The sequence below is a fragment of the Nipponia nippon genome, unplaced genomic scaffold, assembly GCF_047370975.1.
Source record: "Nipponia nippon isolate SJK-2023a ecotype South Korea unplaced genomic scaffold, ASM4737097v1 scaffold_7, whole genome shotgun sequence".
Taxonomy (NCBI): domain Eukaryota; kingdom Metazoa; phylum Chordata; class Aves; order Pelecaniformes; family Threskiornithidae; genus Nipponia; species Nipponia nippon.
The window spans coordinates 20,464,169-20,596,454 of NW_028262391.1; the positions used below are offsets into that span (position 1 = coordinate 20,464,169).

General features: G+C 42.8%; 2 protein-coding genes across 2 annotated transcripts; both read left to right on the top strand.

Moving 5' to 3' along the window:
* Positions 1-376: 376 nt before the first annotated feature.
* On the top strand, positions 377-59,963 carry CUL3 (cullin 3). Its single transcript, XM_087739489.1, has 16 exons — positions 377-901; positions 20,419-20,616; positions 27,941-28,054; positions 35,282-35,442; positions 36,697-36,811; positions 38,166-38,394; positions 40,023-40,168; positions 43,129-43,305; positions 44,379-44,549; positions 46,026-46,133; positions 49,597-49,721; positions 50,063-50,159; positions 51,205-51,339; positions 56,431-56,617; positions 58,323-58,468; positions 59,149-59,963. The coding sequence occupies exons 1-16, from the start codon at positions 836-838 to the stop codon at positions 59,278-59,280; spliced, it is 2,307 nt and encodes a 768-aa protein (XP_087595615.1). The 5' UTR covers positions 377-835; the 3' UTR covers positions 59,281-59,963.
* A 14,424-nt stretch (positions 59,964-74,387) lies between these two features.
* FAM124B (family with sequence similarity 124 member B) lies at positions 74,388-80,670 on the top strand. Its single transcript, XM_009465424.2, has 3 exons — positions 74,388-74,478; positions 74,901-75,640; positions 78,409-80,670. The coding sequence occupies exons 1-3, from the start codon at positions 74,427-74,429 to the stop codon at positions 79,036-79,038; spliced, it is 1,422 nt and encodes a 473-aa protein (XP_009463699.2). The 5' UTR covers positions 74,388-74,426; the 3' UTR covers positions 79,039-80,670.
* The last annotated feature ends 51,616 nt before the right edge of the window (positions 80,671-132,286 follow it).

Genomic DNA, 132,286 nt, shown 5'->3' on the forward strand with positions numbered 1-132,286 from the left:
AGGCCCGCTCACGCTTCCCTGTGCGGGTGCCAGAACCCACACTTCAACCCCAGTGAAGCATCCGCCGCCAGCCCAGGACGCGGGGCAGCGCCGGGGCGGGAAACCGCCGGAAAGGACCGCCGCCGCGGCCGCCCTGCCCCGCGCCGCGCGGGCCGCCCCCGCCGCCCGCCCGCCTCCGCCCCGCCCCGCCCCGCCTCCCCGCGCGGCGGTCTCCGCCAATCAGCGGCGCCCTCTCCTCCCGCGCGCCTTCCCCGCCCTCCCCTCTCCGCCCGCGCGACGGAGTCAGCCGCCGGAGAGGGGCCGACCGGCCGTCTCGCGAGAGCGGCGGAAGCCTCGCGAGAGCGGCGAGGCACCCCCCCCCCCCCGCCTCACCCCCCGCAGGCGCCGCTCCGCCCCGCGGCCCTCCCGCCGCCGCCGCCCCCGCCTGCCGCCGCGGCCGGATCCGTCTCTCGCTGGCTGCTGGCTGGGCGGTGGGAAGGGAGAGGAAGGGAGAGGAAGAGGGGGGGCGCCCGGCCCTGCGCACTGAGCGATGTTTGTCCGCCATCGCGGCGGAGGAGGAGGGTGAAGGAAGCGCCGCCGCCGGAGCGAGGGGCCTGCGCCGCCGCCTCGCCCCTCGCCGCCGCCTCCCCCGCCGCTCCCCCCCCCCCCTCCCCCCGGCCCGGCTCGGCCCGGCCCTCCCGCCCTCCGCGCAGCCCCGGGGGCCGCAGCCCGGAGTGAAGGTCGCCAGCGGCCTCCCCCCGCCCGGCCCCCGGCCCCGCTCCCGGGGTCTGCCGCCCCGCCGCGCGTCCCCCGGCGCCCCTCCGGACGGGAGGCGCCGCCGCCGCCGGGCCCGAAGATGTCGAACCTGAGCAAGGGGACGGGCAGCCGGAAGGACACCAAGATGCGGATCCGAGCCTTCCCTGTGAGTACCGGGCCTAGGCCGGGCTGAGCGGCCGCGCCAGGCCCCGGCCTCCGCCTGCCCGCAGGCCCCGCGGCCTCGCCGCCCTGTCAGCCGCGCCGTGTGCCCGGGGCCGCGGGGCGGCGAGCCGGGCCGGCCCCGGGCAGAGGCGGCCTGGGAGGGGGCGGCGGGTGCGAGCGGTGCGGGGTGAGCTGTCAGCTGGCCGGCGGCCTCGGGCACCCCCCGTCCGAGTTACGGGGAGGGGGGCCGGGACGGGCGGGAGCTGCATCTCGGGGGAGCAGTGCTACCTGCCGCACGGCGAGTGGGAGGTGGAGGAACTGGTCCCCGCGATTATCGTCTCCCTCATCAGTCAAGCAGATCAGTTATGAAAATCTACGTACGGCATTGGGGGGCGGGGGGGCTGGTTTCTTTGTTTTCAAGGAAAAGGGCTCAAAGCAGGAGTCGAGGTTGTACGCCTACATCAACAAAATGAGTTAACCCCGGAAGGGGGGGGGTATTTATTTATGTCTTCTGGAGAGTTTCCTCTTGGTGAATTTATTTCGCTCTCTGCTCTGTGAAAGAGGCTATAAGTCGTATGATTATAAGATTTAGGTGGCATAATGCCAGCTGTTCAGAAGATGTTACTATAAACATGTCGGCATAGGTAACTTTCATGCATGTTCGGTAGAGCCATGAGCATGCCATCCCTTTGAGTTACAGAGGGGAATGAGCCAGATTATTAATTTATACTGCCATAAAGCTTGCTGTGTTTTGACAGTTGGTTCAATTAAAGCTTACAACAGAATAACAACTACAGTACTATTAATGGCGTTGAGGAACGAGAGAAATAGAAAAGCTTCAGTTGCCGGAGAATTGCCAGGAAGTGTGTATGTGTTCATCGGTGTATACGTTAAAAAGAAGATACTTAGTTGAGTCACTGGCTTTTAAGGTTTAGCGTTAACTTTTTGATGCTACGTCTGATCCCAGTAGGCAGTAGTGTGGAACTAATGTGCCTTGCCTTTATAGAGAAACTGGACATACCTGTTTATCTTATTTCACTGGCAAGGAATATATCAATATATTTGCTTCATCAAAACTCTTGCTGGTGAAATTAGAGAATTCTTTATATTCTCAGCAGCTGGCTTAATCATAGCAATCTGATTTATACTGTTTTCCTCTTACTCTCCTCTACTTTTAATCATTGACAGTTGCATTTAGTGGTAAAAGTCAAAAGAAAAAAATGGGCTATGAAATTATGATTTTTAGCTGATGAAAGTTTTTTGATCTTCAAATTGTATTTATTTCTTTAAACAGCCTTTTTTAAGAATGTCAACTCTGTTAGGATGTGTTGGATTATAGGAATAAAGAAGACGACTTACTGCAGCGTGGCCAGGGCTTTACTAACAAGTAGTAGGAAAACCTGTACAAAAATAAACCGTGACAAAACCAATATGTTTTATAACAAACTACACCAAAAATATAGCAGTCTTTTAACTTGATAAACAGATTAATGTACTGCAACCATGAATATGTAGATATGGGTCAGCCAACAAAGGCAGACTTAACAATGGGATAAACTTTAGTTTGTGTTTTACTTTTTTCAGCACTTTTATAAATATGCATATGAAATTAGTTTGGGGGGTGAAGAATGCTTGTACAGAGCCCTGCTCTTACATAGAGTTAAACATTGTCATCAGGTTTTTTTCTTCTGAAACTGTTTTTGCTAGCATTGTCTTTCCTTTCAGTTGCTTAGAGAATGTCTAGGTTAAAAGTTTAAAAAAAAATTATCTTATCCCTAAAATAATTCAATAAGTAAATAGGTATCAAGGCCTACACATCTTGAATGTTTGGTTACATCTGTTGACTTCAATTTTTCAGGTGTTCCTTTCCACAGATTTTCTTTCCTAAGACATTTTGTTGACAATCCTGTTGATAAAGCATTTATAGAAAAGAAGCGTGTACTCAGTTGAGAGATTTGGAGTGGTTTCTCTTTCATAATTGCAGAAGGCAATAGCCATAGTTCATGTAAAAATCTTAATGTGAATTTTGTGGAGGCCTAGGTGCTTGTGTAGCTTTGGTCCTGCGAATAGTGCCAGTGACTGCAGCAGGATTATTCATGTCAATGAGGTTGCATTTGTGTGTGGGTAGAGTCTATATTTAGAAAGCGTACTATGCGTACTTCAGCTACTGATCTTCACTCTTTTATCTCAAATTTGGTGGTTCTGCTCTTCAATTCTGAATTAAGGAGTGCTTCCAGAGGTGACTTTGTAGGCTGCTTCGATTTGTCTTCTTATTGATCATCTTTCCTCAGCAGGTCTACCGGTTTTAGATTAGTTTGCTTCGTGCATGGAGGTAGCTATTTAGGAAGCTATAATAACTATTATATTAAACTAGAAGTAGCCGAGTTGGAGAGGTAAGGTTCCTGGAACATAGCAGTGTTATGGTAACTCCCTCCATGTAGGTTCTGTCTCTTTAATATTTTCTATTTTTTATAATATTTTTTATATTTCTGTTATTGTTATATTTTACAGTAGCTAAAGGAAAGGAGAAATAGTAATTTGCAAAATATTACTACTCCAAAGTTTTCTTTTTCTACCTTATTAGAAATTAAGTAGAAAGTGACCAAAACATTTGAAAACCACCAATGTTGTACCTAGAGATCTTAATGTTTTGGAATTAGTTTTATTCTAGATTCCTTCTTTATTATTTCTTGCACTTTGTGGCAGATTATCTGTCATCCCAAGAGTCTATTAATATTTGCTAGCTCCTGGTATGTGCTCTGATGTGCTTTTTCTTACCTCAAGGGCAATGACTGTGAGTATGGGGCGTACTGTTGCTGAAGTTGATTGTAGAGTAATCAAAAATAGTTGAGCAAAATAGTTTTCTATACATTTAATCTTTTCCTTATTTAAAAACTAACTTCTTAGAAAGAAGTTTCTTGTGTTCTCTTGTTGGGCTTGACTTAAACACAGTGATGATCTTTGCATCAGAAGTAGTCCAGATGAGGATGCATTCTTTTTTGAGACTTCGGACTTGGGCATTTTTTTTAAATCTGGAAAGAATAATAGAATTTTTTTTTATGAAAGTTTACTGTATATTCAGTAGAGCAAACTGATGAGGTTAAGCTTGTGCAGTTAAATAACCTTAGGTACCACCGTAGAAGACTTCCATTGTGCTACTTTCAATAACCGCTTATGGCACTTTTAACACCTTCATAATATATAGCTCTTCTATATTTGTATAAGGTCTATCCAGATGGCTTTCAGAGTGGCATTAGAGTTAAAGCGCGAAATGGAATAGTGTAAGAGGGCTTTTACGTGAGCGTAGGTTCTTTTTTCTTAAGCAGTCTTTAAACTTTCTTGTTTCAAATTCATACACACTGCAACAAATAGGAATATGTTGTGGTTGGACGCTAAAAATAACAAAATAATTTCTGAAATGTCGAGTAATTGTTAGTGATGTAAGTTGGGTATAGTTTGTAAGTATTTTTTTTAATTACTCGGAGGAGTGCAGTGGTATTTTTGCTGAACACACAGTATGTGCATTGTGCAAAAATGCAAGTTTGATACTCCTACAAAACATGAATTAATTGCACCTGTTTTGGAGAAGTGTTGGTGGTTGTTTTCTTCCCTTCCCTCCTTTAAAGTACTCTCAGGGTCTCAAATTGGCTCTTGTTGCTTAACTCACAGTGAGCCCGTTACTGCTGGCTAAAGCAATACTTTAAAAGCTCTCAAACAAGCTTGCAGCAAATCTAATTTTAAGATGATTTAGTTGATCTGTGAAAAGTGGCGCCAAAGAATGCTAGATTTGCACTTAAAACTTTTGGAGATACGTGATGTCTATAATGGAGATCTAGCATGTATAAATTATGTTTCCTGCAAGTGTATTTGAGCTGTTTTGCTGTGACTGTGTAGCTAGTGGAAAATAGCAGCTTTAAATGTGTTTTGATGGAAAAGTTGTACAAAGTAAAAAAAAAAAAAAAAAATGCACATTTCTTACAGAAATAAACAGTATGTGAGAATTCTGAAAGCATTTTGGGAATTCTTTTTCAAAATTTTTACAAGTAACGTTAAGCTGTGTTGAATGAACTTTTTTGCAAGAATTCATCCTTCTCTCAATGCAGTATGTCAGTTGTCACCATAAAATTGGTTGGACAGATCTTTCTGAAAACCAGCATGACCCGATGGAGGTTATTGGGTTTCATCTTTACAGTTGGGGGTTTTTTTTGAGTGCTTTTAATCATTTTCATTTCCTGCAGAGCTGTCTTTCCTCTCTAGAGCAAGGCTACAAAACAGTGTTTTGCCAGTTCTCAGAACTATTCCGATGGATCAGTATTATAAGGTTACATTATGAATTCTGGAAAGCATTTAGAGAGATCCTACACATGCACTTGCGATAGAATGAGTCTTTCAAGTGCGTGTGTATATCTATCTATCTATCTATAAGCTTCACTCATTTGTTTTATTTGAAATATTTGTGCCCAAGAAAATTCTCATTTTGTCTGGTCTTGTGCAAAAAGGCAGACAGCCTTTTGTTTCTTTCAACCCCGTTTATCAATTGATGTTACTTCTTCCTCAAAGAAAGTTCTGTAAACTCAGAAGTAAATGGCTTCAACTCTTCCATGAGAAAGTATTAAGGCTCATATTTTCATTGCCACTGCTCCTTTTTCCTCAGATCTAACAGCCACTTCTTTTCAGGGTTTGTGTAGGCAGAAGGCTTTTATTTCCTTTCTTTCTTTCTCAGGGAATGCTGACTATTTTGGTGGTTTGTTTTGAATCTTGGGGAACTGATGATGCAGGTTGAGATAACGTTTGCTAAATTTATGCTTCAACCTATAATGCGTAGAGCTATCCTGTAAATTTTGTCTTACTGGAGCATCTTACAGCAGATAGACCATAGAAAACACATTGAACTCCGCTTAAATTTTCGAGTGTTCAGATTATGTAAGCAATACGTGTATTTCTGCTTTGGTTTATAACCCTCAGAGCATGCGTGCTGTATCGGTGAGTGAATGGAGAGGCATGGAGGATGGGATGAGGATAGAATTGGAGGATGGTTTACTGCAGGCTTTTTCAGTTGTGATTAAAATAATGTAAACCCACTGAGTGCTGCAAGGCCACCTAGTTAACTTAATGTTTTACATGGTTGGCTTTGTGAATCTTGATTGCCTTATATTCTCAAATATAAGAGCATGTTAGCTATTAACCCATATAGTGTATACAGTACTAATAAATTAATGTTCACAACTAAAATTTTAGTAGGTTTAAAACCTAGAAATAAAACAGACCAAAAAAATAAACCACTGTTTATCTTATTCAAAGGAAAAAGGTGTTGTTTTGCTGTAAGTTACAGGAAAACACAGAAATACTTGCTGTTTACTGGAGAGTTAATCTTATGAAGGCCTTCCAGTTTTCACAGATTTTTTTTTTTTTTTAATGAAATGCTGTGAGCAGACTGAATGCCCTAATACGACATTTAGCGTTTTTAAGATATGATAATGCTAATTCCAGGGTAAACTTTGAGTAGTTGTAGGTGGATTTTTGTTTGTTTTTTTCTTTTGAACATACTGTACATATTATCTTTTAGTTGTGGTCTAACCTAATCTCATTAGAATTCCTGAGTTCTGAAGATGTTTGGGGTTCACTTGCAAATTTTCTTGTTTTCCCTTGTTAGTTGGATCTTAGGTTCTGAGCAATCATCATTCCAGTTGGTCTGAGTTTTGAGCAAGTGCCTCTGCATGGCTTTGGAAAGAGTACTGCTGTTCACGGATCTTGCCTGTATTTGAAATTTGCTTGATTTTCATGCAAGAGTATAAAGTGACACCACTAGCATTCTGTTAAGATTTTTATACTGGCTAATTCAATCTCAGTTTTTTCAAGTGGCTTGGTGGGTTTCTCCACCCCCTCATTCTTGTGTTGTATAGTAGTGCGTTATTAAACAGGAATTCACTGTTTTTCTCTGGTAGTGGTAGGTAAAATAACTTTATGAGAGTTGCTATAAAACTGATCAAGAGGTTTTGGTGTTCTATGTGAAGAGTTATAATAATAGTAACATAAAAACAGAAGTTTTTTCTAGGAAAGATTGTTACAATTTTTCAAAATGTTTCTTTTTTAATCTCTTCTGGCAGGTGTACACAGCATAAGTGGCAACATTTCTCAATTTCAAACATATATTCTGAAGTCTTTGGCTTTGATCTGTAGTACAGGTAGTCTTAGTGCAAGTGCTTTTAAATTTTCATCACCACAACAGATCCTCAGTGTCTGATAATCTCTCTGTATGTGGTGAAAACATTTTGTAATAGACTGGGACAGATTTCCTTAAGATAGTTCAATTGAGTCTATTCATAAAACGCACAGTGATTCTGTTACGGTCCAAAATAGGTTCTTGACCTTGTGCGTATGATCGCTGGATGTTATCTTTGGTTTCTAGTAGCTATACATGTGGAAAAACAACTCTTGAGAAGAAGCGAGCTCGTATTTCTCATTCTGAGCCAGTTTTTGTGGAAACAAGGAGTAGGAAATACTGTAGTAAAAAACGATAGCATGGCTCAGCATACTTGTTATCATATGATTGTTACTTTTCTGAAGTTCAGTTAAAGCCAGCAGAATTTTTAAATCACAAATTGTTCTTTTGTGAAGGTGCAAGTACTGGTATATCAGCAGAATTAAGTACTGTTAGATGACTTAACAAAAGAACTTCCATATCAACATTTTTAACATATGCATTTCAGGGAAGGAAAAAAGTGCGTTTAATACCCAACTACAGCAAGGAGGACAAAACTGTAATAAACATTTACATTTGGATGGTGCTTGCTGTGGAGTTGCCTAGTTTCTTTAATTAGTTGTGCATAAAATTAGCGTTTGAGGGCTGGAACTGTCTTGCTTGTAGTTTAAATCAGGTATAATAGTATGCAGAATGTACGCACATAACATTCATTTCTTGTACATGTAGTCTGAGTACAGGCTGTGTGTGTCTGTTTCTTACATTTTGTGTGTGAAGAATCTTTATTGAAATAAATACTTTCTTTTTACTTTCACGCTACTTTTCTTTTTAAAGTGTTGGTACCATCTGAGTGGACCTATTTTTTGATATTTTGATGTACGTGGATATCATTTCCCTGTGTAGCTCTGGATTTGTTTTTCTGTTGCACTCGTTTCAGTGTTAGTCTTGCTCTTCCGGGCACTGCTGATTTGTGCATCCGATCATGGTGTATGCATTATATGGTGCAAAAATCCCCTAGAGAAGGGTTGTTGTCAGCATGCAGCGGTATTGATTATCTGTAAATGTGTAAGTGATTTATTAAGTGTATCATCTTCCTTCCCCTCCCCGAAGTAAGCTGAGAAAAAAAAATATCCTCTGTTGGCCTCTGTCTACTATAAAATTTTATCTTTTATTTACTATAAAAGTTCTCAAATTGTTATGCTGTTGTCATTATGGAGGAGGATTTGTCATCAAGCCCTAAAAGCCTCTAAAGGCCCTTCTGCCCCCCAATCCCCTTCTTCCTTCATCATCCTCAGATCATTCTTTGTGTTCCTTGTTTTGAAATGGTTTCAGGAAGTGTGTGTACAATCTGTAGAAATTGGTGTGTATTTCACAGATTTCCTCTTTAAATAGTGTTGATTTTTGAACAATTGTAGAATATTGAACTACTTGCAGGTTAATTGAAAAAAACCCAGAAATAATACCTGTGGGATTTGCATTGAAGTTGAGTGGGCAAGGAATGGGCCATTTGTGGTTCAGGGAAGCTTTCTGAATCCAGGTCATCGAGGCTGGGAAGTTAATGAACTAATGGATTTTTTCACTTGGAGAGATGATACCCCTGAGGAGACTCAGTGCCTTCCACAGAAAGTACGGATGTGCAGAACAGCATTGCTCTTTCCTCTGGCAGTTCTTAACTGGGATTGAAGCACGCAGCATCTCGGTTATGCTTTAAAGTCATTATAATGTTAATTTTATACAAGTCATCAATATAAAAGATTTGCCAAAAAACCCCATGAATTTGCCTCTTATTAAATGGATGCTATTTATTTCTACTTTGTAGTGTTGCGATGGTCATCTTAAAACGAATAGAAGTACAATCACATACTGAATTAAAGTTTTAAACCGTTTTGACTTAGGTTAAAAAATAAAAAAGAACTATTTCTGTTGGTTTAGAGTTAGGAGTGATACGAGTAGCAGGCTGGGGTGTAATAGTGCTGCTTCTGCGGACAGTGACCTGTTGTTTGTTATGGCAGTTTCAAGACAACCTACTGCACGTTACCTGGAATGTTGCAGTCCCACACCTGGGTTTTAAAAGGAGATGAAGAGAGTCAGGGACCTAAATCCCATCGAAAATTGAGAGTTCCAGCAACTTTTAATCTTTGCTAGTAAATCTTGTTAGGTTATAGGTAAACAAACAACTTTCCTTTCTGCTCTTAAGTCTTTAGTAAATTGGAAGTAATTACAGTGGAAGAGCCACCTTCCTTCTACTGCAGCGTACTGCCTGCACATATCCCACCTAAGCCCACCTTCCTTCTACTGCAGCGTACTGCCTGCACATATCCCACCTAAGCTGCTTTGAGGAAATTTGCAGTCAAACTTACTTTGTGGTAGTTTGTTCATAGTCGCATAGTCCTCCAATTTTGAAAAGCATGTCCGTGGCTGTTCTAAGATTTTATTGCAGTGGAATGCTAAATGACTTGAATGAGTTTTTTTAGGATCTGGCCCTTGTTTGTAAATGGGGAAAGGCATGCCCAGTAGTTTATAAAATTTTGTGCCACTGTTTCCACTGTCTGTCATTTCACCTTTGACAAGAGCCTGTTTGACAGCTACGGATACACAGCTGAGCTCCTGAAGTTCAGAACTACCTGTCCCTCCCCATGCTTTCTGGACCTCCAGGATCCTGCTGACAGATGAGATGGATGATTCACTCCCAGAAATTCAGCTCTTCTTCATTCCATTTCTGCTGTTCTAATTAGGTTCAAATATTTTCTTTTAACACCAGCTTTGTTTAGGATAGAAACCTTAAAGCTATTGTATTTCCTTCAGGAACATATTTCCTGCTGCTACACAAGCCTCTCAGAATTTTTTTTCCATAACTTTAATTTGAGGAAACTTATCTTAGGATTGCTACTTTTGAAGTGAGTCAAGAGGACTCTGAACTTCTCATTAGTCTTCAAAATATTGATATTCATTTTCGTTCTTTTGGGCAGGAGAGAGGAAGTAGGCAGATTTTTGGTGTCAAAGCTTGTATTTATTCCTCTGTTTCATTCAGAACGGATTTTTTTTTTTTTTGAGTTAAGCAATCCTGACCCAATATACTCTTTTTTTTCCACCGATGTTTTTTGCACCTTAAGTAATCAATACAACTACTGAAATAAGCCAAAAAATTATTTCATGTCTGAAAACGCTTCTGTTACCTTGCAAAGTTAAACATGAAAGATCAGACTTTTTGAAGTGTAAACTTAGATCTAGGCTTCAGCTCTAACAGTTTCCAAATTAGTAAGAGAAGTTTCAGAAGTATAGACAGCTCTTCCTTACTGTTGTTAGGTTGAAGTGTTCTTAGGAAATAAGTGGTTTCATTACAGGTGTTTTATAATCCTCCTCCATTTTCAGGCACTATAGTAATGAGTGCTGTAGAAATGTCATTGAATGTTTTTAAAAGAACCTTAGTTAATAATACAGGCAATGTCGCTATTTTGGCTGTAGAAGCACTTCCATTCTATAGCAGTGACAACTATCTTTTGAACTAGAACTTCCTATATTTAGCCTAGTACCAATTCAGTTCTTCTAGAAGCTTGAACAAAATCAGCTAATTGTTATCTTTTAAATGCAACTTTTTTAAAAACAAATTTCATAACCTGATGGGTGGTGGGCAGAAGTTTGCACTGTGGCAGGGGGAGATTTACTCATTTACAGATAATGCCTTTTGGTATTTGAAAAGGCATTTATATTTGTTTGCAGATGCTGGGGGGGGGGAGAGGAAGGGTAACTTAAAAACTTGGGTTTCTGTATTTTCAATTAAATACTATTCTGCTATCCTCTTTGGGCAAAGCATGTAATTCCAGGATAAAGTCCCTAGTGTAATTAGTAGCATCTTTGAAAGCTTATGTTGAAAAGAAGTTAATTTTGGTCTCCTTTCTTTGGTTTTCCACAGTATCCAGCCCTGCTGGAGGACAACATCCTTCAGTCCTTGCTGACTAAAACATATGTATTTCAAGGGGTTCAGGTCTTGTGGAAAATAAATAGTAAGACAGATGAGTGTATGAGAGGCACAGTTAAGCTTTGTGTAAATGATCTTAGATACAGTATTTACTGACTTTGATTATCCTGTGGTGTTATTTAACTTACTGATGTAGTTTTTATACAGAACCTTAAAGACTGGTCTATGTGAATCCATAGATACTAATAAGTCAATGAGAAATGAGGCTGGTGAGCTATCATTCATTTTTCATTGCCCCACTCAGACTTGTAATATTCTGCTTTTATCTGTATTAATGAGAGTTCTGTTTTTATCTGTATTAATGAGAGTGACTGTTTGAAGGTGCATTTTGTAAGTTGAGCATCATGAATTCGAAATTGAACCCATAAGTTGATTTTTAGACAGTATAACACAGTTTGGGGACTACCCTTAACGGACCTGCAGGAGAGGAAAAAGATAGGCAAGTCTTGTCCACGAACTTAAAAGTGTCATGCAAGAGTCTGCATCTCTAATAGAAAAGTTGAAAGAATTGGCAAATCAGAAAGTCTCAATGGTATTAGAGAGTAGCGAATACACATGGACCTTGTTATGAATGAAATAGGTGCTGTTACATACCATGCTTCTGCTCTTTACTGCTGACTAAATATGTTGTCTTTTACAGTTGGGATATGCTGTGAAACTGTTTTATGAAAGACTGTTGACCTTAGTCTTTGTGCATATGATGTATTCTTATAGTTGCTCATTAGTAGTTACAAACACTTAGTACTAGTTGGTGTTGGGAAAGTGTGTGAAGGTCTGTAAATGGAGAGATGTCTATGCTCACAGAATCAGCACTGCGTAATTTTGTGTTTCAGTTTATATTTAGTTGCCTGTCTCTCTAGATTGTCTCCATTTGTTTTGCATTTTTTAAAGAAATGAAACAAAAAGTTTCAGATTATCTTTTGCCTTGTGTTTATTCAGTAACTGGTGGCTGCTCAGATTTACATAGTTCATAGTCACAGTTCAGATGAACTCGGTGTTTGGGAGGAGTTGTTTTTCTCATTTTTTTTGCCCTTTCCTCCAGGATATTATGTTCCACAGATTTGCAAGACTGAAGTTGAGGAAGGGCATTTGGGAAAAATGAAGAAATTATGTTCAATAAAATTTGAAATCTAGAATAACTGAGATATGTTGGGAGTTCAGGATCAGTCTCATTCTTCTGAATTGGTTCCTAAAATATGAAAGAGAAACGAGTCTCCGATCTTTCTTTAAATTTGTTCAGTCTCCTAAACATGTCAAAACTGTTGCTGCAGTGTGACATTTTCTATTAAAGACTTGTTTTAAACTTTTCATATAGAGCGTTAAATTGCTATTGTGTGGTGAAGCTCCTGTCAGGTCTCCCTGTAACACAGACAAATGTTACCGTTTGAGAGGAGGAGCAAGTCTTTTTTCCTAGGTTTACTAGAAAATGAAGTTCTTGGAGGATATTACAGTTTGCTGTAAAGCTTACCGAAACCAACCAACCAAAACCCTTTCTCTTCAAGCCCCCACCCCACAGCAGCACTTATTTTGTGTTGAGACCAGCAGTGCTCTGAGACAATGCCTTGGAGGTAGACCAAATCTGTCAATCACTATGCAGGAGGTACTACTCCATCTTTTAAGGAACAATCAATTTTTAATCTACTTACCTCTTCTGCTCCCTGCTGGCAGAATAGCTTTTCATCGCTGCAGAACCTATTTAAGCAAAGTGGACAAGGAAAGGGTTTTGCCTAAAATCCTGCAGCTCTTGGGTGTTTCAGTTGACAAAGAGGATTCCTTTTTTTGACTTAATTACGTCTTCTGCTTGCATCTGCTGGGTAAAGCCTGACGGAGCTGGGAAGGAGAGGTGGATATTGCAATTCCTGCATTTCTGCTACTGACTGAGTATTGTCATGGAGCCCTGCCTATTCTACAGAGGCTTGAGCCTTTTTGGGGGTCAGACTAGAGTTGATTTTTCTCTTGGCCTTTGTGGGATTACTCTCAGCACTGGTCACTCAGCTCATCTTCTGCATCTGGAATGGAGCACGGTGCAGGCCACGAATATTCCTTGCAGGAGGAATCTGGAGAAGTTTAGTTTAGAGACTTCACACCCAAACAAGGGAAAGGCTTGAATATCAACGGATGAGTGAAGAACAAAACACAGATATTAAAAATGGTGTCAATATTTAATGTTGTAAGTGATAACTGGCAGATGCCATAAGCAAACTATAGGCATAGATTCACCCCCACCACACACACCCTCCGAGGGAGTATAATAGTGTAGTAGGCATTTCCTGACACTCCTAGGAGATGTGGATTATACTGGATCGTCATCTCCAGTTGTTGTTAGAGTTGTTGTTATAGGTCAACATAGGAGCAAAAGCCTAGTTATTAGGACCAGTTTTTATAGCACTTTGCCATGACTTCCCCATGACTCTTTCAGCAGATGGCCAAAGTGGAGTAGCAGCCCCGATGCAGGAAAACAACAGTAGGTCGGGGTGCCCCTCACTTTCTCCATGCTCCTTCCCTTAGCTTCCAGTCATGTTTTCTGGTGTGTAACAGTCAACCTATGCAGATAACACTATTGAGGAATTTTGTGCCTGGTGTTTTTGGTTGTTCAGAGATTAGTTGTTTTTATCTGTGAGTGTGTCTTATGGAGTTGTTCGCTTCTTGACATACTGGTGTTTCTTAGGCAATGAGGTGTAGCCAATGTATCCTCTTCCAGATACGCTCTTTGCTACACAGTGATGAAAACTTCAGAATTGAGAGAAGTGTGAATATTGAGCTCTCCATTTGTTATTAATAGGAATGCATTTTATCTGCTCTGTAGTTGAAGAATATGTAGTTCCATATCTTAATATGCCATTTTTCAGAGATATTCTTGGAGCAAACACTAGACAATATATCTCTGTCACTGTAAGTTCTTGTCTTTTAAATTAACAATATTGGAAGAGTTTATAAAAATTCAAGTAGTGATCAGGTTCTGAGGGAGAAGGTGTTCTGCTCTTGCCCTTTTCTGGATAACCTCAGCCAAGCTTCATCCAGAATGAAGGATCCAGGCTAAGGATGCTGAGTTATCGTGTAACAGACTATTTAATACTATCTTGATGAATGCCCTGTCTTGAAATGGGAGTGAAGACTGTTAGTTTTGACAGCCCCCCTTGTCTCTTGCACTGCAGGGTCAGGACCCCTGTGGTGGCAGTTTTAGATGGCAGCAGCCAGCCCCTGCTCATTTTGTCTGCTGAGGGATAGGAAATGGGGGAGTGAGAACAGGCTGCAATTACTAGGTGCAAATGTTTACTCCCAGAGCTGCTAACTAACTTTAATTGTTGGTATTGAAGGACTCACTTCCTTCAAGGTAGAGAGCGTAAACACTTGCATTCTGTAATTTCAATGGATTCTCACTCCAGTGCTCTGGGGTATTAGACCTAAAGGATGTCATGGAAAGGAATGAGGCAGATGATGGTTGCATTTTTTGAAAATTTTGAGAAACATTGCTCTGCAGTAATTGTTTCCAAATTGATCTGTTTCACCTGGTAGTGCGTAGAATCGTGATAAACACTCTGCAGCTAGTCTTTAGAAAAATTGAGTAGTAATGTTTGTGACTTCTTAAAAGTAAAAACGTCCTGCAAGTGTGTTTACAGTCTGTTAAAACTTCTGAGAATTAACAATGGCCTGTTTGGTCTGAGATCTTTGTGCAGACTTTATAGAACTTGTCTAGAAACTCCTTCTGCAAGAAGGATGAGAAGCTGTGTCTAGTCACTAGTCTTGTGAGTACTAGTTCACATGCCTCCTGTTTCTGCTCGTTGGTAAACCTCTGTGGATTCTCCTGCCGAGATTCTGTAGGACATCTATTACCTCTTCCTCGCTTCTTTCTTAACCGCCTCTTGTTTAAGAAGACTAAATAGCTGCTTCCAGTAAAAGTAAGCTGGTGTAAACCGTGAAGAATTCAGCAGGTTCTTAACAGTTTACTCCTGTAACTGCCTTTCCTTACAATTCACAGCACTTAAGCATGGTTATGTAAGTAAGAGGAGCAAGTTCTGTAGTGTTAAGGGCAAAATGACCAACTGACAAGAACATGAAATGAAGTTATGTTCAAAGGAAACAGTGTTGTAAAAGCTAAATTGCATAGAATGGAAATTACACCCCAAAGCCTTTATTTCTATGCAAAGTAATCTGGATTTCCAGCAGTAGATCTGTTTGTTCTGCGTGAATCTGGGAGTTTTAGTGTTGTTCTTTGACAGTAGTTGGTATAAGCTAGGGAACAAATGCCTGGTTCCAGTGGTGACCACAAGCATTTTGTTGTTCATCTTTGTTATCCTGCGATTCATTTCAGTTGGAAGTCTGGTACTGGCAGTTTTAATAGGTCACACTTACTAAGGGAGCCTTGGCTTCCTTGGTGTACAGCTGTAATGTGTATCACCAAACCACAGAATGGTTGAGGTTGGAAGGCACCTCTGGAGGTCGTCTTGTCCAGCCCCCCCCCGCTCACGTGGGGTCACCTAAAGCCGGTTGCTTAGGACTGTATCCAGGTGGCTTTTGAATATCTCCAAGGATGGAGACTCCACAACCTCTCTGGTCAACCTGTGCCAGTGCTTGGTCACCCTCACAGTAAAAAAAGTTTCCCTAATGTTCAGAGGAAATCTCCTGTGTTTCAGTTTGTGCCCATTGCCACTGGTCCTGTCACTGGCCACCACTGAAAAGAGGCTGGCTCCCTCTTCTGTACACCCTCCTTTTAGGTATTTATATACATTGATTTGATCTCCCCGAGGCTTCTCTAAGCTAAACAGATCTGACTCTCTCAGCTTTTCTTCATACGAGAGGTGCTCCAGTCAGTTACGTTAGTGGCCCTTCACTGGACTCTCCAGTGTGTCCGTGTCTCTCTCGTACTGAGAAGCCCAGATCTGGACACAGTACTCCACATGTCTCACCAGTGCTGAGTAGAGCCCTCAACCTGCTGGCAGCACTCCTCCAAATGCAGCCCAGGATACCATTAACTTTCTTGTCTCAAGGGCCTGTTGGCTTGTCGTCAACTTGATGTCCACCAAGAGCCCTGGGTTCTTTCCTGCCAAGCTACTTTCCAGCCAGTGGGCCCCAGCATGCACTAATGCATGGGGTTGTTCCTCCCCAGGGACAGGATGTTGCACTTCCCTTTGAACTATGTGACTTGAAAGGAGATGATAATAGTTTGTCTGAAGTTATGTGTTAATATCATAACTACTGGAGTTTAGCTGTTTGCCCCTTTTGATTTAAGGAATGCTGATAAAGTTACTCAAGAGGTGATGTCTGTAGTGTTAGCTTCTAGGCGGGAGACCTGAGAAGTATATTCAGGACTGTTACTATCTTTACCTGCTGGTGTCATGCTCTTTAGTTGATAATGGCAATAGATTGCTGATAGTGATTGTTTATTCGGTCTTGGAGATTTTAATAGGGTAGACAGACATTGTTAAAGAAAGGGCTTGCATGTATCTGATCCTGCACTGTGGCAGTACTGTGTAATAAAGGACCTTTTGAGTCCTTTGCAGACTTTTTTTTTTTGGTGAAACAATTGCACTTTCATGTACACTGATATTTTAGTTTCAGTTCCTCAAGATGTACTTCTGCTATACTTTGAGTTCAGATGTTTGTGTTCAAGTTGCATCTTCGAATCATTAGCATTTGGGCAGCGGTTTGTGGAAGTTTTCCAACTAGTGGCTTCTTACAAACAGCTATGTCTCCTGCCAATAACAAACTTGATCTCTCTCCCATTCCCCAAGAAAGGTAATGTTCAGATAAACTGGAGTACATTAACACATTTCCTGTCTTTGGACACTGGCTTCTTACTATCTTGGTGAATCTGGCTGCAAACACTACTGAAATTACTGTGATTTTGCTTCTGAAAGCTTTTCTGAACCTGGGTGGTTTTTTTCCAAAGCACCAGCAGAAGCAGTAATCTAGCTTCTGCTTAAATCTGCAAGAATAGAAGGCACAAGCAAGGCAACTGTATCACAACTGTGGAGTTCGCTTTTAATATACAACCATTGGAAGAAGTCTGGGAATGAGCATGGAAAAACATTTGGGTTCTGATCCTCCTGTATTCGTATTTGTGGCAGCGGATCACTTACAGGCTTTATTGTTGATAGGGATCTAGAGAGTTGCATAAATCTTCACTGTTGGGTCAGACTGGGGGATTAGGATCACAGTTCTTTAATAGTGTTTTTAGAGATGCTTTTGTACAGAATTCTGAAAGATGCCAAAATGTTCTAGTAGCATCACAAACATCTATTGCCTAGTTGTTTGGGTTTTTTTAAATATGTGTGCAAGCCCGACTTAAGGCAGGGGGATGAAAAGAGATGAACCTATGAGTTAAATAATCCAAGGGTAGATACAGTCACTGCAATTCTTACATAACTTTGAGGATAATGATACAGAAAGACCTCTTCTGTTCAAAAGCTAAACAACTTTTCAACAGTGGAGAGGAAATAATAAATTTTTGCTCAAGCTTTACTTCAGTGACTTACTGTCCGATGGAGCGGAGTTATTTAAAGTATTAGGAGTCTTTGCTTTGTTAGAAAACACTGCTGCAAACAAGCTAGCAACGCTAGATCTTTTTTGGAAGACAGTGCTCTTCTGACTTCATGTCCTGGAACTTTAGCAAACCTGTTCCCACAAAACCTCACAGATATTAATCTAAAGTCAGTCAGTAGCAGAATAGGAAGCTGCACTGAGAAGCAGAGTCCTTCATGCTTAATCCTAAAAGGTAGTAAGATAAGTTTATAATACTATTTAAAATATTTCTGTGTATTTATCCCCTGGAGATGTGTACTCCTTAAAATTGCCTTTTATGGATCTTTCTTGTGCTTCCAGAGCAGCTCGTGGTGTGTCAATTGTTAAGTGGCAGAAAGCTCTGTGTTCATGTTTGTATTCAGTGAGTTTGGAGCAAATAATGTTACAATCATTCCCTCATTTTTTTTACAGCATTTGGATTAAAAGTAGAAGAATTAAACAGTTCACTTTTAGCTTTTTCTTGAATAGATCCAAATTATTAGATGTACTGCTTATCTGTAATATACAGAAACGTTTACCGGCTGACCAACCCAGAAACAGCAGTGCTGTAATACCTCATCAAACTGGTGGCTGGTGATTTGCCTGTTTTATACAGATCATACTTTTTTTTTAAATACAGTGAGCAATTAATTTGCAGTTGAGATAAAAAGGTTGTCATGTTGGCTGGGAGATTTTTGATTAGCAAGGGGAGAAAATGGCATGGAAAAATGGCGAACTAGCACATGGAAGTGTTAGTTTGAGTCTATGCTTTGTTTGAAAACAAAACCTCATTTTTTTTGGAAAGGAAAACTGAAAAGCTTTTACTTGGATTGCTGTCTGCAATTCTAAATGGTTGCCTTCATTATCAGTACTTGTAAAATTGCTTGTTCAGGAAGGCTTTAGAAAATAATTTCCCTGAAGAGGCACCAATGTAGCAAATGCAAATTAAAAAGAAAATAACTGACCTTTCAATATTATACATAGCAGAATAAGCAAAAAGCAGGGGACGATGACTTTCCACCATTTCTCTGTTACTGTGAGGTTTTGGTTTTGGGAGATAGGGAGCTAAGAATTTTTGAATGTGTTTGTGATTTTTTTTTTTTGTTTGTTTTAGATATACAATGACATATCTCTTAAGTTTTGGGTACATACAGATTAGTAGGCTAGCACATCTGGTATCAGGAGAGTGGAAAAAGTAGCGATAGGATTATTTTTTATCATTAAAATCTTTGTATTTAACCAAAACTCCAGAAGACGAGAAGGATGGAGAAGTATGTGTCTCTTTTTTTTTTTATTTTTGTTCAGCAGCCCATTCCCTCCCAAGGCTGTGAATGGCTTATCTTTATTATGAGCTGTACTTTTATTTATAATGTCTAGAAAACTTGATATTTTGAAGTTGCACATTAAAATGTACCCTTAATGAAAAAAGTTCTGCTAATCATTGTGTGTGATTACAAATGCAGGCAAATCTAGTCTTCCACGTCTTTCCTCTATTCACTTAGTAGTTTTGGGGTGGAAGGGGAGGGAGAAGAGAGGTAGACCAGGGCTGGTCATGATTTTCCTCTATGATGTCATAGCATTATTCTTTACTCTTCTACTACTTTCAGCTCTTATTTTCAAGGCTGCTTTGACAGCATTGGTAGACTCAGGGATGTTTTCTTTCTCCACAGTAGTTCTGGGAATAGTGGCTTTTTTCTTCCCTTTAGCCTTTTTCTTTAGATGTAAAATGCTACATCAGTTCCTTTTTGTATAAACTAAACCAAACTTAACTTTAAACATAGCATTTTAAATTTGGTTCAATTAAAAAGTGTTAGGTTAGGTTTTTTTCAGTTGGGTGATGAAACTTGGCTAAGTCATAAACTTTAAGCAATACTGACATCTGATATTTTGTTGCTACACTTATTTACCATCCCAGATACTGCTTTATCTATAAAGCATCATATGTTGAAGCACCTTTGCATTGGTAAAGCACAATTGTAAACTGATTCACACTAAGCACTAGATAGTAGAGGACAAAAGTTGGTTTGCTGTTATATTGAGACTATTTCTTATGAGAGTTTCTGTCTGAATTTTTCTTTACTGCTGTAGTTTTTATTTGGTGTATTTACTGAAGTGTATAGTGTCTGAATAACAGATCAAGCGGATGCATATTCTGCTTAGTGCTTGAAGTTATTTAACCATATTTGTGCAATGGAAATATGTTCAATACAGATGCTAATTTTGGACGTTTGTGGGGGTTTTTCAACAACACCTGTAAGTATTTAAATTGTAGGCACAATATTGTAGGCATGTAATTCTTTGGCCATTAGTACATTGCTGTAAATAAAGAATACTTAGTTAGCTCAAGCAGATGACTATGTAAGTTTGTTAACTCTGTGTCAGACTTTATTATCTTTTATTGTGCAAGTTGATTTGGGGTCTGGTTAAGCAGATCAGTGTTGCAGCACGATTTATGACGTCCCAAGCAGCATGTTGCATGGGAGGAAAGTTAACTGACTATCATTGTTAGCACTGTGGAGGAAGAGTAGGGAGGGACTCATGTCCACGATTACCTGCCTTCTCACCTGCACAGGCTCTGGGGTTGTGTTTCGTGGATTTGCAGCTCTGAAGGAGAAAAGCATTAAACTTTTACAAATTATAGTTTTCATAATTATTTATTGAAATCCCTACTAGTTGCATACTGTTTTTCTTTTGATCAAGTTTGAGAAACCTCGTGATAATGGAATCAACAAAATGTGGCAGAAGCAATTACTGCTCCTGGAGTTACAACTTCTAAAGATAACTTTCTGTAGTGATCTTTCTTGATTCTAAACAATAATGTATTGTTTTATTTTTACAGATGACTATGGATGAGAAATATGTGAACAGCATTTGGGATCTTCTAAAAAATGCGATTCAAGAGATCCAGCGTAAGAACAATAGTGGCCTCAGTTTTGAGGAGCTGTACAGGAATGCATATACAATGGTGTTGCATAAACATGGCGAAAAACTCTACACTGGACTAAGAGAAGTGGTCACTGAGCATCTAATAAACAAGGTATGTAATTTTATGAATTAAAATTGAGGTGTCTTATATGAAAGAATTCTGGATAGTTATTTAAATGACCAAAAAAATCTAACTTTATTATGTTGTTGTGTTGCCTGGTGTTGAAATTGTATTCCTACCCTCAAAAAAGGTAGCTTAGAGCTAACATCAAGCTTAAATGACTTCATATTCCAGATACTGTTTGTTGTAAGTTACTGATGGAGGGCAGACCATAGGAAGTATTTGAAAGTGTATAACAGGAAACAACCTTAGCTGAAGCATAACTGTTGAGAGCTGGGAATTTTTTAAAAAAGGTTTGTGGCCTTTTGGTGGCGTTTTCTGATTTTCTCAGAACAAATTTTGATTTGACTTCCGGTTAGTTTTTTCATCTGTGGAACAAAATAAACACCAATGTAAGAACCTGTTTGTTATGGGCTAATGAACTAATTCACAAGTTAATGAGAGTTGTGCTAGGATTATGCTATTTAAAGAGGCGGTAGGCAATGTACAAAAACAGCAGCTCAGCAACAACAGAAGTCCTGAGTAGTCTGCATTCTGTCATTTCAGCCTTTTCAAAACCACGTTAATTCAGTCAAAATGACATGCAGAAACTCCGTGTTTCTGAAGATGTATCATCTGAGAAAAGGGCTCTTCACAGCTTGTGTTAAACCATGGAACCACCTCTTCAGTCTTTGTGAGGGAAGTTTAGGGTTGATTAATAAGTATGTCATTAAAAGAAGTTAAAACTCTCTTTTTATGAGTCTAGATAATATTTAGTGGTAATAGGATCCTAAGTCTAGGGAAGATGCCTGCCTTACTCCTTGCGGTAACATCCATAGCTGCCTGTCTTTGAAAAGAGACACGTGTCCGCTTTGATCCCATATACTGGCTGGGGGTCCAGGTGGAGTATCGGATTTTTGTCCTGTTATTACAACATTTGAAAAGGGAAGTCATACACCATCATGTGTCTTGGATGATTCCTTCTGGCTAAATTACAGAGAGTGGATGGGAGGTTTATGTCTAAATAATGCATAATGCTTGGGGAGCTTTTTGTGCATTCTAACTGGAGTTACTGCTGTGGCAGAGAAGTGTGTTATTTCTTTTCTAAAATCTTAGTTTTCAAAGATGTAGTCCAGACAAGTATAGTCTAAAACTGCTTTGAATATGGGGCTTTTTTACTGTTTGCACGAGAGGAAACATCATGTGTGAAGTGGCTAAATAATTTATGGCTCTATTCTATAATTGTAGCGCATCTGTGACTCTCAAACACTTCTGTTTTCATAATCTGTGCATTCATAATCTGTACTATTCATATAAAACGTGGCAAATGGCTGAGGCTTTTTGTGCCTTGTTCTTGTATATGCCTATGTTTACAGTCTATACTTAATAATAATCATGATGCTAAACTTTTATTCTTCCTAGGCTTTAGTTTATCCTGGTTTAATTTGAGGAAAGCTTCTTATCTTTCTTCCTAGCTATTCTGCATATTAAAAATTATCCATATGCAAAATTAATTATTCTGAATTGCTGATTGTGGCAAACTGACAAAAGAGCAGAAGATCCTGTGAATTTGTACTGTCACTGCACTGGCTGAGAGGGTCGCACAGATACCAGTGTAGAGAAATGTCTTTCTGACACTTAATGCTATTTTATCTGATGCTTAAAAAAAAAAAAAAATTTCCAATGATCTAGTATTCTGATCTTTAACATGATTAATCAAATTCTATCTATGTGCATGGGTAACATAAAAATAGATGACCAAAAGTTTTTCAAATAAAAAGGCTAACTACTGAGTTTTAGTAGTTAAATGCTGTAAAGTTCAAAAGGCTAAATTGTTCAGATGTCTGATGATGTCCTAATAAATTAAATAATCCCAGGAAAAGATTAAGAAAAAGAAAATATGACTTCTGTCAAAAAGCTCTGAACAATAAAGAAAATTTCTGTAGGCTTAAAGCTATTCCTTGTCCTTTTTGGTGGTTTGCTTAAGGATGTTATGTTGAGGCAGTTATAGATGGAAGTATGGAAAAAATAGTGCATTGTTTATTAAGAATAGGATCAGTTCTGTAATGGCATCTTATGATTGTGCCATTAGTACTTGTTGTAAGATGCATAAAAAGAAGTTTTTATTTAACCTCACAGTTTATGTAACAGAAATTTTAGAGGAATCGTGTACTTTCAGTGTTTCTTTCCAAGAGCAGTTCTCTGTTAAATGTTAAGTAGCTAATTAACAATAAGTGCTCTCATCACAGGTCTTTGTAAACTTCTATTCAGAGAGTCAATGGTGGATGCTAGAGTTTAGAAGACGGGGATTTTGCCGACTGAAATGTTTTTAATGAAATCTGTTTACTTTTATCAAAATGAAAATGTGCAGAAATGACTAGATTTTAGTAAAGGACTACACTCAGTTCAGAGAGTGCTTCTGAGGAGCCAAACCCAACTTTTGAATTGCCAGAATCCTGGAAACAGAATTGGCATTTGCTGTCCACATCTGCTGGTTATCTTTCTACAAAAAGTTACATTCCTGTAGTATCCCAGTCATGCTGGCTAAGTAAGAACAGATGAAGAGATGAGGTAGAAGCAATGTATTTGTTCGGATGTCTTTACAAATAGTTTTCAAGCTTGGAAAGCGAAAGTTGTTCTTTTCGGTGTGACACAGTTAAGAGCTATATCTATGCTTTATGCTTATTTAATTGCTAGATGAAAGTTGTGCATACTCAGCATTTTTATGAGAAAGAAACCAAACACTTTAAAGAAGAAAATTATTTAACTTCTCAACAAGAAAACATAATACCATGTACTGTCTTTACAGCCTGTTTAATTGTAAATAAAACGATAGGTGCAAACATGATCAATACAAGATACAAGCACACAAGCAAATTACTTTAAAGCGTGCTTGGTTTTGAACTTGCAGACCCTAATGGCTTGTAGTTACAGTCACCAGGTCCTGGCTGCTTGGTGGAGGCAGTAGTAAGCCAGGTAGCTTACTCTACACAATTGACAGGAGTCAGCTGTCTTGAACTGCCTCGCTTTTACGAGGACATGCTAAAACTTGTCTTTGCTTGTGTATTGACATCATTATTAAAGTATAGTACATGTAAAATTGAATTTAAAAATACTGTTGAATAAACAAAGTACGGAAACCTTTCATCTTAAGTCAGGCATTTAATTCTTGTGCATCTGGTACTTCATTGATTTCTTCCTTTCTTGTCCTTTGGCAATCTTGAAGCTTGATGTGGATGCTCTTCCTTTACACTTCTCAAGTCTAGTCTGTTACTTCTTCACACAAATGTTGTAAAAGTGTTTTTAAAAAACACACAATGCTTAGTTTGCAGCTCTCTAAACCAGTTGATGATAAGCAACATCACTTGCGTTAGAGTAAAAAAATCTTGAAGTTAAAAAGTTTGCAGGATAATATTTTTAAAGTTCCCTTCGTTTTTATGAACACTTCATAGTCTAGTGAAATCTAAACCCATGACATGCAACATATCATATACATTCTGTAAATTGTGTGTGTGTGACAAAGAAATTGATTGATTTGTTGGCCAAGCCCAAGTTTTGTTGGTTTTTTTCTGTGCAGTTTACGTCAGAGATTGAGATGTAAAAGACTGTCCTCAACTTAAATAGGCTGAAACGTGCTGCTTTGGGGAGATACTAGAGCAAAAGGAAGAGATGCTTGGGATATTGTCATGTCCTATAAGATTTCTTGATCTTACCACACTTCGCAGTTACTGTCTGCTGGCATGCCAGAATGCCTTACGACATGGTGGTGGTCTTTGCTGATACAACTGGTGCAGTTTGGTAGCGACAGTGCATGCTGTTTCAGAATAATAATAAAGGCAGGCACGCAAGAAAGCCTTTGGTAAAGGGGGCACAGAGCCTGTCATTGTGGCAGTGTTGTTAGGTGTAGAAGGAATTGTATGGGGTGAAGGAAGCATGTCTATTTCGGGGCTTATAAAGGTATGTCTAGGATGCTTGGCAAGCTTTAAAATTTGCTATCGTGGTGCTGCAGAGAGAAGGGGAGAGAGAAGATAGGAGTCTCCTACAGGGAGTTTGAAATAATTTCCATAACATCTATGAAATAGCGAGGAATGACATGAGGAGTCGTGTAGGAGACAAATTAATAAGTGAGCATTAGGGTGTACTGTAAGCCTGACTGACAGTGTATGAAGTGTTATCTGCCTTTATCTTTCCGTAATGATATTTTGAGATGATCTTGTGCAAGTCTGCACTTATGTGGAGGGCAAAAGGATGTGAGGGAATTGCCAGAAAGTAAATGCAATTCAATTCAAAATCATCAATATTCTTCACTGTTTTTTTTTTTCTTTCGGCAAAAGGAGAGCAGCTGCAGGGGTGAACAGACATTTCTGGTAAAGTCATAGTTAATCGGTTAACTTAGTTGGAACTCTAAGATTTTAGAATGCTATCTTTTGGACTACTTGGACTTCTATAGAAGATGAAGAAGCGCCGTAATAGAAGTTCTGCGACCTTGAGGCCTTAGGTCAGAAAGTGCTGTTCTATACTGCTGCTCCCCACAGAAGGTTCTGGCTGTCCTTACAGTAGTGGAAATTACATAACTAAACTATTCGTGCTGCTGCATCAGGCCAGGCACTGTAAGAGAGAAAATACTAGGCCGTAAGTCTGCTTTGTGTACACTTAATAGAGAGTTATTGAAAGGTATTGAAAGCTTATGCCAACAAACTGTTCTTAAGAGATTGGCGGGGGAGGATGCTATATTTCCTTAAGAGCTATATCCAGTATAAAATACACTTGAGCCTGAAGTTATATACAAGATTTCATCCTTGCAAGTATAAGAAGACCTTACATAGATTATGAAGCTGCTAATTTATTTTTGAGACTGTATATGGACAGTCCTAATGGAGCTGGATATCCCTGCCAATTTATTGCATAAATGCAGATTGTCATACAAATCACTACAAGCTCAGCTAATTGAAAGTAAGATTCTGCTGATAAAAATCTTTGAGGTTGAAATTTTCTTAAGGCTTTGGAAGAGCAGCAGCTGTGTTTCTGAAGGGCTTCCTTCTCTATAGAAGAGCATGGATATCCAGGTTTTTTTTTACTATAAGTCACTTATTCTACCAAAGTGGTTCGGCTCTGTGCCTTTGCATGGCTAGGATGTTTTGTGCATTATAGTAGTTTTCCTGTACTATTGTTGTATTCGTGGCCCATACAAGGAATGTGTTTAATGCTTATTAACTAGACAGCTGTTGTAAGGAATAAGTTGGTTGGCTTTTGTAACGACTAAAAGGACAGCTTCCCAAACCTGTCAGCAGCTTAAAGTAAACATAGGAGAATGTCATTGAGAAGCTTCACAGAGAGACTCTTAAGTAGTTTTGTTGTACAGCACCTACTCCTGGATTTAAAACACATTTCCAGAAAGCCACATGTCATACCGTATGGAGCAGCGGTGGCACAGATCTGAGCGTTCCCATGTCTGCTTAGAAGCAAGTCGTCATTGCTACCTGGTGGCAAGCACCCCCTTTTGCTACCAGTTGGTATGTGATTTGGCACTGGCTGATCTGGTAGGACTATTGTGATGGCTGTGTGTAATCAAAAGGCACACTGCCTCTGTGTTGTTAAAAAAAAAAAAAAAAAAATCTTTGATCCTTGAATAGTTTTGTGATGGCCTCATACACTTGGGTAAAATCAATCAATCCCTACCCTCGTTATCTGTGCTTGTAAACTAATCATGCTTTTAGTTTTGCTTTGGGAAATTTTACTAGTGTGGGTGATCTACCAAATAATAGTTCCAATGTTTTTCCATATTTACTAAAGAAGTGAAAGCAACCATGTCATGTTTGTTTCCTTGTTCTGGGAGATTCTGCATACTCTTTTCAAGTACGGCTAGTGAAGTTTTTAATGAATATTTACATTTTGGCTAAAAACTACATAGATTGGATGACAACAGGGCACATTTAGGAGACCAAAGGGTAAATGATGATCACTGTCAGAAAGAATGAGGCAGCTAAGCAGTGCTGGTTGTGGCTTATTACTGCCTCTTGTGTTTTCCAAAAGCAAGGAGGAGAGGCCTCGCTCAGGTCAAGGGAGTAGGTGTTTGAAGATTTCGGAAAGCTTTCAGCAACCTACAGGCATACCTATATTACCTAGATTCAATAACAAGGTGAATATTATGGGGATAAGATTCCACAGCTTCTTGAGAAGAGACCACTGTGTTCATACGGTGTGCCATGCTATGTTGCTGGTTTTCTCATCTAAGTCTATGGAGTATATGTAGCAGTGTAGCAGACTGAATTTTTTGTTACGCTGGTTTTGCCTAGTAACTTCATAAAACTTAAATAACAGAATGAAGGCTGTCACGTGCTTGCATCTGATGTTGGTGCAGCGTGTGGCTGCTTGTCATATGTTTTGTTTTCCTGTTTGAATTCTTTATACTGAAATTTACACTATCACAAGTATAAATGCAAATCTACAAATGTAAATACATTCTGTTTGGTTACAACAGAGGGCAGAATGTATTGTGCATGTTATGTCAAAAGTCAGTTCACACATTTTGTTAACTCTGGAAATAATTTTTTCACAAGTCCTCAGGTTTCTCTTTTACATGTGTTTAAAGCTTGAGCACTGTAGTATATGCCTACTGCATGAAAATCAAAATATTAAACTGGATGTTCTTTTTTATTAGTAGGGAGTAGTAGTGTCAAAAAGAAATAACGCTTGAAGTTGGTGGGAGAGATGAATCAACTAGCAAATACATTCATAAAAACAAGAATAACTTTCTTTTGTTTTCTGGAGTCTTGTTGTTGGCGATTATGGACTATTAGTATAAGAGTCTGGTCTTTACCAAGTGATTGTTCCCTTTCAGAACTGTCGTTTGCTGTAACTTTATGCTATTTCAGCATATCTTTCTAAATGTCATCATGGCCAATTTTCCACCTGTACTTGTTCCTGTTTGTAACATTTACCAGTACTACCCAATATTCTGAAATTACTTGTGATAGTAAAGTTAACATTAGTTGAAACACTATAACATAGGAGAGTAAACCTTTGAGGAGTTGTAAAAAAACATTTTTAACATTTGAGATTTCAGGTATACCTTTGAAATTTAATATCCATCTTTATTTTGTTGCTCTGTTTTTAGCCTGATTTTTCTTACTACTGTGTGAATTCTTATTTTTCCACAGAAGTGAAATACAAGGTAGGGATGGTCAGCACCCAGAAAAAGCAAGAACTTGTTTGTAACATTCAAGTTCCTAGAGGGGCAAGAATTTTTTTTTTTGAAGCACAGCTTGTTAAGATTTAAATGATGCAGGAGAAACTGACCTGGGTTTATGACAATATATTATTTTTTTTGCTTCAGGTGAGAGAAGATGTGTTAAACTCCTTGAATAACAACTTCCTACAAACACTAAACCAAGCATGGAATGATCATCAAACAGCGATGGTGATGATTAGAGATATTCTGATGTATATGGTGGGTATTCTGCCTTTTCACACATTTAAATTGATGCAGTAAATTGTCTTTTGACAAATGTAAACAACTGAGCTGGAGGGGTAAAAAGCAAGGCGTGTTCACGCATCTTCTTCCTAAGACTACTGTCTGTCCCTTGTTTTGAATTTCCTGTGTGCATGAAAGATTATTACAGGTGTGTGACAAATTATAATTGGATTCTTCTTTCAGGTTATCTCATTATCATTTGAAAAATGCATCTGAAAAATGGTTGAATTTTGCAATTCTTAAAAAATAAGCTAGTCAGACCCATTCTGGCAGGTTATAGATGTTATTTGCATGTTTTAGTTCACATAATGGTGGTTTCCTACTTGGGAAAGCATAATGGTGTAAAGCCTCCTCAGACTTCCAATGTAGTAGTTGTTCTTTAAGCTTAGGGGTTTGAAAAGGATAACTTTGCTTAGGTACAGTCTGTGTCCTTGAATGTTAAATTCCAGTTGAATCCTTTGCTGTTCATATAGAGCTTGGGTACAAGATTATGTAGTGTACATAGATGAGAATTTGATCTTTGGTTGCATGGTTGTAATTTTAAAAGAAAAAATAAAAAAGGCATTCCTTACCTGATAGCTAAAGGAAAAGGCCTTTCTTTAAGAGAAAGGGCCTTACGTGTTTGTGTCTGGATTGTGTTATGCTTTAGGTAGTTGGTATGTGTTTAAATTCCCAGAATGGTGGGCAAGCTCTGAGGATGCAGGAGAGTGTATTTTTGCATAGCTCTAGCCAAAGGCTTTAACTTCAGAAGGAAAAGAAATATGTGTTGAGATACTGTGGGTTTTTTATGTAAAATCTTTTTTTTTTTTCCAAAATACCATACTGAAGATAGTACTTTATGCAGTATTAGTAAAGGACAAATAATGGTAGAGCTTTTTTTTTTTATGTCAAAAAATATGATCAACTGAGATTGTACTCTATCTGCTGAACAACTGGAGTTAAGATCTTATCTAGTAGCTGTTAAAGATCTCATCCTATGAAATTGAACCTGTTTGTATTAGCTGTGAAGAAATCCTACTTGGTTAATAAGCTCCTAAAAGTTAAAGAATTTGGAGTCATTATTGTAGCTATATAGCTTCTTCTTTTTTTTTTTTTTTTTAAATGGATTTACTGGCTTTCATGTTCTGGGTTTTGTGTGGTGTTTCTGGGTTTTTTGTTTTGGTTTTTTGGGGTTTTCTTGTGGTTGTTTTTTTTTTGTGGTTTGGGTTTTATTTTCTTGTTGGTTTTTTTTTTTTTTCCTTTTTTTTTTACATTAGGAAAAGACCACATATCTAAAGATAGAGGGCTGGATAAAATGCCGTCAGTGACACTTAATGATCTGAGTATCTTATCTTGCCAAAAGGAAGATTGAGAAATTGTTTTGAAGGTGTACTATCTTTGCTATGAGAAATCCCGGAATCTCTAATCTGTTTGTGAAGGACAAATACAAATCAACTGCTGCTAGCTGCATCTGGGCAAATTCAAGAATAGTTAACAATTAGAATAATCTACCAAAGCTAGTGGTGAATTTTCAGAAATGTTAGAAGATGGAATCCAGAGCTTTCTAGGGAAGTAGCTGTTGTGTTTTAGTCAAATATTGTGTATTATTTCAGTACAGGAGGTGCTGGATGCTCCAAGGTGCATAGGTGGTCAGAGAGGATAATGCAATGTTATCTGCTGCTCTTGAATTTGATAAATCTTTGCTCCCTCAGTGTCAGGGAAAGCTGTTTTATCAGCTGTTCCTGTTTTAGTGTATTGACCAGTATATTTAGGACCAAGAAGTCCCCTCTTTGAGGAAGGGTCACATGCTTCAGTTAGCACTTTTGAGGAGGAGATGAGAGCTGTTTCTTAAGTAATTTTTGTGCTCAGGAGAGCAATGTCTTGACATCTGTTTGAAGCTTGCGAGTGCTGTTAGAACAAACAGCCAGCCTTCTCTTTTCCCCCAAAACTTCATAAGATGGAGACCTGCAGCATTCCTACACGTGCAAATTGGGCTTCATTGTTGTATTTTAGATTCGGAACAGAATAGTAAACAAATAAATTTTAATACCTCTGGAATATATAGGGTTTTTTATGTGCTGTTTGACAGTTACTAGTTATTTCAAGTGGATGTTCAGTTGAGTGGATATCCACTTGCTTAATTATTTGCCTCCCATAGGCTTTTTTCCTTGTACCAAAATAAGACCCAAAGAAACAGAAAAGACACACCTACAATAAAGTATTTTTATAGTATACATATAATACATCAGTAAACATAGTAATACAGTAAAATATAGTAAACATGTAATAAATTTTTCTTTCAAAATGGTTTTATAAACTTCTCCAACTTCAGGAGCGCTGATGTCTCTGTTAAACATCTGTAATGTAACATGGTGTCTAGGATTATAAATTTAATCTTCTATTAGATAGAACTGTCTAATGCAAAGAGCTGATAAAATGGGCAGACTCCCTCCTTTTCTTTGACTTGGAGGGGCATAAGACAAATTGTCTAGAAAATACATGCTTTGATTACAAATTGAAGCATAAGCTGTGATTTAAAGTGGGACTAGTCTCAAAGATCAGCAGTTTCACCTTTGTTACTGGGGTGTCCTGTTCATTAAAACATAATTCTGTTCATTGGAAAGAGACTAAGAGCAGGAAACTTCTAGCCTTAAGTATGTGTTCATTGAAAAAGCTTGAAAAAGCTGCTAGTACCACAGAATTATAAAGTGGAGGAACATCTGTCAAAGATGAGACCTGACTGCTCTTCAAAGAAACAATTTTAAAGAACTTTATGAAATAAGGAGTGATTTGTTCTTCTTTTATGCCATTGAGTCTGAATGAAATGTGATTTTATAGTGATATGCTTATGGCAGAAGTTGTTTATACCTTTTTATTCAAGCACAGCTAATATAATTTACATAAAAAATATTTTATCTTAATAAAAAAACAAACACTGTATAAACTCAGTCACCAGGCATTGTTAATTGATATGATTGTATTCCAGCAAGAGAAGTATATGCAATTATAATATGTTATAAATAAAGGATAACCCAATCCTTCTCCTCTTATTTTGTAGGCCATCCCAATTACTTACCCATCAGTTTCAGGAAATGTACCTATTGGTACCCAACAAGCCAAAGTCTGACGTCAGTGAAAGTAAAACATTTAACATCCTCTTGAATTCTGATCTTACTCTCTTAAATTCTTACTTCAGCCTAGTGATTGTACATCTTAAACTAAACCATATCTGTTTTAATGCCATCTTTCTTTTCCAGCTTATTTTCACTCCCATGTGATGTAAGTCCAAACAAACACCTCTCTAACCCATCTTAAATCTCTCTCCTCTGTTTAATTTTGCCACTTCTAAAATAAAAGTTAATTCAATAGGATCTTTATTTTAGAAACGTATATATTTTGTATAATGAGGTTTGTGCATTGTTATGATGCTTAACGATGAGGTTACTGGCTGTTTGAGGTTTGTGGCAGGGTTTCATTTTATGTGCAGAACCTCTTCCACAAGGCGCTCTGTAAAGTTTACCTCATAGTTGTATTATCACATCTCTTGTGTCGTGGTACTGTCTGATAAAAGTCTGCTTGATTTCAGGTCTGTTTTGTAATGTAGGTCTAGTGCAAGGTTTTGCAACCTGGAATTGCACAATAAAGGCAAATGTAACTTTCTTGAGATATTCCAGTTTCCACAACTGAATTTCAAGTTTACATAGTTGCACTGTGTTTTGTAGATATGTGCACTAGCTCTCCTCCTTTTATTTTACATGTTTAGGCTACAGTAATCAGTGCCAGAATAGATGCGGTACATTCATGGCACTGTCTGCAGCAAGCAGTGAAATCATGTCCTAAGTAGCGTCTTCACTAAGTCAAGTCATGTACCAAGACATGTTCAAGTAGTGAAGTAACGTACTGCGTTTGGGCATATCTGAAATTCAGTCTTGCTTATGGCTGCAGTGTAGGTAAGCATACCTACAATAGTTTTTATTTAGTTGCTGTATGTAACAGTAGCAGTGGAGGTGCAGTTGCTTGGTCTTTTCTTCAAGCTACATGAGCATGAGTATTCTTGGAACATCTTATGGAAACTGGGCTAAACTGGATTCTGTGGTGTCCCTTCTTCACTACCTGTTAAATTTAAAGCAATTTCAGGTATGCAAACGCAGCAGTCACACCCCTGGCTGCGTTATAGGCATATGGGTAGTGCCAGTTAAACGCTGCCAGACATGAACAATTACTCCTGCAAATACAGCTGTGTATTTTGCAGAGGGCAGAGCATTCCTTTCTCATCTGTGCAGTGCACAAAGCCGCTGTCTTGATTTAGGCCAGCACTGACAGGTCGGCTATGTGAGTTTTGACCTCGGGGCATATGACTGTCATTGTTCGTGGCTTACACACAAGGTAGCAGGGAGAAGTGGTGTTTTTATTTTCAGAACTAGGATCAAAGACACTTGCTATATATATATATATATATATATGTACACAAAACAGTGTCTGAAGGCTACATCATCCAGGTAGTGCATCCATGCAGAGATGGGCAAAATGTGACTGGTGATACTTTACAGTTGGTAAGTTACTTTAGTTGAGATCAGAATTATTGTGCAGTGTAAGCAGCATTGTAGTTTGTGAATAATTGTTGGCTGAAACTCCACCCTTGTCTCCTGAGAGTTACTCTTACCTTTTAAGCACCTGCTGCTTCTCCCCGTGGGAAGTGATTGCTGTTCAGTAGCATGTAACCTTGTCAGTCAAACCTGTTCCCAAACGGGGCTTCCTGTCTCCAAGATTATTCTTTTTAGGTTGGGAGAGTTTCCAGTAGACAGTAGAAGTGATCTGTTACCGAGGGTAAGCAAATCAGGAGTATCAGAAACATTGCTGCTGCTACTCTAATTTGGGTATTGTAGAGTGGTCTGGCTTACTAAAAAGGCATTGCTGTTACATTGAGAAGAGTTTCTGCTGCAGTTACTCTTTCATTTCATAATGGCAGTGTTTAGCACTGCCACACAGAAACTGTGCAGATGAGTCATGACCATGGCTTTAATCCATTTTGATACCCTGCTGCCTGTGCTTCAGAGGCCTGAATATTCTTTGGAAATAATACATATTTCTTTTCTCCTCAAGTTATATAGTATATTAGACATTACTTTTTAATTTTCTCTTTCATCTCTTTGAAAGTGTATTTTAAGCTTGTCTTACTTTAGAATCACTTTTGCTTATGTTCTTGATGCAAGCATGCAAATAAGGGAGTGAAATGAATAACCCTCCTTCTAAATAACAGAAAAAAATAGAGTAAATATTTCAAAGATTTAGACCACCATGTGTTCCTAAACGGACTTCATGAGACCAATTAGTAAACTTGTCGGTTTGCGGCAGAACTGAGCTTGCTTCATGAGCCACAGAGTAGGCATACCTGACCTGTTCCCATTTTGTTTTTTCACTTAATTTAAGTGCTGCCTGTCTGAAGGGAGTGAGTGGGAAATCATTCCTGAATTGTGGAACCTGGTGTTTCGCTTTCCTCTGGTCATCAAGTGGCAATCTGGCATATAATTAGTATATGAGTAATTTTGCCATGTAAATTCAGCTGCTGAAATATTAAAGGGTGTGGTGTCTGTTCCTTCTGATTTCTTCTAATTGTGGAATTTATGTAAACTTGTAATTTTGTAATCTTTTTTTCTGTAGTCTGAAGCATGATTTCTTTAAAAAATTGCTACATTTTCTAGGTGTTTGAGTAACTTTACACTTCAATTCTGAGTGTGGTAAAGCACTTAAGATAATTGCTGGAACCAGTGGAGAAGCTAATCTTTATACTCAATTTCAAACATTGACCTTCATCCTCCATATAGTGGATTAGTGGGTCTTTTTTTTTTTTTGTTATAGCTATGTAAATTCTCAGTAAACCTTATCACAATCAAACTCATGAGTGCGTACAAAATTATTAACTTTTTATAATAATATCACCCTGAGGCTTAAATGGTAGTGAAGTATTTTTAGTAATCACCCAAACTGTTACATTAGAGAAATGGATTATGCCCTGACAGAAATGAAGGGGGGGAAAAAATCATTGCTTATCTCAAAAATAGTTTGTAAAAACTCACAATTTTTCTATTTTTACTGTTGTTTTAAATGGTCTGGTCTTATCTGGTACAGCGCTATTGGATATTAAGTGAATACAGTCATTTTTTGTCTGCTAGTAACTTTAGTAGTCTTTCTTTTCTAGAGAGTTGGTAAGTTGGGAGAGAGGAGTAGAAAAGGGGAGACAACATTTTGAAGCATTTCTGCAGGTAGCAGTAAGAAACTCAGTGTGTCTGCTCAGCAGTGTCTCAGTCAACTTTGTATGGTGGTGTTTGAGCTACACGGCCTTGCAATACTGTTCTGGGGATCAGCCTCGATTTGTAAACATAGGTAGTATAGGGCTAGTGGATAGGTGAGGAGCTTGATTCTTCCTATAGATTGAGATTATGTATGGAGATAAACTTTAAACCCACATTGAAACATAATTATTCTTTCTTCTCTCCCCCTTCTTTTTTTTTTTTTGAGGAGTGTGTGTATGTGTGCGATTTTAATGAAACATAACAAGATTTCAAGATACTTGCTCAAGTTGAGTGAAAGTGATGTGTTGGTTTTTTTTTTTGTGGGGTCCAACAGAAGTCCTTATGTATAATTTTGCAGTACCAATCCATAAATGTTTTGATTGTAACTATTCTCATTTTGGCTTTACTTTTTTCTTCTGTTCATCTAATGATGTTATTTCAGGAAATTTCACTGAATGTTGAGGGGGAGCTGTCTGCCTAAAAGGATTGATAGGAAGATGCGTGGGAGATTGGGAAAAATGAATTAATTTTTCTTAAAGACCAAAAAGGGGTTGATGGGAGGGAGTTTGAGTAGATAAGTAAAACCTCTTTCAGATGGTGCCATGAATTTTATCAGTATTTGGAGATTCCTCTGCCCCCAAACTAAAAAGAGCTAAAAAGTGGCAAGGCTGTAGTTTTGTTCTGGCATGCTTTAGTCATAATTGCTGAGCTTACGCTCTTAAGCAAAGTAGACTCTCTATGTAAATGAAGTTTTGGAAAATGGGACTGATTTTGAATTTTCAAGGTATTCATAATTTCTTTTCATGAAGAAAGGAGAGAAGATTCATTTGATTATTTCTGTACAGTGCAAGTATGACCAATCTCTTGCAATTTTGAATAGCATGGGTGTACTGAATTTAAAATTTCATTCCTATGTATGCCTTCATTGTAGGACCGTGTGTATGTGCAACAAAATAACGTGGAAAATGTCTACAATTTGGGCTTGATTATTTTTCGAGATCAAGTTGTACGCTATGGCTGTATTAGGGATCACCTGCGGCAAACTCTGCTGGATATGATTGCAAGAGAAAGGAAAGGAGAAGTTGTAGACAGGTAAGATGTTTGTAAGTGACTGTCTTTTGTTGTAAATAATACCTGTCAATTTTTAAGAGTGAATCAAGAACATACAGAAATAAATCATTACTTAAGGCTGCATTTCTGATCACAAGTAAAATTTCTTCATAATCTGGAATAACATGTTTCTTTGTATGTTAAGGTTTAGCATAACGGTAGATGGGGAAGCTCATTAATATATTTTTTTGAATATTTGTCTTGTATTTTTTATTAAAACTTTTGTTAAATTTCTCCATTACTGCCTTGTACCAGAGTATTTGGTTATAAAGCGGAGTTTAGACAGTTCCCTGCCTCTTGTTAGCCTGTATTTCCTTTGTACTGAGAGGCTGGTTAGTTTTCTTGTACCTGGTTTGTTTGGGTTTTTTTTCTTCAATTTTTGAAGCTTTCTTTTTGGTCCATCTGTGTCTTGGTAGTTCAGTTGCATGTTTAAATCTGTTCCTCCTGTTCTCTGGCCAGTTTAGTAGATGTGGAGTTTTATGCCACACACTGCAGATACTGCAGCTGAAGTAACTTCAAATTTGCAAGTTTTCTTGTGCTTCTCCAGTGTCAGAGCAGCTGTTGGGTGTGGAGATATGTAAACTCCGTGCTACTTTGGCTGCAGTTCTGTGATTGAGATTGCCCAACACGCAATTTATGAAGAGAAAAATATTCCCTGGCAACAGCTGTGTATTGTCCCCTACTGCCAGAGAGTGGAATTTTTTCCTGGATGCAGTTCTTTTGTTTTCACATTTTATTGATGTGTTTCTATGTCTAACCAAATGCTTAACTTGCCGATAGATTTTCATTTTGTGTTGTTTTTATTTTTAAAAAAAAAAAAAAGCAACAAACTTCGCACAGCAACTTCTATCTGTGCAGTTGTTTTGAATTGCTGAATTCCAACCTACATGTGCAGTTTTCAGTTTTCTTTGAAGTAGTATTTTTGGTTATTTCCTTGTATGTGGAAATATATTCTTAATAGTTTTCCAAGTTAATAGAACTTAAGACCTGCTTCCCTATCGTTGTATTTAAAATATTTAATAAACATTGTCAGCTCCTTAGTTTAGAACAGAAACAAAAAATCTTGCTCCTGTAATCTTCTTGAAAACCTGTCATGTACCAAACAGATTTAGGATGGACTTTCTATTACTATATTTTATTTTAGTTGATATTATGTTCTGAGTTGTTATTCTGCTGTGTACTCTGTCTTACAAGCATGTAGATTTCTCAAGTTGTTAACAACTTACTTTTTGGCAGAGGCGCAATAAGAAATGCTTGCCAGATGTTAATGATTCTAGGTCTTGAAGGAAGGTCAGTCTATGAAGAAGACTTTGAGGCTCCGTTTTTGGAGATGTCTGCAGAATTTTTTCAGGTACAGCAATGTTGTAATATCATATTTGGAATGCTGTTATAACTGCTTGGAATTGTGAGAATTGGTGGTACTTGAAGTAATTGCTACTTATTTGATGAGTATGTCCATCCCGTTAAATAAGAAAAAAATGTTACTAACTTTGCAGAAGAAGTAACACAAATTTTACAGAATTACCGTAATTTGAATGTAGTTTTGAAATATGGGTGCTGATAGCATGTATCATTATGTAATCGTTATGCTAATCTTGTGCCTGCTTTGGGCTATTTCATGCAACTTAGTCTATCCCTGCGTTGCAGCCACAGTCTTTTTGAAATACCAGTAGCATGAAAGGTTCAAAGTGTTTCAGGCTGGGAATGGAGAGGGGAGACTACTTGTCAAACTGCCTTTGAGTAAGCTTTGTTTCCTTCATAGTTTCTACATTCGTGAGTTATATTTTGTAATAAAATGGAACTGAGTCAAGGAATTAAGTGTATCCAAGTGGCTCTCCAGTTGTTGACCAACCACTGAATAACACATTTTAAATATTTCCTAAGGTTTTTTATGAGATAGTTTCAGGAAAGAAGCCAGTTGAATGGTTGTTGAGTGTAATCATGCTCCTCTATTGTTGGAAATGGATAGAAATTGTAAAACAGGTTAAAAGATACCTAGATAAGCTAATTTGTCAGTCTCCGAATTCTTGTGCAGGATCGACTGTCTGTCATACCCTCTGATCTCCAAACTTCTTTGAAAATCAGAAGCATATGTTGCACAGCCTTTTAAAAGTCATTGTATTCTGTTTTTCATTGGTGCTACATAAAATTAAGAAAAATAATTATGTTTATTTAAGTTTTATTTCTTAGCTCTGCCTTAAAAAAAAAAAAATCTTTCCTCCAAAAGACTGTGCTGACCAGTATGGATAAAAAGAGTTTGACATGAAATCATGTGCTCAGCATTGTCACTAATGAGAATAATGAGAACTGTTGATCCTCACAACTCATAAATATGCCATAAACTGGTATTTTGAAAGGAATCTTTGCCTCTTCCCTCTTCCCATCCTTCTGTTTTCTTTGGACCTGTGGCTAAAACTCTATAATTGGTAACTGGAAACTAGATTGGCTTAGGTTGTTTTAGTATGAAAAATACCACGTTCATATTGCATGTACTCCCTTATGTATGTAACACAATTAGTGTAATAGAACCTTTATTTTGTGTTAAGCATGTATGTAAATCTAGGGGGTATAATGATCTCATTTGCTGGACATGCTGGGTGTGATTTGAACTTGCTTATCAATGCTGATCTGAAATAACCAGTACATTTCCTTTTTCCCCTTTAAAAAAAAAACAAGTCTAAAGTATTAATTTGTGTTAATCACAGATGGAAAGTCAGAAATTTTTAGCTGAAAACAGTGCTTCTGTATATATAAAGAAAGTAGAAGCTAGAATTAATGAAGAAATAGAACGGGTGATGCATTGTCTGGATAAATCAACAGAAGAACCAATTGTGAAAGTTGTTGAGAGGGAGCTTATTTCCAAGCATATGAAAACTATAGTGGAAATGGAGAACTCTGGGCTAGTTCATATGCTGAAAAATGGGAAGACGGAAGGTAAGACTGCATCATGTGGGAGACAGAAATGCTTATGATACTGCTTATTGTTTGTAAACATAGGATAAGTGGAGCTTAAAGTTTGTGTTCCTGTATAATTGTAAAAACACTTTGGTGGCTCTGTTTTGCAAACATCTGAGAATATTACTTCAGAGACTTTTAGAGGTCTTTTAAAACAGAGCCCATATGCATAACTTGTTTCTATTTAGTACCAGACACAGGTACTTTTTTGGTAAACCAAGTATCTCTTAAGAAAAGTACAAATCTCTTGTGGTGGTCTTTGCTACCTGTTTTCCATGAGCCATTTTATTACTTTCATTGCTCTAGTATGTACCTGTCAAAATGCATTGAAGTGTTTTGGCCCACAGGCAGTTATTTAAAAAGCGCTAGCATAAATGACTTATTTAATAGAAGTATTGCAGGACCAATTCTTGGGGAGAGGGCTTTGTTGCAGAAAGAAAATTGGCAGTTTTTAAAGGATAAGAAGCAGCTTATTGAAGTGGTTGAAAAAGAAGGGCTTGGCTTAATTTGATTTTCCGTGATAGAAGTTAATGTGGGACAGAATGACTGAATAAAAGTTACTATGGAAAGAGATAGAACATAAGTTTCTAAAGCAGCATAATGAAGACAGTGATTGTAGTACCTATATTTAGAAATTGGTGCTCACGCTAAAGCTGTGCGAATGGGGAACACACTGCTTAGATTAATGGCCTTTGTTCATTAAAGCAGCTTCACAATTACTAGGTGATAGTCAGAGTGACAAAGTTAGTAAATTTCTTAGCTGTAAGAAAAGAGAATTACTGTATTGAAAAGGAAAGTTATGACACTGTACTTAACCTTTTTTCTTTAACATCCAGTTAAGATAGCCTTCAGGCTGAGGGTACAATGATATTGAAGGGTATTTATAAGATACAGGAATTAGTTTAACTCTCGTAGGCCTTGGTTTGATTTAGTTAAATAGCAGAGAGGAAATACTTACCGCATTGTGAAAATAAGATTTCACATAAGCGTACAAGGATGGATTGCTCTTTTGGAAAGCCGTATTTAAGCTAAGCCACTTCTCATGATTTTAGATGGATGAAACAAGGTAGTATAAAATTATATGGCTGACTTTAAGACAAATATGAATTAAACTCCAATTTTTACTAGTTTTTGGGTTTAGTACACAAACAAGCATCTCATTAGTGTTGTCCTATTTGCTTTAACTTAGATTTTTTTCTTATAACTTTTAATACAGTATTTGATTTTTGGGATGATGATCTTGGAAGCTACATTCTTAAATACCACTGGAAAACATAACCTTACTGAAGCTTTAAGTGCACTATCCTTTAGCACAAGCATCCACTTTTGCTGGCCTAGGGATCAGCAATAGCAGGTTCCATGCTATAGACAACCTAGAATAATTGAATACAACCTTTGTTTTTAATTTTGTGGCTGCTGTGGTAAGCCTGTTGTCAGGGGTAAAGGAAAGGGGACATCAGAAGATTCCAGTGCCTGAGCTGTTACAGGATGTTTTTTGTGACACAAGTGGCTTAACTTTCACTGTTGTCTTTTGCTATGAAATGAATGAATTACAGAAGTATAACAGACAGAGGGTGTCCTGCATAATGTGTCATTCTTGTTTCCAGACCTTGCTTGCATGTACAAGTTGTTTAGTCGTGTGCCAAATGGTCTGAAGACAATGTGCGAGTGCATGAGCTCATACCTGAGAGAGCAAGGCAAAGCACTAGTTTCTGAAGAGGGAGAAGGAAAGAATCCAGTTGACTACATTCAGGTAGTTAAATATTTTAACTTTTTTTTCTTCCATCTTTCCCACGTTTGCCAGAGTAGCAGTTAACTACGTGATTGATAACGTAAACCTTAATATTGATTCAGAAGGGATTATTATTTATAAGCTGCGTTTATAATTTTGTTTAAAATGTATATTTTCTGAATTTTCTGACATGTTTAGGATTCTTCTTTTACCTAAGTTCCTTGGAAAGTACATGCTTGGGTTTTGTGCTCTTGGTAGCTGCTTTTATTAAACAACATATTCAGGCTAATTATGTAACTGCTGGGAACTTTTTGGATTATCCTAAATGATATTTGCCTCCAGAGTGAGTTGTATGTCTGCTGGCAAATAGCTTTATAGAGTCTGTTTTGTTTAATTTTATGTAATGTTAGCTGTCAATGTTTATTGAGGCAAAAATCATATGACAGTATTTCATGACGATATACTATGACTGAGAGGTGAATGTGTTACATATCATAACAACTTGCTTCATTCTCAGTCTCCCTGAGAAACAGAGCACTTGTGCATGTTAGAAGACACAAGTGTTCTTTCTTGTTCTCCATCTCTCACTAAGAAGTGATGTGTACCATTAATTTATCAAGATCACAAAATATACTTCAGGAGGGTTTGTCATCTTTTCTCTCCCATTGTCTCTGAGAAGATGGCTTTAAATTTGCACATAAAATCTTTAGAGTTCATTGAACTTTAAGGAAATGTTTTTATAGCTGGAAGATGGTTTATACTTAATGTGAAAATGTGTATTCATTAAACGTTAAGTTGTTTTTCTAAACCTGTAGTTGAAGTCCTTGGGTCTGGTCTTTGAGAAGCATTTAATGCTGGATGTCTATTGTCATCTCTGCTGTTTTGTTTGAAATCAATAACTTTGCTAAAACTGGTTACTATTATAAGAAGCCATTTGAGTATAAACACATTTTTGTTTGGACTGTTGATTTTTCTGGCAATGCTGAAGCAAACTTCTTACCAGTCTTGGACAAGAATCACCTCTCCAAGGATTATTAAAAAGAAGAGAGAATGCCCTTTGAAATATATTAGGTTTAATGATTAAGGGCTGTTATGTTTTTTGTGGTGGTATGATTTAAAAAAAAAAAAAAAAAAAAAAGAAAAGGCAAGTGATGTGGAAAATAAGTGTCTGGATTACTTTGAAGTAATTTTTACCCCTTTTAAATCCTGCTGGACCTAAAAGCGTATCATAAAAAATTTAACTGACAGAGTTAAAAAACCTAATTATAAAGATGCTATCGATATTTCCTGCTCCAAAGGCGAAATATTATAATGAAGCTGAAGAAGACTTACAGCCATACTGCACGTGCTTTGGCAGAGCTCATCCTCAGCCCATTAGTATGTACCCCTGCCATCTCGTGAAGATGACCTAGGGAAGGGACTGATATTTGATTACTGCTAAACCCCCAAACAGGTTTGTCCTCCACTTCCATTGACATGATGGAAGAACAGAAAAATGCCTGTGAATTGAGAAACTACCTCACTCTTCTCATCTCAGCCATGTTCATCTGAATCTTTCAAGGACTTAAATAGCAGTAAGAAGACAGACAAGGAAGCTACATTATACCATCAAGAAAAAAACTTCATCATAGTCCAGCACTGCTTCTGCAACATGACATCACCAAACCCTGAGCATAATTGGTGAGATGATTGCAAAAGCATTGCCAGGGGATTAGATTTGAAACTACTTAAAATAATTTGAAGGGATGTTGAATTGCTGTTGTAATTTCAGGTACTAACAGTTTCTCCTGTTTAATACCAGGTTGTTCAGATGGTGTACTCCTGGAGAGGAGGCATAAGCTAACCTTGGTAAACAGAGAGATAGTGGGATTTACTTTGAATTTAAAATTTCTAATACGCATTAATTAGCCTGTCTAAAGACCATTCCTTTAAGTGAGATGGTGAGTTCCTAAGCAACATTACTACTTCCTTGAATAATTCTTGAATGGCTTCTTTAAGTAACCACATATAAATAATTTCTTAAGAAACCAAGGACTTAAAGATCATTTAACCTGAACAGTTTGTGGGCAGTAGTTATCCATAATAAATTTAACTCTCAAGTGAAATTTTTTCCCTTCCCCCTGCCCCCGAATGCTGTGTTAGTTATGTCTAAACCCAGTGTGTATCATATATACTTAGCAAGGTGCTCAGGTGATTTTAAGATGCTTCCTCGTTCTGCACCCAGTTGTTTTAACTCCATGTGAAGAAGGTGCAAACCCTAAAAATGATGTCAAGAATCTAACGGTTCAGCTCAGAGGAAGTGGTTCAATTCAGGCCTGTGAAATTCACACTGTGATAACTGGAGAGCTATTGCTTGTTTCTAACTTTCATATGTTCGCAGTGACTCTTAAAGATCAGTAAGAAACATGCAACTAAATAATGCAAAACGTGTCCCTGGATTGAAATCAGAGGGCAAAAAAACCTAATAAGATTAGGCCTGTTCTTGCAGTGCGTTTTCTTCTCGAACTTGCTTAGTAGCTCTAGGGATGCAGTTAATGGGTGCTTGGCCTCATCTTTCCCGTATCCTGTATTTATGATAGTGACTTTGTCAACGTTATTTAAAATAGAAGAGGCTTAAGAAGCAGAACAAATGCCTCCCTCAAGTTGTGGATTTAAAAATACGGTAAATCATCCTGTTTAACACGGGTTATTAAAAACTTTCTTAATCTTTGAGTAGCCTGTTCTAGCAAACTGCACCAGTATTTGACACCAATGTTTTAGCCAGTTCATCTGAAAATTGCTTCCATAAGAGATTTATGGCAGCTATAGGTATTTAAAAATGGAAATGAAATTTCAGATACTTTCTAACAATCCCGAACATAGAGAGCTTTGCAGAATCTCTGACTGTAGATGTGGTCTTCACTACAACTTCATTTGTTATTACTGTTTCACAGCTTGCAACTTCAAATCAATGAAAATGTTAATACTTTTTTTTTTTTAAGGGTTTACTGGATTTGAAGAGTAGGTTTGACCGCTTTCTTCAGGAATCTTTCAATAATGATCGACTTTTCAAACAGACTATTGCGGGTGACTTTGAGTACTTCCTCAACCTCAACTCTAGGTCTCCAGAGTACCTCTCATTATTTATTGACGATAAGCTGAAAAAAGGAGTCAAGGGAGTAAGTATAAATTAAATTAAAAGATCATTCTCTTTGTTAACTTGGATCAGATTAAACTAAGCTACTTTTCCAAGAATGATTTTTATATTAAGATAAATGGCAGTACTACCTTAAAAAAAAAAGTATATGTAACACATCTGAGCTCATAACACTTTAGATCTAAACTTATAGAAATATAAGGCACAAGGAGATCTCAAGATGTTGTCCCCCATCTCTGAAGCAGTATACCTGGTTACTTCTGGCAGATACCTCTTCAAAAAACAGAATTAGGTTGTAGTGGATTCTGCAGCTCCCTTCCTTTGAAACCTTAAGTATCAATTCCTTAAATATCTTTAAAGTTTGGCAGTTATTCTCAATATCTAATAATTTCTTTTGAATATTAAGTCACTTGAATAGAGGAAACAGTTTGCTTCTTTTTACTGCTTTTGCATAATGGAGGACTATTACCACATCTGTCTCTTCTAGCTTAAATACGACTGTTTCCCTCAGTCTTACCTCATAGCTTCTTTCATGAAATGTTTTGAGGTACAGCACCTGGAACTGGACAGGACGGTTCAGCTGAGGCTTCAGTGGCTCTGAATAAAGCTGAATATTATTGCATGCACCTTATGCTTTGGGAATCAAATAGTAAATTCTATTTATTTATAAAATAAGTAACCATTTTATTTGTTGTGGCATAGGCAGGCTTTGCAAAACAGGTCTTAACATTTAAAAGCTGTCATTCCAAACTAACTTTTCATATTCCTAATACTGGTTTCTGTTCGTGCTTTTTTTAAAATACTTATAATAAAAGTTCCTGGATAAGTTTTTATTTACCAGACATTCTACCTATCCATCGTCTCCCTTCTCCCTCACAATTGCTTTTCCTTCCATTTTAGATCCATTTCTTTCACCGCTCTATTGAGTTTGTGCACTCTTCTTTTGGCTCTGTTGTTCACATGTTGGAGCGGTTTTGTTGGCTGCTTTATAGGCTACTGGTAGACCATATGCTTGCTGTGAATTACTTGAAGTATTTAGGTTGTATAAGACACTTGTACTGGAAGGTTAAAACCAGCGAATTATTTCTTTTACAGCTAACAGAGCAAGAAGTAGAAACTATATTGGATAAGGCAATGGTTTTATTTAGGTTTATGCAAGAGAAAGATGTTTTTGAACGCTATTACAAGCAGCACTTGGCAAGAAGACTTCTCACGAATAAGAGTGTTTCAGATGACTCTGAGAAAAATATGATATCTAAATTAAAGGTAAGACAGTATCTGTACTTTTTACTTCATTTTTTTCATAAAAATGGTTTCTTCTGTTTTTACATAAGGGATATATAGATAACATACATCTTGATTGCTGTTAAATACAGATTTGATTTTTAAAGCCTCCATAGAAAATACAAAAGGCTTTCCTGAATGATTTTGTGGAACTAAAAGGAAGGAAGTAATGGAAAGCACTGTGATGAGAGAGCAATCTAGAAAACAAAACTACACCCCCCCCCCAATTTGTTAAGACTTTCCATATAAGAGGACAACTCCTGTTACCTAGTGACTGGATTTGAAGACAGGACTCTGTTTTATCCTAGATTTTCTGTTATTCACAGTAGAATTTTTTATTGCATGCATTGTTGTTTTTTAGTTGCCTCCATTTACAGACTGGTGATAATGCTCAATTCCTTTTTGATTAAGTAGTTTGAGATTGGAAAAAAAAAATTCATATTAGTGTCTGCAAACACATTTTCCATAGTTGGTTCTGTTTACTGATTAAATAGGCGAAGAGATGAAGAAGAAAGTAAGGCCTAAAGGCGAACAGTCCTTGAAGCAAGTTCTAATGCAGCATCTTCCTAAGTGGCATGATAAATGGCTAGGGAACTTCCAAACCAGAGCGATTTGATCCTAAAATCAAACTTTACTGATTGTCATTTTTGACCTTCATATTCTATCAGTGAGCGAAGCCTGTTTGCATCAGATTTCTCCAAATTACCAGTATTAATGACAAATTATCAGTATTAATTACTTCCCAATTACCTCTCCACTGCTTCTAGCTTGGTGATTTAGAAGACACAGGGCATACATTTGCGAGGTGAATCAGTGGACCAGAACTGCTCTCTTTTCTCATGTCTTTGAACAGTGATGAGGATGCTGAAGCTGACATGCTTGCCTCTACCATATATGTCAAAGTATGTGTTAGAAATAGGCACAAAGTCCTGTATGTGCAACTGAAATGCATGTGTTTGTGCACATGTATCTATCAATGCGTATGTCCCTGATTCCCAAAAGGTCTAGTAATCTCACTTGGTAGTCTGCAGTAAGCTTTAAAATTATACACTCTTAGGACAACAGGGCTTTTTTCTGATACAAATAAGGATTTTTATTTCTCTTTACAGTATCATGCTAAAAAGCAGGTGAAAGTGTGTGCCTTGGTCTGATAAGCTTTCACAGATATTTTTTTTTTTCCTTTTTAAGATGAGATAGGAAGCTAAAAAGAAACCAAAAATACAATAATGGAGAAAAGAGAAAGAAAGAAAGTTTTGATATGTGTAGGGTTAAGACCCTTATATGAAAAATGAAACTTTTTTTAAGTTCTGAAGGTAATGCAAATGGGAATCCCTGTAACCAAATGTACAGAAATACCATTTTTTATGAGATTTAGAAAGTAACTCTTAGTCTTGCAGTTCACATATCAGAAGCTCTGTTTTCATAGTGCTGGCACAACAAGTTATTTGTCTATTTTAGACTGAATGTGGATGTCAGTTCACGTCTAAACTGGAAGGAATGTTCAGGGACATGAGCATCTCAAACACAACGATGGATGAGTTCAGGCAACATCTACAGGCGACTGGGGTAAGAGTGTGGGGGTCTGTGTGCTTGTCCTTTTACTTCAGTACAAACCCTAAACCTTTATCAGTGCTCGTGGTTTTTAATTTGTTAGTATACGCGTGTGGAAAGAAGGATGTTGTCAGCATCCTCAAATTGTATTTCTTGTACTGCGTTTCTCACCTTATAAACTTTGTTAGTATTTCCCGAAACACAAAAGTCAGTTCGAAGCCTGATCCTCAGCCTGAGCAGCGCCAGGTTCATTCCATGAAATCCGGTTTCAACCCCTATTGTGTCCGCATCCTTCCGCACGGGCTCTGCGGCCGGCGCCCAGGTGCGGACCCGCTGCCGAGGGGAGCCGAGCGCGGCGCAGCCCCGCGGCCCTTCCCGCCTGCGGCCGCCAGGGGGCGGGCGGCGGCCGCCTTCCCCGCCCAGCTGCGCCCGCCGCGCCCGCCGCCCTGCCCCGCTCTGCCGCTCCAGCTGTGCCGCCCCTCGCTGCCCAGCTGTGCCCGCGCGCCTGGGGCCGGCTGCCCGCCCGCAGGTGCGTTTCAGAAACGCCGTGTCACCAGCACAGTCTAACCTTTCTCATTCTTTAAAGGTAATCTTTGTTGTGACCCATATTTTATGCTAACAACAAGAAAAATATTGAATGCTGCAGGTATTTGACAAACATACCAGCTCGTATTTAACTTCCCTGACACAGTTAATACCTTTATTAAAAGCAGAAGTACCATTTTATTCCAGTTGCCAAATATGGACTTAACTGTTCAATCAAGAAGTGTTACACTTTGTTGTAAAAGGGGGCCTCTGGGATATTGCAGAATGGAAAGATCGCTTCTATTTTGAGATATCAGTTTACTTGCTCTAAACAGTTTTTTTTTCTATACTGATACTCAGTAGCACTTAATAATATATAATAAACAGCTAAGTAGTTCTGTGTCTGCAGGTAAGTCAGTCTGTATATCAAGCATGTTTGAATCAGTTTCAGAAATCTGAATGCCAGGAATATGTTCACAGATGTATTCTGTCCAATGTCCCTGGTTGCGGACAGGATCAAAGATCTGAAATCTCTGCTGTCTTGAAGCAGTCAGCTGAAACCTTCCTCATCAGCGTACTGTGGATCATCATGAGTGAAAGAATGGGATGTTCTCAAAGTAGTTTCAGAAAAGGTTATAGAGGCACATATGCATAGATATAAAGGTGTTTGTGGACAGGCAGCTTTACTACTGCTTTTTTTTCTCTAGAGTCTAATCATGTTTTCCTTCTAGAATGCTTGAAATATTAATTTCAACAACAATTTGATAGAGCATTCCCATTTTTTAGGTAGCATGCAGGACTTGTACATGGGGGTTTTTTGATGTTAGAGATTCATGTACTTTACGTGACAGTTTTAAGTGAGTTAATAAATGATGTTTCTATCTTCTTTTTAGTTATGTACAGCTAATAAGATGAATTTAAAATGTTAACAGTTACTCTGCTAGGCTTTATTATAAACTTCATTTTTTTTTCTTGGCAAGGGACAGCAGTTCTCCTGGTGGTCGCCTTTGGGTCAGCCTAATCATGGCCTTTTAATGAAATTTCTGGAGTACTTATTTATGATGGAAACGTATATATTTCTGTTAGTGTCAATAATATTTGAGAAGAAGTACAAATAGGAAGATTTTTGGGGTTTTATGTTACTGTTAACTTGCTGGTGGTACTGTGTTTCATATTAAATAGTATATTCTACTCCTTTTTAAACAATTTATGTACCTTGAATACCTATGGTGCCTCCTAGAGGAGGCAGGCATCTGCTCTTCTCTAACTAATCCTACCTGCGAAGTCTCCTGCTGGATGGTGTATCCTGAGATACAGGTAGTGCCAAGGACTGTGTAGATGATTGGTTTGCTATCAGGAAGGCGAAAGCTCAGCACTAGGGAAAGTCCAACCTAATTTCTACAACTGTGATCCTGAAACTTCAGCTTATTGGAATTCTGTAAAGATGAGATCACTTCAAGGCACTTTGCATTAGTTCATACTACTTTTATGCTGAAAAGACATCTTTTAAACTAAAGTGCTTCCGAAACTGTTTCAAGTCACAAACTGCTCAGTGGTCTGTATGATGTATGATGTGAGGCGTTCTAAATTAACACTGTGTTCTGGTCTGGCTAAGACCAAAAGAATTCGGGAAACCATTGCCATCTCAACTAAGATGTTTCAGTTCCAGATAAAGATATTTTCTGTATCTTTCTGTCTGCATTGATGGCCTTTCCCTATGTTTTGGCTGGAGGGAGAAAACTGTTGAAGCTTTTTTTTTTTTTTTTTTTTTTATTAGGTGCAGATTAACTAGTTTTCTGTGTCTAAATGCCTGTTTGAATTTCTGTTGTGAGCCTCATGACATTGGTGATATGAAGTTAGAAGCATGGCAGTACTGTTGGCTACAGACCAACCTTTATATGGGTCTTTACATACTTTTGCAAATTGTTTCTCTTAATGAAATTCAGTCAAAGGGATTTCTGTATGTGTAGCCTGTCACCTGTCTGTCTAGATTTTTCAGAAGTTTCCTAGGCGCGAGTTTGTTGATGCACACAGGCATTCAACACGCACAATACGAAAACTCTTCCATAGTGCATGGAAATGCTACTCTGCTATTTAGTAATGGAAGTTTCTGAGTTCATATGACAGTTTTTGACCTTCTAAAATATAACGTGCTCTATTTCTGTGTAGTAGGTTTATAACAAGTTGGATATAGTATGCTTTGGTTTTTCTTGTCCATAATGTGTGTTCTTTGATGGTATTAGTTACACCTCCTAGAGCTGAAAGTAGTCAGTTTTAAGTTTAATAATATTCAGCTTGGTTGAGATACCTAGTGAGGATTATGCCTCACAGGTAGCCAGATGTTTATCACCTACTAACAAAACTATTTTATAGATCATCACTTCAGTTGTGGAATGTTTCCTAACCAGTGCTGAATGTTTATGGTAATGGCTGTCTTTAGGGAAAGTGGCTAGGCTGTGTGTGTGTGTAAAAGTGAGTAACTGTTTACATTGCAGTCCAGAAGTAAACTGCAGGAAAGGCTCCCTATGGTTTAACATTAGATATGCAGTATTTACTCTGTACTTCCAGAGAGTAAACTTATAAACAGGTATTTTGAAACTGATAGGTTTAGCAACCTGGCTTTACTGTATGTTGTCAAAAACCTGTTTAGAAAGAATTGTTACATGTATTACGAGTTCTGTTTATGATCAGACATTTCATTCTTGGTTAAGAATTTATTTTGTTAAATTCTGTACACTCTTAAATGCCAGAGTGGAATCGTGTGAAGGATTTTTGCTGTACCGTGTACTCTGATAGTGATGAATTAATTTGTCTGGCTTTGTAAAAATAATGTTTATAGGTCTGTTTTTTTTCTTAGTCTGTGAAAATTCTCTACATTCTACACTGATAAAGAAAAATGGTGAAACATGATCCTCTTTTAAAATAGTGGATGTTTTCTTCCAATTGTCCTTAGGTCTCATTAGGTGGTGTTGATCTTACGGTGCGGGTCCTCACGACAGGTTACTGGCCTACTCAGTCAGCCACACCAAAGTGCAACATCCCTCCAGCTCCCAGACATGCTTTTGAAATATTTAGAAGGTATGTATTAAAAACCACATTTTTAGGGAGAGGTTTAAGAAGAAACCTTCTAAACTTAACTTACAGATATGCTTTACCATTAGAGTTAGACATGCTAGCATACTGCTCTTCTTCAGTTCGTGTAAAAATTACAAAATGCAACAGTCACATTATGAGGCTTGCATTTTTTAGGAGCTTTTAATTAGAATTCTAATGAGAGCTAATGTTTTGAAAAAGCAAAAGTTAGAAATTTCTTAGTGTCCCTAATGGCTATGAAAAGTCTATGTAACTGTTTAAAGCAATTTCCTCTTAGATACAAAATGTGAACTAGGTATTAAGTTTTCTATTCAATTATATTACAGATTTTATTTAGCCAAACATAGTGGGCGACAGCTGACACTCCAGCATCATATGGGTTCTGCAGATCTCAATGCCACTTTCTACGGGCCTGTTAAAAAGGTAGAGTATCAAGATTATGAAAATATTCTGTCTTTTTTTAAAAGTAAGCAAATGCACATTTGTAATAACTTCAGAATTTTGTAAAATAAAAGCTTACCCATTAATAATATAAGAATAAGATGCCTTCCATTGGCTTTATAGTCTGATTCTTCCTTTGTAACAGTTCTGTTTTGACTCTTTCCCCCCTCTAAATCTAATTTGAATGCATCCCTTGGCATCGTCTCTTTGTTACCTCATAGAAAAGTAATTTTGATCTTGAAGGGACCTCAGTGGTTTGAGTGTTTTGGGTTTTTTGGCTGTGAATCAGTCAGAAATGAAATGAAATTTGCTTCTCTTCAGAGTAATTTTTGTTAACGTGAAAAAGTGTTGTTAAGCCAAGTTTAGCCTGCTTTTCATATGCAGAATGCTAGCAATGTAGGCAACATTTTTTTCAAACATGAGAATCTTAGTAGAGTTTATAGAAGTACAATGTTTAATGCTTATGTATACAAGAAAATAATTTGCTGGTGATTTAGACCAGTTCTAAAATGCTAAGCTAGAGGTAGTAATGGCATGATGCTTGGGAACGCAGAAGGCAATGCAAAATTAAAACAAAACTTTTATAACGCAGAGTATTAATAATGTGCATTTGTGAGGATGTTAAAATGTTATTACTGTAGGATAAATATTTTGATAATTTCAAAGATAAAAGTAAGAAAACAGGAGAATGGGAAAGTAGTGGAACAGGGGCCAGAGAGGTGGTGAAGTCTCCGTCCTTGGAGATGCTCAGTATTTGACTGGACACAGCCCTGAGCATCCTGCTCTAGATGGCCTGGCGTTGGAGGCTGGACTGTGGGACCTACAGGGGTGCCTCCAACCTCAGTCACCCTGTGATTCTAAGACAGCTACTGGAGAGATACTCTGTTTGTGCCACGAGGCATATGCTATTCTATCACTTAAGTAGGCTGATCTAGATAATTATTTCATCATGTAACTTTCATCTTACTGAGGTAAAATATTTTGCAGTGGAGAATAATCTAATAGTAGTTCTGTAATTTTAAAATAGGAAGATGGCTCAGAGGTTGGCGTAGGAGGTGCCCAAGTAACTGGCTCAAATACACGGAAGCACATATTGCAAGTCTCCACTTTCCAGATGACGATATTAATGCTCTTTAACAACAGAGAAAAATACACATTTGAGGTAAGCATTGTGGTTTTCTCACCTGATTTTTAAATAACTGTTTTAGGCACTTTCTTGTTCTCTTGAATAGACCTTTGATGATCAGGTGCGTCTCATTCTATTTGAGTGTGAATCAGGCTGATAAATACAGGAAGCAGATCATTGGTAATGCACCTGGGAAGCAATCCTAGGGGAGGAAATTATTTGGGAACAGAAGTTTTCAGAAATGTTAGAAAGAGTTGAGAGTGTGGCTATTCCTAGGCCACAGAGCTATAGAAAAGCTGAAGTTGGAATGCAGCAGGTGGCTCCATTTGCTCATTTTATCTTTGAGAAACTGGATTTAGAGGCCAAAGCGGGGAGAAGGGTTTGTATCCTGGCTTCTTGAACACGGAAGTGTTTAAATTGGCAGGCCAGAGGGAGCTGTAGGAAGAATCGGAAGAACTTTCATCCCTTCTCTGAGCTGGTGAGCAAGAAAGGACAATGAAGAAGGTCCAGATAGATTCTTAACAAGGGGACTAGGGGGGCATTGCTGGGCAAGGTTGAAGTGGTCAGCTGATAGACAGTGATGAAGAAGCCTTTGGGAGTGGAGGAGGATCATGTGCTATGAGGTTTGAGCATTGTATTGTTAATGTCAACTAATAGTTCCGTTTTAGACGTTATCTTCTGTTTGAGAGAGCATTGGCAGCCTTGAAAAGCAGTACGGATGCAGTTTGAAACGGAGTGGATTTCCAGGTTTTCTCATCTACTTTTGACTGTGCTGTGCATAGTAATCATTTGCCTTTTTGTTTGGATTTTGTTTTCAACTTACTTGGCATTCTTCTAGCCTGTTAATGAAGAATGTTTCTTTGAAACAGTCTCAGTTGGGATTAAGGAAGGCAGGGTTTGATAAGAGGCTCTTAATAAACTACTCATAGTTCAAAAAAAGATTGTTTTAGAGCACAGAAAGTCCTGTGTGTTGTGAAATCTACTGCAGGAGCATTACAGCTTTGAGTACTTTCTCTGCAGAATACTTGGCGGAGGGGAGAGGGGGACTTAACAGCTCATTTTTTCTTCAAGTTGATGTTGAAACTGGGCTGGTGACTACCTTATTCCACAAAATTGTAGGCTTTATGAGTAGCAGAGCATCACACATATATGAATAAATAATGCTTGGTTAGAGCAGTGAAAAATAGGATTTTTAATATGTGCTCTAAATTATATTTTATTTTACTAAGACCAGATGACAGAGAAATATGTCCATGTGCTTTTAGGTTGTGTATGTTTTGTTTGTTTCTAGTTTGGGAGTTCTTAAACTCTTACTTTGTGTCCCACTGTAACTAAAACATTAAGAAGGCATATTTGTTTTGTTTGGTTTCTTTGGTGAAGTGTGTGGGAGTTGTCTTTAACTCCAGCCAGGAAAGCTTATGAAAACTTAAGAGTGGAATGAATTTTATCTTTGTTCATTGATTATCGAATACCATCATTAATTGCTGAGTGCTGGGCAACTGTTATGTCTCTCTCATATCAAATTAGTGCTTTTACTGCGACATAGCATGAGAGATGACTTGTGGTGTGTGCTTGTGTAAGCATGAAACTAACTGATATACAAGTGTTTCTGCAGATTCACAGCTGAACAGATTAATTTGAAGTTGCCTTCACAGTTGAACAGATTTTGCTGTTTTGTTTTGCATTCAGTGTGATTATTAATTGCAAACTTGACAAGATCCTCACAATAATCCTAATAGCCGTTAAGCCATGTGATTGAGAGAAAAATGGGATAATGATGATGCAAAAATTACGCATAAGATGCTACAGAAAGTTAAAGGATTATTGCATAGCAAAATTCCTTCACAAAAATGTATGCATTTGCTGTATTCCTCTACACCAACGTTTGTTTTATATATGCAAGAGAACTGGTGGCCATATGGGTCTAGGTTAATGCTACTTGAATCTAAGAGGAAGGATCTTCATGCAAGCCTTCAACGAATGCTAATTTTTTCAAAGAATTCAATTTCTTCTAATCAAGTCTCATCTAATACTCAGCATATTTTTCTGCTACCTCTCCATACATCTCAGTATTTTAAGAGGTGAAATGCACGATTTTTTAGTGATGACATCAAAAATAAGTGGAAAATTTTTGGTTCTTTCTTTAGGTTTAACAAACAAGAAATACAAATGCGACTGTAGTAGAAGTAAAGTTGTTTAATAATTCCACAAAAATGAGAGATTAGAGCTTAAAACTGGCTTACCTGTTTTCTCTTTTGCTGATCTCTTCTTCGGAAGGTATACAAGTTGAAGTCTGTAAATAAAAATCCTTTTTTTTTTTTTTTTTTGTCATTTCAACAAAATGACATGATGTTTTTCCTTCTAACTTCCTTCTGCACATTTTCCTTCTAATGAACTTTTTTTCTTGTGTAGAACTGGACAGAGGCAGTTCCATGCCTAGAACCATCTCTTTTGTAGCTTCCAGATAGAGCTCACCTGGTAATATTTTTAGAACTAAGATTGTGTAATGAGTACTGCTCTTGTGCATGACTCTAGTGTGGCCTTTAAAATAAGGCATTTTTGGAGATGGGGAAAAAACACATACATTTTTCACTGTTACATCAAATGTCTCTATAAAAATATGTTTAGAAAAATTATATGCTACAGACTGAAGGAAAGAGAGCACAGGAACATCTGTTACCCCATTTACATTCATAGCTATACTTTTTTACCCAACTCGAAGTTTTTTGCCTTCTTCTAGGGCAGCATATTGCAGTGCAGTTCTTTCTGAGGTTCTTATTTCAATGCTAGCTTGTAAATTCTGAAACCCAAATGGTTTGCATACGTTAGTGGCTGAATTGGAATGCTACAGAGTGAAGTAAAATCAACACAGAATACATAGTGGTTAGTATAAGGATGTTTAGCATCAAAAACCCTTGAATTCCATTTTAGCTCTTTGTTTCACTTTCATCAAAAGCAGAGTATATATCTTTCCTTGTAGAAGTGATTTAATTTTGAAAGGATTCACTTTAGGTGTTGATCAAAAAATCAGTTCGGGAGCCTGCATGTCACAGGCATTACATCATTAATAAGCTGGATTTGGTGTGTAGCCTCAAGGCTTTACGTTTACCTAAGTCCTGAAATCTAAGTGTCACCTTCCTTTGGTTTGTTAAATTCATGCTGATCGATCCATTTCAGTACGACTTTTTGTTTGTGACCGTGTAAAGGATTATAGCAGTTTGGGGCTTTTTTAATACTACCTTGTGCCGGATCTGGAAAAAATGCATGAAGGTGACAATTGTGTTTAAATAAAGCAACAAATGAAGAAACAGTAACTTTCTGTGAGCTGCTTGGGAAGAGGCATTTTGATACTAGCAAATAGTTAAAATATGTGGATACACTTATTTTAAATACTATGAATATTTCTGAATGCATTATGCTAAGAATACTCTTAAGTTTAAGAATGCTTTATTATTTTGCAATCATCCATAAGCAGTAGGTATCAAAAATTCTGAAATTTTGTCATTTTAGATTTACTGATTATTATGTTTTTATTTACCTCATTCAAATGAATTTGAACTCATGTCAAAAACACAATTTCACGTGATTTCGCATAAAGGCAACATTGTACATGTAATGTTGGGTCTGTAGTTGAAAAGTAAGGCATACTCTGTCTGAGCCTTGGCATCGCAGAGACGTGGTAGTGAGATGTATATGAGATGCACTGTAATTAATGACAGAGTCTGAGCAGAGGCCAGTACATCCAAATTATTTTTCTTGCATGTTGTCAGTTGTGGATGACCACAGAAAAGTGGCATTTTTTTTTTTCTGGATTGATTTTAAAAAACTTGAGTACACTCAAGAAATAACATCATTTAATAGAACTTAGTTGTACTCTGAAGTTTGCTTTTGCCGGTCACTGTTTAAAGAACTTTTAATGAGTTCTTTATAGTTCTGTACAGAGCTTAGCGTTTTGATCACTGGGAGTTGTTACTGCTGCTTTTAGCCTGAAGACCATCAGTTTGACCTGTGCGCCATGAGCCTTAGGAATTTACGGGGATAGTGGAGGAGCTTGACAGTGCTCTTGGAACTGAAGGTGGGGAAGCTGGGGAAGTGACAGCTCTTGTGGACAGTTACATGTCTGTGAGGTTTATTTTTTCTATTTGGTAATTAATCTTTAGCTGCTAGAGGTCCCTCAAGAGTCTGAATGGGAATGTGAAATCGGAGAGGTCTGCAGTTTCCTCAAACTAGAAAAAGTAAGAAAATAGAGATAAGGCTAAAATGAACTTCTAATGAATGGGAGCTCAGTAAACAAGTTAGGTTTGAGGAAGCAGTAGCAGTTGGCCTACTCCCAGAGGATGTTAAGACATCGTTCTGCACCCAGTATAATCTGCTTGCTAACTCGTCATCACTGGTGACTTAGCTAACACACAGCTCTCAGCTGAACTCTTGAGAATACTGACAGGTGCAACAAGCTATGTACATGTTTTTTACAGACATTGTTCTTCAAAGTTCATTTGTTTGCTGCACTATGATGGTTATTTTTGTATTTTACCTGGAGAAGTCCTAGCCAAGGGCATCTGGGCTGCAAATAAATTTTCAGGTGTTTCAGAAAAGAGGTGTAATTAATCTAGAGTATTTCTACACTATGGTGAAACTAGACCTCATGTGCTTCCATTTGTAAAGATATTATTTTCAACAGTGCTGCTGAATGCAAAAGCATTTATGCAGTTCTTCGTCAGGAATGCTCAGAAACATCATGGATGCTTTCCATCACTGAGTTACTCAGAAGGTTCGGTTTCACTCTGTTCAGCAAATGTTGGAGACAGTGAACAAATCCTTTCAGCCTTCTCAAAAATTACAGTGAAATGAAACAGCTGATTATTCATTCTTCTATTTTCAGCTCATGGTGACTATTTACTTGACAGAATTCACTGTCTGTGCATTGACCCAGGTGGATCATTTTGCATAGTACCTATTGAGACTTTGCTACTGAGTGAATTCTAACCTTTCAAGCCTCACAACTGTCATAGTAGTATTGTTTTGTATGCTGGAAGGTGGACATTTCAAGCAATCAGTGCTATTGTTTGCAAAACATGATACTTACTTCTGCCATAGCCATAAATTAATTAAGATATTTTTCTTTAGGAAATTCAACAAGAAACTGATATCCCCGAAAGAGAACTGGTTAGAGCCCTACAGTCCCTTGCATGTGGCAAACCAACACAACGTGTTCTTACAAAAGAGCCTAAATCAAAAGAAATAGAAAATGGTCATATATTTACGGTGAATGATCAGTTCACATCTAAACTACACAGAGTCAAGATTCAGACAGGTAAGTGATCTTTATATTCTACTGTCTTCCAGTCCCAAAACAGCCTTAAAATGTCACGTTATCCTTTGCAGGAGCGATATCCATACGCGTAAAAGGAAGAGAGTAATAAATTTTTTTGTTGATTGGTTGCATCAAAATTAAAAATTAAATACTGATAAAGTGTGGAAGTCATAGTTAAGCCTTTTACTTTACAAAATTTGTAATTATCTCTTAAAAGGAAATGTTGAAAGAGAAATAAAATCCAAATTAAATAGTAAAATTAAAAATATGCTACTGATTGATTCAGAAATAGGAAAATTGCATCATAAGTTGCTGTACTGATGTGAAATTGAGTGATGTTTTTAGTCCATGATACAACAGCCGTTTCCAAGTGCCAGGTAGCTATAATGTTTTTGGGCAATGATTTGGGTTTAACAAATAAGAGAAGCTGATTGGTACAATACCACTTCATTAGCTCATCAAAATGCTGGTTTGTGCTATGCATAAGTAATGTTGATACCCTTTCTCTAGAAAGCTCTCTGGAGATAATTTCTGAGTTGTGGCATTGCTGTGAATACACTTCATAGCGTGTTTTGGAAGATTAGTTCTTAGTTGTAGTACATCTAAAAATATTTTCTGACTTTGCAGATCTCAGTGCATAAAATATACAGCATCATTGGCACATTGGTAATTCACATGCTGTTTGCTGCACGGAATAGAACTTGCTGGGCTTCTGTGCAGCATGCTGTGTCCAGGGATGTAAGCGTGTAAAACCCAGTAGTACCTACACACATGACACTACGCGTATCCCTCTGCATAAGTGATAGCTGGAGTGTCCTCATGCGCATACAGAGTGCTGTGGTGTCGGCACATTTGCCATGTCTGGATAATTTTTCTGACGTAATTAAAGTAAATTCTGTGACAACTGTTCGAGCTTTAGTGGAATTCTGCTTCTTCATTTCCACTCCACAAATGTCTGTGAATAGGGAATACAATTTGGGGTTCAAGGTGGTTTTAGAGCAAATTTGATAGTTGTGGTTTCATGTTTCTGTCTTACACAGAAGACTTCTTGTCTGTATCTCTTTAAAACCAACAAATACTTGGGGCTTTTGAGTGAAGAAGGACAAGGGGGAAAGTGGTATAGCAGTGTGGGAGGAGGGCTTGGTTTTAATGGTGCTTGGGTGAAAGAGTAAGAAAAGCTAGACATAACGGTAGAAATAAAGCATAAATAGAAGAGGAAAACAGAATACAAAGAATATAATTGAGTTGGAGAGTATAAAGTTGGACTATTTCTTCTGACTGATGAAATTTTAAAGTATTTAACTAGTTTGTGAAGTAAATTTTCAATCCTTTTTCTGTTTTAATTAATGGATTATTTGCTGTATTAAAGAGAAGAATATTTAATGGGAGCATGGGGGTTGATGGTGCCTGTAAGTGGATTTGAGAACTGTTCAAATTTTAACATAGCAATAATTAAATAACAGATTGTTACCTTGTCAGTTGCTATCAAAATATGTCAGAAAGTGTCAATATGTTCTTGTGGCTGCTTTTCGGTTTTTGTTTTTTGGGGGTTTTTTTGTTTGTTTTTTTTTTAAATCAAGTTTGAGAATCTCAAAACTCAGGAGAATATAACTTGATGTCTAAATGAAATAAATAGTGAAGCTAACACACAATGAAATTCATTTTAATTTTGCTAACATACTTTACATTCTTTCTTTTCTTTAAGTTGCTGCCAAACAAGGAGAATCTGATCCAGAAAGGAAAGAAACAAGGCAGAAAGTAGATGATGACAGAAAACATGAGATAGAAGCTGCTATAGTTCGGATAATGAAATCTAGGAAGAAGATGCAACACAATGTGCTAGTAGCAGAGGTATACTTGTACACAGTTTTGATATGGGTTTGGGAATTCTTTTTGCTTTTCCTATTAATTCATGAAAGTTACACAGCTCTCGCTAACATGATTCTGAAAGGCTTTTGAGGGATGCTGTATTTAATCCATCCTTTTTTTTCCTCCCTGTCTATCTGAAGACATCTAAATCCTTACCCTTCAGTTTAGGATGTATATCTAATTTTCCTTCCTACTTTTATTGCTATTATGATGTTATCAAATTCCTTGAAATAACAGTTGGCAACAAAAAATACTGTACTTAACATTAATTATTTTCTGCTTTGATCTTGTTACTGAATGTTGGGTCCAGGTTTGAGAGATTCGAGCTCTTGGCAGAGAGAGAATGAGTCCTGCTGCTCTTAACTCCTAAGTTCTGGCAGCTTCAGGAATAGCACACGTTTTCCACTCGTGAACTCCCTTAGGGCTGTGAAATTGAGAGGATTCTCAGGTTGTGACCATGCCTCTTTGAATCATACCCAAAAATGAGCAAGCAACTGATGGGGGAAAAAAAACTGTCGGAAGTTTGCAGACTGCTGCTTACGCTTCATGGTTGTAGCCAGACCTGCCTAAATAAATTTTTCTGATTATTTTGGTCAGTTAGGATACTTCATGATCTTACTTGCCCTGTGAATCATATTGTTGTTTTTGATCTTATGTTTTAGGTAACTCAGCAGCTGAAGGCCCGATTCTTACCAAGTCCAGTTGTTATTAAAAAACGTATTGAAGGACTTATTGAGAGAGAATATTTGGCACGAACACCTGAGGATCGCAAAGTATACACTTACGTAGCATAAAATGCGTTCAGAAAATTTGATTTATTCTTGGACTATACTCTTCGCATGAACTGGGAAGTTCTTTTAAATCATTAATATTAAGACGACCGTCTCTTCTATTAAATTACAATACATGTTCTAGACCATTCAGATCAAGCCTTTTACTCCTTTTGAGAGTTTTCAACATCAATTGATTGAGCTTCAGGCTTTTCAACGTTATCCCTGTAGAGATCATCCTTACAATTCTTCGGGAAAATGTGAATGTGCCGCGTTTGTTTTCAATACTGTATGAAAACAGAAAAATAAAAACAAATTTAGAAAATACAGCTCATTTAAAAAAATAAAATTGTTGGAATTTCATTTCCCCAGATCTTCAGTGTTGATGTAAATGTGTTTCTGTAGTGTTGCTTAGCACTTCGCGCATTGTATAAGTTGGGTTTAAAAGAAACCACAACTGGTAAGGCAGAATTCCCAGTTATATTGCTCTGCTTCAAATGTTTCTTTAACTAGCCATGTTTAATTTAAATATTTGGTAATTTTTTGAAGACCCAAGAAGACAACTTGAGCATGTTTCACTCTTCCAGCTGCACTCACTGTTCCAACAACATGAATCAGGAACTTCTCGGGGCTCAGAAAAGACCGTAATAATTTTGGCTTTCCCTTCTGTAATTTGAGTTCTTCTAAATTAAACTCTATATTGATGAGGTTTGTTCTGGTTTCTTTATAGGAAAAAGGAAAAGATTTTAGTGTGTATAAACTGTATAATAATTTTTGCTGTTGTACTCACTGCTGATGGTGGATTGTACAGGGCGATGTTTTTATTTCACTAAATGTAGACAAAATAAATTTAAAATAAATGGATTTAGTGTACACAAACAACTAACTCAAGTGTGTTAGAGTACAGGGTTGACAATCTTTTGGAACTAAATACTGTCCCCTGGGGAAATGTACTGGGATTATATTTTGTTAATAAACATCATAGATGGATCTGTAGCCCCAGGGCTTCCCATCATAAGTACATATTTCAGGAGACTAAAGTGAAGCCAGCGTGCACTATTTGTTTTTAAAAATGCATTTTAAACATGCAATAAAAAATTGTTACTGTAATGAAATTTTTAGTTCTTACCCTGGAACTTTTTTCTTCTTGTCAGTATGCTGCAAAAATAGATTACAAATTGCAGTTTAGTGGCATCATTATTCTCATAGCTAGAAATTGTTTGAAGTGTGCATTGTACTGCAGAGTTTTTATTAAACAGTATTTCTGACATTCCAATGCACATATTACATGGTTTCTCTGCCACAGCTATTTTTCTGCTTTAATTCAAAACAATATTTTTTTTTTCTTGGTTCACATTGCTTTCAGTCCTAAATATTGAAAAACATAGTTGGGATGGGCTTCCCAATATGTAGAGCTGGAGTTGAAACAAAAAGAAAAACATGGTTGTAGAGCATTAGGATACTGCCAGAGCATTTCTAGATTAGCTGTGTTAAACAAGTATGTGGTGGTGGTGTAATGTAGCAATGCGAGTGGAGAGTATTTTTCACAACGTGTCCCCAGTTTCTCCCCCCTCCAGCCTGTTAAGATACAAATCCCGGCTATTGTTCAGTAGTAGGATATTTCTTCAAAAGAGAGGGACTGGAATCAGGGTGATATTTTAGCTTGACTATTCTGAAGCTTTCTCTAAGAAGCTTTACTTAAGTTTACTGCACACCGCCAACACACACACACACACACACACACACACACATGCGAGACTGGCTTTGAAGTCACCAGAGGGGAGGTGGCTGAGGGACTTTCCTGCCAGTGTTCAACAAGAATTTAGCCCCAGAAGAAAACAGCTAGGCCATCGGCCATTCTAAAAACGTATTTGCTGACTGTTATTAAAACACCTGTGTGTCTCTGTACAGCATATGCAAAACTTCAATAGAAATGTAATCATTGTGTAGCCATAGAACAACATGAAATACAGGTTGGATGAGAGTCTGGGTTTTGGATTGTGTCTTAAGTCATCCGAAGCATCTTCCTCAAAATGTAACTCACTCTGCCATGTATCACTATGAAGGTTTTCTTTTATGCATATCTTATTCTTTAATAGCATGAATGTTGTGATAATTGCATGTTAATGCTTTCCCATGTGCTTTTGAGGGAGAAATGGGTTCACGTCCTTCTTCCCTGTGAAGCTTATAGAGATACTAATGTTGCTGTCCGTGACAGGAGGACTTTGCCCTTAGCGTTGCAATTGTACTTTTGCTGTGCATCAGCCAAAGCTTTCTACCTCTGGTGGCTTTTGGAAGTGCTAGGCCTAAATGTTACATGAATTACTGTATAATTATGCGTTTAAGGGTGTCTTTTTAGAAGCTACGTGGGCAAGAATGTTTGCTAAAAGAATAACAGGTGGTGATGGCTATCTTGAGTAACAAATACTAAGAGTATAGTTTCCATTTTAAATTTAATAGAATTTTGAAGACACTAATTATTCAGGAAGGGACTTTTGCTGAACTTACCTTCTGGAAATGTGCCCTTTACCATTGAACAATGAGATCACGATGCTGAGGGTTTAAAGATGGAGAATGTGAAAACTCTGGTCAGAGAGAAGACATCATCCCTAGGACTCTGCTTAAGGTGAGTTTGATGCACATGCCTTTATGCTGTGCGTGTATGTTTGTGAGATTTCTTTTACACTCCATAATAGAATTCTGCTGTGCCTTATCTAATTTTATTTTTGCTTCCTTTCTTAATTTCCACTTAAAACTTGTTTGTAGTTTTGTTAAAATTTCATCAGTAGGATTGTAGTTACATGTATGAGTGTAATTATTAGTACGTTTGGTTTCTTTGCATTAATGTGCAGTTAAATGCAGTAACAAGACATAATAAACATGGAGTTTAATTCTTTAGAATTTTTAAAATTAAAAGTCGGGTTTGAGTTCTATAGCTATTTGAAGATACATAGGCATGTACTTTCCTTGTAGACAAGTTTATTTTAAAGGGTCAAGAGTACACTTCATTTACCATCATAACAAATAAGGTTATCCTATGTATCCCTGATTTAGTTCTTGCTCTTTTCAACATTAGCTGCCTTTACAGCTTTGATTTGCTCTCTTTGTCTCCTAGAATTAATCTGTACAATTTCCCCATTTGCTACAGAACAAATGAATGTTAAGCATGTCTGCAAAGCAGACTGAGTGTTGGATGCTAAGTTACTCCTGAATGCAGTGTGTCTCCTCACCCCTTTCCTAAAGACAAGCTTTGCCCTGTTGACCCTAAAGCTGTCAGTGTCATACTGCCTGTGCATGTTACCTGTGCTTGTTGTGAATTGGCAACTGCCCTAAGATTTACTTTTCTGGACCTGTAAAAACAGAAGCGTTGCACGAAACAACTCTGGATGACTGAAGTACTTTTATTCACATGTATTGTAATCAGATTGTACAGTACCTGATAGGTGGCGCATATACGTATGGTAATAGAGCCTGTCACGGTGTGCGGTTTAGGGGCTAAGCTTGCACAGAGATGGGGTTCCCATTTTGTGAAAGGTAGCAAAAACCCAAACTACTTGTGGCCTCCAGTTGTGTGTCCAAAACTGGCCAGAACCTTTATAGCTCAATCTAAAACTCCTTAACTCTGCTTTGTTCAGCATGGTGGTTCGAGGCGAGGTGGGCTCTGATCATGGGCTCCCGGTTCCTCGGAGCCCCTGTGGGTTAGAGCAAGGATTTGACAGTCTAGCACCAGGTTCACAGTAGTGTGTAGAGCTGGTAAGGGGCACCATCTTGTTTGTGTCTATGCCCAAGTCCGATTTCTGTTAATATTCATTTTGATATCTTGAATAGTAAATGAAATAACCGGTGTGCTCAGTCTGAAGCATGAGTTTAATGGCTCCTCTGTCTTCTGGAATGTGTTACGTGAAAAGTTTGTAAAATGCAGAACTTTTATCCAGTTTTCAGTTGGGTATATATAAAGAACAGGAGAATAATTTACCTAACTCTCTGTCCTTCAGTATGCAGGGAAGTGTTCGTAGAGTGTGTCCACAAACTGGATTGAATATTTTGAATCTTTCAGCTGGCTTTATCCATATTTTAACCCTGTATCTGGCATGGCAGAAGTGAACTTTAATGTAAAAATTTAAAGATGCTGTTTTAAATGAAGATAGCGACACACCTTTACTTGCCTAACAAACAGCTGGGATAAACAGGCAGCGTGCAACGCCACCCACATCAGTGCCACCCGGCTTACGTTTTGGGGGTATGGTGGTCTCCTTCAGCGCAGCAGGTCTGCCCAGGCGCGCTGCGGTTCGTACGCTCGGTGTAACCTTACTGGCGTGACCGGACCCCTGGCTGCGGTAAGCTGCTGCTGTCGTGGCATTAGTACATGCCAAGTTTATACAACAGCTTCACTCTGTCAGGGTCTTGCTCTTTTCTTCATTTCTCCCCCCAAACTGATGGGGAGTGAGTCTGTGGGAGCTAATGCGTTTAATGTCATTGAGATGAACGTGAAGTTTGTGGACAAGAAAAGAAATAACATTTGAACTTAGAACAGTGATGTCTTATTAATTATTCTTTCTCCTGAAAGAATAGGTACAACAGAATTCTAGGTACAACAGAAGCTGAGGAACCCTCCAGTCTTAAAGACTGCTATTCTGTTCCTCCTCTTTGAACAACATATCGCTGCGGTTCACTTAATTTGTGTGCCTTATCCTTCAAATGCTGGCAAAGCATTGACAGTTGATCTGTCAGAAGCTGAAGCTAAAGCGAAGGTGGTGCCGTGTATTGTGCACGCTCAGGAAAGATGTGTTTAGGCAGCGGAGTGCTGTGGGCTTGCAGCGAGGGGCTGTTCTGTCATCGCAGCGTCACGCCTGTCGCGCAGGCAGGAAGGTGCATCTCTGGGGAGAGCCAGGCAGCGCGTGGAGCAAAACTGCTTCTGAGACCGTGGTGGGTATTGTGAAACCTTGTGCAAAATGCGGCTTTAGTAACTTGTATTCATTGTGTATTAAGATGGTAACCAGACAAGCAGAGCCTGCAGTACAAAACTGCTTTGAACATCAGACGTTGTGACGGTGCCAACAGCACAGCCGAGCCCCTGCCCGGGCTCTTGGCCTCGTCGCGGATGGAGTGAAGCGAGCGGGGTCCGCAGCGCGGGGGCGAGGCCTGCCCCCGGAGGGGCCGCTCTGCAGCAGGCGCGGGGCTCGGTCCCCGCTCCCGCAGGAGCAGAGCTCCCGCCCGGTGCCGGGGTGCCCGTCACCCGCTCTCCTCTGCGCAGGACTCTTCAATAAGCTTTCCTTTTTTCTTTCCTTTTTTTTCCCCCCCTTTCTTTTCCTTGCCTCGACCAAAGCTCTGTTAAACATCCCCTAACATCTTCAACAAGCTGCTCCTACAGTTTCTGACTCAAAACTTTTAAGAATGTGTTTTGGAATAGCATGGATGGGGGCAGGAAAAGCAGCTTCTCTTCCCATTTAGTGTGACCTGTTTAAGGATGAGGCAAGCGAGGACCAAGAGTTACATGCACAGCCTCAGGTGATGAAACAAAATAGTGATAGGTCTGGAAACTGAATCCGAAAATTGTGAGTTTTCAATCTAGTCACAGGACATCATCTTTTTAAGTTATAATGCCAGATTTTATTTCCTGAATATGTTTCTTTCAAGCTGAAAAAACTTCAAGGGACTTCCAAAGGCCACAGAAAGTGTGTGGATTAGTTGGCAGTGATAAATATATTTGTTACGCTCATTAATTATTATCTATTTATTCATTTTCCCTTCTATCTAGTGTAACCACCTCTTTGGACAAGTGTTACGGAGTTGGGGTAACCTATGAGAGGTAGCACGTACTGTGAGTCTTGTGCACCATAGACTTAGAGAGGGCTCTAAGGAAAAGAATAGAAAAATACTCATAAACCCTGTCTAGACCGAAATCCCGGGGTCTTGAGCTCTATCGTTCCAGCAGTTGCGTGATATGACAGCCCTTGGGCTCACTAGCAGTAGCCTTCAGGAGGAAACGTATTATGGAAATCAGGGAGGGATTTAGCGCTCTCAAAAGGAATATTTCCTGAGCTCTTGGAAACACACGGTGTCTCCTGTGCACGTTTCATGTTCTTCGAGTGATGTATTTTAATAATGAACTACAATTTTGCAGTTTATAGAGGCTCTTAACGTCAAGCACTGCACTGGGCAGAGTCACACTGGTGGTGGGGTTTTCTTGAGCTGCTCGGTGCCTTTGTGATGTTCACTGGGTGGTGTGTGAAAGGTGGGGGCAGCACTAAGGCGCTGAGCAGAGGTGCTAAGAACAAAGGTCTGTGCTGGTTTCTTTAACACTGAGCTTTTGCAAGAGCCCTGTTACATGCGTATTCACTCTGGGTGCTTTTCTCCTGCCGACGCTGTACAACACTAACGTTTCATATGAACAGTGCTATAACAACAGCATGGTGACCAACACCATTGCTGTGGTTCGATGTGTGTCTCATAGCCTTAACTGGGAAAAATGCCTGTTGAAATCTATAGGAATTCATCCCAAGTCCCAGGCTGCATGATTTAGTGCTGGGTGCTCAGCAAAGAGAGAGAGCTCAGTTGCTTGTTCCCATGAAGGAATTGCTACTCATTGCACTCTTGGGTGAAGCTGGGAATTGCATTCCTCCAGGGAAGCAGATTTCACAAAGCAGCGAGTATAAACTCTAGTTCTAGGAAGTCTGAAACTGCACTGCTCTGCACTTGTCTGTCAGTTTGGTCCGTGTGTTGTGATATAGAATAATATCAACATGGAATAATATTTTCCACTCAATTTGCTCAGGTAATAATGGCATCAGAAAATGAAGAGCAACAGAAAAATGAGGTTTTAGCTAGGAATTCGTGAATAATAGACAGAAAAGAGTGAAAATACTGTTCCAAAGGGTAGGAGAGATGCTCCAGGTTCTCAAATCACTGTACTTCTGTACTTCAAGCATCTTTAGCTTCTTTGTCATCTTCTGCACATTAACTGCAGTAACAATTGTGCTCTGAAAATCCAGTGTAGATGTGGTCTTATTACCCAGGGACAATTATGCTTTCTCTCTCGGGTGGGCTGTTAGGATCATCTTTAGCCTGGTGGGTTTTTTACCCTCTTATTTTTAAGCTTAGTTATTTAGTATTCTCATTAGGTTAGTATCTGGAGCCTCAGTTGTGATCACATTGTATTTACCCTGTATGTGGAAAGACACAGCATTGGTTCTTGCCTTACGGAGCTTATCACTGTATTTACATCTAACAGGAATGTCTTTATTTTTACAACCTTTGAAGTTAAGCCAGGTTTTTCACGGACAGCCCGGCTGTTTTAGGGAAGTACACTCACAAACTGTGGTTCTGCAGCGTAATATTTCTGCCTTGTGCCACACTAAGGCCGTGAGGTTCAGGCAGGTACTTCTGGTCCTTGAGTCTTCTGATACCAAACACAATCTGACCTTTGTTCTCATAGTTTTTGCTTGCAGAGAAGGTGTAACTAACAGTAATACCTGCTTGGGTCTCCAGACAGCCTGACATAGTCTGCCTGCTCTCAGCAGCTGTTTATCCTGAAGCAAGAAGGCGTATTGCCGTTTAGGAGAGATGGGCCTGTTTCACCTCCTTGTCCTGGCACTGCTGACCTGGATTAGCTGTGGCCAAGATGAGGAAATTGTCTGGAGAGATGATGGTCTGGGAGCCATGTCCTCCTGTTTGCCTGAGGAGAAGCTGGGAGGGAAGGGGGATCCACCAGTAGGGGCAACTTCCATTCACTGTTTATGAATAGCTTTAGCAGCCCTGTTCTTGGGAGGAAAAAAATCACAATGGGAAGGGAAGTCCTGAAGTCCTCAAAGTGAAGCCACATTAGAGCCTGATAGTGCCTTACTATGGCCTTTGAGTTCACGTACAGATTTTCTTTGCAAAGTTTGCTAGGATGTGCCCCAAATCCCAGTAACGCCTGAGTTTCTTAGACCTTGCGAGCCACCTCTGCTAATATTTGTTTGATGTTTGGATATTGCTTCTTTTGAAATTCTGTTAAAGATGAAGCTAATAATCTCCTGCAGCTTGTCTGTCACAGCATTTTTTATCAACTTAATTATGTAAATCTGCAATTCCAACATAATGTGGGAACCAGGCCAAGACTGGTTTTTTAATTAGAATTTGGGGTGTATTATTCTGTATCTCAGGAGGGTTGCCCTCAGGAAAGGGAATAATTAGAAGCCTTCACACCACGTAGGTCTGACTTGTTCCTTAAGCTGGAGCTCGGGCTCGTTGGCGAGCTCACCATCTCCTGGTGACTTGCTCTTATTAATGCTCAGTAGGGTGCAGTTTCTCTCGGCATCTGATGCTGGCCTTCCAAGAATTTTGCCTTGAGTTGTCTTCAACAATGCTAAATGTAAGCTGATTAAATAAACGCTTCACTGGGCCCTGCAAGTCTTGGTTTTGTTTAGATGTGCCTGTTTTCTTTTTCTGGGAGGTTTTTAATTGAAGTGTAATTTATATAAAAATTGCCAGGCTAAATCTGTCAGAAATGAGTCCCTGAAGCTAGGCACTTAAATTCACATGTAGGCAAGCTGACTCCCCCCTTGTCCCACATTGACCTAGGCGGGAGTGGGGTTGATGCTGGGGATGTGGGCAGGGGGCTCCCAAAGATACCATCTCGGGTCGGTGCTAGAGTTTGGCTCTGTGTAGTCAAGCCAAAATACATGACTTTGTTTTCTAATACTCATTTCTGATATAACCTCCTATTGGCTCATTATGTTTCGTAGATCTTGGTTTGTGTGTATGGAGTGCTTTGGGGTTGTTTTTGTTTGTTGTTTTTTTTTAAATATTTTAACCAAACTGAAAACTGAGGAAGAATCTATCTGTCTGGAAGTGCCTCACAACTTGCTGAGGACACGTAGCCCAGATTTGGATGGAGCTGAATACAAAAGCTGCCTCAATCAGGCTGTATAAATCCAAATCTCTCAAAGTTCGTGTTTGTGGCTGCCATGGGATGTTTGTAGCCAGGCAAGGACATGCCGTGCCTTTTTACGACATACATGTTACTAATAGGAAGCTATAAAGGGCAAAGCATATTTCACAGCTCTTTGGGGCACGCAGTATTGCCGCGAGCCAAGGCATGCCGCCGGTAGCAGTCAGCACGGGAACCTGGCTGCTGAGGCCTGAACTGTACCCAGTTTCTGCAAAGAAACTTGTGCATCTTTGGTTACATGCACTTACTTGGAAGGCTTCCCGCTTTTCCCTGTGTTCAGACTGCTTGGGAAGTGCAAGTCAAGCAGGCAGTCCATCTGAGCGACCTTCCACTGTTCATGCTTTCTTCGAGATTTCCCTTGCATGTGACTGTAGGGGCCATCAGCCATGTAACTGGAGGGAGGCCAGCATATGTCAAAGGCATCTATATAACCACATGTGCCTCCGGTGTCCTAGGGCATCAGGAGCTGACTCAGGCTTCAGGTACACAGAGGTTCTTTGTTCTTCTCCCTGACCCTTGTCTTGCTGCTGGATCTCGTGCACCCCATAGAGCACAGAAGAGGGGCTGCAGGGAGGGCGGCGTTGCTGCACAGTCAGTGCTGTCAGCGGACTGGCTCTCGTCCGACACCGTTACGGACTGCAGCAGCATCCTCTCTCCCCATTGCCTTCCCCTTTGCTTAAGCAGAACAGGAGCTTGTTTGGGGTTGGCAGCTGTGATATCAGCCTGGTTTGTATCACTGCAATAACTTCAGTTTAATATGAGGTTTCCAAGATCCTGTTGAAATCAGTATGTATTTGGAAACTCAGTCCTCAGCCTAGGGTCTCCTTTTCCTGAGAGGTCATTCAGGTACCAGTGATAAAAGCTTGACTGCCTCAACGTCTACGGCAGTTTTAACATGGGCTTTGGCAGGGTTATGGTTTGGTCCATTGCCAGTGATCTCCCTCGTCTCTGTGTCTCAGTGCTGCTCTCCCAGCCTTGCACTTCCACCAAAGTCCATGTTGCTTGAGGATAACTTACTTGCTTTACTTTATTAAATACATTCACTAAGTGTACAGGGAAAATGTGGTTTGATCCTGGTCATGCCTCTGACGGTGCACCGTACTGCCGCGAGGATGCCCATTTCCCCTACTGCTGCATCCAACTGTCAGGAGGAACCTCTCTCATTTTAGTTTGCATTTTATCTCCTGAGAGTCTTGAAACCCTATCTTGCCTGTGCATCTCCTAGCATAGTGTTTCTCACGGCAGGAGTCTCAAGTCGCTGTGTCCCGTCAATGGGAGGAGTTGCAGCCTGCTGCGCCGATGCTGCTGCCAGGTCGGAGCTGCGACTCCCAGCAGCAGCCGAGGGTCAGCCCTCCTGGTAGCTCTGCAAGGTAAGACAGGCTGCAGCCTGCAGCAAGCTTCCCCCTCCTTCTCCTCTTTCTAACTGTATTCTTTCTTTTTTTTTTTTTTCTTTTTTTCTTTTTTCTTTTTTTTTTTTTTTTGTTTTGTGTGTCTGTGTGCTTGGATCCTGATTTGCTGTGTGTGGTGGAGCTCTCTGTATTTTCTGTGTCTGCTGACAGACCCTTGCTGGATTCCTTCTCTTTGTTAGCTGGTTAAAAAGAAGAAACAAGAACCATTTGGGAGAGAAGCCTAATTAAATAAATGCAACAGGTTAGATGATTTTTTTTCCTATTTTGGTCATTGGTGTTTTACTTTCCTCCGAAGTGATGATGAATTGGAATCACAAGGTTTCAAGGAAGAGACAAGCTCTTTGAAAAGTTTATTGTATTCAAGTAAGACCTTAATCCTGATTTTTTTTGTCTCAGTACTGTCTATGCTGTAGATAATTGTCATCTAGCAGGTTAACTTAGTATTTTTGTCCTTGTTATAGGAAGAGCTTGAGATTGGTGTAAAAAAAAAAAAAAAAAAAAGTCTTGTAAAAGCTAGTAAGCCTGAGACATCGCATGGATTTAATGAGGCCTGCTCCCAAGATGCTTAGGTAATTCACACCCACTCTCTCTGAAGTTAATTATGTGCTGGTACACAAAGCCTAAATCCTTATAAAGTAACTTCCTTACAGATGTTACTATGAACTTATTAAATCCTGTGATGCATCATCAGTCTTGCTGGTGTCAGCTAGAGCAAAGGGCTCTGAGCACCAGGGAGGACTACGCACATCTTAAGAATTCATTATAAAAAGGAATTTTTAATTATTTTGCTATGCCTTTCCACCGTGAGATTTTAAACATATAGCAGATAATAATTCTCTGAGGCTTCACACGATAAACTGCTGGTTGTTTATGTTTGGACTTTATTTTATGCAGAGCTTGCTCTAGTGTATATATTGGTGGTAGATACAAATATTCGTATTTCAGATGCTCTTACACAAAGCTGCACTACCCCAGCAGCCTGCCGTATGTTCTGCTGTGTGGCCAGTCACTACCACGTGGGAACGGTGCTCTGATATATTTTTTTTGAGTACCATATCAGAATATTTTTTTGCCCCCCCCCCTCCCCCCTCCCCTCAGCAGAGTGACTTTTCACATAAGATTGAACTGCTATTTTTCTAATCTTTTAAGGAAATCTTTCTTGGCGTGTTCAGTAGGTCACTATGAATAATGTGCTTTTCCCGTTTGGCAGCCAGACTGGAAAGCTGGGGGAAGGGGAAGCAGAGAGGAAAGCAAGAACACATTACATTCGGGGACCGGAGTGAAAACAGCACTTCCCTTTTCTTACACGTTCCAGCAAAAGCCAGCATTTTGTTCTGATGACAGTCATCCCTTTCTGACCTAAGAACTTCTTGGTGCCTCTGAGAAAAGCAGTGGATGAGGAGGTCTAAACTCACCAGGCTGCAGCAATGAGGGAACGGATGGCCATGGCATCCTGGCTTTACCCTAAGGTTTAGGGGTTCAGTAGACTGGAGACAAAGTGAGGGCATGAGAATACCCTTGTCCAAGGTTGGGGAGCCTGGGTTTGAGCCTGCCCTTGTGGAAATGTAGATGTCAAAGCAAAGTGGAAGGAGGAGCAGAGTGCTCCTCTACTGGATGGTGCTTAGCCAGGATGGCAGGGCTGCCCTCCGAAGGAGGAATTCAGGCAAGGCTGATGTTCAGTTCATCTCATGCTCCTCATGGTAGGAGTGGTGGGTACCCCTGACATGGAGCTGCCGGAGAGCTTACGGGTCCAAGAACCAGGCCGAAAACTGTTCTCCAGGCAGCTCCATCAGATAGGTGAGACTGCTTCCCTGTCCCACCCCATCAAGTGCACTGCTCACGGAGGAAACATGGCCTGGTGGCAGCGTTCAGGATTTGGCCCTTTTTGTGCCTTGGCTCAGTTTCTTGGCTGTTGTGAAACCTGGTGACACCTGAAATGGATGGCAGCTATGTCAGATCCCAGCTCTGCACAGGAGAGATGCTGGTCAGCTGGTCAACTTCAGCAGTCTCTGTGGGAGGCACCTGCCCATCTGGAAACCAGTTTGGCTCCCACTGGCTACAGTGGGAGCTGGAGGGAGATGTGCTGTCTGCATAGTTTCCAACTCCCCCCCCCCCCCCAGCTCACCGGCCCTTACTCTGTACGGCTGCTTTGAGAGAGTTCACGTTACTGGTACTTTATCTTCATCACTACAATGCTGCTGCCCCCATGGGATTTTTAAACAGCTGGGCTGATGCGATTTGAGTGGGGATGGGGGCCGAGAGCTGCACAAGCCTGTAGTGATCGATGGGACTGCGCGAGGAAAGCAGCGCCAACCCGCGCTTGCTCCCTCATTGCGCTCGTGATGATGAACGGTTTACTGGTGGAGGAGTGAGCGGTTCCTCTGCCCCGTGGGAGAAGGGGAAATGGAGGGCAGGTACCGGGACTGTGGTGCAGGAGCAGCCCAAGCCGGGGTGATCACCCAGGGAGGGAGGGAGCGTAGTGCACGGGGCAAGCATGCAGGTGAGGTGAGCCTGCTTGTGGGAGGGGAGGCATGGTGGAGCGAGCGCTGGCAGGCAAGGGGGTGGCTGGTTCAGGTAGCTCCATGGTTGAGAAAATGCACATGCTCTGCATCCCTGAACTTGTCACCCAACCCCTAGCTGTCTGGTAAATCAGTCACCTTCTGAATCCCTAAAAACTTCTGCTGTCACGTTGCCTTGTGGCTGGCTTAGTGGAGAAGTGTTTCCTAACTTGTTTGGAAGTGGGTATTGCTAGCTGCAGTTTATCCCCCTGCTGCTTTTTTTGGAGGGTACTTTAGCCTATAACTGCCCTCTTACCCTCCTGATGCCATTCATAACCTTATAGATTTATAGCATATTCTGCCACAGTTCCTTCTGCAGGCTGAAGGTCCTCGTCTGCTTGCTCCTGTCACTGAAGTGGCTTCTTTCATTACTCTCGTCTTCCTCCTCCTCCTGCTTTCTCCCTAAATCTCCACATTCATTATATTAAAGGGCAGCTGGAACAGCACACACTACTCAAAGATGCGCTGTGGATTCATATGTTGCCATACAATATTTTGTGTTTCCTTCCCTAGTGATACCATTGTTTTGGGCTGCTGCTGGCCACAAAGCTGCTGCTTTCACCCCACTGCCTGCTCAGCCCCTGGTAGCATTGCTGGGCTGTATGCCTGCCCGCGGTCTCACCGCTGTGCGCACAGGGTGAGGATTGCTTCCCCCCCACCGTGTTTATGTTCGCTCATATTTACCTGCTTTGACTCTTACGTAAGAGTCTGTGCTCATTTTACCTGACCCTAAGGCGGTACTGCAGGGGTGGTGCCTTGCTTTGGCAGCTGCCGCCGCGGCCGTGCCGGGCATCTCTGCCGTGCCCAGCGCCATTTCCTCCTACTGGAACAGGGGCCCTGAGATGCAGCTCCCGCTTCCAGCTACAAGCTGAGCCCCAGTGACCTTTCTTAGTTTCAGTGTTTTCTTGTACAGGCAAAATTCCCCTTTTCCTCACATGCAGGAAGGCATGCTTGCCCCTGCCCTGTAGCAAAGAGCTGATGCATCGTTTCCTTTTCCATATTTTAGTAAAATGGTGTTGTTCAGAGCTCATCTAGAGCGTTTTAATGTTTTGAGCACTTGCACTCTTCTCTTCACTCTCTTCCTGCAATTGTCCGAAGGCTGGATTTTTTTGTGTCCCTCCCAACAGCTGCTGTTACTCGCTTGGAAGTGTTGTGGGTGGGTTTGGCTCTATCAGTGCAAATTAATTTTTTTTCCTCATTTTCTAGTCAGCCTCTTTATTTTTGTTGTACATTGGTGTCAGTGGGATTTTAAAGCATGAATGTGTATTTCTACCAGTGACAGTGATCTTCTACATAAAGGAAACCAAGGCACTGCTACTTGTACCTTTAGACCTTGGAGATTTTGCTCAGTTGAATATAATGCTAGGGTTGTATTAAAAAAAAAAAAAAATAATAGTTCAGAGTTTTAAATAACAGGCTCTTATTAATGCTGGGATTTCTGCACGGTGAACCACTGCTTTGTGTGCTTGGCTGTTTGAGAGGGAAATTGCTATGTCAGCAGAGAGAGATGTGTTGCGCTTCGTTAGATGGAGCTGGATACATTGTCAGAGGCCTCGGTTTTGATTTAAATACCGGCTGTGGTGGGGGCAGTTCTGTATAGAAAACGGGGGTTGGCTTGACTTGTATGTATTGCTCCTGGGTTGGCAAAATAAGGAGATGAAGGGACAGTGTGACTTATTGTCTAGACACTAGCAGAGGCCTGGAAAGAGGTGTATTTTCAGCATTCCTACTGAAGTCTACACAATAAGCTAAATTAAGTACCAATATGTAAACCCAAGGAGCAAGGAAAAAAAACTGGAATTTGCTTAAGGGTGCTGATTACATGTGTATCTCAACATTAAAAATAAAAAAGGAGAAGGAAAAAGAGGCAAACAGGGCACTGAAAGGAGGAAGCCTGGTACCCAGCTTTTATGGGCTAGGTGTAATAACCCAGGACCTGGTTTCCAGCTAGGCAGCGAGCTACCTGTGTTGTGAAGCGCGTAACTAGGAGTCAAGGTTTTTTCCCAAAGCTCCTCTTTCCTGAGGCTGATTCGTATCTGCTCTTATTGTTATCTGTTGTGTTCACATGGGTTTTTTTCCTTTTGTTAGTCTGTTTTCCTTCCTTGTTTTTAAAGACTAGCTTATCTGTGTGCCCCAGAAGGGTGTGACTCACAAAGATCACAAGCTTTTTACAACGAGCTAAAGCCCAGCCTGCCGACCACAAGAGAATATGCTGAGGTTTTCAAACACGATTGTCACATTGCATTTGCAAAAGGTGGTGATAGCAGCGAGATGCATGCCCGTGGGACGCCAGATCTGGAGCACGCGTTTCCACTGCTGCCAGGCAAGTGTACTTACAAAGTCTCCTCATCTTGGAGAATTACTGCTTTTGTGCTTCAGTGCTCTTCATCTCTGCTGCCCTGTCCTGTGAAGGACAGGAGCAGTAGGACACAGAGGTGTTTCTGGACACGTCAGTCACAGGTACGCAGTGACTAGAGCTCTAGTCTTGGAGTTGGAAAATAAGCCTTCATCTGAGCTCTGCTGTGATGGGAGTTACCTGGGACCGGTCACGTGCTGCCTTGTCACTCTTCGCCTGCCCCGTGTACATTAACTGTGCAGACCTGCGTATTGTATCTGGCTATTGCAAAGCTTGTAGAAGACTGAATTCATTCTGTCTAAGTCTTCCAGTACACCCCTCGTGTTACTGACGCTCCAATAGCAGGAGAAGGGAAGGCACCAATTTGTCTATTTTTATTTTTTTGTCAGGAACCTTTGCAATGGATGACAGAGCAGACTCTCTGATGACTGTGCATCTTCTTGCCAATTCAGGACGCTCATCACTTCTGCAGCAAACTCTGGATCGGCTTTTGGAGTGGGTCTGCCCAGACATTCGACTTTTTCTGGTGTCTGAGCGAGTTTCTCCATTGAAATACTATGAGAGGTATCGTAAGAGAAGCTGTGGCTTTCCTGGAATGTCTGTTCTCCTTTTTCTACATGAGGACTTGGGAGAAGAACGGATTTTCCAGGTCCATGAGCTCTTCCAGTGTCCGCCCTGGCGCTACCAGTGTGTCCAGATTGCTAATGGACAAAGCCACCCCTATGCCCCAGCTCACCAGGACTTCTATGGCCTGGATGACCAGATGCCTGTGTGGGGCATCAGGCGGGTGCACTGTGGCCCCGAAATCCTGCGTGTCACCCTCTACTGCAGTTTTGATAACTATGAGGATGCAGTGAGACTCTACGAGATGATCCTACAGAAAGAAGCAACTATGCAGAAAAGTAACTTCTGTGTCTTCGTGCTGTACTCAACCCAAAATATTGCCGTGCAGCTCTGCTTGAAGCAGCTGCCCATTGGGGTAGCTGCCGAGCCAAAGGAGTCATCGGCCTTGCAGTTCAAGGTGCAAGAAATCGGGCAGCTGGTGCCTCTCCTGCCTAACCCATGTATTCCTATCAGTAGCACCAGGTGGCAAACGCAAGACTATGAAGGAAATACAATTCTACTTCAGGTATGTGTCTGTGGTGCTCTGAGAGGAGGTTTTTCTTTTTTCTCTTTTTTTTTTTTCTTTTTTTCTTTTTTTTTCTTTTTTTCTTTTTTTTTTTTTTTTTTCCCCCCAAGGAAAGCAGGACTGGTTAAAAATGGAAATTAAGATTTTGCTTGGTTATGTTTTCTTTTGAATTTGTGAATATGGTAATCGGTACATGCCAGTGCTGTAATGACATTGATAAATATAAGCACAGATCCTTGGGATATTTTTATATTGTTAAATTAATATCATTAATGCTTGCCTGAAATTGAAAGTATTAATGCTTTTTTTGAGCAAACTAGTTTAGCATCTTCCCTTCCCTGCCTGAATCAAATGATTGTAGCAGCCTATTCTTTTTCTGATAAGTTGTTACATTGTAAATGTTTTCAGAAACAGATTTTTAACATCAAAAACCAGATGTATTGTAAGTACAGTATTGATACAACATTGCCTGCAATAGATGTTATGAGCTCTTGAGTCAGCTGCAGTTGGGCAAATGTGCCGAAGAAATGTGTCATAGGAAATATCTGCCTTTTCTGTTCAAGTGTGCAGTCCAGAGGTTGTGTGAATACAAATAAATAAAAACCAACAAAGACGACTGCCGAGATGATATATAGTGGGAATTCTACATGTGAGCAGGAGAGCAGTTTAGCTCAGTGTGCTTTCCTTCCACTGTAACAGTTCCTCCCATCTCTGATTATTTTTTGTTGTAATTTGGATAGTCAAAATTGCCCATCCTGTGGTTTTCCATTTTCCTTGCCGAGCTCATTTCCTACAAATCAGCTTAATCGTTCTGTTTGGCCTACTTTTATGCTACTCTGAACACTAATCCTGAGGGGGCAGCCTTTGTATATTTCTCATTCAGTATCACTTCATACACTGGTTTGCCACCCACTTGGACTGGACAAGGCCCTGAGCATCTTCATGTAGCTTTGAAGTTGGTCCTGCATAGTTTTGATAAAGAAGTAAATAAACCACATCCTCTCCTTTTTTTCTTTTTTTCTGAAGTTGCTCACTAGTTACTGTTCTATTCCATATCCTTTCTCTGAGTGTTTACGAGAGATCCCTGTTGCTCAAATTTTACAAGTTTAGTCTTAAGACTCAAGTAGGAGTCTGGAGTAGGACCATCTCCATGTGCCATGTTTCATAAATAAAGACATGAAATGTGTCTCTAGTCTTGCAGAGGGTTGGCGAGGTGGGTGCCTTGCTGTGGGCTGGTGTCCTTGGGGGTGCCATGCTCCGCAGGAACAAGTGGGATGTGCTTAGCAGGTCCTGGTCCCGTTGGCCTTGCTGGTCTGATGGGTGTCTCCTCCTTGGTAGGTGTTGGTCCATGTGTTGTCCAGCTGTCAGAGGAATGCCACTTGATCTGGAGCTTCCTGGAGAAGTTACTTTCCAAAAGCAGCTGGTCAGGCTTTGCAGACATGAAGGAGCTCCAGTAGATCCGACGCCCCCAGGGAAGGTTTTGGGACAGGCACGGCTATTTGTGTGTCCTGCATTTAGGTCACCTGCAGCAAATCTGTCGTGTGTGTGCACTAGTCCGGAGAACCCTCTGAAAGCTATGCACGAGTTGGGAGAAACTGAATTCAAGTGTAACTTTCTTGTTTCTTTTTCAAAATAGTAACGTTTGTGACCAGTGATTTCAGTTTTATAATTTATTAAAAGACAGATGAGCCTATGGGATTGTTTCACTCAAGCATAGAGTAACTGCTCAGTCGAGTGCTGGCAGTGACCATGGAAAATCCTGAGGCCATCAGCCTGTCTGCAGGGGGTCAGACCAAGGCTTCATCCTGCCCAGCTCTCTGTCCCCAGCAGCTGGTCACAGGCAGCTGCCTTGGGAGGAATAGCAAGAGGACAAGTGCATGCGTTACACCCCACCGATACACGCCGGAGCTGCCTATTTTAGGCTCAAGGGCCTTCTGAAGCCAGCTGTGGTAACCTGCAGTGACTCTCCTTTCCAAGCGCTTACCTAGTCTCCCCTTGAATCCATGTGAACTTTTTGTATTCACAAGATATCTTGGCAGGGACCTCCCCAGGTCTACTGCCACCTTCTCTTATTTGAAATTGGCTTCATTTGATGGCTTCTGCTTCTTGAATTGCAAATGGCAGGGAACGGACAACACCTATCTGTTTCTCCAAGTGGCTTATGGTTTTATGACCTTTTATCCTCTCCCTCCCAAACTGGTAGGTTTTTTTAGTTGTTTTTTTTTCTTTTTTTTTTTTTTTTTTTCCCCCAGGCTTGAGATTCCCAGCATATGTGGCTGTTCCTTTAGTGTACTTGCAGTTGTCCTCATTGTCCATTTCTGAGCCTTTCCAGCTCCACGATACTCTGTTGTGCGCTGCGGTTGAGGGACAAACACCACAGTCCAGCTGGGGGACCAGAGCTGTGCTGTGCGTGACAACATTCTCTGTTTTCTTTGGAATAAGATTTCATTTGCTTTCTAGACTGCTGTCAGGCACTGAACTGATGCTAACATGGTGCTGTCTGTCACAGAAATGAGACCCTGGGGTTACGGTCAACTCACGACTTGGAATTTGTATGTGAAGCCGGGATTGTTTTTCTCCATGTGCATCACATTATCTACATTGTTTCACCTGCCATGGCTCAGGCTTGTAAGAGTCCTGTGCTGTTCTGTAGGGGCCGGCTAACTGACACTGCAGGTGACTTCAGCACAGCCAGGCTAGGTGAGAGCATCACCTAGTGATGACAGAATGGTATGTTAATGGGGTTGTCTCCAAATTTTATTCAACAGGTTCAAGACAGCTTAAAGCCCCATGAAACAAATGCTGGGCTTTCCCATCAGCATAATAATGCAGGCAACGAAAAAATCCTGCAGGACTCTGTCCCAGCCCCTCTCCCTGTAAAGTGGGATAATCCTGGGCAGAGAAGCGGGGAGGTGAGAGCCACGAAGGGTAAAACAAAATGTGACCAAAGCGAAGCCCTCACTCCTGAGCAAGCCGGTGGTGATCTCCACAGGCACTTCTCTTCTCACAGTGGTCCAGCGACCTCCTCGTGGTGGGATGCCATCTCCCTCCGCAGACAGGTGGGCAGCGAGTGGCAGGCCTCTCTCCAGAAGAGCCGTGTTCGTCGGCAGGCAGTGGAGACCAACGTCGACACCGGGCTCGCCGTGGCGAATCCTGCGAGTGGCTGCTGCCCACTGAACCGCTTCTCCAGGGACCTGCGGAGCAGCCTCCTCCGGCCACGAGCACCCACGGATGGGGCTGGCAGTGCCATGCCCTCCCAAGACAGGACTCAGCTGCTGTTTGCTGCAGCCAAAAGGAGTGAAGGAACAGGGCAAAGAGCTTCGGCCTTCCCCTCGCAAAGACCACGAGCCAGCCCTGCAAACAGAACGGAGGACGAGGAGGAGGAATTCTTTATATGACTGAAAACAAACGTGCCAGATGGACTCATTTCCAAATGACAGCGGAGCGCTTTTGTGTGGATTGTGCCTCTTCGTGTTGTGACCGCTGATGCTCAGCTTACCTCTGTAGCTGTGACAACATTTCAGTAGTGGGTTCACCGAGGTAGACACTTACTTTCCATGGAGCGATGCTAAGGAAGCTGCAGGCAAAGCAGGAAAAATAACACTGTATTTACAGAAAGGTTTATTTTTTTAAATGCAGAATAGATTGGAAGATTATTGTGCAATGAATAGAAATAAGCCATATGACTCCTAGAGCTGTTCTAAGATGCTAAAAAATAGCCAGTGACATCTTCAGATGGGGTTAGAAGGTGCAGTTTGCCTTAGTTGCCCAGGCAGCTGGATGCCCCCAGCCATGGGGGCTCATTATCCCTTGCCAGGACATCTTGGAACAAGGTAGTGGCATGTCACAGAGGATATGCCGATTTTCCTCTGTGTTCCTTCTTGCCTCCCCTGTTGTTGGTATTTAAAAGCTATCAATGTTGTCAATTGTATGCAAGATGTGAAACATAAGAATGTTCTTTTCTTTTAAAATATTTTTGACAAAAAAAATTTCCAGAGAGACCTTTTCCCCAAATTAGCACAGTACACGCAAAAAGCAAACACTTGCAGAGAGTAGTTTGAGCTGTGTTTATGCTCCCGTAAGACCTGCTGTTGCCTATTCATATGACACTTAACAAAATAAACCCAGCAACAGGCCAGGCTTTGTTAGACCAGTGTGCAGTTATCAGCAGACAATCCTAATTGGGTTTTAATTAACAGAAGACAAGAGAAGTTAAGGGTAATGGAGGGAACTGCTGAATGCTGGAGAGTAAAAAGGACAGGAGAAATGAAGTAATGTTTCAGCAACAGATGCTGAATAAACTCCCATCTTGATAAGCAATTTTCTTTTCTCAAGTAGGATTAAGTAAATCTCAAAGGGAAAGAGATGGGAAGGGCATGACAGAGGAATGAAATTATTAAAAGAAAAGCCAAATCTGATCATACTTACCTTCCAAACAGCACAACAAAGAGGTATTTCCTCCTTCAATATATCTGAATTCTGCTTTACACAAAAGTGCGAATTTGTTTGGAGAGTGCCTTCTCATTCTCAGTTCTTAGTTCATAACTCAGGTTTGACAGGCTATGGCTTTTTGCGGCCCAAGGAGAGGCAGAGGGTGATGGGCAGCAGCAGAGCCTTCCTGCAGGGGGTTCTGCACAATTTTGGGGGGTTCAACACTTGTACGTGTGCCAACTGAACACAGCCCACGCTGCACTGCCACAGCGTCGTTACCCGGGAAAGTCCAAACCCGCTCCTTTGCTGCTGGTGGGCTGTGCAGCGCAGTGGGACTAGAGAGCGGTGCCATTGCTGGATGTCGGCTCGGGCTTTGGGAAGGCCCAGCTTTTCGGGGAAGTTTGAAGGTGCAGCCACGTTGGTCTGAAGACCTGCAGGTGGGAATTGGGCAGTCCTTGCTCTGTGCCTCCGTGCCCTCACAGCTGGCGTTGCCCTGGAAGTGGTGCTCACGTACCCTCTGATTCAGGGACTTACACCTGCAGAAAGCTGAACAGGTCACTTATTTCACTGGGCACTTACAAAACCCCTCCATGTTTTCATAAGCTCTGTAAAATTTTGAACTTTGTAATAAATCATACTGTGATATTTTACATCTGTGAGGGTGGTTATTTAATCTTACCTAGCATGCTAGAAACTTAGCCAGTGATTTTCAGAGCTGGAGAAAATGTTTGGTCAACTAGGAAAGCAGCAAAGAGGAGAGCTTGCAGGCGGGTTAGCTCTCTGGGTTCGCTGTGGTGTGTGCGAGGGTGGGCTGGGAGGAATAAGGAGAGAGGAGGGGGATTGGGGTAGGGCAGGGGTCTATAAACAGGGGGTTACAGCCCTGGCAGTGGGCATGGACAGGATAGTCGTGAACCCAGGAGTAAAGCTAGAAGTGGGATTCCTGGGAGAAACGGCTTTCAAGAGAGATTTCACAGCCTTCTCTCTACTCTCTCATGCCAAAGGTACTTGAGTGTGACTAGCATCATCTCATTTTACCTGAGAGAAAGAGGGTGCTGAAGAGGTAGAAGGTCAGTATCTGGCATGGGGGAAATGCTCCATCATTTAAAACAAAAAAGAGAAGAAAATGATACATGAGGTTCACCTGCCTGCAACAGATCACAGAAGACAAGGAATTCAATTCAAAGGAAAATTGCACTGAAAATACGCTTGTAACAGTGAGTATATAAAATGCATGTATTTTAAGTGCAGGATACACCTAGCATAAATGCTGTATTACACAGGCAGCTGTAGGGTCAGAGGGTGCCATTTCTCCCTGGATGGATTCAGTAGTGGCAAGCAAAGTTTTACATTTTCTGTAGCCTGTTCATATCTCTGCAACTTTTATTTTATGTTTCTTCCTTACATACTGTTGCCATTTCTTTCAGTTTTTGGGTTTGGTTTTGTTTTTGGTTTTGTTTTTTTTTTAAAAAAACTGACTAGTAAGAGAAACCATGGCTTGACAGGGGTCTGCTGAAGCTCTGTGCCCCAAACACCACGTAAGCAGCCAGACATGCCAGCCTCTTGGGACGGGCAGGCGTGCGAGGTGTGCGGGGTTGGCAAGGCTGGCGGTGGGCTGAGCTGGGGGCTTCTCTCTTGCCCAGTTCCTGTCACACATGCAGGTCCCAGCAAAGCACATGGGAAAACGGTCTTGGTGGAAAACTGAAGGAGTTTTGAAAGGTTGTACTCAGTGGTATGATGGTATTGCAATCCTGAATGAAGGGAAATTAGGGTTTTTTACCATCTATTTGTGTCATGCTTGATATAAATTATTTAGTCCTGTGGAGATGGTTCTGACTTGTCTTCCAGCATCAGAGTGATGGTGCTATGGATGCTGAGCTGCTGATTCCTCTGGTGGACACCTCAATGGACAGCAGCTGGGGTGGTCATTATGGGTGGGCACCCAAGAACAAAAGATTTTAATTTTCCGAGATGCATGCGTTTGTGAGGGTGGCAGGCACCCTCACGTCTGTCAGGTGGTGTCGCACCTGGGAGCATGAGCACGACCCTGGGACTCCTGCGAGTCAGGCTGTGGGTGACCCCGTTCCCAGGAGGGAGCAGAGATGCTGCCATGGCTGTGCTCAGGAAGGGATGATGGTGAACAGTCCCAGCCTGACGGGAAAGGCTTTTCTCCTGGGCTGATCACACGCTCTGGGTGACGGAGCAGGGAAATCTGTTCTTGCAGCGACAAAGCGGGAGCAGGGTGTGTGCTAAGAGCGGGAGCCTCTGGCAGCAGGAGTTAGGCGAAGCAGGAGAGCTCGCTCTGGAGTCGCCTTAACCCAACCTGCAAAGGCGGCTGCTGTTGCTTTTGTTGTTTTAGCCCCTGGCTACAGAAATGGTGTCTTTTGTCTCCTCTGAAGCAAGCAGAGTGGTATTTCTGAGGGATGGGTTGCCGGGGAGGAGTGGGAGTGCTCCCCGATGCCTGGATACATGCACAAAGGCAGGGGGTGCTCCCCCTGCGTCTGGCACCCTTCCGCGGTGCAGGCGGGCACCCAGGCAACCCCGGCCTTGGCACCCGGCCGCTGGAGTCAGTAGTGACGCCGCAGCCTTGGCCTCTTGTATTAAGGAGAAGTTGGCAAGCTTGGTTCTTTCGGGGAAGCAAGTGCTGAATGCACTCTTCTTTCCTGAGTTTTGGGCCAAATTCAGCTTTTGTGAATGCCTTGGTAAATCCTGAGGTACTCCAGCGAGCGCAGCTGGGCTTTCCAGATTTACGCTGGTGGGTCTGGGGTGGGAGATTTTCTTCTCTCAGCTCAGGCAGGATATTCTTCATCTGGGTTGGTGCTGCGCTCCGTGCCCAGGACAGATGAAGCTTCACAGCCACTTGGTGAAGGGGAAAATGTTGCATGTATCAGAAATCCTGTGTTTGTAACAGGGGCGCACAACAGTAATTGTCTCTTTAGCCAAAGATGAGTGCAGCAGCTCCAGCTCCTCTGCGGGCTGTGCTGTGGTGTGCTCTGGGCACCTACGCACAGCACACCCACAGCCTGGGCATCGGGTCTCCGTTGCCGTAAATTGCATGGGAAGGGTGCAGAGTCGCTGACTGATGGGTCCTTCTGTTAATCCGCACATAGCTGTAGCAGTAATGTAAATTTTCCTGTTACCTCTCTGCTGTATTACTTGAGTCCAGTCAGGTGCCCTGTCCCCTCACCTCTTGGTCTTTTCAGAGCTTGCCAGATCCCCTCTTTTTTTTTTTTTTCTTTGGTGTGTTGGTTGGTTGGTTGTTTTTTTAAAAATTATTATTCTTTTGTTTGTTTGTTTTCGTGTAGGCTGGCTGTCGCGGCTGAGCTGCCCGGCCCGGGTGTGCGCTGGGTCGGGTCCCGGGGGTGCGGGGCCGGGGTGCGGGGGTGGGGGGGCCCCCGGCCCGCCCGTCCCTGATGCACCAGCTCCGCCTGGTGCCCGCAAGCGGCATCTTTCCTCCCGCGGGTCCGGCGCCCTTGGGAGCGGCCTGCCCTGGGCTTCCCCGCCCCGGGAGGAGCGGGAGAGGGGCGGGGGGCTGCGGGCAGGCTGCAGCCGCGCTCTGAGTTCAGGGCCCGCCTCAGCCTTTTGATGTGGTCCCAGCATCAATCCGCCTTTTGCCCCCTGCCCCGTGTTGCACAGACTTTCACGAAGGCGCCTGGAGGCAGCGCCCCAAGCCGCTTCCCCCGCCGCGGCTGCCGGGACCGCCCCGAGCGGCGAGGCTCAGGCGGGGCTGCCGCGGCCAGGGCTCCCCGCCCGCCTCTGCCGTCCTGCGGCACCAGCTCTCCAGGCCCAGCCGTGCTCCGGTGCTGCTGAGCTCCTCACCGAGCTGCTCGTAAGCCTCTTCAGTCCCCCCCGCCTTCCAGTAATTGAGGCTTTTAATCCTCACTTTCATTAACGTTAAATTAACCTGATATATAAGAAAACAATAGAGACACTAATAACAAAGAAAGCCAATTTATCTCTTTCATTCACTTTCTCTGTCAGCAAACTAGTTAATTAGGGAGATCTGTCATGTAAGTGACAGGGAAAAATAGAGTCCTTCCTTAACGTGTTTTATTGTTTTGATGGCAGTCTCAGACAGCGATGCTCTGCAATTTTGTATGCAGTTGCTACTGTGTAGCTGCTGAGCATCCAGAAAAATTAAGATATGTTACCGACATGCTTGTTACAAAGATGTTTTGCTAAAAAGTGCTACGACAGATCAACTTTTTAGCTGTAATAACAGAAAAAAGTAAATCATTAGTTTTAACTGGGGGTAATTTCATTTCAAAGGTTAAAAAACCAGACTTCTCCCTTTTCATCAATCGTCGAGCACCAAAGGATTGCTCTTGGGTTGCCATGGGTTAATCCCGTTTCCCTTGATGGAGGCGACAGGCCGTTGTGTGATGGGGCGGGAATCAGGACCCTTGCTTTGGCGGGGCAGAGCGGGAGGAGATGCAGAGCGCTCCAGGGCCGTGGCTGCGGTCGCTCTGTGCCCCGCGGCTCGCTTGCAAAGTGAATTATGAAGCTCAAAGGCCCTCAGGCTTTGCTTTTCTCTAATAATGAGGAACAGGAGACTTCTGCTGAAATGAAAGTGAAGCCAAGGAGAGGTCTGGGCTGTGAGAAGGGAGGCAGAGGGCTCGGGGGGTCTGCGTGGCACCCTCTGCATGTGACATGTCCTTCTCTCTGCCCTGCCATGCTGGGCAGGTCAGCGGTTCACCCCTCTCAGCACAGGAGCAATGAAAGGGTGTTTCAGGACCAGGGGGATTCTCTGTGGCCCCTTTTGCCCTTGGTGCTGCAGACACTACTGGGGGGGAAGAAGGCTCCTGCCCTCCTGCGTGCCAGCATCTCCCTGCCCGTCCCTCCTGCAGACAGGCCCGGCTTTGCAGCAGCTGCTTGGGCCTGCGTGGTGAAGGTGGGAGGTTTTGCTGCTGGGTTTTGCTAGTGAACCCTAAGTAAACCTCCAAATACTAGTCACGTCGGTCTGACGGGCCAGCTGGCGTGGGACATGCAGGAGTGGAGTGGGAGCGTGCACGTGTCAGGGCTGGGGGCTCAGCTTGTACAGAGCTGCCCAGCCTGTGTGTGTTCCTAACCGGGTTTCATTTTTGTCCTCTTCTCCAGTAAGTGTTTTCATGCAAGGCTCGCCAGGACTTTTTGCTTGTCCTCAGGGAGATGAAAACTCGTTTGAACTTTACTCTCCTGGGCCCCAATACAGTAAGATCAGGAGGTGCATCCCTGCCTTGGGGTGCTGCTCGCTAGCGGCCATCAGGGACTCGGCAGCAGGAGCTTCCCGAGGACGGGGTGGTGTGCACCGGAATGACCTGAGTGGCCTCGGTAAGAAACCTGAGGGAGTACGATGCGTTCCCACTTAGCGAAGTGCCAATCTGGCTGCGGACTTTCTCCCAGCGTGAGGCTGGTTCATCCCTGCGGTGTCTCAGTGCCATGGAGGTGCTCTGCTGCTTTGTAACCCCTGCGGCCAAACACGTGGTGGAGGGAAAAACTAACGAGAGAGAACAAAATGCCTTTCAAAAGACCTGCCAGACACCTGCAGTATATTCCTCAGGGTGATAGCTCATACTCAGGCCCCTCTTCTGCCAAAGGCTTCAGCAGCAAGTGGTGTCCTGGATCTGTCCCCTTCTCGGCATCAGGTGTTCTCCATCAGCTTTATTTCCAGGAAGAGCCGCTCGTTTTCAGTGCCATATCTCAAGCTGAACACCCCAAATCCTTCGTACCTCATTGAAAAGAAGTGTCAGAGGTATTTCCCTGCCCCCAAAACATAACAGTAGGTATACAAAATAACAAAATACAACTGTCACAGTAAGCGATTTGTTTCCTGTTCCCATGTATTGGGTTTCATTAAGCACAGAGGATGCATCTGATCAAACCAGGATTAAAAATTCTGTTCTCTCTTTTACAGGAGAAACAGGGATCACACCCAGGTTTGGGAGGGTGTCTGGAGGGAAAAATCGATGTGTTGGGTAGCAGTCAGTAGGCGTCTGTGGTCCTGGGTACTGCCAGGAGGCCGTGATACTTCCACTGAATCTCTCAACCTCCTCCTTCAGCAGACTCCTCCCAACACCACAACTGCATTGCAGTTTGCTGTGCTGCTCTTCTAATGTTTAATTCTCATAATTTGAGAGAGGTTTTGAGAGGCTTCCATCTCCTATGGAGCACTTGCATTAATATTCCAGTTCAGGATCTCAGTTCTGCTGCTGATTACAGGCAAGGACAGATCCGATTCCTATTAGTGTGAATTAATATTCTTTAAGAGTCTCAAAAGCTTTCTTCTCCCCTATCACCCTCCTTCAGGCACTGGCAGCCTGGCTATGCTGGGAGGTGATTAGGTTTGTAAATTTGTTCCTGCAGACGCTCGGTGACACCATTAGTTTTCTCGTCTCACTTGTGCAGCTGAAATTGTGACAGCCTCACTTCTTTAATTGGGATCATCTCGAGTTGCATCTCAGCATCAGAAGGAGCCTTGTAGCGAGCAGGCCTGGGTAGGCACGGAGCAGACAGGAGCCACTGGGGCTTTTAGCTGTCACAGCTGGTAAAAGATTGATCCTCGTTTTCCAAAACTTGAAGATAGGATGAGAGATGCCTGACAACTGACTGGAGGTGGGAAGATGTCCCTTGCTCTGAAGCAAGCCCCCTCCTGTTGGCATAGCTGGGATTCAGCGCCTTGCTGTGGAGGAAGAAGAGAAAATCCCTTCTCCTCTTCTTGCCTTAGGTTTGGCTCGCTGCTGTTCCCTTGGGAGTGGCAGGAGAGACAGAGGGAGGAGGTGGTGGCCGGGAGCATCCCAGCCCTTGCACACGTAACTGGCTGTGACGTGCTGGCGGCTGGGATCGTCCCTGGTGGGTGCGGTGATGGGGACAAGTGCAGGTCCTGCATCATCTCTCTGCACTTGGGCGTTTGGGGTGGGAAGGAGCATAGTTGGAGCTGTGACTCCTTGATGGTGGCATGCCCTGTGCCTGGGCTACCTTTGTCTCTTTCTTCACGCAGTGGCAGCAAGTGCTCCCGCTGGGCTGGAGGGACCAAAGGTCTCTGCAGAGCTCCACGCAGCCCCGAGTCACAGCAGGGAAACACCCTGCCACCGCTGCAGGCAGCGCCTGTCAGCCAAGTGTCTGCCTTTGCTCTGCCGGCTCCCAAGTCTGCCTCAGGAGAGGGCTTTTGTGCAATGCTGGGCTGCCCTGACTGCTGCCCAAGAGTGAGCGCTATCAGAGCATCTCTTCTTGGCCCCAACTTCGTATTCCAGCATCACCACTTCTTCCCTGTTCCCTCCCGTGCTGTCCCACAGATGATGCTCATCGGGTCTCACAGCTGGTGTGCAGGAGAAGGATCCAACTGCGACCTGTGGCGTGGGGGGCAGGAAGGCATGTGGGCAGCTCTGTGCCTCTGCTGTGGGCAAAGGGCTGTGCCCTGCCGCTGCTGCGATGTTCCCAGGAGAAGGCAACGGGGTGAACTACCTGGAGGGGAGCTCAGCCTTAAATCCCAGTGTGTTTGAGCACCATTAAGGAAAAACCTTGGGGTAAGCAGCAGCGTCTGCAAGTGCCTCTTTTGATCTATATGGAAGAATTTTTCTAGGGCCTGTGAATTACTGACTGGTGGGATGGCTGACTGCAGCTTAGAGCAATAATATATTTATATGAAACAAAACATTAAACTGCAGCCTAATCTCTCCTTGGATCTCATAGTTTATCCATTTACGTCCACTGGTGGTGTGCTGCTTGGTCGGAGGTGGCAGACACGGGAAGGCTGTCATCAGTCTCCAGCTGAAGCCCACCAGACTCATGGCCTTCACAGGAGTGACTAAATCAGGTGCCTGGGCCATAAATGCTTGTCTGTGATCCTTTCCCCAGGCTGGCTGGGAACCCCATCCTAGCGCTGGCCTCCCCAAGGGCTGTCCCCGGCTGTCCCCTGCTCTGAGCTGCCCTACCGCAGCTGCAGCCATCTGTCCCCTGAGTCCATCAGCTGCAGGGGGAGTCAAGGCTGCTTTGGGGGAAAGAGGGGCAGTTTTGAGGGCTGGGAGTGGGGAGGCTGCAGAGGACAGCCCCACAGTGCCAGGAGCAGGGCTGCTGGAGCTGGGCTCCTCCAGGGGTGTGGCTGTTGGGGCAAGCACCCCAGGTCTCACGGGTGCAGTGCATGTGTCCACCAGCTCATTGATCTTGCCATCAGCGTGCGTCAGTCCTGGGCCTGGGCACACGGTTGTTGTCATTAAACACCTGCCTGTTCCCATGGACTGGTCTTTCACCTCGCTGCAGAGGGAAGGGTTTCCTCCTCCACCTTTATTGTTGCCAAAAACCGGAGCTGGGAGAGCGTGTATCAGGGTTAGAGTTGCCAGGACACAGTAACAATTATTGCCTGCCCTAGATTTTGGCAATGAGCCTGCCTGGCTTGTTGGACTTCTTTCTTCAGCTAGATACCACGGCTGAGCAAACACCACTGCCAGCACTGTGCTGTGTGCCGGGCTGTTTTCTCCAGCGGTGCTCCGAGCCAGGGAGCACAAACCCCGGCAGGCCCCAGGGAGCAGGGCTGCACGCCCTGCCCTGCCTCCCTGCGCGGGCAGCTGCCCTCTCCTGCCTGGCAAAGCGGCAGTGCAGTGCATGAGCTCTTCACTCGCTGGTGATGGAGAGATATACCTGAGCCATGGTGTTCCCATGTTGCTTTTTGAATCTGAAGCTTCATTGGCGTATGGTTGGAGTTGAAGCGTCATTTGTGTTTTTGCTTTTGCTTTACCAGAATTGGCTTAAACCGCCCCAGGGATTCTCAATTAAAACAAACAAAGGAGGTTATATTCAAGGAAACTCCCAGGACAATACGAGAGATGTAATTCTGAGTGTGCAGTGAGTACAAAGGGAACATGTTTTGGCCATCCCAGTGGCTGGGAGTTTTGTTTCCAGCCTGGCAGTGGATCTAAGCAAGCAGATCTTGGTTGTGTTCCTCTCCCTCCCTTATTTGTTGGTCATGTTAGATGGAAGCATCCTCACAGGGCGACCGCATATGTTTAGGAATGGCACCAAGAGCCGCTTCCTTCAAACGCAACTGTGGGGAAACCAGTAATGGTCACTGGGATGGGTGTAAGTAACTGGGATGAAGTAAATGAGTGTTATGAAACCTTGTGCTGTAGATCAAATGCAGCACTTCATGGCATTGATATCCCACTTCTGAGGGGCTTTCTTACCTGTTGGGTACGGTGGTTGTTGTGTTAGCCTACGTGGCCTCCTAACAGTCCAGCCAGCGCTTAAAAATGTAGATGCACTTTCCAGAAGTGAGTTGAGTTGTTGGAAGATGACTAATCAAATTGGTTCTGGCACCAACAGAAGTGTCTCGGTGGATTGGATGCCGAATGATGATGCCTGGGCTCCGCTGAGGGTCCTGCTGGGTTCCCGCTGGCCTCAGTGGGGGTGGTTTGGCCACCAGCTGGTTTCACCTGTAGGTTCAGTGGACACACTGAGGAGGGCACTGGGGTCACAGCCCCGCAGGCCACCTCCCCAAAACCTACAACCCTGACCTAAGCCAGGCTGCGAGGGTTTCCAGCCTGTCTGCATGAGCCAGGAGACCAGGGCAAGGGGTGGGATGGGAGCAGAGGTTCCCTGACAATTTCACTGTGGTTTTTCATCTTGATTTAATTCAGAGCTGCTGGGCTTTGTAGAGGGAATAGCTGACTGCAGAAATGCCTCATGCTGATGTTTACCAGATATTCTTTTTAGATGGAAAAATCATTCTGTGTCACAAGAAATTTTGCAAATGCTAGTTTCTGTTGCAAATCAGAGTGCAACTAGATTTCAAGAGGTTTAGACTTCTCACAAACTTGGAGTTTTGGCCATCTTTAGCTGCAATTCGCTGACAGCCTGCTTGAGCTGCTGAGCCACCTCATTCTGTAGCATGTGGCACAAGGTGTTAAAACAGTTAAGACAAGATATGTGCCATGGGAAGCCAAGCATTTTTTATTAAGGAAGAGCAAAACTTTTACTTCTTGTAGCTGTTTTGATTCAGCAATTGTCTTAGTGGAGACTTCTTTTTTCCCAGTTACATTGTTCAGCTCTGGTAACAACCACTGTTGTGTTTGCAAGTTTTAAGTGATGACAGGTCAAATGCTTCCCCAGCATTTTATTTCTTCCTGTGTCAGTGTGCTGGCTTTGCCTGCCTTCATCAGCACCAAGCGTTTTCTCTCCCTTGCTCCACTTGACACGTAACAGCCGTGGACAAGCCCTATCTTGTACCATGCTGGCATGGGATACGTGGTCCCTGCGCCTCCCCAAATGATCAAGGTCTTGAGGTGCCTCTCATTCAAAGAGATTGCATTCGGTGTGCATTTTGCTGGCATGAGTAAGGGGGGTACTCGACATGGGGGTCCTTAATGGCCTTCATGCTCCTTCTGTGCCCTGTGTTGTATTTGGTTCCTGGGTTTAGTTTGGAAAAAAAGTGCTGCCAGGGCATCGGTGGGAGCAGGAGGTGTGCGGATGTCAGAGGTGCAGTAGACTTGGCAGATGGGCTCATGCGGAGGGGTCACCAGGAGCAGGGATGGTGGTGTGAGGACATGCCAGGGGCTGAAACTGGCCCCTCTCCATGCACCAGGGCAGGCTGGCCACAGCACATGCCAGTAATGGCTCCTTCTTCTCCTTGTCCACATGTGCTGCCAGCACAGCCCGTCCCTGCCGAATCCGTCCGGGGGAACGCAGCACAAACAAACCCAGCAGCAGCAGCCAGTGCGACCCAAGAGGCAGCACGCATGGTAGCTGGGAGCAAAGAGCTCCCAGGATTCGGGTTTCAGGGTGGGAGCCTTGGAGTCACGGGTTGACGTCAGCCCGGCGGCCCCCTGCAATACCAGACAGCCCCGTCACGGCCAGTTGCGCGGCCGCTTGCACAAGCTGGGTTACTTAAGCTCACAAGTGATGTGGAAAGCCATGTCCCAAAGAAACCTTATGCGTTTAGTCAAAAAAAAAAAAAAAAGGAGGAGAGGAAGGAAGGAAGGAGGACCTGTAAAACACTTTCCTCCAATGTCTCGCAGATTCACAGCCCTTGCTCCACTCATCCGGCTGCTGGGTTTTATTTTCAGCTGTCTGATTCATGAGAGCCTGTCTAGGAGCGTTTGGAAGCGTGCGGACTGCTTCCGTCCCCCCCGGTGACTCACGCCATCCATGGTGAGCCAGCCAGGTAGCACTTCCACAGCCTTGCTCCCCGGGGAGGGCAGGAAGGGGTGTTGGGAGCGTGGGGGCTGCCCGTGCCCCGGAGCTGCTGCTGTGCTGCCTGCCCAGGCGCCTGTGCGGTTTGCTGCAGTTGGATAGCATGCAACTTAGCAAAAACAGAGCGGGATGGGATTTTTCCAGGTTTAACTTGAGCTTTTCTTGATTCTGGTGTAACCGTGAGATTTGATGGACTCCTGTGTTTTCCACGTTCTGCTGTGCTTTTATGGCAGGAGCAATGACAAGCCTCAGACCATCATAAAAACCTGATTTTGAGTTGTTTGTGAAGGAAACTGTATTGACAACAAAAATATTATTTGGGAAGTATTGCAAGGCCAAGGTTGAATGGAGATCTTTTCCCTCCACACCCACCGCAGAGATCTTGGACCTCCGAGAGGCGGGTGAAGACGGCAGTGATGGCTGCCCGCAGTGCATGGAGCGGGTGGCCTCCTGGACACTTGTCTGGATTTCTCAGTGGCTATTCTGGGTAGGATTTGCCTGCAAGAGAATCTATCATGGTTTTGATTCAATACGCAGTAACTGCTTGGAGGGTGATTATTTGAGAGCATTTGTTCTATATGTTTCTCCTTTGTGTTCCATCTTGCTTGACCTACACACAGAAACGCACGTTGGCAATCTCAGCCTATCCATCTATTATCACTAATGGTCCAGCATGTGTTTTTACTTTACGGAGGATTGCAGTGTTGCTGATGGTAATGGGAAAGGAGATGTTATGGGTATGCAGCAGCCCCTTTTAACATCTACAACATCTTGGCCAATTTTTAAAAGCCAAAGAAATCACCCATTGTATGTTCTAAAAGCTATTTGTCTGTAATCTTAAATTGTAATAATAATAATAATAACAACCTTGCTGATACAGAGGATGTGTGGGAGAAACAGGCCTCCTTGAAAATTTCCTACAAGGCTTTGCCAAGCTTGAAGTGATTTTTTTTTTTTTTTTTTTTTTTTTTTTTTTGTGACTGAAAGCCATTTCTCACAGCGGTGGGTAGCAGTTCCAGCTGCGACATGTCAGAGCCGAGCACAGAATCAGGCTCTGGAGGCAGTGCGGCTCTGTGCTATATCCTTTTGCAAAGTGTGTAGGAGGCAGCACAGTAATTTCCCCCGAAATGTGGGAAATGAAGCCCTGCATGCGATTGCCCTTTCGTCCAGCAAGGTGTCAGCAGAGCAGTCCCATCCCCTCCCAGCCCAGCTGTGCCCAGCTTCTGCATATCTGCAGCTCGCAGAGCTCAGATTTGTGCTCAGCCTTTCCTCAGAAACTCCCAGTTCATCCAGCACGGAGACTGAAAATCTGCTCATCTTGCTGGAAAGGATGTAATGCACCAGCTTGCTCCAAAGAGATGGCAGGTTAAAACTTGGTTACCTCTGCGGGACCATGGAGGTCTCAGCTGCATAAATTTAATTTAATGCCTTGAACCCCAGCACGCGCGTGGGTGTGCAGGGCAGGAGCGTGAGAGCTGGCGGGGGTGCAGAGCGCGCCCCGGGCTCCAGCCGCCCCTGGGATGCTGTGCCGCGGCACAAAATTGATGAGATTGTCATAGGCGCAGCCGTGTGGTCACGGTTGAGGAGGTGCTCTCGTCCCCAGCCCCTCTCCCGGGGCTTCCAGCCTCTCCAGAAAATTACCCTGTAGAGTGTCATTTCTCATGCTTATTCTTAGCCTAATGGTGTGTAGTCAGTTTGGGTTTTGGAAGTTGAATGAAAGTCAATTCATTTGAGTTTAAAAATTCAGTCAATCGGATGTGGTTGGGTGAGTTGTTTTTTTCTTTCACCTCATGTTTCATAGACATTTTGGTGGTAGGCACTGTGAGCATTAGGGCCAAAGTGATCTAAACCTCTCCACTGGGTAGGAAAACAGTATTATTCCCATTTTATTCAGAGGGAAATGAAAATAAAGGGATTTTATACAGCTTGCCCAACATCACAGGGAGACTCCCTTTAATAAAAACCAGATCTCTCATCTCTTAATCTTACACATTAACTACAACAACATCCTTCTTCCTTAATCCTCCTTTCATACACTTCAAAACTTTGCACTAACAGTTTGTTTTTATTGGGCATGGCCTTGATAAGTGATTTCTTTGAACAAATTCACTGGCTATTGTTCAGTGATAATGAGCTGGCTTAACGTAAATTCAACAGCATGCCAAGACTTTACACCTGAATGGGCATCCAGAGGTCTGAACCCTATGTCTGATATTTGAAAAAAATCCCTGTTATTGTTTGGAAAGAAGGATGAGAACAATTAGGAAGAGGACGAATGCAGATATAAGGCATACATGCAAACTGCAGTGATCTTGGGTACTCAGGCTGGTTTCTCTGTTTTCTTATGCTGTACCACGCTCCCTGTTTCAGCGTTTACAATTCCTCTTTGTCAGAGGGATGGTGAGACGATGATGTTGCCTTTAATCAGGGATGCTGGGGGCTGAGAACGTCTCTGTGAAGGCTGGTCAGCAGAAGGGAAGGAAATTTTGGCATCTGTAGGAGGAGAAGGGGCTTTTGGATGACAGTGAAGAAGTCCTCCTCCCTGCTTGGAGGAACGATGAGCTATTTAGTGCATCTTTCTTCCATCTAAAGTAGGAGCTGGGAGGCCAGCTAGACTACAGTTAAGGCACTTCTTGGTGAATCTGGGCATTGCCAGACAACAGGGTATCTCAGAGGGATGTGAATGGTGGGATCAGAAATAACTCATGAATGTTTTTATCTCCATGCTCATTACGTGTTTACCTGTGTTAATGGAACTATTGCTGTCTTTTTCCTGCCTTTGGAGGTGCTTATTACTACAAGCTGCTGGAAGATCTGGGGAGGTGGATGGTCCTACTTTGGCAGGAGCATTGATTATGCTTGGAAATTAAGTTCTAGCAGCACTTGAAGTCTTTGCCCTTTCCCTCATCAAGAAGCGCTTGTTACAGTTGTGTACTGTACAGTGATTTGGATACTAGGGAGGCAGATCCTAAGATATCTTTGCTGTGCTCATCTCTTGTGGGTTTAGGTCAGTCAGCTAATGTATGGTTGCTGTTGCCTTTTAGAAGTTATACAACTGCAGTAGGCTTGCTGCCTCCTTCATGTGCTCTGGTGCTGAGCAAGCCCGACGTCCACCCCTGGGTGCTCTCCTCGGCGTGCAGACAGGGAGTGCTCATTCCCAGGCTCCTACCTGCCGGTGGCAGAAAACAGATGCTGATCCAGCAGCACTGGGTATTGGGAATATCGGGGCTGCCCCCGCTCACGTGTTGCCCTGCAGAGTTGTGTTGCGCTGCTGGTTCTGCAAAGCATTACTGTAACTGATTTTGTTTGTTGCTCACCATAATGTTCTCCTGGGATCATAGATTAGGCAGTTTTGCTTTGCTCTTTTTTCAGTTTGGTTTTAATTACTATTTGACCTCCTTGCTGCTGGTTCTCTTCTGCACTTGCTGTATTGTAGTCATTTTGCTCTGGGCTGTATTCTGAGAAAAACTAGGACATACTCAGTGCCTTTGGTAGATGTTATGCCTGGAAGGTGGCCCAGTGCTGTAAGAAATGCTCCTGACTGAGTAATAGAAGCCAAGAAATAAAAAGTTATGATAGCATTCCAGTTAAAACATGGGAGTACCTTATACAATTTCAAAGTGGCTTAGCCTGTGTCATCACAGTACCAAAAGAAAGGTGGGTCCAGAGTACTGCTGTTCCCAGGAGATGGTTGGTTGTATAAATAATCACTCGAATTAGGAGTTTTCAGTGACAGCCTAAAACCACACCTTCTGTCTTGCCTACGTCCTTTGCTAGTCTAGCTGGCAGACAGGCCATCCCTCCTCTATAGGACTTACGTGCAAAGGATATCGCTGTAGGCTCAGTATTTATCAAGAGACAAGGCATTGCCAGACTTTTTCTAATGGGTGTAGTTTTGCATCTGATGTTCTGCTCTGCTTTCTGTGTCCGTATTTGTTTAAATCTCTTCCATGTGTGTTTCCCAGAGTGATAAGATCTCAGCGGCACAACCTCAGCAACAACAACTGAATTTAGCCCATCATCTTTCAAAAGCCTCTGCTGTCAGCAGCAGCCAGCGGTTCCTCCTCGCCGGGTGGAGGAGCTCCCTGGGAGAGCTGCCTGCAGCGACGTGCTCCGCAGGGATCGCGCTCAAGCAGCAAAGCTGGAACGGGCCATCCGTGAAGGCAAACAGCTGAGAGCGAGTGATGGAAATGTTAAATGAGATATGGTTGTGCCTTTTAAACCCTCATCTGAAGAAGTTAAAATGTTTGTACAAGGTAAACAAATACCGTTTCTCTTAGCCCAACATTCAGACGGTGTGACGGTCATTACCTCCAAATCAGAGTTGTGGGATATGCAGCAACTTACTCCAAAGCTCTTGGTTTTACCCAAGAGCTGAAATATCTACCCAGAATAACAGGGATCTAGGTGGGTAAAGGCAATGACGAGAGAACCTTTGGTGGAAGTGCCTAGTTTAATTGGGATTTGCTCGTGAATTAGGTGAATTTATTGCCTAAATCAGCCAGGCTCCAGTGTGCTTTTGTCAGTGTGACTTCTCTTGGCAAGAACTCGGTTTTCTGCTATATGTTTGTAAAGTTCTTCGTTTAACAGGGCTCTGACTTGCTGGTGATATTGCTCTGTGAAGGGTGAATATTGAAGTTTTATTGTCTAGTGCTGAACAGGCATAAACTTGATATTTTATCATCCCTACTGAATTACTCTTAGAATGTTGTTGAATAAAATACTAACTTGTCAGCATTACTTCATTTTTATTGTATTTGTGCATCGAATCTAACCTACAGACAATGGTGAACTTCGCACTGTGCTGTCGAAATGCTCCTATTCTGTGTCTTGTGCTTTTTTAAACAAAGCAATCTGCGAAGTGTTTATCTAGAGGCATAAAAGCCCTCCTATAAATTGATGCATATCCCAGCTTTATAAGACTTGCATATTAATTTGCTTATTTTCCATCTGAACAAAGGATCTCAGGAACCCACAAACATGGTCAGAATCATCTTGATCCAATTTGCTACATAGTTTTGCTTGACTGTGCAGATGTCTTCTGAGTGTTTGGCAAAAGAGGGGTCAAACCTTCTATTTGGGCCTACTATTTCTGGAAAAAACCCTTATGTCTTTAATCCTTTTTGAACACGAATCTTCTGAGAGCTTATTTTGATTTATTAACCTGATTATTTGAACACAGAGAAACAATCTGGAACTGCAACCTTCGTTCAGGAAAGTGCATACTCAAGTATTTCTGCTCTGAATCCCTCCAAGCTCAGTGCAAAGTGTGTGAAAGACCCTGATGTGCACAACAAGGCTCTCCAGAGACACACGTAAGTGTATGCACCTCCCTCTGCAAGGTTTAGGTATCGTTGGCTCTTGTGGTCTGCATGGGGTAGTGGGACCTGCACCATGCAGTTACCCAAACAAGGTCTGATGGAAGACTCTGGTTGTATTGACGGACCTCTCTATGGCTGAGGAACCCCAGCCTGGCCAGCATTGCATGGGGCTCTCTGCACTGGAGTAGCGTTGGCACGGGCTGAGCTCACTTGGAGACTGCAACAGGGCACTGCGCTGCATGTACACGCTGGCCATTGGCGGGGTTGCTGTCTTATCAAGAACAACCGGGTTTCGGGGGATGTCACCCCACGCAGCTTCATTACATAATCATCTCTGTCTCTCCGAAGACGACCTGGAGATCGCTTCTTCCTACGTGCTTTGGGAACGTGTGGTGTTTTAGCATCAGTATAGCTCCCATTCCCCATTTGTCCCGTGACGGTATTTGAGGGGTCCACAGCATGGGCGCTATACAGACACCATCCCCCAGAGCCTTGCAGTGAAAGTGTATTTCCCCACTGAGTAGCAGAATGAATAATGTTCTTAACATTTTCTGTGGAGCTCCACAGCCTGTGTGATGAGGCAGCAGTCGTCTGGGTCGTTATACCTTCCTTCCTGTTACTCACAGTGGTACTGACTAATTCACACATCCCTGGCCAGTGTTTTTCCAACTTGGCTGCCTAAAAGAAGGCACCTCTGATGAGAGTGCCTGGGTTTCAGAAGGTGCTGGGGAGTCCCTACTGCCAAGCAGAGTCAAATTCACAATTCCTGGCCTATATTTTCTTTATAATTGCAAATTCTGTAAGCGTTATCATTGCAATTGGAACCAGGTTGGTTTTTTTTTTTTTTTTTTAATCTCATGCAGCTGATCTGAGTGTGCTGCAAACAGCCTGGATGGACCAAGGAGCAGTGCAGATGCACGGCAGGATGGTTCTCAGCCCACGGCGGAGCTGTCTCTGCGGCGCAGACTGCAGTGCAACTGCTGCTGACAGGGTAAAGTACGCGGTGGATGCCTGGGGAGGTGTCGCTGGATGCGATTAGTGCTTCTTCTGCAAGCTGCGTGTTGGAAAAGGAAACCGATGGAAACAATAACAGAAGCCAATAAACAGCCTTCTATACAGCAAACTTTTAAATTCTCCATTTCGTAAGAAATGGCAATTGCTCAGGGCCAATATCATAAACGCCCATCTTGGAGTGCTGCTCTCCACGCTGACGATGACCAGATGTTTAGTCAAATCTGACTAACCTCTGTTTCACAAGTTCAGGCTTTTCCTGTGCTCTGGGCCAAACCCAAAGCTCACGGGTGTGATGGAGGGCCTCCATGGGAAGCAGGGGCTTTGAGATGTTTTCAAAGCTCCGAGGTTGTTCGTATAAATATTGGAAAGCGATCCTCAAGCGGCTCTCACTGTGTTTTGAGCACTGCTCACTTCTGAGCTTTGAAAACGCATCAGATGTAGACATCAGTAAAAACCCAGCGTCGTGAGTGACACTGGAGTGAAACCTGGGGATGGGGAAGGAGAATTGAAAAAGCTTAGCTCACGCTACTTGTGTTACGTCTTGAATAAATTTCTCTCCCTCTCTTCTCCAGAGAAATCTCAGTGGGCATCATGGAGGCAGCTGTGTTTCAGACATTAGCCAATGATTTTATGTGCTGACTTAAGGAAAATTAAATTTTGGCCCTTTGTGCTCTTTTCCAAAACACATGCTGTAACTATATGTTTGATTTAGGAATGATTTGCCGTGGCTTTTAATTATCAGTCTTGACTGATTCTGATGTGACTTTGTTACCTCAAGAAAGCCCTTTTCATCACGAAAGCTGTCTCAAGCAGAGCTCCGTGGGCCTGTGGGTGAAGTTCAGAGAGGCAGCAGGTCTCGTGGTCTTTCCTTCTCATTTCTAACCAAGAAGAGTGGAGCCGGCAGGACGGCAGCACCGGGCCAATCGCCGCCCTTGGCTCCCAGTGACAATGAGTTATCACGCAGGTAAGGGTTTCTGAAAATCCCTTTTCACTCAGTAATGCTCTGGCTGTTGGAAGTGTCTCTGAAGGAGGATCCGCACCCAGACTTGGATTCGTCTCTGTTACAGTCTGATCTATCTAATGGCCAGGACTGAGATCCTCAGCTGGATCGAGACTGAAAAGGTCTGGGACAGATGTTGCATTTCATGCCTCAGTTGCTTCCTAGTCAGCCTACAGCAGCACGGTGCAATTGGCTTGGGCTCAGAGCTTGTCAAGGAAATTTCTCTTTTAATCCATAAATGCAGCGTATCTGTCAGATTTATTCTGTTTTCACTTATCTCATGGTGCCTACTGTGGCCTCTTTGAAGTGATAACGTGGCTTGGTGTCCCTTTGACAATTGTCCATTGCGCAGGTGCCTCCTGGACACGCACAGTGAAAAACCAGGATATTTTAGCACAAAACTCCAATGCGTCAATTTCTCCTATAACTCCCCTAAATCATATACTCATCTATAAAATCCTCAAATATTTCTACTTTATTCTACCCCCTCCCCTGCCCACCACATTCCCATCTTTTGCCCCCTATCATAACAATGCTCAGAAGAGTCAGTGGAAGGCTTGTCTGTAGCCTCTGCAAGGTCTAGGTCTGTAAGCACACCTGAATTATTCTTCACCCATCTAGGAAGTCCTTAAAGTCTTAGATATTGCATATGCACACCAAACAGCACTTTAAATTATTTCCTTTTTCTATTAAGCTCTGGTAGAGACAATTTTGGGGGTGGGATGTATGTGCTTTTCTGAACCACCATGTGTCTTCCAGAATTGCAGCCTTCATGGCCATAGCTCATTTCCAATGCAGGAGAGCCACATCCAGGAGCTCAAACTGTGAAGTGATGAGCAGAACCCTCAGCTGGCCCATGTGGTTCTCCCTATAGATGCAGATCAGCACAATGAAGCTGGCTGGTGTCTCCAGGTAGCTAAGAAAAGGTTTAGCAGGTCAATAAATAGCCGTCTGTTAGAGAAACTTGGGGTGGAGATTTTCACAGTGGAGAATGAATCACAAACTTGTGGACTACTCGGTGTTCCCGTCTAAGGAAACAAACAATTTGTGGCCAATCTGGAAAAACAGTGATTTATTTTTTTTTTTTTTTTTTTGAGCAGGACTTGTTCTAAGCCAATGATGACAGCATGTCTCATCCCAGGTTGTTATAAGAAATCCTACATTCAATTCCACTCTCTTAATAGACTGCCTACTCATCTGCTAGGAACAGAAATGATAGTAAATGCTTTGTACCTTTTTTCCCCCAGTATTTCACATAACAGTACCGGCACTGATGGCTTGCACTGGTGCGTCCTAAATCCCATCCGTAGAAGCAATGTACTGTTGTTGACAGAGATGCTAGCAAGATTTAAAAGGCTGACTGTTGCTTTCCTTGGCAAGCTCTTTTGTGTCCCTTAGTCTCTCTGTACCATCCCATCGCTGAAAGGCCAGGTGATGCCTCTTGGACACACAGGGCTGTACCAGGCAGCGGACACCTGAGGGGACCAGAGCTGTGGCCCCTGCCACCTCCCTTGGCAGCACCCAGCCTGTGCACCCAGCCACCGCAGGGCAGGGGAAAGCTGACCTCAGTAGCATCAGGGGCCGCTCTTGTTCTCAGGCAGTGATTCGATGTGGACCAAAACACCCGCATTGTGCAATACCAAAGCTTGCAGACAGCACAAGTGAAGGGTAATCTCCATGTACTTGATCTGTTGATTGATCAGTGTTCCTCTGGGATGGATAAAGCTGTCCTCGTAGGTCTGGCCCGGCCTCTTGCCTGCTCCTAGCAGAGGGGAATGGGAGCTCCTAGCCATTGGTTTCCGTGGCTTTTGTAAAACTGCACTTCGACTTCTGAATTTACCTGTATTCTATGGAGAAGGAGCCCTTTGTGCAGGCCTGATGTTGACCATGGTAGGATAAGGCATTAGTTTTACTCCTCTCTACTTCCAGGCAAAGTTTCTGTGTGCGGGCAGAGGGAAAGCAGGTTTGGGGAGTGCTCTTCCCTCCTCAGACCCGCGCGCTGGGATGCACACTGCTCCCTCGCCCTGTTAGAGGGCGATGTATGAGCTGGTGTCACACAGAGCTCTCCATTTCTGTTCATGTGCCTTCTCTAAGAAGAAGGATCTCTGTCTTAGCACTGCCTGTAAAAATTACGAAACGTTGGTGTTTTATAGCTTGGCAGGCATGGAAGCTGGGGCTTGACCGCTGCACCATGAGAGGACAGCGTGTCCTCCCTTTCGCTGTGTAAAATAAGTTGATTTGAACACTATAACAGATTAAGGCACTGTGGGTGTTTAAACTTTCAGGATGATTGATCACCTCTCGGAGGGAGGCAGATGGTACTGTGATGAGTTCCAGATCCTTTCAATTGAGCATCTCCAGGGAAAGCTTTATGGACCAGGCTGGGAGGAGGGTGCTCTTAATTAAATTATTTTTTTAAAAAACAAGGTAGGATTTCAAATGAAATCCTCTTGGCTCATAAACAGCAACTCTAAAAATTTACTCAATTTAAAATAAACTGTCTTGAGCCACTCTAGGATGTGGGCCAAGTGAAAGGGCCTCGGTTCACAGCCCCCTGAAGGCTTTGGGAAGGCTTGGAGTGGGTCAGACTTTGTGCCATGATCTCACCTGAGTGCTGCTGCATGGCCCCTGAAGGGAGCCCAGGTCTCCTCCCAGCCACGTGGCCTTGGACGGTGACCACTGCCAGCTCCTGGGCTCTGCCAAAGGCATCTATCTGCATTAGTGCCCCTGTTTGGATTACTCTACTTATGGGCCTTTGATCCCTGGAGTAGGAACGAGCTTTCAGACCCACTTAAAATACTCCAGTGGTTGTACTGACGTTGTTAGCCCAGTAACCCCATAGCGGGGCTGATGCTCAATGAGCTATCATTGATCTTCATTAGTGAAAAGCAATGAGCAACTAATGAGCAAAGCTCAGCAGCTTCCCAAACACATCCCACCTCTCTGCTAGCCTTGGTTGCTGAGGAGGGGGAGAATTGATTAGAAAAAGTCATTTGCCTTCTTGCTTTCTGGCATGGCTCTTAACACTTTTCAGCAAGTGTGCCGTGCTGCACCAGCCTCTGAAGCAGGTTCCTCCCAAGCATCCCCTGTGGCTCGGAGCAGAAGCGCCTGTCTCCATGTTGAGGGCTGCGCCTCCATGTTCCCCTTGGTCCCTGCTGTTTGCCGGGGAGACTGGGAAATCACATGTTGGCTTCAATTCACAAACTGTTAACTGTACGGACGCTGAAGGAGCCGATTAGTTTTTTGAAGGCAGTTTCTGGGCCTTACGGTGATGTAAAGTTTTTCCGTAAGCCAGTTGGCAGCACCACCTGGGTAAAAGCCCGCGCTGTGTCACTCTTCCTTGAAGTGCACTCCCAGCCTGCCCAAACCCCAGCTCTGTGCCTGTTTGGGCTGTCTGGCTTGACTGCTGCAATTAGTTAAAGGTTTTTGTAGGTTTAAAATGTTGCCTGCTTTGGCAATATCTGCAGTCCCTTAAGGCACAGATGCCTGTTTATTGTTATAACACCATCTAAGCTCAACACAGAAAAATCCCTGTAGAAAAGAGTATTTCAGTGAAGCAGATTTTTTTCAAAAAGAAGTCTTGGCTGGCCTCTGAAACTTAAATGCCATTGGAAACTAATACTAAAGGTGATTTTTTTTTTTTCGCTCCATAAATCATGTCTCAGAGCTTTTGTTATTTTGCTCTCATCCTGTCGTACGTTCCCAGCGCTGATAAAGAGCACTTAGCTGCTGTCCTGGACCCCCAAGGGGTTATCAGAGCTCCCGAGGCTGCTGGCGGGTTTCCCGGGGGCCGAGCGAGGCTGTGCTCTGGCCCCCAGGCATCGCGTGAGATCGGCGGTGCTGCCCACGAGACTGCGGTCAGCCCACGCTGCGGCAGCAGCCCGGTGTGCGGTGGAGGTTTACCAGTGCTGATGGCTCCACCTCTGTGAGCATGTTTATTCAGTTGCAGTGCTTCTGCTGCGCAAGCCTGCTTGCAAACAAACATTGCCAGCATCGTGTTGGGCTGGGAAAAATGCTGACGAGTAACAAAATGACTTTCCACTAGCTGCTGGTTGGTCTTCACTGGGTCCATCCACTGTGTTTTGTGCTTTACCCGAGCATCAGTGGTGTTAGGACAGTCTGCCTGTGCAGTCTTGTTTCTCTATGCTGGAAAACTGAGGGGAAAAAACCTAATAATCTCTCTCTTGCTGGCCTCGGTTCTCTTTAGCACAGCTCCCATAAGGCCACAAGCTACGAGGGTTGCTGAGCTGCCTGTGGCTACTTGGCATGTATAGGAGGCAGAGAAGACAGTATTGCTCCCTGTGTGCTGGGGGCTGGCCTGCCACCCAGCCCACTTGGGGCTCCCAGGGGTGCCTGCCTCTGCTGGGGGGGCTGCTGGGAGGCACCGCATCTCAGCTCCTTTGGGGCTCAGTATTTTTAACGCTAAATACCCAGCCACCAGATAAGCCATCTCCAAAAGGAGGAAATCCCGCTGTGGGCTGGGCTTGCATATGAATTAAAATAAGCAAATGCCCTGAAATCTATTTTGGGCTTATCTTCAGAGGAACTGGAATATCCAGTTCAGTATGAAAATCCCTGCATCCCTCAGAGTGTGAAGTGAGGGATGGCTGGGAAGCGAGAGTCTGTCTGTTGGGCTGTTTCAAGGGCTTGAATGCTTGTGCATTTTTATATGGCAGAGCAAATCCATATATATATAGGTGTGTATATATATATACATATATATATACATATATATATGGGTTGTTTGGGTTTTTTCCCTCCAGTATCCATCTTTGAAGCTTTCCCCACACTCCACTGGGGCTGTGCAGAGAAGCAGCCAGCCCAGCATTACCATGTGCCTTTATTTCACACACATTGATGGGAAGATGCTAAAGGAGAATTCAGTCCTCCTCTTGCTTGCGCCCAGGTGGGTGCAGGCAGCAGTCCTGCTGCTCGGAGGGAGAAATCGTGCTTTGCTGGGCCCCGAAGCGTTTGCTTGTTTCTGATTACTCTAAGCCAGGTAATTCTGGATCATTGCAATAATGTGGAATAAATACTGAGGTCTTTTTAATTCTCCAGCTCACTAGAGAAGACACTGATGCATCACTCTGATCCTTTCCTGCTATTAACCAGCAGGGCAGCCACAAGTGAAATGGAAATATCTCTGTATAGATAATGCCTAACTGTACAGCCTGTGCACTGCCTGCCTGCCTGCGGTATCTATTGAAGATTTTCCAGTGATCTGGCACATGATGAACTGGAATGATTTCTGATTTCATTCCTGACCCCCCTCATCATGCATGCATAATTTAACAAGAATAATGAGCCAGATCATCATGTCTGCTATGATACACCAGCTGATGAAGTGGCCTATCATCTCTGCAGCTAATAGCGCATCCTGGTGTGAGCAGTGGTTTGCATGTCTTGGCTTTTACTCAGTGCACCGAAACTTCTAAGTGGATTTATTTCGCTTTTCTCCTTGCATTTGATGTGAACTTTATGCTAATGCATTTCAACTCTCTTGATGTTCCTGTCAATATTCCAACTTTCACATCTTTGCCAGTGAGGAGCAAATCAATTAGGTTCCTAGAACTTCACAGGAGTGATGGTTTCAAAGCAATTGCTTGTAAACACATTAGTCAAGGAAGACTATTAGCAGAATATTCATGGTACAGGTTTATCTTCCAGAAGGAAAAAAAATCAGGCTTAAATATCTCTGTGTGCTTTATCTGCCATACTTGCCCTTTTGGGGCTCTGTAACTACTATATGAGATTCTAATATTACATAAAATTAATATTTTTGAAGAAAGAGATATAGATGAAATATCTGCCTAAATTCTGAATTGTACTGGTTTTTTTTTCCTGCTTTGTTAAATGGCAACTATGGTAACGATCTTCTTTGAGGATGAGGTTTTAATAGCAGTGTATATTATATCAATGTTTTTCTAAAAGTGTGACGTGGAATTTACACTTAAATTATCATTTGATTAAAAGTGGGATTATGTGAACTCACAGTAATGATCTCTCCAGGAGGATAATTTCTCTCTCAGCTCTCTGAGGGAAAGCTGGGAGGAACCCTCCTGGAACAAGCAGGGTCACAGAGTTATGGTAAACCTCCCGTTGTTTCGAGAAGAACTTGGGACAATATTTATTGGAAATACAATGCTGATACATGCCTGTAAAGTCACAGTGCATCCATTGGCCCTCCTTATGGTCAGCTGCAAAAATTCCTTTAGACCTCTTTTTGGTAAAGGTAAGTCTGAATATTGTGACTTTTGAAGTCTTTTAAAATACTTTTCAGAGCGTTTTCAAGATTTTTAAACTCCTCCACTAGTGCTCAGCTGAGCAAGGGAGAGGGGGGTTCCCCTGCAGCCCTCTGCTCAGCAAAGTCCCACCGCTCCGCTGCTTTCTCGGTGCCATTTTAGGAACCATGCACACCTTTTGTCCCTTTGGGCATGCAGTTTGCCAATGCTGTGCAGCAGCCTGGAGCCCAGGACATGATGCTGCGGAGCCTGTCGAGCCACTTGAACAAGAAACAGCTGCTCTGCCTTCCTCAGTCTCTCTGGTTTTAGAGATAATTTGTTTTTCTCCCAGCTCTGTTCGGATGCCATCTTCAGAGCTTCTTCCCTGCCTGAGAAGACCCTGGAGATAAATGCCTCTCTGGCATTTCCCCGCTCTCAGTAATATACGGATGCCTTGCATGCCCCAAATTACTGAAGCAGAGCTTCACTACTTTGTGCTGGGGAATTATAGGATCCTTTGCCATCGTGGACACTGTGCCTGAAACTCCATCGGGTATCTCTGTCCCACATGCTGTTAATCGACCACGGGACCAGCTGGGATTTTACAGGCAGCCGGGGGGTGAGTACCCTTGCAGCTTGTCATTCACAGCTCGCTGGCTTGTGCTCAGGAGGTAGCTTGTTGCAAACATAGAAAATTCTCTGGGAAGAGTTTGGCAGGTTATGTCCTTTGAGAATTATAGTTGTGCCATGGGCTTTGTAATAAATTAACCTTGATACAAATATTATTTTATTAAGTTTGATGGGGGAACTAAACAAAATGTTTTTGGGGTAGTTATGTCAGCATTAAGCTGCTTTCCCATGTTAATACCCCATAAATAAAAAATCGCCAACATATTCTTTGTTCAGAATCATACACAGACTGTTGCACAACACCCTTGCTTACTGCAGATGAGCATTATTTTCTATGATTTTTGACTCGCCATGGTTGGAGCATGAGCAGCCAGGAGCTGGTTCTGAGCAGAAACCAGCCCCCCAGGAGGGGGTGAGCCTGGGGGCTGCAGCAGAGCTGGGACGGCAGCAGGGGTGGCCATGGTGGCTGGGAGGGTGCGCTGGCTCTGCTAGTGGTTGCCACTCTGGGTACCTGGCGGGAGCCATGCCCTGCGAGAGGAGGAGCAGGTCTTGGCGAAGGTGCTCCTGCACATCCGCAGCAGTTGATGGTGTGCAGTGGAAGACTGGCAAGTGTGGTGTTTCCTATGTCAAGACTGGAGCTGGTGGCTTAGGCTGGGGATCAGTGCAAGCTCAGCAGGGAGGGGATGTTGCTGTGCCCTCGCCAGCTGACCGCCAGCCCTTTGCCGTATTACGGTACCAGTCTGTCGGTGTGTCTCAGGGTCCCTGGGGTTAGCTGGCAAGAGCTGTGTTCATCTCCTTGCTGCAGCGGTCACACACATGGACTTGCTGTGCCATGCCATCCCCTCACTCCACCCTGTGGGACACAGTCCAGCACCACAGCCCCCTTCCAGCTGTGAGCACAGCAGCAACTCTGCTGACTCACAGGGCTGATCCTGTAACACTGACACTCAAAAGGAAGAATTTGACTGCTGCTAGCATTTAGATGCACAAGAGACCTCCGGTCTTCACAAGCCCTGAGCAGCAGCAGCCAGCAAAGGGCTGCAAAGTGGGACGCTGGAAAGCAGCTGTCTGGTGGGGACGTAATCCTGACGTGAACCTCTTTGCCCTGATGCTTCGGGGCCAATGATTTCCAGATTTACACTGGGGTATCCCCAGAACTAAATCACGTGCATGGACCTGCTTTTGCAGGCAGGCAGCAGGTTCTGCTCAGAGTAAGTCTGTCTGTGTAGAGCTTCTTAAGTCTGTTATTCAAATTATTTCCCTACTCAGCATAAAAGCACTGAAGTGATGTAAGCACACTCGGGCAGCCCTAGGAGCTCGTGCAGGCTGTGACCTCGGATGCCACTGGCATTTTTAGCTCATTTCTTGTGCTTCAGAAGAGTTGAGGGACATGGACAAAGTGCAGGAGGATACCAAAATGAGCTGCCATCACCTATGTGGTGAAGCCTTATACAGGCAGCAGGGCCTTGCTGTGCTTGCAGGATAGTACAGCCCTTACAAAGGGCCGGGTTCCTCCCTTTGCTCACTGCCGGGCTGCTTGCCTGCAGATTTTGAACATCCTTCAAGTAAAAGTTGAACAAAGCTGCCCTCCCTGCTCAAAAGCTCCCAATTTGTCTCTGCTGGTGGCACACTGCTGCTAATGGGACCTGGAGATGCCAAGTACCAGCAGATCTCGTGGCAGTGCAGATGGAAAGTCCAACGGGGGAGTGAGCACGTGCTCTGTGCCTCGCTTTCCAGCTCCAAGCCGATGCGGTTCAGCTGCCAGCGCCGGGCAGAAGCCAGAGAGCCTGTGGCTCGGGAGAGGCTGAGCTGAGTTTCCACAGGAGGGGCCCAGCATGCTCTCCTCCAGCTCCTGGCACCACAGAGGCTCCCCAGCACTATCTCAATCCCACAGTCTGAAATGCAATTTGTGCTCCATCTATTTTGCTTCTTCCTGCCGTCCTTCAGTGAGGTCTTGGAGTAAGCAGTAGCAGAAGGCTCCCAGTGTTTCTTCTGTAGGCAGTGGCCAGGAGAGATGGGATGCGTGCTTCTCCCTCGGATGTCATGGGCAGCTGCGAGACAGCCAGTTTCAGAAACTGGCTCTGTCTTCGGGGAGATTTGCAGTGATGATGGCTCTTTCCAGCCCCACTCATCCCAGCTGATATCCTTGTGCTGTTCTGCTTTCCTTCCCATCTCTGTATTCCTAATGTCTCCTCCTAACTCCCTGTCTCTCCCCATTTCATCCCCTGTCCCACAGTGGGGCGTCAGTTGCGATGGTGTGACCGGGCATCTTTCTGCAGAGGTGTAGGACGTGCTCCAATTGAATCAGGTATGCGCAGAAACACCGAAGGCTGCTGAGACCAACCCCTCCACAATGTCAAAGTGCTGCTCTGCATCTGGACAAACTGCTGTAAGCTTTTAACTGACTCAAAACCAGGATTTTCTTTTTTCCTTCCCATTCCTGATAGAGAAATTTCCACTAAAACCTTCTTGAAAAATCCAGCCTCAGGCAAACACCTGGCTTGGAAAAAAACCTCAACGTGACTGATTTCAGTTGGGCGGCTTTACAAGCACCTGAGAAGGAAAGGTGTGGGGGCAGAAAGCGCGATGCAGTTGGTGGCTGCAGCTACCCGCAGCGCCCAGGAGGCCTTGCGGCGGTGAGGAAGCAGCTGGCCGGAGCGCGCTGCTTGCACCGCACCAATGGCCGAGGCCAACAGCGGAGCTCGGCTCCGACTTCATCAGGAATTAGATTAAAATAAAGTCTATCAAGGCTTCCCTTTCTAATTCTTGCTTTTCAGTGGACACACACAAATAAGCATTTAGCATATAGCGCATGGAGCTTTTAGTGCCTTTTGAAAGATTTCTTTAATACCAAGGCTGACTGGAAGTAGGTCAACTGAAAAATGAGTAAATTACACTTGCAAAAATGCATTAGGAGCCGTGGTGTGCATAAATCTAACTGCCATTTAGCAGAGGGCCTAACAAATCAGAAATTAAAGTTTTAGATAGAGAAGTTTTCCAGGCTGCAGTCGGCGAAGCAGCCTCTGTGTCTGGGCTCTTTGCCTGCCCTGATGTTGCTCTTCCACCTCACCTGGAGAGCTGGGGGAGCAGCGTGCAGGGCAGCTCACCACATGGCTTCATGTGTCACATCTCCTGTCTTTTCTTCTTTTAAGGTTAGGTTATTCCATACAAACTTGTTTCTTGGTGCACTCTTTATAAAAAGGATTAATGTTGCCACCACTGGCAAAGCCCTGTTCAGGCACAGTGAGTGCTAGGTGCCCTCCTGAAAATCAAAACCTGCAGCTCATGTTGATATGGTATTTGGGTATCACCAGGGTTTTGAAGCTAGAAGCCTTCAAAATCCTTCCAGTTTCAGTCACTGAAAAGCCAAACTCATAAACTTGCCAAACTCTTGGTCTTTTTCTTAATAAGGTGGGGGGAGCTCAGGGGAAATATATTTTCAGCAATGAAAATTTACACCTTTTTTTAATTTTCTTTTTAGAGAAAAAAAACAAAACACCCTGAAAGCCCAACCTTTCAAAACTATAATCTGAGTATGCCCAGCCAGAAATGCTAGCAAATCTGTTTCTCAAAGGATGTACTTTAGGCTCTAACAAACATTTTAAATACCAAGTGTCTAAGAAGCAGCAAAGCAAAGCAGTTTAACATAAATATATTGGGTGAATTGTGATGACAAATACTTTGAAAAAGTAATTAAAAAAAAAAATTAGTGTTTTCTTGTTTCTCAGACTTACAGTTTCTGGGCCAAGCACCTCCAAACTGCAGAAAATCAAGATTTTTCCTCCTCTCCCTCTCCTCCCACCTAATTTGAACGTTGTTCTCTCTTCCCCAGCATGGTTCTTGTTCTGCTGTCTGCCAGGCATGCCTCCTCCTCCAAACACATACAAAACTTGTGTTGTGTTTAAAAATAAATGTTTCTTATGCCCTGGCACCCATGCTCATCCAGCTCTCGTTTGAAGGGTAAGTAGTACTTGATTTTCTTTAAAAGATAGCAGAAGACAAGTAGTCAAGAAAATAGCTTTAAAAATTGCCTCCCTTTAAACACCTTTTCAGGTGCTTATTTTACTGACTGTATGTGCTCGCAGATACCAGGGTGGGGAAGGTACTTCAGCATGTGCTGCTGAAATCAGTTAGATAAGCAAGTTTAAAGCACAGTGTGTAAGTGCTCGCCTGTACTGCAGATAGACCACTAAGCACAGTCACTGGGGAGTCCCGCGTACAACCAAGGGCAGTTGGGAAGGGAGATTTTTAATTGCTACCTAAGTTCATGTTATATTACTTTCACAAGCGGTAATGGTATGTAAGCCTGGAAAACTTCTGTTTAACTCTTCGTTGCTGCTAGAGCTTCTTTATGCTTGCACGGTGAGAAAATTCACCCTGGCACCACAGAAGGCAATGTGAAAACCCCACATTGCTGCGTTAAGTCCTCTTGTAAAGCAGAACCATATTTTGAAATGTTAAGAGGCTTCTTCCTCATCTGTCTTCATCTCCTCCTCCCTTTCCCCAGCTGTTCTGCAGTGAGTTTGTCACCCTCCTTCTCACTGCATCAATTTCTACTGCAGGGCTGCGGGGTGATGCCACCACTGAATTCTTCTTTGTGATCACGGGGGAAGTATTTAGCTGTTTTGCTCACAATAACCTAAACAAAGAGCAAATGTGAAAATTGTAAAATTGCTAAAAAATGCAACTGGTCTCCTGGACATAGCATCCCTATGACCCTGAAGAGGAGGAGGTGCTTGCTTGCTTTGTCAGAGTAACGGTTTGTGTGCTCCAAAGCTCTGGAGTCCTGAGCACTAAATGTATGATAGTCAGCACTGGAATGAGGCAACTCAGCTACAGTTGCAGAGATTAATGTCCTGTCAGCTCATGGGATTGCTGTCCTTTGCAACCGTGACCCACATGAGGCAACGAGGCCTTGTAATAAAGTTGCTTACCAACACCCCGATGTGTCACCTGTTTTATTGCGCCAGCTGCATTTTTCAGCAGTGGCTTCTACTTACCCTGTCTTGGGACCTTGGTCTGAACTTCCCAAACACCTTCTTGTGCCTTAACTTAGGGTTTGTGGTTTTGTTTATTTTATAGCTTTCTGGGAAAATGCCCTGGTTTTGTGAGGGAGAGGGAATATCCTGCACAGTTGTGTTGCACTGAGTGTCAGTCGTTACCAAGCCTATATCTTTAGTTCTCCACAAAGCCATTAAAAAGAAAGCTATAGTAATTCTACTCCATGTTAAACGCTGTCTTAAATGCAGGGAGGGAATTACACTTGTAGACAGCTAGCTGTTTCATTGTATTTTAAGTAAATTTTCTCTTGTTTTTAAATCTTTTATTAAATAGTATGCAGATATTTCTATATCTGTTCGTGTTTTCATGCAAAAACATACATTTTGGGGCATTATTCTCTATACACCTGAGACAAAGAACGAAGAGGTAAGGCTGCGTCAAGATGCAGAAGTAATTCTGCATCTTCAACAACACAAGTAGAAGCTGAGGCTCCATATCTGAGCAAACTCAGCAAATTTCTCCCGGGACTAGAACAGAGGGGCACATGGTGATGGGGGACGAGACTAGGGCTGCATACCAAATCATGCACGTGCCGCCAATGGCTTTTCATCCCTTCTGCACTGGGTTTTTGAATCTTGTTAAAGGAAAGAGCACTAAGCATTATGAGTGTGTAGACTCCTAGGGAGAAATAAAACCGCTGCCCAGGAGCTTTGCGGAGGACTGAGCTGCAGGAGGTGGCTTTGGCCAATTTACAGAGAGAGGTAAATGAATGGGAATATTCTCTGCCTTGTGAAGGCTTTGCTACAGGAATCCCTTGTGGGTCTGGAGCGATTTGGCAGCGTACAGAGTCTCTTCAATCCATATACATACACATGGCAGATGGCTGTGCCTGCGCACTCCATGCATCTTTCAAAATCATTGCTAAGATGTGACTTTAAACTGATGCTTTCCATACCCCCATGTCCTGGAGTGGTAGGTCCTACCTGCGTACTGGAACAGGATTGTCCTGCGCAAGGTTAAGATAATGGTAAATGAAAAGGCAGTTTTGCTTGAATACAACAGAATGCCTATCTGGAAAGATAAGAGATTCTGCTGCAATCAGTAGAGTTAGGTCTGTGTACCAGTAACATGTCAAGTGCGGGACAATGGTTTTCTGTTGTAATTCTGTTTTAAGCTTTTGAAACTGTGACTTTCCATTGCCTTGGCAGCTGTAGAGTAGTACGGCTCCACTGACTGCCACAGACCTCCGCTGATTAGATGTGTTTGCACATTGTTTTGCTGAGGAAGGTGAGGGTGAGCGCCGCGGGGGCACCGGGAGCATGGTGATGCTCAGCGAGGATGGCAGCCCTGGCAAGCAGACCTGTCCTCTGCCTCGCCGCCTGGCTCTGCTCCACGCAGTGTGGGCTGGCCTGAATAGCTTCCTTGGAAAGATTTATTAGCTTCCCTCTAAACAGGGATCAAGGCATGGTGGTGCAATGCTGATCACAGTTTGGATGAGGACCGGTCTCTGTTTGCCTGTTTTTTCTTACAGTCACAACTACGGAGCCCATTCCAAAGGACCATTCCAAAGGAGCAGAGACAGGCATGAAACCCATGGGAGCACCTTTCTTTTTTTCTGTGTGCAAGCTGCTTATTATTATTATTATTATACATTTTGTCACTTGGATTATACTTAATCAGAAATTAGAGCCAAGCAAAATCAGGATGATAAATACATTATCACAAGCAAAATATATGGAATATTTCTCTTTGTATTCTCTTAGTTAGCCATTTTGCACAAGGTATTTCAACAGAGCAATTTATCCTCTTCAGTGACTCGGTATAACTGTATTAGCAGAGGATGAAGTAATGATTGTTAATGATGGGTAAATTACGGTCCGAGCTGGTGAATCCCACATGTTTTTGTTACCTATTAACATTTATCTGTTGAATATTCCTCCACAGGAGACTAAGAGAGAACTGGCCCTTCAGATCCAGGTAACCAACCATCTTGTGTCTATTATCAGCAGAGGTTGTGCTCTACTTAAAATCTAACTTATTCCAAATGTCATTTCCAGATGATCCAAAGAGAAGTGCTTACAGATGCCTGAGTTGAGGAGAACAGCAAGGGAAAGGAGAAGGGGCATTACATGTGTCCATCTCATCAGGAAGATTTGTCACATTGCCAAAACCCCAAAACATTCGAGTTGCCAAACCCAGTTTCTCTCGCCCTTTAAATCAGTTCAGTATGCCGTGCAGAAAAGCAGTCTGAACAGCAGTGCCCTTGAAGGAGCTAGTACGGCTCGCTTATTTTTAATTGAAAATAATGAACCAGATGTTCAGCGTATACTGGGAAACTGAAAATGCATCCATCCTGCTGCAGGGCCAGCCCTGCGACTGATGGAGTGGGACCACGTGTTGCTGGGACACTTTTCTCCCCTGGAGCTGCTTGGCGTCTCCCTGCCCTCCCTGCGTGCTGTCCTCGGGCCTGCAGCAGGGCTGGGCGTTTGGGCTCCAAACCTTTCCCTTCCCCATCCCGCGCCGTGTCACCGCTGACCCTAATCCCGGCACTGCCGTGACTCAGCCTTTCTGCGGGGCAGCTCCTCCTGCCTCCCTCCCTCTCCATGCCTGACCTCGCATACACTCAGATGTGCTTCACAGTCACATTTTGTTTTATATGCTTATTTGGAGTCAGAAAAAGCATAAGTGGAAAAATAGCTGCTGTAACAAGTTACCTGACTTGTCCTTTTCTGTGTGGCTTGGCTGCAGCCCCAGCTCGCCGGAGCAGTGCTCAGCAGTCCCCAAGCCTCCCATGCTCTGGCATCTGGTCGGCTTGCAACTGGAGCAGAAGCCAGCCATTTACAGCGAGGAGGAACGGGTGCTTGTGGGAGACATTTGTGTGTGGTAACGTGCTCAATGGCTCTCAGTCTAAGTATTGAAAAATGCAAAACACTCTGGAAAAACTGCCGGCCTTTGGTACTTAACTCCTTGGTGATCATGTAACAAGCAGCTAATAACTGCAGTAGCTTGGTTAAAAGTGTGTTTGTTTCCTCTCTTACTGCTTGCTTAGGAGAGAGGTTAAATCTGACTTCCCAGTCTTGTTTATAAAATCTTTGTAGACTTCTTTTCTTGTCTGCACAGAGATATTGCTATTTACTTCACTCTTTTCCCTCTATTGCAGATGCAATATCCTAGAATTTATTGATTTACTATTTGAGTCATTATAAGGTAACGAATTTTCAGGTCCTAGCAAGGTTTAATCTATCAAGACACTGTTTCACAGACATGCTTTCAGTGAGACTTGCTGAATTAGCTTGCTGAATCATGTGTTGTATATGAGCATCACTTGCAGTGAGATTTATCTCAGGTGGCAGCATCTCCTGTCTGCAATATGAAAGTGGTCCACAGACTTGTGTCACCAAGGAAGGGTGACAGAAAAGCTGAAAAGTGGCCCTAACATCTCTACTGCTAACATCTGACAACAAGCTAGGCAATGGCTGGGGGAAGCCGGTTGCCCAGGCTTGAGGCAGCATTCCCACCACATGCCTCGCTGGGCAATGGTAGCGGGGAGACCTGGAGCGCAAAACTAAAACACTTGTGAGAATTTCAAGGCCCAAATAGCAATATGAATTTTGGTACATAATTTTTATGCACAAACACATGTATAATAATGTATATTCTAAAAATGCATTATAAATTCCAGTGCACATACAGGGCGTATATACCATTAACACCGTAGCCCTAGTCTTCTATGTGAAAATGCACAGGCTCCTCTGTGAACTTCAGCTGATCTTTGATCCTTCCTCTAGCGATCAAGTATATTGTTTAATTTTTTTGGACAGTACCCACATCACTGACAGGCACTTCATAAATATAGTTAAATCCACCCTGGCAAGCTTCAACTCTAATTTTACAATGTGTTTTTTTGTGTCCGATGACTGTATTTTTTCCTAACTGTTTCAAGAAAAGCATCCAACAGGATTCAGGTTTATTCTCTTAGCAATCATACATGTTGTGCATTCAAAATAATCAACTCCGCTGTCTGGAGGGCTGTACAGTGCTCCTGAAGCAGCAGGTGAGATGCTTTAATCTGAGATTCCCATTATGAAGCTGGTGCAATCAGTCTGTCTGACTTCTTAAGACCTATATATGCTTTTTTTTTTCCCCCCTCTGTGACTAGGGGTGACTCATGGACTGCAACTTCCCCAGATTGTTCTGGAGAAGCAGCCTGCTTATCTGTGATCTTGCCCCACTTCTGTTTCTCTCGCAGGGTGATTGATGGGCCAGTACCTGCCCAGCTTCACCTAAGCCTGGCTCTAAGGGCAGGTGGAGGTGCGGGCTCCTGTGCCCTCCCCACAGGATCGTGCTCTGCCAGCCTTGGCACCGAAGAGCTGTTGGAAGCAACTTGTTGAAGAGGTGCTGCCATTTTGGTCAGTCTCTTGGTGCTCATAGATCCAAAGGTTTTACTGGGTTCTTTTACTGTGTTTTACTTTCCTCCCTGTACATGCTCTCCTTCTGCAAGCTTGGAAAGCAGAAACATTCAGAAACAGCTGGGGCTGCTGGGTGAGAAGAAAACCATATCAGCAACTGATTTGAATGGGAATAACAGAGCGTTGTCGACGGGAGGTCAAGGCTACAGTATGTCATGTCTAACTAGCCTGTTTACCTTCTATAGTTCTTTCAGAATGTTTCCTTGCTTTTTTTTTTTTTAAATGGAAAATCTGGGGGTGGTTCTTTCCTTTCTGCTTGTAATCTCTGGGTTTAGTTAAACCCACAAAAATGCTGAGAGAAATTGCTTAATCCTGCTGAAGGCTGTCATCGTTTTTCAGCTCGATATAAATTTTTGTTAGATTTTTGAGGAAACTGTCATTTAAAGTGGGTTTTAGGCCATGACGGAAGATGGTATCTGTATGTGTTATGGAAAGTTTTTTAATAAGTACAACTAACATATTGCAAAACCCATGTTCTGCACATTCAGTTTTTAGGGGCAGGTCGAGGAAAGTTGGGCTGAGAGTTGGGCTGAGCAGGCTCCACGTGCTACACTCAAGCTAGCACAAGTTTCACTACACGTAACTACTAGGAGTACATACCTGATCTGTGAGGGTTTTGCTTTCTGCTGTGTTATGCTTTTATATACCAAAGATCTCACTCAGTGCAAAGCTCAACTTCCAGGCTTTATGGCATCACTGCAGCCTGCTCCAAAGGAGATACTGTGTTCTTCCTTTTTCCTTCACCTTTCTTTGAAAATACATGTGTTCTGGGTGGTTACAGGTTTGGTAATTACCTGTCCATGCACTTTGCAGGACAAGATCTGTAGCAGAATGAACTAGATTTATAGATGTATATAGGCCCTGCCTTCCCAGAGGAGTTATTGGTAAGAACCCTTTTTTGGACAAAATGTCCATGACTCAGCATCCATCACTGATCTCTGGAAGCCATCATCATACCTGTCAAACGTTCAAGTCTTTTCCAGTTTAAAAGTTTCCTAAACTGCTGTTGTTTCAACAGCCTTTTAATTAGATCTTTCTTACAGGTATGTTAATGTATTAAGAGGCCAATCTGTAATATCTGAATAAGAACCATACCTCCTTCCCTTTGCCTTCCATCCTTCCAAAAGATCTGCTCATAACTGTGGCAGGTATTTGTGTTCAAGTCATCATCTAATGTAGAAAAATGAGATCTTGTACATAGCACTTATGTCCTTATGGCTGTATTTCAGACTAATAGCTGACACTGAACTGAACTTGCTGTTGAACTCTCTATCTAGCAGCCTGAAAACATCTGGTCTCTTGTGACCGAACTGAATAAGCAGCAAAAGTCAGTATTTTTTTTTTTTTTTTTGTTAACAAGTTTTAGCACAAATTCTGAGAATCTTCTGTATCTTTGATGTTCTGAATGTGGTCATGAACCTTCCTTGGTTAGAGTTAAATACCCATGTGCTTGTATAAAAGGTTTCCCATGCTTTTTCTCAGCTGAAGCTCTAATGATAATAGGGGAACATGGTGCGATGTACCAGGCTGGGAAGACACCTCTTGAATGGAAAGCCTGTGTCTCTTGGTGGCAGACGCTGCACAGAAGATTGCTTAAGTTGATCTGGTTGGGAGGTTACCCTCACTATTTCCTGAGATAAACATGTGGTTTCAGTAAAAGGTAGTGTTTCTTTTTAAAAAAAAAAAAAATCCAACACTTGATGTGGGGGAGTGAGGAATTCAGTTCTTCATCAAGGAAATCAGGAGGAGACATTTCCTCTGGGCAATGTTGATGAAACACTGATACTTGTCTGCTTTTACAACGGTGGTTCTGTGACAGCGTTCTGGCTAAACCACAGTAGCTTAACGCTGTCCTGTGACTATAACTTGCTGTGGGGTAGGTGCTCTGTCAGGAGTTTGTCACACACGTGCAGCAAGGGGCGTGGGGCCTCTGAACCCAGTTTCACAGCCACTCATCTGAGCACGTTCATGTGGTTGATTCCCCACAAGAAATAATTGAGCCAAGAGTGCTCTGAGCTCCCACGCTTCAAGGATTGTTGCAAAAACGTGACCTTTTGTGTTCCAGTTTAGGATAAAGCCAAATGGAGTTTCAAATGGGAGAAAACAGTGATTCTTGAATTGTCATCCATGGCCCACCTTAAGTTCTGGTAAGTTAGGCTTGATAGTACAGCTACACAGCAGCCCTAGAGACATTCAAAGGTTGAGCCAAAATAGTTTGGAAGGACTGCAATAGAAATGGCCAGGGCAGATCGTTCTTCTTCTGTCATCAGCTCTGTCTTAAAGAAAGCACTATTTTAAATGAAGAGTGAATAAATTCATTTGAAAGACAGCAGTTCAATGTATTGGCTAAGGACAACAGCAGTAGCTCTGACTTCACCTTGTGCAGAGTGTTTCCACCTTGCAGAGCGATACAGCAATAAGCTGTATTTAATCAGCATCCGTGTTGCACGCCCTCCTGAAAATGGTCTTGCCTGGGACTCTCAGCTGGCTGCAGTCCCTGGTCGAGGCTGAAAGCATCTCCCCTGCATCGTGGGCTGCATGGTTAGGCAATAGGGGCATGGAAGAAGTGAGAAGCAGGTGGTAAGCTTGGGTTGGAACTTGGTAGGAACCAGAACATCACTGGCTTGCTTGGAAAGGTCAAGTACGGGCATCCCACCTTGTTCTCCATGCCACAGGGCTGCTGCTGGGTGGTAGGTAAAGTTGAGCTTTTCTGTCCAATGCTAGAAGAGTATTAAATGACCCATCATTGTTTTCCTTTAGTTGTTCTTGGCTGTTATTCTGTTGGCTGTGGGCATTGCGAGGATTCATGGGGGGCTTTGCAGCACTGAGGTATTCCAAAATGACTGCAGAAGATGTTCTCTACTGCTTGGAGGAGCTGTGTAACAGCATAAAGTTGGATTATTTTGCCTTAGTAGGAATCATACACCTGGGTTACAACAGATAAACCGGACTTGGTCCAGTGGGCAAGCAGAAGGCTCTTAGCATCACCCCACTCATGCCCCACTTGGAGGCTTGAATAGAAACAAAGTGCTGAATTGAAATACCCTTTTGCATGGCAAATAAACTAAGTTTCTGTACGGAGAATTAACATAAAGCTGAAGCCCTACTGATTTCTCTTGAAAATTCCTTAGGAAGACCATTTGCAGCCAGCTCTTAAAACTAATTTCACTGAGAGCATCTTACCACAAATTATGCGACAGATGAGGAACATGTGTCCCTTTTGCCTGTTTTATTTTGCCCTACTTTAACTCCTTTCTTCCACAAAGCCTGCCTTTTGCAGTATGTCTTAGCTTGATGTAAGGGCTCCTTCTCAAATCTACATTGTTTCCACCCTAGTTAAGTGTGGAGAGAAAGTATTGCTCAACACAGCCTAAAAAAATGAGCATAAGAAAAGACTCATCTGGATAATTTTTGATCGATTGGTTTTTTCTTTTTTTTTTTTTTTTAAATTAACTGAGTTAAAGTAGTCCCAACTTATACAAATTGTTATGAAAAAAATGCAGCCAGCATTCAATGGGATAGTCAGGAAACACCCACTACAAGGCTGATGGTTGGCAGAAGCCAACACCAACTTACTATTGGTGTTTGTAGAGGGAGTGCTTCTCACTCGGCCAGGCAGTAGCTCCCCCGCTCCTTCCCGGCAGTGTCTGTCTCACGCTAGCTGTAAAGCCAGGATGCTGTGTGGCAAAAGCTAAGGCAAAAGGTACTTTTGGGGGCTCTGGTGTTCGAGGCTGAGAACAAAACACCATGACAAGATGAATCCACTGAGTCATCTGCCCTGGGAACCGCGTGCGCCGTCATCGGCTTCTGGAAATCGTTATAGCTGCTAATTTCCCAGGACAATCCCTCGGAGCAGTTTGTTTGCCCCGACAGGAAGCATTTGCTGTAAATTTAGGCAGGAGATTAATTGCTTGTATTTCTAATCAGCAGGGCCAGAAGGATGACTTGGACGACTAGCCCGTGGCCCCCGGGGCCTGGGTGCACAGGCAGCATAGCAGGGAAGGAGATCATCTCGCTGTGTGGGGACAGATTCTGCAGCTTAGCGAGGCCATTGGTACGTTAGTCCCCATGGCATCTTCCCTGCTCCCTGGCAGGCTGCATTTACCTGGTGTTGAGAAATGAGCAGTCCTACCCCATGCACCCCTTCTGACAATCAGAAAAAGAACTGAAACACGAAGCTACGGCATCAGTTTTTGGTGGGCTGCAGCTGTACCTCTGAGGGCAAGTGCCCATCTTCAGGGCCTGAGCAGCTGACCTCAAACTGGGCTCACCCAAAGCTGCGCTCCTGCTAAGAGCATGGATAAACTTCAAGGCTTTGTGCACCAAGGAGGTCTTTTTAGCAGGAAGGAAATGAAGGGAAAAATAAAGCTCAGGCTTTCAGAGCAGATGAAAAATCCCACTGTGATCCAAGAGCCAGGGTTAGCTGTACCCGCACACTGAATAGGAGGAAGGAGGAATCATTTCCTCAGGCCTCCTTTTGTGCCTGTTAGATAATTAATGCCTCTCTAGATCTGTATGATCAGTTTAAGCTTGAGCAACTGGAAAGCTCTAGGTTGCATGTAGGCCAAAGAAAATATGGTTTTGCTATTAAAAGCACTCTCATTTTATCTCGTCAGCCATGCTGTTTGCAAAAGTGCATTTGGGCTCTTTTCTCTGTTCTCCTCACATGCAACTGTTTAGCTGGCCAAAGGTTATGGAAAGTTTCTGGAGAACACCTGATCTCCCTGGAGAGAAATGTCCCATTCTGGGGATGGAAGGTAAAAAAATCTCATTTAGCTTATTGCAGCTTGCATCATCCGCTGGAATGGCAACACCTCTGGGACAGCACCGATGTACGACTCCGGGTGGCTGCAGGTTTCTCCATGAGACCTGGCTGCTGGGATTGTCAGGACCTGATGCTGGGAATCCCCTGCAAGGTTTCTGAGCTGCCAGTAAGCAAGACAGATGCCATGGTGGGGAGAGAACCGCCCTGTTACAAGGTGACAGGAAGGAAATCTCAAGCTGCTGCCAATATCACAAGGGCAGAAACGTACTTTTTTGTGATGAACCGAAGTAAGGGTGGGGCTGAGAATGCGTCTATCTTTTTTTTCCAGTATTACTTCATAGAGCACTTGTAAAAGATATACCCCTCTACAGAGTTTGTTTTTGCTTAACTTGAGGAATTTGTAACTTTGTATAAGAGCTTATGGAAGGATGCCCCTGATCCAAGGTGCTACTGGTTAATAGAAGGGTGTCCTCTCTGTGTATTGGTCTCTGTAAACCTGTTGTTGTAAGAAACCAAGAAGGCCTCTTACAAGGAGGTGAAGGCTGTTGGATGCTATGCTGCTGCCAGCACCCAGCTTTGAGTAGTTCTGCACTTCTCATTCACCGAGATGCTGATAATAGAGCCAGGGCTCTACTGGCAGAGTCCTCCCAGAGTACCCCAGCTAACCCGCTAGCATTTTATGCAAGGTGAATCATTATCTTTGCTTTTGGGGATTGATTTGGAGTTTTTTGGGTTTGGTTTGTTTTTTTTTTCCCCCAGTGTGTTAACATGCCATTTAATGAACTGGTGAATTATCAATAGAATAAGGAAATAATAACTTGGTAAATTAACCCTTTCAAACTCAGGTGTCTGAAATTAGATATACATTGTGGCAACTTGACTTCAAAATGCTTTGGAATGAATGCCAGCCCCATTATTCATTAGCCTTTCTGTGTGTGACTAGCCCTCGCCATCCAAATCTGAAAGCTGTAGCTCGAGACTAACCTGGAGCGGTGGGGTGAGGCCGAGCCAGCCCAGCAGCCAGGCTGGGGACAGGGAGGAAGAGCCTGCAGGGCACACCATGATCCATGCTGGAAGGGAAGAAACCTGAAGCCTCTCCACAGTGAACACCATCTCGGGCAGCCTGTGCGCAGGAGCAATGCCGTCTCTCCACAGCAACCTTGGAAGCTGGATGTAGTGGCAAGGGAGGCGAGAGGTTGGAGCAATAACTGCTAATGCACTGCGAAGGGGCTTGGGCTGTGGAAACAAACAGTTATGATTAGATTTTACTTGGTTTGAAGAAAATATTCCCATTCCATCTACATTTCTGGTAACAGCTGGGCCATCCGCAGGCTCTGCAGCAGGTTGTGTTTACAAGCATCCTCCCCTCACCTGTCTGCTCTCGCTTGTGTTTATGGCAGAAGAAGAGAGAGATGTTAAGGAGAGATCCAGCTTTTAAAAGACAAGCGTCTCCAGGTCTCTTACTCCCATGTCTCTGATGGGAATATTTTCTAGGCTTTTCAGGTGTACAGCTGTTGTAGATAGCCCTTGCTACCCTAGCTGTCAATTTAGCGAGCTAAATAGAGCTGCTCACTTCCCTCAGCCCCTGAAAAGCTGGCATGGAGGGCTCTTGGCGCAGCGCTGGGGCTGGGAAGAAGCTATCCTTCTTTTGATTGTTGTTTTCCTCTGCAACATTTCAGCTGGGAACAGACTTGACCTGCTATCCTAAACAGAGAGGACCTGTGGTTTTCCTGTGTGGTTGATGAAAAGCAAAATCTGCATGGCATCCCTGGGAGGTCTGGGGGGCAGCTGTGGCAGCGGTCAGAAGAGGGAAACCCAATTTTCCCCACCTACTCCAAAAACGGAGCTAATTACAGGAAAGGGCAAGGGATGGGTGGGAAGCGTGCTGTGCTGCTGCACCCCAGCGAGCCCCGACGCGCTGGCAGAGGCAAGGCTTCCCAGGCAGGAGCCCAGCGTCACCCTCAGGTCTGCTCCCCAGCGGAGCACTCGCAGCTCCCTGGTGACCAGCTGGGAGAGGCTCAGGGAACCCCGATTCGGCAGCCTTCCCGCGCTGTGTCTCAGGAACGCCTGTAACACAGAGTTATCACAGGGCTTAGGAGTGCTTGCCATGGCTCCTGCTCCCTGCTGCGCCTGCTGCTGTCAAAGAGGAATAAAGAGACACGGTTCCTGCCCCCCAAACAGTGAACCTTTATAATTTCAGGGGCTTTTATGTGATTAATGGAGCTGTTCCTACATTTATTGCTACAAGGTCAAACCATTTGTTTTCGTGGGGTATGCTAATATAATCTATTTTTTTATTCTTTCTCAGCTAGCCTCTTTCTAAAAAAATTCTTCGAGGTTTGTTTGGGAAAGCATTGCAGATATACTTCTACGTGACATACTTATGCATACCATCAGTGATCTGAATTCAGCCCTGCTCTATAGCAATAACTGATAGGTTGCAATGTTTCTAAACGTTGTTTTGAGATCTAAATTTAAGAGACAAGCCTAGGAAATAGATCTTATTATAACACACTGTAACCAAATAGGATCCCAATAAAGAGAAATAAAGAAAACAAATTTTATATCTGGGCATTAACATTCTCCCAGATGTTGGGTACCATCTGCCAGGATTTTTTAGCTCTAAAGCAAACTGCATTTATAACATCTATAAACCTGGTGATTTCTTCCCTTCTTCCTCCCCTGCCCATGCTTTTGCAAGGGAAGGATATACATGATAGTAACTCGGGGTAAAAAATTTTTGTTGGTGTACATGGAAAACAGCGCAGCATGTTGGGGGGAACTTGGCTGCATAAGTAGGACCGAGATGAGAGCTGCAAGGACTAAGAAGTTGGATCCTCTCTAGCAGTGAGTGGGAGAGCCGCGGTTCCAGCTTCCCATCGCAGGTGCCATGGGAAGGTGAAGCTGCAGCCAGGCAGGAAGGTGTGTCTCCATCGGCGTTCCTACCTCTGGGCTACCCCGTCCATCAGTGCTCCTGGGAAGAACTTTCGTAGGTGAGTAGGTTTGTATTTGGGATGCTCCTGGTTTATTCTGGCAACAAGGCTGCTAGCTTTTATTATTGTTTTGAAGAGACCCATACAGGTGTTACATGTATTTATGTACACTTCACATGTACTACTAGATGCTTGAGGTCTCAATTCCGACTTTATTGCTATGTACTGGTTAAATCAACAGGATATTTAGATTCCCTAGAACTCAAGTTTTTTACTGGAAAAAGTCGGTATTTACTGAAATATCGAAAAGTCTTATCTAGTTTTGTTTTTACTCTGAATCCCAGGGATTCCACACAAAGATGAGATTTATTAGAGGCTTGAATGCTCAGTTGTGTGCATTATTTCCATTGGATTGGGAGCAGATTGAAAACTGGAGAACTGGACATTCACATGGTCCAAGAAATGAAAGGTACAACTAGCTCTGGGTTATTTTTTTCCCCTCTGAGTTATGCTGACAGCAGCCATAACATTAAGGCTGAAAAGTTTATTTACTATATAAAGGCCATATTTTCTCTTCTTATCCCAGCTTTTCTTGGCTTGCATTGCTTGGCAGTATCCCCTTAACCACTAACACCCAGAGGCGTGGTATTAAACTGGGATGAAAAATGAACATGCAGAGGAATATTGGAGATTTAAGTGGGTATGGTTCTAAGAAAACCAGTGGAAAATATGTTTACTCCAAGCATCTGTAGCACCTAATTGAAGCAGTGATATTTTCTGTAAGAACATAGGGAATGCTTTTCTGCTTTCTCTTTGGCTTTGAATTTCACTTTGAATCGATGTGACATAATCCATGGAATTATTTTCTCACAGCTGCAATGGAAACTTTCTGCCAATAGACAAGGATGTGTTAATCGGGGTGAAAAAACCTTATATTCAGTCCAGCTTTGTTGCTTTCTGGAGTCTTTGTTAGGAACTGTTGCTTCCTCCTAAGTTATTGAAATCTAGTAGACAGTAAACACTATTATTTTTGAACTATTAATGTTGCTATAAATTTGAATGGCTAGAAAAGGGTGGCAGATTGTGATCAAAAGGGAGCTGATCTACAGCTGTGTATGAAATCATTGCCAATACTAAATGTGACAGAGAATGAAACACGTATTTATGCACCCATAAAGGATGATTTAGTGCTCCTGGGCCTGCAGTATTGGCATCACCAAATGAATTTCTGTGAATCTAATTTAGGAGAACATAAAAGATCCCGTATCACCTTTAGGGCATCTGCAAATGCTGCCGGTTCGTAGTTTGTTGTTTATTCATATTACTTTACACGGGCATCTCTAATTTGAAGGCTGAATTCCCCTCTGGTGGACTTCCCAGGACCGGTGAGTGTGTGCAGCCCTGCCAGGATGGAGGACCAGCCGCTGACCGCTGGCAGCAGCTCCTGGCCGAGGGAAGGCTCCCAGCACGGAGATGTCCCCCTGGAAGAGGCAGTGGGGTGCCAGAAGACCCTTCATGGGGAGGCTGTCAGAGCACTAAGCACCAGTCCCTAGGCATGCCTTGCTGATGCTGTGCATGTACCGGAGTTTTAATTAAATGGAGCTAAGCCCTGGTCAGCAGTTTTAGCTCATTATGGTCCGTTATTTGTCTCGTGGTTCTCCAGTGCCATTCCAAACTAAATAAATAAAAGGCATGTGTATGTTTGACAGGAACACATGGGCAGGGAATGGCCTTTTCTTTCCTGTATCCCTGTCCCCCCCTTTTTTTAGGCAATGGGGTCCAGCAGCAGCCATCTGTTCTAAAAGCTAACTGATTTAAGCATCCAAATCCTTTTGACTGTATTAATCTGTGTTTATCCAGGTCATTTATCTTCGCAGGGACACATCAGAAAATGCAGGCAATAAGTAAGCCCACCATGCATTCGCATCCCCCAGGGAGGAATGGCCATCTCAGATGGGTAGGGGACTCCTCCAGCCTCTCCCCTCACTGCAGCTGCGCAGACAGGTGGCCTCATCCCGCTGCTCAGGCATCCCCCGACACTTCATCTCATCAGCCTCTCGCTCCTCTCTCTAACCACCCCAGGAAACGCCGCTCCTGCCAGAGCTTCCCAGGCCCCTTGCTGGCAGCCTGGTGCTTCACTTGGACCATACCCGTAGTCATGGGCTGAGCCCGGCCTCCTGCCTGCTGCACCACTGGTGACTGCCCCAGCCACCGGCCAAAGGAGGGAAGATGAATTCCCACACCTCACTGGTGAATCTGGCCCTCCGTTTCCTTGCCTTTCGTCACATGTGCTTACAGAGTAGCTGTTTCAGAAGTGAACTTTTTTCCCCCCAAAATACAGATTTTCATTTTTTGGAGACCTTTGAAGACGTAAATCAAACAAGATAAAATATAAAGCTCTTCTAATCAGCATCACAGCCCTGGTTTGTGCCATATGGAGAAGCGAGGAACAGACTGGAGCTGAGAGAGTGAGAAAGGGTGGGTGATGCACCAAACAGCCTCACTGGCAGGTCACAGCAGTGGACATAAGCCCAAGCAGGGAGATTTAATGGGCACTGTCATGCGTGGTCGTGACTATCACAATAGAGCATGATAGTGCCATCAGGGTGGCTGGAAAAAACTAGATTTTCTCATTTAACCAATCATATCATTTTACAGTCATGTTTTGGAGATTAACAATAAATGGAAGAGGCTACTGATGCAAGCGCTTGAGAGACAGGGACTTCATCCTGCAAAAGTGGTGTTAAAAGCTCAGACTGAAAACTGCAGGGCAGTGTTCAGGCTGCATGAGCAGGGCCAGCAATGGACTTTGAGTAGAGGCAGTTTCATGGATGTATCTGTGGGGAAAATGGTCAGAGTAAAAATGGCCCCAGTTGCCTGCTGGAACTGCTGCTGTAGGCAGTGCTGTGCCAGGCACTGCCTGGCCTTCACAAGCCTTTGCAGAACAACAGAAATGTAATAGCCACCTCATTATGGGGACCAGTTTCCAAACCTTACTCAGTGAACAGTTGAAAGAAAAGATAATGTCCCTTCCTGGACAAAGCTTTGCTGCTCTTCTTTTGGCCAACTATCAGCTTGAGTGGTGCATGTTGTCTCGGGTGTGGAGCACCGTGCCCACGAGGAGGTGGCTTCACACCAGGCTTACAGCATTTCACGCAGCAGGGAGTGCTTTAGGGATTTGCTTAGTTTGGCAGGGCTGAATGTTGTGACGGGAGGGGGTGGCTGGCTCCCCTCACTCCCCATCCCTGCCAGTGTCCCTCCGAAGCATTTTGTGGTGGGGTAGCTTTCTGCCAGATGAGAGTCTCTCAGCAGGTCTGACCTGCTGAGCAGCCATGTGGTTGCCAGACCCCCAGCACGAGGCTGCTCGGGAGGGTGCTGCAGCCCACAGTGGGGATAGGATTGGGACCTCCTGCTCACTTGAACATCGATTCTCTCACTTCCCATCATGCAGAGATGGGCTTTATTCCAGGACTAGTTCCCGGGCACAGGCATGGCTCCTTAAGGCACTGGGAGCAGGATGGGGCAGAATTCAGCTTCTTGGGGTCTCCATTGGTGCACACAAAGAGCAGGCAAGGGGGAAGGGCTGTGGTACCTTACACAAAGCAAAAGCAGAGGTGAAAAGGAAGTTCTTGATTTAAAGGAGGCTGTTCAGACTTTATCTCCAGCTTCCCATGCGTTCAAAGCTGAGCTGAATTCCCTTTTCCGTCTTAAAAGCTATTCAAGCCCTGCCCGACTCCGAGCGCAGAAAGAACCCTGATTCTGCCACTCTTTTCCATGTCACAGCCCTGTTGGCTTTTTTTTTTTTTTTGTCTTCTCAGCAAGATTAATCAGAGTGCAACCTGATGGGCTGAGAAGGGCAGAGCTCTTCCCTGGCTCCCACCTACGCTTGCAGTGGAGACCTGTGCCTCCAACCTGTGTAATTGCAGGGCTGGCTGCTGGGAAGATCCTGTTGGGTGACAGCTCTTCTGGGGGCAGCTGGACTTTTCACATCTCTGTAGATATCCATCACTGACAGGGATTTCTAAAAATGGGTTTGAAAATGTATTTTTACCATTGCAAGTACCATCAACTTTTGCTGGGCCCTCTGGGCTGGGCTGCGAAGAAAGTCCACGATGTTAGGCACTAAAATAGAAAATATTTATATAAAGAAGTAAAACGTTATAATTCCTTCTCTTTTAAATTAATGGCAGTTCAGTGCTCTGCTGAAATAAGTGGGGTGAGATTGTGGGAGGCGCATATTTTTAGGCAAAAATATGCAACACTTTAATTGTCACCCACTCATTTGCTTTTTAATGTGAACAAGTCTTCAGCAGGCTTCAAAGAGCACGTGCCTGGTGCCTGCTACCTGCATCCACCCTGTTCTGGGATGGCCCCAGCCAGGGACCTCCAGCATGTCCACAGGCAAGTTTTTAAACAAATACAAGATCACTACTTGAGGAGCCAAATACCACCTCCTGTGACTATGACCGTAGCCTGCAAAAAAGAACTCTGCACTTTCCAGTAGTGGTAAGCTAGCAAAGAAAATTTGGGAACCCCCTGCTCTGCCTGTTTCCCACAAGACATTAATGGGTACTAATAACCTCACCAGCTTCTGCGGTGAGGATGTCCATGCAGAGGAACAGCAATCACATGCTGTAATGGAAGGTGGTCAAGCTTTGGGTTTTTTCTTCCCCAAATCCATGATTGTTTTTGGAAGGGGAAGGAGGGCTGCTCTGTATTTTTCAGAATCTGCTGCAGTGGCCTAATCCTGCTGCCACGGGTCTCAGCTGGGAAGAGTCTGACCGCTGCTGAAGACTTCTGGAAATTAGGTCCAAACACCTAAGTGATATCCCTGCATGGGAGAGGGGCTGGACATCCAGCAACGCTGCTGGTGGGACTTCCAGAGCTATTAGGCCAAATAGCTCCTGAGAGCCACCTCTGATTCTCTATGTTACTTTGTACTGATATGCAGATTTACCTTGGGTTTTTTGCAATTTACTATCAGGGAAATGGAATAATATTCCTCTCCTTCACCTTTGTATCAGAGTTTAAGCACTGCCCTTACCCATACGCAGAGACCTGCATCCTGGAGCTGTAATTGCACCTGGGACCTTCCCACATGTAATGCAGAATAATAATAACCTGACACTAACGAGCTCTACGTGTTCGGTCAGGATTAGACCTGCCATCCTCCTTCCAAATGAAATTACTGCTGGTCTGCTAGTGCTGTTTTTCCAAGCGTATCCTAAGGCTTGCTATCAATTTGAGCAAGTCTTAATTTTGATTCAAGTTTTCTTCTGAAATATCCAACAAAGCCAAAGAAAGACAAAGCCAGGACAGTGAAGCAGAGATGAATGTACTTAAACTGAAAAAAAAGACCCAGGATTCTCGTTAATTTGCAGTTTATCTGCAATTTAAAAGAGTAAACAGAGCCATGCTGAAGATGCATAAACACAGTTTGGAGAGCCATTGAAATCTAGGTCAGGGTTTCAGCTCTGCCTGGGGAGCTCATTACGTGAATCAGGGAGAGTCTGTGCTGCTCCAGGAGCCAGGTGGAAAATACTTCTGAACCGGTATAATGCAACCAGGTAGGCTTCTGCACAATCAACAGCAGCTCTGCTGCAGACATAAGCCATGGCTGAGCTGAAATTGCTAAATTATTACTAACTCACACCATTCAGTAACAGGGAAGGAAGTCTTCCTTTTTTTGTCTAGCAGCTTCGGTCTACAATTGTGTGCCAAGCAGGACCTGAAGCATTTGCCAGCAGTAACCAACTCGCCTTCCAGGTGCTTGGAGGAACATATCAAGCTGTCAATCTCACAGTCATTAACAAAATACATTTGGGGGGGGGGAGGGGAAGCTTGCATTAATCCATGTTCGTTTGATTTGCAATCTGAGTATATGACTTTTGCAGAACATGAATCTATTCTGTATTTGAGACCCAGTCTGTGTTTGTATTTTAAGCTAGTCTTCCAAGCAAAACATATGAAAAGAGAACATTTAAACAGGAAGGGTTTGATATTTTTTTTTCCCTTATAAATGTCTGTAGGTCTTGTTGCTGCTAATTACTGGAGATTTCAGTACAAGAGCTTTTCTTTCTAGCAAACCAGCTTCTCATGTTTCCTGCCTTTCAGTTAATCAGTTATAATCTCCTGCTCTGTTTGTTTATTTAACTTTTAAAAAGCTAATTGAGTGTTTGTGATATGAGTTGGCCTGAGACTACAAAAGCAAAGTGTTTGCATGTACCCGCAGAGCAGACGGAGGGTGGGCTATGGCAATGCCCACAGCCTGCCGCTGCGTCCTCTAGGTGTTCCTTTCCTGATGCCCTGCGACCACCAACATGCACGGAGGGTGGGTTCAGCCCAGTCTGCTGGCCCGCTCGCTGGGTACTGGCTCCGTCCCCTTGTGCCTGCCCATGCGCCTTCCAGGAGGCAGTTTTTGGTTTTCCCCAGGAGGTGGTTGGTCGGCGGGGCTGGCCAGCAGCCCAGCGCCCGCGCAGGTAGAGCACGGGCAGCTGCCAGGGGCTGATGACTTGCAGCCTTGCCCAACCGAGGCAGCATCCAAACTGGCGAGGGTGGGTTAGGAACAAGCAAGGCAGGGATGTGCATGGGAGCCACTGCAAGCCTGATCCTCTGATTCTTCTGGAGAGGCTGGAAAAGCAGATTAGAAATAAAAAATTGAGGATCTTTGTTGCAACCTCATTTGTGCCTCTTCTCTGTTAATTGAAGGAATGTGTTTGTGGTGAGAGTGGTGGTCTTGCATCCTCCCTTGCTCCACTGTCCCCACGTCCCCTCCCTGGCACAGATATGCTCTTTGGAAAGGCCTGGTACCTATTTCTCTCTGTGAACATGTAGCGCAGGACAGTAGCTGCACCCGCAGCTCCTCACTCCCCCGTGCCCTGCAGCTGGACTTCACAAGATGCAAACCAGCATGTATGGGTGTCAGGGCTTCTCTGCAGTTAATATTGTTTTCCTTCCTTACATAGTACCCATGTCTTCAACCTGAGTACCAAAGCGGTCTCTCCCTGGCGCATGCTCCCCAGTGCTGCGGCCTCTACACGCAGCATCTCTGGTGGGGCAGCCCGGTGTGCATGAGGCTGGGGGTCGTACGAGCCAGTCGGGTCGGGGTGTTACTAATGGTCTATGGGATCCTCTGCGCCAGATTAGGAGACGGCTTTTCTCAAAATCTGTATTTAATTGATTGCAAGTGAGATTTTTTGACCACGTGGCTTTTGCCTTCACCATGCAAGAATAACTAAGCCACGCTGATTTTTTTTCTCTTTCCTCCCTTTAAAACAAGTCACTAGATCATATCAGACTTTGGCCCCCTTAATGCTTTCTGTGGCATCACATGGCTACAGGCTCAAAGGATGTGGCTGGTGGAGAAATCCTCCTGCCTAAGGGGAGTTTCTGAAAGGATGGCTCCGCTATAAGGTATCTTTGTCATGCTCATGCATGCATATTATTGATACAAAAGAGATTTTTTTTTTGGCAACTCTGTGCTCTTGGGATTGTCTTTCAGCATCAGAGGAACAGGCTATAATGCAAAGATTCTTCAGAAGGTCCCACTTGAATTCCCAGTATGACAAAACTACCATTTATCCTCAAGCCATCAAGTATGAGGCAGTCTCTGTTTCTAAAGTGATTTGAGACATTATGCACAGTTCTATGAAAATGCAAAATGGGGTTGCTGTATTACCTCCTGTAGTTCAGGAGGTTTGGAGGAATTGGTTCATCATTTATTACCAAAAAAGCACTTCTTTAAAGCCGTGGCTGCCACATCTTCCTTTGCAGCGGGCTCTTTATTTTTGTGCTTATAACATTGCAGTTTATTTCCGTGGCAACAACTATAATGTGATCATTTGCATCCATAATCACTTCGCTGTTATTAGAAAAGGTAAACCTATGACGATCATTTTGAAAAAATGATCTGAGTCCAGCTGAAATAGCAAGCTATTGAAAAAAAAAATTAAAAACTAAGTGAATTTCTCAGGTGTTAAATCATGAGATATTGAGCTGAACAGATGATTTTTCTCCTCTCACTGCAGAAAAGTTGCCTGCCATACTGGGGGGCAAGCCTGCGTAAACAGGCTGGAGAGCTGAGACTGCGGATGAGGGAACACAGAAGCTCTCTCATTTGTATTTTACTTAAGCTTTGCCAATTTGTTCTCTGTTTTCCCTTCCTTGAGGACTCCCAATTACTCATGTACTGTTTTCCTTCTTTCTACTAAGTGATGCACAAATTGTTTCTACATTCCAGGTTAGTTTCTGATGTCCCTCTCTTCTGTTTAGGTGTGGGTAATGAAGATGCTGCCCTGCTCGTCAGGAAATGAGTAGGCTGCCTGACTCCAGCCTCAGCCGAAGGAGCGAAGCCGCATCTAGGTCAGCGGAATCGCTATGGCTTACCACTAGCCCTGAATTGGGATTTGCCCCAGCGTCGCCAGTTAGTCAGTGGTTTTGAACATGTTCTATCTTTCACCTCTGTCCAAAATCTCAATGCTGTCCTTCACTGACAAGTTTAGGACATAACATGGGCTCCGCTGAGATGAACACTGTGTGCCATCATTGAGGAACTAAGGGAAAAAAATGCGTTTCCCTTGGTTCAAATTCCAAACCAGCTACAGGGTGTCTTTCCTAGTTCTGTCTGCCGTGGGTTTTGCTTGCTTTAAATATTTTTAGAGCATATCAAAAGGGTTTTTTTTTTTATTTTCTTGTGCATACACGCACACACACTCTCATGTTTAATTAAATAAATGAGAATCCTGCTTGTATGATGAGACTCACCTACAGAGGGTGTGTAGGACTCCACGCTTGTCTGGTCTTCAACGCCATGCTTTGATTCGAACAATCCTCTGCTTTGATGAGTTGATTAAATCTATTTTAGCTGAATATTTAGCAGAAGTCAGGCTACTGATAATAGAGAATGAGCTAAGAAAAATACTGTACATATGCTTTTCTGAAAATCTTTTTTTCCTCCAAAAATAGAGGAAACCTGGCACCGAGAGAACACAGCAGGCTATCAGAGAGGTTGGTTTGGCTGGTGTAGAAATTGTTCTTCAGATGATATGATTTTCCATGAATTACTGCATAACCAGGTTGAGAAGTTAGAGTTCTTTGAGAAAGGTAAGAGCCATGTGAGCCATTTGATCCCACATGTGGTCATGAGCACTTCATCCTAGCCTGAAGCAGCTGGGTGAGCAAATATCACTTTTCTTCGTTGTGTGTGATGTGGGTTGAGAGTTAGAATTATGAAACAAACCTCCTTGCTTGATGCTTTTTCTCATTGTATTTCCATAGGCCAAAAAGAACAAAAAGCCCCACATCCAATAATGCAAGTGTGGGCTCGCCTCGGCCCTGTGTTCCCTTGCCAAAGGGTGGTGAGAGGTCTCTTCCTGGCCCCTGAACACTCCTAGGACAGGACCTACAGCACAGCTGGCCTGGGTCTGCCTGCTCTTCGTGTGCGCTCCTCTTGCATGTGGTGCTGGTACATGGATTTGGCAAGTAAAGTTTGTGGCTGTATATAGATGTTCTGCAATCTGCTAATTAATGCATGGTCTTAATTAGAATACAGTTATGAAGAATTGGCTCTGATGTTATTTTTGGCAAAGTTGGATAGGCCAAATTTGATTTTTGCTTTCTTTTAAATTTCCTGCTTTTCCTGTTGCATGATATTGCCGTCTTTTAACAGCTATTGGAGTCACCATGTGCCATGTGCTCCTTGTTGC

What these genes read in the sequence shown, in the direction of transcription:
- CUL3 (XM_087739489.1), top strand. Translation starts at nt 836, where the DNA reads ATGTCGAACCTGAGCAAGGGGACGGGCAGCCGGAAGGACACCAAGATG. An exon ending in AAAGGAGAAGTTGTAGACAG is followed by an intron (nt 35,443 to 36,696) that starts GTAAGATGTTTG and finishes ACTTTTTGGCAG; the next exon opens with AGGCGCAATAAGAAATGCTT. An exon ending in AACATCTACAGGCGACTGGG is followed by an intron (nt 46,134 to 49,596) that starts GTAAGAGTGTGG and finishes AATTGTCCTTAG; the next exon opens with GTCTCATTAGGTGGTGTTGA.
- FAM124B (XM_009465424.2), top strand. Translation starts at nt 74,427, where the DNA reads ATGCATGCCCGTGGGACGCCAGATCTGGAGCACGCGTTTCCACTGCTG. An exon ending in CGCGTTTCCACTGCTGCCAG is followed by an intron (nt 74,479 to 74,900) that starts GCAAGTGTACTT and finishes TTTTTTTGTCAG; the next exon opens with GAACCTTTGCAATGGATGAC. An exon ending in GAAATACAATTCTACTTCAG is followed by an intron (nt 75,641 to 78,408) that starts GTATGTGTCTGT and finishes TTTATTCAACAG; the next exon opens with GTTCAAGACAGCTTAAAGCC.